The 144179-nt window shown below is 39.8% G+C and overlaps 1 protein-coding gene across 5 annotated transcripts; it reads left to right on the top strand.

Moving 5' to 3' along the window:
* The first annotated feature begins 29767 nt into the window (after positions 1-29767).
* On the top strand, positions 29768-126246 carry MME (membrane metalloendopeptidase). 5 transcript variants are annotated; one of them, XM_026497327.4, is made up of 23 exons: positions 29768-29891; positions 34455-34621; positions 35330-35365; positions 63076-63237; positions 64205-64285; positions 64372-64467; positions 64600-64718; positions 66380-66445; positions 76869-77003; positions 79228-79329; positions 81149-81285; positions 81395-81488; positions 82644-82772; positions 83561-83659; positions 86162-86242; positions 87522-87625; positions 105789-105847; positions 111601-111720; positions 113066-113199; positions 114242-114307; positions 117132-117227; positions 117539-117615; positions 125047-126246. In XM_026497327.4, exons 2-23 carry the CDS (start codon positions 34465-34467, stop codon positions 125144-125146), a joined length of 2250 nt encoding a protein of 749 aa, XP_026353112.2. In that variant the 5' UTR covers positions 29768-29891; positions 34455-34464; the 3' UTR covers positions 125147-126246. The 5 variants fall into 5 exon arrangements, with proteins under 5 accessions (XP_026353112.2, XP_044239443.2, XP_026353114.2 ...); XM_044383508.3 differs by lacking the exon at positions 29768-29891 and adding an exon at positions 30023-30158; XM_026497329.4 differs by lacking the exon at positions 29768-29891 and adding an exon at positions 30219-30407.
* Positions 126247-144179: the final 17933 nt, after the last annotated feature.

The following is a 144179-nucleotide window of genomic DNA, read 5'->3' as shown; positions in this document are numbered from 1 at the left end:
AGGGTAGCAGAAGGCTATGTTGCACTTATTATAATACAAAACTGTTTTTTATCTTTAAAAAGAGCCATAAATTTAGTTTTCAGAGAAAAGAAGGATTTTGCCATGAGATAAATAAAGCTAATAAGGAAAAGTAATCAAGAGAAGCAATTGTCACTTTTACCTTTGAGATGGTGGTTCAGCTCATCTTGCAGAGTATTTAAGGCGTACCAGCCTGCCCAAAGCCCTTGTGGAAATTGCCTTCAAACTCCAGGGTCTTTATCTAACTAGAAGTGCATGGTGCGGTGTCTTAGAGAAATGAATGAAAAGAATGGAGAGGGCGTTCAATTTTAATAGAAGACAAAGAGCTAGAGATGAAAAGAAAGGAAATGAAAATGAAAAAAAAAAATTCTCAAGTACCACATCTTAAATGCCAAAGACCCAAAGGCTATGTATCAAGTTGCTAAAAGGTATGGTCATTTAGAGTCAGAGAGAAAAAAAGACTGGCAGGAGCATCATACTATCTCTATCTGGGATGAGGAAAGAGATGAACACTCTAAATGTTTCTAAACTTTTATTGAACCACTTCTTTTAATCTTCTTGAAATTGAATTTTGTCATTTTACAAGAACTCTACTTAGCTTTGAAAGATTATTTTAACAAAAGAGTATTTCAATTCAGGAGTTTAGAGAAATTAGTCAAATGGAGTTGCTGTCTTAATGACCATGCCGGCTTTCATCTTCACTGAGATAATGTGCACAGACACTCAGGAAGGGAGAGCTTTTCCCAACTACTCTTTCAAATGCTTCTGTCAGAGAAGTTCCGAAAAAAGGCTGCAAACTAGCTGCTGAGAATTTCTGTAATGGAATTTCTTCCATCAGCCTGGTCATCTTCTGTGAGGGTGTGAGGGGTAGGGGTCTGGCTAATTTCTTTTTATTTTAACATATAGAGTAACTGAGGGTTGCTGGAGGAGAAGTGGTGGGGGGAATGGGTAACTGGGTGATGGGCATTGAGGAGGGCACTTGATGGCATGAGCACTGGGTGTTATATGCAACTGCTGAATCACTAAATTCTACCTCTGAAACTAATAATACGCTATATGTTAATTAAGTTGAATTAAAAAAATTTTTTTTAAAGTTATAGAGCTATGGTTTAAAAAGAAAAGGAAAAATCTGTAAAAAATCTGTATATGATAAAAAGAAAATATCTCTCTTCCCATGTCATGCACAGCCCTTCTCTCCAAAGGTAACTAATGAGAACAGTTTCTTATGGATCCTTCAGGGAGAAGGGGAAAGATACACACACACACACACACACACACACACACACACACACACACACACAATTTATGCACACATGTGTGTTTAATATTTTACACAGATTACATTATATACCAGAGAGAGTTTGAATCTTCACATTTTTTTTCAATTTGAATAACTGTTGCCAAATTACCTTTCAAAGAAATGGTGTATTTTGTTTTCCTACCAGTAGTGTATGAATGTGTCTATTTCTTCATACCCTCCCCAACATTGGAGAGCGAACATTTTTAATTTTGTTAATCTGAAAGGTGAAAAAGATCACATTTTTTGCTTTTGTTGACTTTAATTAGGAAAGAAAGTGAGTGTGTTTTCATGGTTTTGGCTATTTACATTTCTTTTTCCATTAAGTATTTACCACCTATGTGTGTTTTTCTACATATATTTGCATGTTTTTCTGCAATCATTTTCTTTTATGTGGTCATTTGCATAAACCATTTGGAAATTTAGAAAAATCGCCATTTGTAAGCTTTATCTCTTACAAATACTTTTCCAAGTTAATCTTTTTAAATTTTTTTTTTTTTACAAAATTATGCTTAGAATCTTCTTGCAAGTATAATATTTTAATTTTTATGGCTTTGGTGTTTGGTGTCCTGCTTGGAAAGCTTCCCTATAACAAGATTGTATATAAATTTATCCAACTTTTCTTTTAGTAATTTTATTATTTTATTTTTAAAACTTTGATGTACTTAGAAACTATTTTGATATTCATATTACGTATTATTTATTCCAAGTATATTTATTTATTCCTAATTTATTCATACTATTTTTTCCAAATAGTAAATTTTTCCAATGTTATTAATGAATCTTTTTTTTCCCCGACTGATTTGATATGGCACCTTCATAATATGCTAAATTCCCGTAAATAGTTGCACCAATCACTGGATCCTTTATTATGTTTCCTAGGTGTATTTCTTTGCTGGTACTAAACTCTTTTAACTTGATTATACATTTTATTATCTGGTAGACCAGTTTTCTCTTATTACTTTTCTTTTCCAGGATCATCCTTTCTATATTCATATGTTTACTTTCACAAATTTACTCTGGTAACATTTTGTTTAATTCCCCCCTCCTCAAACTTTTGGTGTTTTAATGAGATTGAATGACTTAAATTAATAAGTTAAATTAGCATTAATTGATCATTTTTCTTATCTACCCACAAATGAGGTATCATTTCCTTTATCAATCTCAATAGTTTCAAAAATGTAGTCATGAAAGTCTTATAAATTGTATACATTTCTCATTAAGTATTTATCTTTTTATAACCATTGTGAATGGGATCTTTTCTTCCTTATTATCCAACATATTATTGTTTACTGTTAAAAAAGGTTCTGACTTTGGTATATTAATTTGAAACCAAACATCTTGCTAAAATTTATTTTATTAATTGTAGGAAGGTTGTTTTGCATGTGGTTCTTTTTTTTTTTTTTAAGATTTTTTATTTATTCATTTGAGAGAGAGAGAAACAGAGCGAGCACAAGCAGGGGTAGAAGTAGAGGGAGAGAGAGAAGCAGACTCTCCACTGAGCTGGGAGCCTCATGTGCGACTCGATCCCAGGACCTGGAGATCATGACCTGAGCCAAAGGCAGACGTTTAACCAACTGAGCCACCCCTGCACACCTCTTTTTCATTGTTGATCATGACAATTTATCTTCTTTTTCCTTTTTCTTGATCACTTTACCTAAGACTGTGTCCATTTTGTTGGTCTTTTCAATGAACCAGCTTCTGACTTTGTTAACTTTCTTTATTATTTCCTCTCTTCTCCTCTCTTCTTCTTCTTCTTCTATTTTGTTCTTTCTTCAGCTTCTTAATGTGGAATGTTAGGCATTGAGTCTAGATTTCTTCTTTTCTAATATCAAGCATTTAAAGGTGTAAGCTTCCTTCTTAGCACAGCATTACCTCATAAATTCTGCTTTTTTATCTTCTAAGTATAATTCAGTCTAAAGTATTTTCTTATTTCCCTTACTTTCCATGGTATTCTTTGAGTTTATCCTACTTGGGGGTATGCTGATCTTGAATCTATAAATTTACGACTTTCAACACATTTGAGAAGATTCAGCCATTTTTTCTCAGCCAGTTCTTTCGTGCCTCTGCATCTCTTGCACTGACTCTCTGAGACTCTACTTACATGCTAGACCTTTTGATATTGTCTCACTAGTCCCTGAGAGCTGAAGTGGTTTGTTTGTTTTTTCTCTCCAATCTTTTTTCTCTCTATTCTTCTGGTTGGATAATTGCTGTGGACTTATCTTCAAGTTTACTAGCTTGCTCCCCTGTCGTCTCAATTCAACTTGTGAGTCCATCAGTAAGTTTCCTTTTTAACTTATTTGTTATATTTAGCATTTTAAAATTTCCTTTTATTTCTTTTTTATAGACTCTACTTATCTGATGAGACTTCGTCTCATTCCATCCTTTTTAGGAGTGTTTTCTCTATATCACATTGCATAGTTCTAATATATAATGGTTGCATGAAAGTCTCTAAGTGTTCCACAACCTAGGAATATCTCGGGGATGACAGCTGTTCATTCTTTTTTTTTTTCTTGAGAGTTAGACCCATATTCTTGGTTCTGTGTATATAGAGTAATTTTCTCTTCCATCCTGGACATTGTGAAAGTTATGTTTTGTAGGCTATAGGTCCTGTTGTAATCCTCTGGAGAAACTAATATGACTTCGACAGTAAGGTCAGTCTTATTTCTGTGAGTGGGAATTCCAATCTCAGTTCAGTATTTTGAGATTTCGCTAATCTCTTTCAGGTCTGGCCCATGCATTCATGGGTTGGTATGAGAACTTTTCGAGTAGTCCAGTTTTCAGATCAGATCTTTTTAAGCCTTTGTTTGGGTCTTTCCTGCATAGACATTGTTCCAGGGAGGTATTATTCCAGAGTGAAGCTGAGACCTGTGCATATGGCTTAAAGCTCAGTTCCATTCTTGAAGCTTTGCTATGTGCTGGTTGAGGAGTGCACACAGAGATCAGAAGCTAGGCTGAGACCTGTGTAGGATCGCGTACCTGGGCAGAAATCCCCTTCTCTACACCCCTCCTTCCCAGGACTTGCCTTCACACACACTCTTCAGCTTGTGACGGCCCCCTTCCCCTGATTTCTGTGGGGCCTACTCTCTTAGAGCAGGGCCACAGAGGAAAGATAAGTTTATAAATAAATGAGAAACTCACCCCACGTGGCACATTTCACTCAGTGTTTGCTCTTTTACCATCTATCTGCTTTTGTTTCTTTTCAGAGTCCTTGAGCAATTGAGTACATTTTTGTTCATTTGTTGTTCAGAGTTTTTTCATTGTGATCAGTGGGAGAGATGGGCTATAGTGAGATTATTTCTTGAGATTTTTGCATTTATTTAAAGATAACCTTTGCTGTAGTGGCCCCTGGCTGGCTTAGTCAGTAGAGCGTATGATTCTTGATCTCAGGGTTGTGAGTTCAAGCCCCACATTGGTATAAAGCTTATTTAAAAAAAGAAAAAGAAAAAAAAAGAAGATACTTTTGCCTTTGTGCTTACATAACAAGGCTCGCATAAAATTTTTTATTAACTCTTTCCTCAGAGCTCAGTAGAGATTGCCTCACTGTAAAATCTGAGGAAATCAGAAATTTCCTGAATGTAGCCTTTTTATATCTGTACTTTTGCAGAATTCTTTGTCTTTGAAGTTCAGTAAATTCTTCACAATATCCCTTGCCAATGAATACCCTGTTATCAATTTATCCTAGAATTCAAAGGTCTACCCTTTTGGGCCTTTTATTTTTTATTTTTTTTTTTAAAGATTTTATTTATTTATTAGACAGAGAGAGACAGCCAGCGAGAGAGGGAACACAAGCAGGGGGAGTGGGAGAGGAAGAAGCAGGCTCATAGTGGAGGAGCCTGATGTGGGGCTCGATCCCTTAACGCCGGGATCACGCCCTGAACTGAAGGCAGACGCTCAACCACTGTGCCACCCAGGCGCCCCACCCTTTGGGCCTTTTAATCCATAGTTTCAGTTCTTCCTTTTTCTTATAAAAATACTCACTATTCTACCTTGGAATACTTTTCTCTACTCTAGTGTTTGGTTTATCTTGTTCGCAGATACTGAAGACCTTCATGTGGGATTGACTTTTGTTCTCCACATCTATGACCTGCCCTCTAACTGCTTTAATCTTTGTCGCTTTTATATAAAATCACTGTGATGATCCCAAACCTTTCCTCCATTTCAGAAACTCTGTTTTTGACATGCCTATTCTAATTCTTACTGATTCTAATTTGTTCATTACTTCTGTATTAAGCACCTTGCTTGTTTCCTTAGCCCTGAAGTCTCCCATTTCATCTTTCTGCTATTTCGTTATTTTATTTTGTATCCCCCCTGCCTTTTTTCCCCCAAAATCATGTTCTGCCTAATTCTTTTATGGTCAGATCTCTCGTGGTGTGTGCAGTGGGTTGAATTGTATCCTCCCAAAATTCAGGACCACCCTGGAACCTCAGAATATGTCCTTATTTGGAAATAGGCTGTTTGAAGATATAATTAAACCAATAATTGAGATTAAATAATGCTGGCTTAAAGGGGGTCCTGAATCCCATGAGACTGCCTTATTCAAGACAGAAAAAGACAAAGAGACATAGGGAAGAAGGCCATGTGAAGATGGATGCAGAGGTTGGAGTAGTAGTTCTTTGAGCTAAGGAATGCCAAGGACTGCTGACAACCACCAGAAGCTAGGAGAGAGACATGGGAGAGTTTCTCCCTCAAACTCCAGAAAGAACCAACCCTGCTGACACTTGATTTTGAACTCCTGGCCTCCTGAAGTGTGAGAGCATAAATTTGTTTTTTCAAAGCCCACCAGTTTATAATAACATGTTATGGCAGCACTAGGAAACTACCCAAAATAGCAATTTTGGTACTGGAAAGTGAGATGGTGCAGTAACAAATATCTAAAAATGTGGAAGTGGCCTTGGAATTGAGAAATAGGTAGAGTCTGGAAGAAAGAAAAATCTAGATCCCTTGGGGTGCCTAGGTGGCTCAGTCGGTTGAGCATCCGACTCTTGGTTTTGGCTCAGGTCATGACCTTGCAGTCGTGAGATTGAGGCCTGCATTGGGCTCCGTGCTCAGCGAGGAGTCTGCTTCAGATTCCCTCTCCCTCCTGCTCTCTTTCAAATAAATAAAATTAGATCTTTTTTAAAAAAGAAAAATCTAGATGCCTTGAAAAGATAGTTGGCAGAAATTTGAATGTTAATGGCAATCCAGGTGAAGGCTCGGATAGAAGTAAAGAGCACGGTAGACAAAGCTTCTATCATCTTAGAGAATACATCTATTGTCCTGAACAGAATATTGGGTAGAAACATGAACATCAAAGTTGCTTCTGGTGAGGTCTCAGGAGGAAATGAGGGATCTGTTATCGTCAGATGGGACAAAGATCATTTTTGTTATGAAGGGCCAAAAACTTTGGCTGAGTTATGTTCTACAGCTTGGTGCAAAGCAGAATTTATAAGTGATAAACTTGGATCTTTAGCTGAGAATAATTCTGAGCAAAGTGTGTTAGGTTCATCCTGGTGTCTCCTTGCTCAAGCTGAGAGTCAAATGTGAAAGGAACTATTCATCAAAAAGGAACCAGAATTTGATGATCTGGAAAATTCTCAGCCTACCTAGATAGTATGCTCTAGAGGCAGGACCAAGGATTCTGGAAAACCTTTTGCTGAATAGATTAGGTATATAACTCATGGGTCAAATCAACCATCCCAACCAAAACCGGGAAAGATCTGTGGAGGACTTTCTTGTATGATAGCATAGACTTCTGTGAATTACATGGGAGACCAACAAGCCTTCTGAGAATGTTATACCTGCAGAAACACTACCAGCCTTGACTAAAAAGGGACAGAGATGGGACTAAATGAAGGAAGGCTGTCAGATTTCTGAGATTCTACCAGAAGAAAACAAAACAAAACAAAACAAAACAAAACAAAAACTGATGAACAACCTGGCTGCAAATAGGTGCTAACCTTCAAGAAAACAGGATGGTTTCAAGGGCAGAGGTACAGATACAAAGGCAGAGGCCAGAGAGAGTAAGGTCACTGCTACAGGCCCAGGGAGCGTCAAGCCTTAGACGATCATTCCCAGGCCTTGACTCTAGGGGAATTTGCCCCGTTGGGTTTCAGACTTGCTTGGGACCATTGGCCCGTTTTTTCCTTCCAGTTTCTCCCTTGGTAATGGTAAGGTCTAACCCATGCTTGGCCTATCATTATATTTTGAAAGCAGATAACTTGTTGTCTAGTTTCATAGGTTCACAGATAGAGAAGATGCCAAGGATTGCCAGCAATCACCAGAAGCTATGCTCCAGGGCTGTGAGAGAGTAGATTTCTGTTGTTTCAAGTCTCCCACTTTGTGGTCGTTTGTTATGGCGGCTCCAGGCTAGACCTAATGCGGTGTGCAATTTCCTTCATCTCTTTGACCTTGTTCTTTTCTTTTTTTTATGATATATTTAATCTGTTAGAATTTCGTTAATGCTAATTCCTTTCTTTAATGATTATTATTACAGTGCTTTTATGTAGCTTTCATGCCATTTCTTTTTGCCTTCATTATTACTCATTTGAATTTTTTGTCAAAACCTTCTTTTGGTCCTAAATAATTTTGATATGTTCTTCTTGTCTTCCTTCCATGTTAGGGAGACCAAATTTTTTATTCCGTAGAGCTTTGGTACGAATACCATTTCCCTCATTATTCGTGAATGGGAAGAATGAAGTCCGGCTATGAGCAATCACAGATAGGTGACCTTGCCCATGTGCTCTCTTACATCGTCGTTAGAAATTCACTCTACATGAAAATGGGCTAAAGGCTTCAATGAGTATATTTTGTCTGACAAACATATGGCTAAAATAAAAATGACTGAGTTGACAAGGGTCTAAAATAATCAGAAGTCTCACAAATTGCTCATATAAACTAGTTCAACCATCTTGCAAAATTGTTCGGCAGTGTCCATCGCCTAAACCTGAATCATATGTATATTCCATGACCCAGCAATTTGATTTCTAGATATATACCCGACATGGGTATTATATTCATGTGCTTTCCAAATGTATTCAGGTATTCACTAAAAGACATATAAAACATGCTCACAGCACATCCGTACTGGAAATTGTTCAAATACTTCAACTACAAAATGGGAAAAAATGTGATATGTGAGCACAATGAAATACCATATAATAATAGGAATGAACAAACAGAAACTACAGACAATATTGAGCCAAAAAGAGAAAATCTGTTATGGACTAAATGTGTCCACCCAAAATCCATATGTTGAAGCCATAACCCACATTGTGATTGTACTTGGGCCTTAGGAGTCAATTAACATTAGAAGAGGTTATAAGCGTGAGGCCATAACCTGATAGGATCAGTGTCCTTGTAAGAGGACACACCTGAGAACTTGCTTTCTCTCTGCCATGTGAGGGCACAGCAAGAAGACTGCCATCTGCAAGGCAGGAAGAGAGCTTCCCCCGGAAACTGAATTGGCTGTACCCTTATCTAGGACTCCCAGCCTCCAGGACTGTGAGAAAGTTAAACATTTCTGTTGTTTAAACCAGCAAGTCTACTGTATTTTTTTTTTCCTGGCAACCAAACAGACTAATACAGAATCTATTGCACAAATTCTCCGTTTATATAAAGTCCAAAAACAGGCAAAACTAATCTACAGGATTCGAAGTTAGAATAATGGGTACTTCTGGGACCAGCAGGACACGACGAGAAGGGGGCCCCTGGGGGACCTCAGAGGCACTAGCAACATTCCATTTCTTGATGTAATTGTGCAGATGTCTTAATTTAGTGAATTTCATTGATATGCACACTTATGACTTAGGCATTTTTCTAAATGTATGTTATACAAAAATATAAGAAAAAGTTGCTTCGCCTTTTTTTTTTTTTTTTTTTTTTTTTTTTGAGTTCAGGGCCTTAGTTCACTCCTCCTAGTCAGGCCATAGAGTTGGAGGGGTTTGTTTTTCTTTTTTCACATGAAACTACTCATAGATAGAGCTCATTCTTCCCCATTCAGCAACTTCAATAGAGAATTCCAGATCTTCAATTCCCTTACTGTATTTCACTAGCTGTAATTCACAATCTCCTTCCACTCAGGTTTTTTGTTTGTTTGTTTGTTTTTGTTTTTGCTTTGGTTTTTTTTGACTGTAAGACATTGGTTCATAGAAAAGAAAATTGATTGGCTTTCACCCACAGTTCTCCAAATGCCTCTTTCCTCAGATGATTTTATCTTATTTTCTCATTTGGCATCCTTTATACTAGGTCCCTAAACACCTTTGAGAGACCAATTAGTTTGGAGGATTATTGTAATTTTTTGGACTTCTCTACTCAGCTCACCTCCCAGGGGGTGAGCCCTAGTGGACTTGCCTGCCTCTGGTGTGCTGGGAGATAGCGGCTTATATTTCAGACTCTCAAAGGATTTGAGAGGTTTCCCCAAGCTGACATCTTCATTTGTTCATTTTTCTTCAAACTGTAATGACTGTGTGGGAGGGGAAGGGAGGGGTGAAGAGGTGAAGATCAGTGATATTTTTTAGGATATAATTCATCTTCTTTTCCCTTGCGGTTTACAGGATGGATGGAGGAAGGAATCCTCACAACGCCTGCTATATTCTCCCTCTCTTTCTCTGGCTTGGTTATAGATCTATTTGTTTGACTCCTGCTGCCACACTAAAACCTTTCATGCATGTTTGCAGTTGCTGTTTTAAACTTGTTTTTTAATTTTTAGAGAAGCTAAGGTCTAGGATATAACTTTTTTTTTCTTTTTTTTTTAAACCATCTTGCTCCAGAAAGCCTAGGCCAAGTTTGCTTACCAAGTGAGGATATCGGCTTACTTAGCTATCGTATATTCTAAGATTCACCAGTAGGTAGTTGATAAAACAAACTTGTATAAATCTCTATTAATAATAACAGTGATAATAATACATGGGTACAGTTAAGTTAAAATTGTCAGAATTTTTAATAAAGACTCCTGATCAGAATTGACCCCAAGGGTTGGGCAGTAGGATTCTATCAGTTCAGATTCAAGAAAAAGGAAGAGGGGGCGCCTGGGTGGCACAGCGGTTAAGCGTCTGCCTTCGGCTCAGGGCGTGATCCCGGCGTTATGGGATCGAGCCCCACATCAGGCTCTTCTGCTCTGAGCCTGCTTCTTCCTCTCCCACTCCCCCTGCTTGTGTTCCCTCTCTCGCTGTCTGTCTCTATCTCTGTCGAATAAATAAATAAAATCTTTAAAAAAAAAAAAGAAAGAAAGAAAAAGGAAGAGCATCTCCCTCTCCTCAAAGCACGTTTAACCACTGCATTTTTTTCTTCTTGAAGGCAATGCCCTTTTTCTTTACTCTTAACTGCCCTATACCCACTGCCAGCACCCTGGACAATGTCTAGTTCTAAATAAACATTTGTGAATGAATAAATTAGTTAATTAGTGATAATGTAATCATAACAAATAACATATAAATATAGTATGCTCATGTTAGACAAAAAGAGAAGAAACAACTCTTAACTATTTCTTCACATTTTTAAAGCAGTTTGCCAGCATTGTACCAAAGAGCAAACTAAAGCATTTAATATAAGTTAAAGAAACCCAAGAAGAGAAAATGATTTTAAAGGATGACACCAGAATTAAGTGGAAAAAAAGGACAAAGAATAAGTTGACAGGGGCGCCTGGGTGGCACAGCGGTTAAGCGTCTGCCTTCAGCTCAGGGCGTGATCCCGGCGTTATGGGATCGAGCCCCACGTCAGGCTCCTCCGCTAGGAGCCTGCTTCTTCCTCTCCCACTCCCCCTGCTTGTGTTCCCTCCCTCGCTGGCTGTCTCTATCTCTGTTGAATAAATAAATAAAATCTTTAAAAAAAAAAAAAAGAATAAGTTGACGAACAAAACCATAATGTGACTCTTTGAAAATGCCACAAATGAACAAATACATGTTAAGGCTCATTAGGAGAAGATTAAGAACAACCCTATATTGAGACATTTGAAAAATCTTAATATTTTGCAAATATTAGGGTAATTTTCCAGTAAACCACCCATATCCAAAACTTCTCCAAGAGGATAAAGAAAATGTGAACTTTCAAAGAACTATCCCCACCCCCCACCAAAGGATACAGGTTTCAGGTGATTTCATTACTGAGTTATTTCAAATCCTCAAGGAATAAATAATTATTCTGCCTTTTAAGTGTTTCCAGATCATAGAAAAAGAAGGATCACTTCCAAGGGTATTTTATGAGGTTAGCATATTGATACCAAACCTTGGCCAGAATGACATTACAATAGCTAAAGCTTATAAAGAGCTTTTTGTACAGCAAGCACGATTGCAAGTATTCTAAGAATGTGCATTCACTGAATTCTCACAAAATGCTAGAAATAGATACTATGTATTCTTACCCTTTACAGATAAGAAAACTTACCCATGGAGAGGTTAAGTAGCTTCCCCAAGATCCCACAATTAGTAAATGCTGGAACTGAGATGGAACCCAAGTGACTTGGTTCTTGAAGACAAGCTATTGACCATTACCTTGCCTGCCTCCCATAGAGAACAGAAACTACAGGCCTTACCTCATTTATGAATGAAGATGCCATCATCTGAGATAAGTGACTAGTATGTTAAATGATAAAATGTAGGATTTGTTCAAAAAAGTCAAAGATAGATGAATAGTGTAAAAACTATACAATTCTTAAATTCTAGGCAAATGAAAATTTATATGCAGTAAATTCAATAAAAAAGAACAAAAATAAATCATACGTATAGATACGCAGGAAAGAAGCAACAATTCTCATTACTTCACAGCTAGTATAGGAAACACAAGAAAATAAAATGAAGAAAAGTAATAATATCATAGTTCAGTAAAAAGGTCATTGAATAGATCTGGGCCCCCGGGGAGAGGAGACCCAGAGTCTCAAACCAGGAATCGTTAATCTGTTGATTGCTCTCTTGAGTGATGAGGGTAAGGGAAGAACGTGGCCACAGATACTTTATGTGCCACCTAAAATTACATTGGGCCATGAGATCATAGGTTACTGACTCCAAGAACAGACCTTTATACCTGCCCTTTGGGAAGCTGGGGACAAAAATGATGTCTGAGAATCTGCAGCAAAATTATACAATTTCATCTGCAAATGTCCCTTTGGGCTGGCTGAAAGCTGAATCCCACTATTAAAGGTCCTTTCCTTTTGCTAGAAGGTTCCTTAATGTGTTAAGTGAAATACTTATGGTTATGACGATTTACTGATTTCCACAGGCATTTCTACCTTAGTGCAGGTAATTTAGGGCAAATATGTTGGCCTCTCTGGTCCTTAGTTTACTGGCTCATAAAATGAGGGGATTTGAACAAGATAATCGGAGACTTTTTTTTCCAGCTCTAACGTTCTATGATTTTGGAGCCCTCAGATCCTTCTCAGAGAGCGAGCACCAATGGCTGTACTGGAGGGGAAGTCCTAAGGTCCTGATGACAGTAAGGAGCAAAATGGTGGTGGGTTGGGGAGGAGGCCTGACGCAGGGAGGGCTAAAGACAAACTCCAACTCTTTCACAACTTTGTCTGAGAGATGCCTTATAAAAGGATAGCTTTGTATATAACATGTGAAAAAGATGAACCAAGGTGGAAAACAGCTATATAAATAAAAACTATCCTAGAAGGGACAGATTGTCTTCAGTATACCTTTTGGGGTTTTAACCTGACACACTGAGGGATTTACTAGTCTCCTTCCTTTGGTAGGCTCTAACCTCCACTGTTTCTTTCTTCCTGCACAAAATGGTCCAAGCACTGCCCATCCCAGGCTCTCAGACCTCATCAAGGACTGATACATGATCCTAGAGGAAAAGTGCCCCAAATTGCGGGCTCACTTTCTACGTTACCTCTTTCTCCTGGATCTTGAACCCATAGTTCTTCACTATTTTATCATATCCTCTTTCTTTGTTTTTCTTTTGTTCACAGTGGAAATTTTGTTCTGAATTACACAGTCTGCTCTTATTGATGGCCACTTTTTAATTCAAATGCCTAAGGTCTCTCGGTCATTAAAAAAAAAAAAATTTCTTGACAATGATATAGGTGAATAAAAGCTGCTGAGTGATCACAGAAGTACCTTATAAATTTTATCTTAAAAGAGCTAAAAGGATTTTAAAATTACATTTCTACTTCTCCCAGGTATAAATCAGGCAGAAACATTTATTTTTTGGGCAGGATAACATGATCCTGTGCTCATTATATGATTGATTTTGTTCTGCCAACTCAAATTGATCTCAGCAAATTTTACACCACATCATTGTCTTACAAAGGATACGATAGTTATTGTCAGGCAAAGGCAACCAAAGCATAAAATAATCCATAACAGAAAGTTATTTAGAATCACATTTTATCATAGGATGACCTTCCTGTCAGTGAGGTAGTTAGAATGTACTGTTAAAAGAAAAGCCTTTAGCAACGAAAATACCTGTGTTTGAGTTTTAGCCCCATCACTGGCTGAGGCAAATTAATCTCTCCATTTTAGTTTCCTCATTTGTAAAATGAGGATACTATGTACTTAATCAAGGATATTCCGAGGGTAAAGACGACATTGCTTAGGAGTAATGATTTCTTAGCATATGGTAGTAATCATATTCATTATTAGTCATTATGCTTGATCACAATTTTTTAACCCTGGTTCTACTGACATTTTGGACTAGATAGCTATTTTTCTGAGGGGATGGCCTACATATTGTAAGATGTTCAGATCTTGGCCTCTGTCCGCCAGATGCCACCAGCACCCCTCAAATAAAATGTCTTTAGACTTTGTCAAATGTTGCCGGGAAAATAAAATTTTTCCTGTGGAGAAACTCTGTGCTGGGAAATCACATATATATAGAACAGTCATCATACTCAAGTTGGAAAAATGCTAAATTTGAAGTTAGAATATATGAATTCATATCCTGGGGTTTCCCTTCATTAGTTCTAGGACTTCAGAAAATTCCTTGATTTCTCCTCATCTTAGTTTCCCCACTGCAGGCACACACACGCATACATGTTATACGATATGGATGAATATAGATAGCTATTTAATATAAGTGGCAGTTCTTTTTGTACTTAAAAGTACCACACATGAATAAACTGTAAAAAGAAAGAAAGAAAGAAAGAAAGAAAGAAAGAAAGAAAGAAAGAAAGAAAGAAAGAAAGGAAGGAAGGAAGGAAGGAAGGAAGGAAGGAAGGAAGAGAGAAGCTTTGTGAAACTGTCTCAGAATTTCACTGGTCTGGTTAAAAAAAAAAAATTGCTGGTCTGTTGATGACCTACACCCTACCCTCCAACTTTGAGGTCTTTTTTTTTTTTTTTTTTTTAAATTCCATACATCACCCAGTCCTCATCACAGCAAGTGCACTCTTGAATCCCCATCACCTATTTCACCCAATCCCCCGCCCACCTCACCTCTGGTAACCAGCAGTTTATTTTCTTCAGTTAAGAGTCTAGTTTGTCTCTCTCTCCCTCTATCTCTTTGTTCCCCTTTGCTCATTTGTTTTGTTTCTTAAATTCCACATACGAGTCAAATCATATAGTATTTGTCTTTCTCTGACTAACTTTATTTAGTTTAGCTTTATACGCTCTAGCTCCATCCATGTCATTGCAAATGGCAAGATTTCATTATGTTTTATGGCTGAATAATATTCCATTGTGTATATACACCACATCTTCTTTATCCATTCATCTATTGATGGACACCTGGGCTGCTTCCATAATTTGGCTATTGTAAATAATGCTGCAATAAATATAGGGGTGCCTGTATCCCTTTGAATTAGTGTTTTTGTATTTTGGGGGTAAATACCCAAAAGTGTGATTGATGGATCATAGGGTAGTTCTATTTTTAATTTTTTGAGACACTTCCATATTGTTTTCCACAGTGGCTGCACCAGTCTGCATTCCCACCAACAGTGCAGGGAGAGTTCCTTTTTCTCCATGTTGTTGTCAACACTTGCTGTTTCTTGTGTTTTTGATTCTAGCCACTCTGACAGGTGTGGGGCGATATGTCATTGTAGTTTTGATTTGCAGTTCCCTGATGATGAGTGACCAACTTTGAGGTCTTTTAGAAACAGACAACTGGGCATCACACAACCTTTTACAATAAAGTTGAATCTTACCAAGGAGTTAGATCCTCAAATCAGCAGGTAGACAAAAATTATGTAGAGCCAAAAGTACCCTTGAAAACACATTAGGAAGGTGTCAACTTGGAAACCTATAAAAGACCTCTCATTATATATTAATTAAATTAGCTTACTTTAATTAATAATAGTTTAATTAATAAATTAAATTAATGAAAATATATCCAATGTTTGTCCATATTGGAATAGATAACCTGTTTCTTTAGTTGAGAACCAAATTCAGTGTTTGGCTCATGTTTAGAGGCCATGCTGTTTTTTTTAAAAAGTATATTTCACAACTGTATTAATCCTCCAATTGGCAAAGTACTCAGTGAGGAGAGGCACAAGAGACAGGCTCAGGAAAAGGAAAAAAGAGGCTAATCTTTGTGTCTCATTTCTTTTGTTCATTCTGAGGCACATACTCATTGTGTGGACTAATAAGGAAGAGCACACACTGTTTGTTCATGTAGTTATTATTCATTGAGCTACACAGATCGTGTTGAATTTAAGCAACTCAATTGCTTTGATAGGATTCCTCTGGGTACTTCTCCACTTCTCTATGCCTTTGAACATACTGTTAAATATACCTGGAAGATTTTTCCCGTTAACTACTTAATGAGCTCCTAGATGTCAGTATTAGTTTTCTGTGGCTGTTTTAACAAAATACCACCACTGGTGCCTTAAAACAACAGAAATTTATTGTCTCACAGCTCCAGGCTAAAAGTCCAAAAGCAAGGTGGCGGTAAGGTCATGCTTCTTCTGAAACTTGTAGGGGAGAATTCTTCCTGGTTTCATCTAGCAATCAACCAGGGACTACAGTAAACAATGAATTGGGATAAAGAAAAGATGAAGCTTTGGGGGTTTTTTTGTAAGGATAATAGTTAAAATATTGATATAATAATCCAGGAAAAATAAGAAAAAAATTCATGCTGGCTAATGTTGGCTTTGGGAATGGAGTGCAGGGGAAGAAGTCAAGAGATCCCGTAGAGATAAAAATGTTAGGACTTGGGAATTTGCTATATGGACAGTAATAAAGAAGCCATTAACGACCACTTGGATGTGGCAAACCTAGATGAACTTGGGCAATGCTGATTCCGTGAAATTTGCTGGGTCCCCGGAGCATGAGTGTGTGAAGTGTCCTGCAAACGGAGGGAAAGTGGGTCTGCCACTCAGGAAATGCGCTGGACTAACTGATGAAGGTTTGTTAGTTGTGTCCCATGAGACCAGAAGCCTCATGAAATTATGAAGAAGGATGTTAGGTAAGCCCAATCAAGGAAGAAATGGTAGGGAGATGAAAGGAGAAGAAAAGATGCTTCGTTCAGTAGACACATGGAGAAGAATAGGATGGGCGAGACCAGTGTTAGCACCGTGCTGTGGAACTGAGAAGTGAAAGTTCACCAAGCGTATATACTAAAGACTTTAAGAAGTCACAGGGCTAGAAATAATGGAGAAAATTCAAGAAGGTTTTCCATAACAAGGTGAAAGGATTAGTGAGAGGGGGACAACTCAGAGTTGAGAGGGTTGTCCAGGCCCAGGATAAGGTCAAGCCGGCAAGTGATGGATTCAGACCGCTGATGAGCACCCTTTGTCATTGAGGAGTGCTCACCTGACCCTTTTTCTTTGAGACTTAGTGTAATATTAATCACTACCTGCTAGAATGTGAAATTGTGCCTTAGCAATTTATCGGAGATATTAGAGGGGGAGCAAATTTGTACTTTGTGGAGAAACCTTTTTTTAATTTTATTAACACCTACTTCAAAGAGTTACTGGAGAAATTAATCTGACCCTGAATTCCTTAGCAGAAAGAAACTCATTGAGTTTCAAATGAGTAAAAAGCAATACTGTCAGTTTAACAAACTTGGGATAGGCTCCATTACCTTTAGCTGTTTTAATACCCTGATACTGGCTCAATTTCGCAAGAATGTGACTAAACCTATCCCTTATCTTTGTGATGTCAGACAATCCCAGCAGAAATACCTTATTGGGATCTGCCTCCCTCCCCGGTTCCAGAAGCAGCAGGAAATGGGCATAACCACAGGGAACAGGAAGAGATTAGTTTCCCTCGGGAATGTAACTGCCGCCTCCACCAATAACCATAGATATCACAGGTGGGCTCGGAGAACAGACGGTAACTCTTCCATAATAATACAATTAGTTTGATAGGAGTAAAAACAAGACAGAACACATTGTTTAATATTTTTGGAGCTTTCAATTACATAAATTTTGCCCTAGTCAAATGGATCCTATTAATACTTTCATTTCTTTAATTTTTCTGGCCTAATTTTCAAAGTTATAGTGTGTTAATGCATACTGAACAAACTTGTGAAATAGTATTCCCAAATCACTATACTGGAAAAGATTTTTTTTTTTTTTACATTAAAAAGTGTCACAACAATTGGTTACAGCAGTGAGTTTTCCTTAGGATTTGGCATTCAGATATTTTAAACATTATACAAAAAATATACACTAAAAGCCACCATGTACATACATCTGCATGTATAGATGAGGGTGAATTTTAAAGACCTCTCATTTGGACTTAAAGAATGTAGGTAAATGCAACAATCTGAACTGGTAAGAATGACTCTCCGGTGGAAAGGATTAAGAATGACGGGGTTAAAGATAAACTTTATCTTTGCAAATGAATTGCTACGGCATAAAGTAGAAACCATCAGAGTCTAAAGTCAAGATACTTCTATTTCATTTGGCACTTTTCCTGGAAATTACAGATCCAAGAGAAGTTGGGAATTGATTGCATTTACAATGTGATTATACCAAGGTAAGATGCAACCTTTCCCGCTCAGAGGTTGCTTAGAAGCCACATTTCTTTTCTTTATCTTGCTTGTCCTAGTTCCGACTATTTGTAATCAGCACCCCCGTTCAAGGTCAGAGAAAGAACCAGAGATTTAAAGGTAAACTGTGCCAAGGCTGAACAGCTGTCCCCAATCTGGGTTCTTCCTGTCGCTGCCGTTGTGTGGTACTCAACTCCCTGCTCTTGCCACAGATGTCCACAGGAAATGCATCAGAGAGGTCTAACGGGAGGGAATGAGATGCACATGTTCTTTAGTATGTGGCGGGGGGCATCCTCGGAGTGCCTGCCACAGACAGCCCTCCCTCCAAGCTGCAATTGGTTCCAGGCTTGTGAATGCCGAGTGTCCACACAAGTCGTCGTGCTGTAGGATCCCCGCTCTTCCCCTTTCTCAATACGTTGTCAATAAAGGAATTTCAGAGCTGCTTGGGAACGCGGGGGGATGAACACCGCTCTGTAGTTGAGCTTAGTCACGTCCTCATGTGAGGGAAAGCGCAGCGTGTCCCCGTAGGGACTTTCCTGCCCTGCAATATCAGAGCACGTGGAACAGCTTAGCCAGAGAATAGGCTCAATTGCATGTTTTGAATTTAATTTTCAGTCCGTCAGTTATGGTCAATCAAAAAACTGCTTGGTGATTGAAACTGAAGTTACAACGTTTCTGAGTCTTACTTGTCCCATCATCACAGGTAATTATTGCGTTTGGCCCACGACAAATATTTAGATGTTTTGCTGACCTCCCGGAAGCAGCAAACATCCCATGGTTATATTCTATCACGTGACAGAAATGCTACAATTTCAGCAAGATGTCCAACATCCTACCACTGCTCGCCACTAAATGTTCCCTCTCTCGGTGAAGTGGCAGATCCACCTGGAAGCCTCCAACTGCAGGAGTCACTCTAGATTCCTGGGGCTGCTTTACCATCAATATTAAAAAACCACGAATCCTGTGGATTCCACCTTGAAAATCTTTAATCGCGTTAGATCAGTTATTTCAAAAACATTTTTTTTAAAGATTTTATCTATTTATCAGAGAGAGTGAGACATCACCAGGAGAGGGGGCGGGGGGTAGAGGGAGAAGCAGACTCCGCGCTGAGCAGGAAGCTGGACGCGAGACTCTGGGATCATGACCTTAACCAAAGGCAGAGCTTCACCGACTGAGCCAGCCAGGCGCCCTCAAAAACATTTCTTGAAAGACTCACTGCACTAGCTTTTTAACAGACATCTCAGCCTACATTTTTGCTTCCTCTGTCCCTGCTTTCCACGACCAGCAGTGCAGCCTGGGCGTTCTCATGTACAGCTCTGACCTCCCTGCTCCCTCGCGCAAATTCCACCATGATTTTCTATCGCCTGCAACCAAGCGTACACAGTGTGCAGCACGTACAAATTCCTTCATTATCTGGTCCCTACCTCTGCAATCTTCTCTCAAGACACTGTTCCCCATCTGTTCTCCCTCCTCATGCCTTTTGTGTTTCAGCAATACTAAACCATTTCAAGTCATCAAAATATTACAATGTATCTCATATAATATTCAAGACAGAGAGAATGTTCTCTATGTCCTCTCTGTCTTGAATGTTTTTGTCCTCTCCTCTATCTAGCAAGTTCCTCAAATCGAATAAAAAATGTGTTAAGTGATGAAGTATTCTGATATGCCCAGTGGTAAAAGGTTGCCTATCGCATATCAAATGAACTTTGTATATAACTCAATTATGAAAATTACCATGTTCTATTGTAAATGCCTGTTTGCATTTCTCTTACCCACTAATCTATGGCTTTCTTGATTACAAAATCATCATATCTTTTGTTTTCTTTGTATCTATACAATCCTGCACAAGATTTGCTTGCTTTTTCACTCAACGTTATTTTTCTGAACCATCCATACTGATTTGTTTGTCTGCAGTTGCTTATTTCACATTCTGTGTAATATTCTAGTATTCTATTTTATGAATGTATTACAATATTTTACCCTCTTTCCCATCAATGGACTTTTGTGTTGTTTCTAGTTTTTATTACTATTATTATTATTATTATAGATGATGCTGTGATGAAGTCTTGCTCCTATCTCTAGGTGCACATGTGCAGGCTTTTTTCTAGAATATGTATCTGCAAGTAGAATTGCTGGATTGTAAATCAGGTGCTTTTTCAACTTTCCAGATAATGCAAATGTTTTCCAAAACAGTTTGCTAAAGTGTAGTTTTTTCCAAATCTATATTGGCCTGTCAAACTTTTATTGGCCTAGGCCAATAAAATGTAATGTTTGGGGTTATCTTTTCAATGGAAATCATTAATGTCTTTGCCAGAAAAGATTTATTGGCATTATTTTAAACAGGAATCATTTCCATTATTATCATTTTCCTACAAATTCCCAAACAAATACATTTGCATTACTATGGGTTTCCACTAAAGACTACCTTTTTACAGTTGCAAAATAGCATGGTCAGTAGAAAGCCACCCAAGGTATACACCCCAATAAATCAGATTATCCTGGAGGATCTGTTGGCCAGGGATCTGCAAACTGTAGCTGGCTGGCGAAACCTAGTAGTGGTCAGTAGCCTGCTTTTATAGAGCCCACAAACTAAGATACTTTTTTTTTACATTTTTAAGGAGTTTTAAAAGAAAAAAAAGGATAAGCAACAGAAATATATGTGGACAAAGTCTAAAACATTAACTATCTGGCCCTTTACAGAGCAAGTTTTCCTATTTCTGCGCTAGTCAATGCCCAAAATTCCATTGGAAAGACAGCCGATAATATTGTTTGCCCTTTTTAAGGGCAACTTTTTTTTTTTTTTCTTAAGATTGTATTTATTTATTTTAGAGAGAGAGAGAGAAAGAGCACAAGAGGAAGGGGCAGAGGGAGAAAGAGAATCTTAAGTAGACTCCACGCTCAGCATGGAGCCCAATGTGGGACTGGATCCCAGGACCCTGAGATCACGACCTGAGCTGAAACCAAGAGTCAGATGCTTAACCAACTGTGCCACCTAGATGCCCCAAGGACAACTTTTTTTTTTTTTTCTTCTGGCAGATTATATAAATTAATACTCTTCCTAGTGATGTGTAAGAAGTCAGGTTGAATGAAACTTGGGTTTACGTTGGAGTTTTAATTGGCATTTACCTGTTAATGAGATTGTGTACATTCTTACGTGCTATGGTCCTTTCTACTTAGCCTTTGTTTTAATATCTGTGTTTTATCCATTTGGAGGAATTGTCTGGCTTTAATTTGCAGACCTTTATATATTCCAATAATTTTCCACTGCAGTATGTTGCCTATCTTTCCTTAGTGCACTGCTTTTTATTTTCTTTACGAGTTTTTTGGCAAACAAATAGAATTTAATTTGTAATTAAATTTATCCCACTCTTTATGTTTTGAAACTTTTGGGCTTTGAAATCATTTCTTATTGCAAGGTCATAAAGACATTCTCTTATGTATACTGCTAAAAAAAGAAGAAACAGGTCCCAAATCGAGTCACTTGTGCTAAGCCCCACATCAGCAAACCAAGACTTACTACCTAATGTAACTGCAATTTCAACCTCTCCCAGGAATGTAATCTTAAACCAGTCAATCTGGTTTAAGCAGTAGTGAAGTAATCCACCTGGTAGACCCCTTTCAGTCCCCAAAGGAAGATGACATAACCCACTCTTCCATTGTCCCTGCCCCCTTTGCTTATAAAAATCTCCCATTTTGTACAGCTCTTTGAAGCTCCTCTCTATTTGCTAGCTGGGATGCTGCCTGATTCATGAGTCATTGAATAAAGCCAATTAGATCTTCAACTTTACACAGTTGAATTTTTTAAAACAGATTTGGTGGCAGCAGTGGCAAACATTAGAAGCAAACTCCTGATAGCTTCAGAGACAAGAAGAACAGGAGTGGTAACCTGAGAACCCTTTGAGTTCAGTCTTCCTCGCCATTTCCGCCATTTCTGCAGACTGTGGGTAAGTTCCTCTCAGTTCTGGGCTCCCCTCTCTTTATGTCAAGCTCCCCCGATCTGATTGTCTTTCCAGTCAGTTCCCTATTTGATTAGAAACCCCAGCCCTTGGTTCTGTACCCAGATTCTACACTGAGGACTGCTGGTGGTTTAGTTGGCAGTTCCACACTTGTTTGGAATCCTTCCCCAGATTCCATGTTGGGAACTGCTAGTGGCAGCTATATTTCCCCATTTGTTTGATATCAGTCTGCAATCCCCATTCTTTGGGGTCCATTGGTTCAGTCTCTTCCCAACCCCTAGATTCCACATGGGGAAATGCTGGTAGCTGGACTGGGTTCAACATAAAAACTGGATTGGGTTCAAGATCAGACTAGATCAACTTAAGAACTGGACTGGATCTAGGTTCAGACTGGGTCCCGCTTAAGCTGACTGGGTCCACTAAGAAAAGGCTATTGTTCATGGGAATCTTGGAAGATAAAAAGCCACAAAACTTGATGGGCATGGGTTGAGCACTTAAAAGCCGTTAGAGTGTTTGCCACCTAACTCTAAAGATTCCCAGGTTAGGATAAGTTGGTTCCAGAAGAGGTTAGATTGACACTAGGCCACCTGCCAACCTTAAGAAAATCTCTGGGCAATGAGGTTCACTCTAAAACACCACACAATCTGCATCCCAGTGGCACATCTTCATTAGTATTAGTTTGGCTCCAAGAGACCCAAGGCTTAGCTGAAGAAGAGTGGGATCCTTATATTCTAAGGAGGTAAGTGTTTCACCTTCTAGCATACCTGTTTATTTGATATCTAATTGCTATGGTCCTGGAACTTATAAATATCTACAATAATGAAAAATCTTGCCAAAAAAACCTTTGTCTCCTGAGAATTTAGTAACTCTCAGGTTGGAGTTTCCAAAATATGGCTGAACAGAAATGTGGGTTGAATTCCATTTGTGGTTAGGGTCCTACAAAATTGCAGCCAGCCCTCAGGGAGGGAAATTACAATGGCCATTATGAGGAATGTTCCAATTAGATAAGATCATTTAAGAAGTGCACTCAAAAATAGTGTTCCCAAATTAAGCAAACAGAATGAGATACCTATTTTAATTGGTATGCAGAAGGCTTCAAAAGGCTTCAAGATTCCAAAATAGCTTTGTTGAAAAAAAATCACCCACACAAAAATGACACAAGAAGTACCTAAAATGAAAGATGGACCTAACTCCTACTGTTCCCCTCCTTCCTTCTTTATAGCGCTCATTCTCTCATTTTTCCTCTGTCTCAATTGTCCTTCCACTCTGAAGAGACTATTAAGACTGTACGTGAATGTTCACCAAGTCAGAGGTCTCACGGACACCCCTGTATCTACTGTCAAAGGAGGACCTCCAGATGGCCCCCTCCCAGAGTTGTCAAGACTCTTGAGAATTATCTGGTAAACTGCTATGTTATCCCCTTAAACAGCTAAGGGAAACTAAAATTAAAATTAATAAAAAATCTTGCCAAATTCTGGTAGATACCAGAACTGCACCCTCTGCGTTAAACCCCACATGTAGCCTGTGGATGAAATCCTAGGAAACTGGCAGAAGCCCGCTAAGGGTGAGGATTCTAACCAGTTAGCTCTTCCAGATCTCAGTCTGCAGTACCTGATAAAGAGAGAAAAACGTAATAGCTTTTGTTCTCAATTTGTGGATGCCTCTTAAGTCCAAGGTGCTGTTTAGTGCTGCCAGAAATATTTACTGTTTCCCAGCTGAAACTGAAAGATATTTAAAAGGATTTTTTTAAATTGTTGGTCAAACAAGAAGTTGATATTCAGAACCTGACAGGATTTTTTTTTTCTTCTCCCCTAAGCTAAACTAACTCTTATCTTTCCATCTAGGCCATCTCCTTGAAAGGCAACTTCAGGAAGGTAATTCTCAACAGAAAGGGGAAAAAAAAAAAAAGGGAAAGAGGCTTTAAGATACAAACTGTTATGGAAGGTCCCTTGCCCGAAATCTAGCCCACGGCTGCCATAAGATTACTCATCAAGGACGAGTGTGTATTCTTCAGTTCTTGGGTGAAGTGTCCAATACACTTCTATTAGACACATTGTTAGTATCATTTTTCAGATCTTCTATGTCCTTACCGATTTGTGCACGTGATTTATCAAATATTGAGAAAAGCATATTAGAATCATCCTTATCATAGCGAATTATTAATTTTCTTTGGTAGTTCTTCCGTCATTTTTTGTCATATTTAAAATGTATGCTCCCAGATGTAATCAAGTTTAGAACTGTATTACCCCGCTGAACTGATTACTCTCTCTCTCTCTCTCTTTTTTTGGTAAAATTTAAGTCTATTTTGTCTGATCACAATATTTCTACCCCAATTCTCTTTTGGTTAATATTTGTTTGATATATCTTTATCCATCGTTTTGCTTTCAACCATTCTTATGTTTTAGGTTTGTTTCTTAAATAGAAGATAGCTAGCTGTATTTTGTTTAGTTATTGTGTTACAGTTATGTCCTATAACTGGAGAATTAAGTCCAATTATCTTTATTGTAATTGATATATTTGGATTTGTTTCCACCATCTTATTTTTGTGCTTTCTGTATTCTTTTCTAATATTTCATTTTTTTCTCTTTCCTTATTTTCCTTTAGATTGCCTTTCATTAATTCTAGTTTTTTTCTCTCTGGAACATTTGAACTTATGCACTCTATTTCTCCTCATTGAGTGGTTACACTAGTAATTTTTGCCTGTATAATTAATTTAATAAAGTCTAAAATTAATCAACATCATTATCCTCCTTTCCAACGACATAAGCATTGTAGAGTGCCTTAATTCGAATTAAACTCTCAAGTCATACACCGTTATTGTCTAGTATTTTAGGTGACCTTTTTTATCCCCCCCTTTTATTAGTTTTTATTTAAATTCCAATTAACATGCAGCGTAATATTAGTTTCAGATATACAATGTAGTGTTTCAACATTTCCATATACCTGGTACTCATCACAAGTGTTCTCCTTAATCCCCATCACCTATTTCACTCCGCTCCCCACCCACCTTCCTTCTGGTCACCTTCAATTTGTTCTCTACAGTTAAGAGTCTACTTTTTGGTTTGCCTCTCTCTTTGTTCCCCCCTCTACTTGTTTGTTATATTTTTTAAATACCACATGAGTGAAATCATATGGTATTTGTCTTTCTCTGACTTTTTTCGATTAGGATTATACTCTAGCTCCATCCAGGTCATTGCAAATGGCAAGATTTCTTTCTTTTTGATGGCTTCCACTTGTACATATATCACATCTTCTTTATCCATTCATCAGTTGATGGACATTTGGGCTCTTTCCATATTGTGATAATGCTGCTATAAACATTGGGGTGCATAAATCCCTTTGATTTAGTATTTTTGTAGTCTTTGAGTAAATACCTAGTAGTGCAATTGCTGGATTATAGGGTAGTTCTATTTTTAACTTTTTGAGGAAACTCCATATTTTTTTTCCAGAGTGTGGCTCTGCACCAGTTTGCATTCCCCCAGCAGTGCACTCGTGTTCCTTTTTCTCCACATCCTTGCCAATACCTGTTGTTTCTTGTGTTGCTTATGCAGCCATTCTGACAGGTCTGAGGTGGTATCTCATTGTAGTTTTGATTTGTGTTTCCCTGATGAGGAGTGATGTTGAGCATCTTTTCATGTGTCTGTTGGCCATCTCGATGCCCAGACTTTTTCTTAGTCAATGTTTGCTTAGATTTACCTATGTTGTTACTATAGTCTTTGCTTACCACTCCTTCTTTCGTATCTGATCTATCTAGTATTAACTCCGGCAAGCTGAGTCCATGAACCCAGGGGAGGGTCCCACAGGACCTATCAAGAGGGTCTTTGGCCTCACGAAGGACAGAAATCAAATGGGAGCCGGAGAAAGTGAAACAGTCTATTGAATAGGGTGACTGACAGAGAATAGCAGATGGAACATCTGGGACACTCGGAAAGGAAAGGAAAATGAGTCTTATTGCTTAGGGCTAGGGGTTTATTTTGGAAAAAGGTCTAGGGTACGCGTTTGATTGGGAGGGTCCAATCAAAGGTGAGTATCAGGTGAACAACAGTGTTACTCCATAAATTCCTGAGGGTAGGGGTGTTGATGCCAGTGTCAGCTGAGATTTTGTTTAAAGCTAATGTCCTGGAAAATGTTTGGGATCTGGCTCGTCTTAGGTGTTATCAAGTGTTTGGGGCTTAGGACAAAATTCAGAGAGTGATTCACTTTCTTGCTTCCCCCTTGAAGTGGGAACACAGCTTCTTTGGCTTATTCAGAGGCAAAATACGGAACATGAGTAAGTGGGGCCTAGCAGACAAACAGAGCCAGAGCCTTTCTAAAATGGAGTCCCTTCAGCTTTCCTACTTCAGTATCGTTTTGTTTTACAAATTCATTCTCAGTAAGTTCCTTTAGTGAATGTTAAGTAATATAATTCTCTCAATTTTTGTTTGGCATAGTCTAGCTGGAACCACTTTATTACAGATTTTTACCTTGGGAATTTTCATGCCACATAAATAGTATAAATCCTAGCCCTACTGTCCATCTGAAGTCTGGCCTGATTATAAATTTTCACCAGAAGCTGTTTGGCGTAAATATACCTACCTGAGTCAAGCTGAAAAAAGCAAACATATTTATGTTTGAGGTGGGGAGGCGAGGGAGGGAGTGGGAATAGAGGTTGAGTTTTGTTTTTTCTGTTTTCTAGTTCACGTTTGCATTACAGATGCTTCTTTTCAGTGCCCTCAGCTTTTTTTGTAGGAGCTGACTTCACTTTTCACATTGCTCTCTAAGAAGTCCCTGGTACTTCTGAGTCCTGTTAAACTGCAGTTCTAGGTTTGGTGAGGCCCGCACGGATAGGTATATACCCCTGGGGCAGCGCCATCTTTAGTACTTACAAGCCTTCCTGAGTTCCTGGCTATGATTTTGGCTTTTCCTTCACTTTCTTGCTGGCTCAGTGGTGCATTTAAAAGGCCTTTAAAAAAAGACTTTTATCAAGCATTTATACGTGTTGCATATAAGGACAGCTTTGAAGGGTCTATTCTGCAACTCGCCAGAACCAATGCATTCCATTCTTAATAACTTACGCATGGTAGCCAGGAGGACTACTTTCTCCTCCATTTCTATAACTCCCCAAATTGCATGACCTTGGACAACCTCTGTAAATCTCAGTTTTCTGAGCTTCATCACCTGGGGGCTCTTCTTAGATCCCTTAAAAGGGAAAATTTCTCAGACTTGCATAACCTCCTTTGGGGAAGGGATTTAGCATATTTGATAAAACCCTTGAATTTCTGGTAAACTTTAATGAGATCAAGATTTCTTGTGGGAAACACACTGGACTATCAGGTGAAAGACAGTCTAAAGATAACTAACCATGCCATTTTTCCTTTGCTGTATACGCTATATCCACTCTTTTTTCCTTTAAAATACCCTTACCAGGAGTGGATCTTTGAATTGACTTCCTTCAAGGTTTTTCTTCTAGCAACGAGACAGGACTAAAACTATGATATATGCTTATAACAGAATAGCCTGAAAAGTTCTCATTAACAAATCTTTAATTTTTAAAAGAATTTAAATGAATCACCTTTATTTTCAACACTCAGCTGTAAGTTTAGAGGCACTATACACAAACCAGCCTGCCTTATTTTCTGCTGGTAATAAGATATTCATGAACTGCAAGGATATTCTATTACCTTCCAAAAGAACTTTTCCTGTTTAAAATTTTTGTGCAAATTGGAAAACAAAATGTAGCTTGAAAAGTTTAAATAGAAATGTTAAGATCAGGTGTGAGTTTGACTTGCATTTCCTGTTGATATGCAAATTTGGGGATTACTCTGGCCATGGCACCCCCCCAACATTCATTATTATGTTAATCAGAAGAAATATATTACAGTTTTAATACATGGGGCTCCCTATGAAGAAATGGAGGACTGGCTACGTGGGGTAAAAAAAGAAAGGACTTTTCTAACTCCTTTTAGTTCACTGTTGATTATGTGAAGTTGAAATAACATTTTGGTAATTTAGCTGAAGCACTGGAGTGTTAGAAGATCTAGATTTCTCACACAATGAATTTTAGTATATCACCGATCTATGCTTCAGTCCTTTCAGTAAAATGAGGATACCAGTAACTCGGCATTTGAATCAAAATAAACAAGGTTCAGGGGCACCTGGCTGGCTCAGTAGGTAGAACACACCACTCTTGATCTTGGGGTTTGTAAGTTCGAGCCCCACTTTGGGTGTAGAGATTACTTAAAAATAAAATCTTAAAAAAAAAAAAAAAAGAAAAAGAATGAACTGGGTTCACATTCTAGTTGAAACAATTCTGGATGTTTTTAACTTAGCCAAGCTCCTTATGCTCATTTGTAGGGCAATTACATTCATATTTTAGGGTTGCGTTAGGATTAAGTGGCGACTAACACATGCACCAAGAAAGAGTAAAGCGTGGGGATATGGAGAGAGTACTCTTGAAGCCTTTGTATTAGATTTATCTATATTAATATTTAATAATTGCTTTAACTTAAAGAAAAAAGTCTCTCCGTTGTATTCCGTTTACTATTTCATTAGCAAGTATCACTTTTTCTCCTCGCCTTTCAGCTCTACCATGTAAAGAATGTAAAATCTGTCAGTCGCTTGATGTTAAAAACAGATAATTGCTAGTTCAGGAAAAGTCACCTGTATTTCAGTATAACTTCCACAGGGTGTGTGCGTCTCTGTGTTTGCAATTAGACATGATTGGAAAAAGGAAAGGGACCGCTGCTAAAGCTACTCATATGTGTTTGGCATTGAATAACTGCACAAAAAATCATGTAAGCAAAACAACAACAAAACCAATAGGGGAGGTCTAGTTCTTCTGAGCTCCTTGACATTTACAGCTGCTAAAGGCAGTTTGTATAAAGGAATCACCTCTGTGCAAAAAGTATTTTCTTTTTCTTAAAACTTCCTTGAGAAGGAATCGCACGTCTTACATGAAAATGGTGTACTGCTTGGCTCCATTAAAATGACAAGGGTCCGGACACATAACTAATTTTAGTAGGTAGAGCAGAGACACACCTTAGCCTATTTTTTCTGTGACTCTCTCACTCCCCATCCCCAAGCCTTCAGATACACACATCACTAGATTCCCAAGAGTCAGGAGGTGGGAGTGGGGAGTTTCAGTACAGAATATAGCTCTTGACATCATTTTGGTCTGACCAAGAAAAAGAAAGAAAGGAAGGAAAAGAAGAGAAGGAAAGCAAACAGAGGAGGAGAGAGGCAGGAAGAACGAAAAGGGAGAAGGGGGTCATGAAAGAAAGAAAAGAAAAAGAAAACAAAGAGCAAGAGAACATAAATAATGAGAAAGGAAGGAAGCTTGGATGGAGGGAGGAAAAGGAGCGAGAAAGAGCGAAAGAAGAATGTGAGAAGAGAATCATTTTTGTCTCAGGTTGACTAGGGAGAGCAACAGAACCTTCATCAGCACTACACAATCTCGTAGAGGCAATGTATTGTTTTCTTGAAAGCCCCGAAGCTAAGCAATCCCAAGAATATTTGGCAAAGCCCTTTTGGGAAGGGTGAGGTGAGGGGGTGCTTTCTCGCACACTCGCACACCCGGCCCCCACACGAGATGTGCCAGGGTTCGGGAGACCTAGCGGAAACCTTCAGGTCACCCAGGGAACTGCTCCTCTCGCTCGTCCTGCGGCGGTGAGGCGGGGGGGTGGGGGGGGGAGCGCCGAGACGCGCGGGGCGCGGAGATGTGCAAGTGGCGAAGCTTGACCGAGCGCAGGCGGGAGCAGCCGCCCAACTCCCGGCGCGGGATCTGCTGAGAGGCCACGGTGAGTCTCTCCCGGTGCGGGTCCGAGGGATGCCCTGTTCCCCCTCGCTCCCCCGGGCCCCGGCCGCCGCGGGGCCCGGAACCTCCCCGGAGTCCGGCCTTGGCTCGGCGCCGCCGCCCGCAGCCCGGAGCCCGCGCCGCTCGGGGCGCGCTGGGGCGGACGCACGGACCGACCGGCGCTCGGCGGGGCTCCCCACGCCCGGCCCCGCGCGCTCATTGGTCGGGATGTGTGTGCTCAGCAGCCTCCAACTTCTCCCGACTCCCACTGGTGAGTCCCGGGAGAGCGAGCCCCCACCTGGGAGCTGGGGAGAAGGGGCCGAAGGGCGCGAGAGCGCGGGCGGTGGGAGCCGGTGGGACGTGCACCGGGCGGGCACAGCCGACCGAGGGGAGCGGCTGCCCGGGAGGCGCACGGAGCAGGGTCAGCGGCTCGGGTCCGGCGCGACGGAGCGCCCGGGACCCTGCGGCCGTGGGCGAGGGAGGCGTGCCCTGGGAAGGAGCCGCAACTAGGACCTGAAGAGTGAGGGAAAAGGGGCAAAGAGGGTGACCTGGGAGGAGGGCTCTGCGAGTGATGTCGGGTCGACTCCTCAGGTTCATTGCCATAGCTCCCTGCAGCCTCTGGGAGTTCTGCTTGGTTGCCGAGATCAGCGCTACCGAATTGCAGGGGGACCGATTTGGGGGCTGGGAATTTGCCATTCCGCTGCACAGACACTGATTTTTTTTTTCCCCCTTTAAAGCAAGGTTTGTTTTCATTTTGGTTTCAATCGGATTCTCTCCTCATTTGTAACTCACTTTCCTATTTTTACTTTTCTCAACCTGAAGATCCTTTCATTATCCTACCTCTTCATCTTGCCTTAACCTTAGTTTCCTATTATATAATTTATGCTGATAGCGTGCTTAAATCACGGAGGGGTTGGCGCGAGTAGAGGGGCGTTCTTACGTAGATGAAAGTTTCCTTACCTAATCGGTCTCATTCTGTTTGTATTATTTGAAAACAGGGGTAATTGCAACCAAACGTTCCTCTTTTCGCCACTTGATCGAGTCTGTTCCTCCCCCAGGGGTGATGCAAATGGTAATTTTATCCAACTGGAAAGTAGTACCTGACTTGCAGTGTCAGCATTTAGAACCTGCTGATCGGCAATCGGCTTTGAAGGCTCGCAGTGTCTTCACTCTCTTGCGTTATTTCTGGTTCCAGCACATACAGAGATTTGTCCGATACTTTCTTGAACTCAATGCTGTGACTTCTGCTGAATAGCTACACTGCATATGGGAGTGATGTGCTTGGTACTTTGTCAGAGCTCTGTATCCCAGGCCCCGGGGAACACCTACAAATTAAAGTCTCTTGAGTGCCTCCCTCTTCAGCTTCTGCAGCCACAGCCTACATATGGAACCTGTTTCTCCTGCTTCCTGTGCCTCAGTTTCCATAATACAGGCTGTTTCCGTAGTGTACCCTCAGGGGCTGGCAGAAATGCTAAGGTGGTAAAGTGTTGTGAAGGTGAAAATCGCTTTGGTTTCTAGACTTCCCTATAACAAAACAGTGACCCTGTAGGGGCTTTGATTTGACTCTACCATGAAGTGATGCCTTCTCTCAACTGGTGGAAGAATTGCTGCATTATGTTGCTTTGAAACAACAAAGCAAAATAATCATTTATTCTTTCGGTGACGGTATTAAGCTGAAGTTCACAGATTTCTTGGTGGCTGAGATCTCCTAGATCTCTGTCCTCTCCTGTGGAAGTGTCTACTTTTTGGTGTAAGCTTTTCTGACCACATCTCTAAATTGAGATGCAGTATTTTAAACGTGTTAGGTTTTTTGTTTTTGTTTTTTTGGCTTATCCTACTTTATATGGCACTGTAAGTATCAACTTTATAGTTTTTTTGTATTCTTTTGTGTAACTGCCCCCTTCCCTCCTTTCCCTAAAACCGGTTGGGTGTGGTTGAGGTGGATTTTCCAGTGTCTGGGAGGTGGTGATATATTCCATCCTGATGTTCGAGATTCTGAGCCCTGTTTCATAAAGGAAAACAGTGAACCCACCACAGGTATCTGGACATGAATGACAAAGTTAACTGGGAAGTTACACTGGCATCATTTCTGCTTTTGCTCAGTGCTGTTTGAAAGTGCTACTTAGGAGCAAAAGACAGAAATTTTGCAGAGTGTTGACAAGAGGGGCAGATGGGGAGTTTGCAGGTGATTCAAAGATGATATCCTTTTGATGCCAGTAAAAGGACTAACAGCTTTAGTCACTGCCTTTATTTCCCTGTAACGGTTTCTGCAGGCTGAGGTGCACAACCATTGAGAGCCCAGCTGCTCTGTACCCCAATCTCAAGGGTAAGGAGGAGAAGTGAGAAAACAGTCACCCGGCAGGGAGAAAGAACGACATGCCTCCCTACTAGTTTTCTTGCTAGTTGGAAGCCTGGTGGTGCCAAAGAGCACCTTTAATTTAACCCTGTGACTGCGCTGGTTCCTAGCTCTGGAGAAACTGATTGCTGCTTCTAAGAACTAAAAAGAGAAGTGGATCGTATTATCTCAGAAATACCTTTCTCTAGGTTATCTTCTGAAATATTAGAGCAGGAGGACAAATACGCCAGAAAGGGAAATGTGATTAATATTCAGACGCTCTTTAGGTCGTTCTTGAATTCTTCTGGGGAAACTGGAAAAATTATTCTTTTTATTATTAATCTCTCTGTACGGTGTCCAAGTACTAAATTCGGTCCCATCTTTTCTTTCCCCAATCACATCCCTATTAAAACTCCAAGGACCACGATCAATGCAATTCCATATCATAACCCCAGGGGCTGTGAGACTAAGCCAACATGAGTTACATAACCATTAAGTAAGACATTTTAACATTCGGGTACATTACATTCCACTTTTATTGAGCAGACACAGTTTTCATGGTCTAATAAAATATTTTTATTTGATAGTCTGTCCTTGGTTATAGCCTCGTGTAATCAAGAGAACAGCATGCTTAAGACTTTGTATCCAGAACTCTAAAGTCCAGTTGTCGTTCACTTATTAATAACTCACTGGGGAGATTAAATTCCTAGTTATCAGTGGGATCTCCCAGGCCACACTTCAGATATAGACTCTATTTCGACTTTATCCTGTGCCTCAGTTTCCACAAAGCACACTCTCAGGGAATTGTGGGTATTCGACAAAGATCTTTAACTCTTAAGAGTATTTCTGAGCAGTCACTTCATCTAGGAACTAAATTATACGCTTAATTTGTACCAAGCTATAAACAGCTAGTCTGTTAGTTTACGATGCTCTTTTTCTACAGTCATGCAGAAAAATTGAAGTCTGAGCTTTGGTGGATGGTCGATAAAAAATCACGAGGCCTCTAAAAGGAACATAATGAAATTTAATATTTAGGCTTACATCCCCTCGATTTCCCTTCCCCTCCCCAAAACTTCTGCAATAAGATCAAAAATAACTTTTATTGTGTGATGATATATTTTTATTTCTAGCAGTGGCCAAATGTGTTCTTTCTAAAGGACATTTACTAGTTGTGTAGTTGGGCAAATTACCCGAATTTTCTGTGCCCCAGTTTCCGAAAGTACAGAATTGGAATATTAATGCCCACCTTACAAAGATTAAATCAATTAGTACGTGTAAAGTACTAGTGACTGACACATGGGATGTACTCAATAAATGTCAGCTATTATTAGTAGAAGTATTAATATTAATTTAAATACAAATTAAATAAGTATCTTAACAGTCGTTACCCTGGCCTGCAGGGTAGAATTTTTTTAATCATATATTTTTTCTTCTTCAGCTGCACAAAGAAACATTGATTAAGGCTTAATATCTTTCATCCCTGGGTATAAACCACTGACTTTTGCCTTAGTGAGTGACCATTTTCAGAATGTTGTCTAACCAGTTAATAGATACCCACATCAGCAGTAGCTGTAATTTTGAACTGTAAAAATAAAAGTTGTTTTTAAGACTAAAAATTAACTGTCACAAGTGTTTGTTCCTTTTTGTTTTTATCTGTAGTCGTGTTTCAAATTATTGCTTAGTCAAAACCTCAAAGTATTAGTCATTGATTTCCATGCTTATAAAGGAGGCCCCTGGCGCAAGATATAAAACTCACCTTTGATGTTGTCCAAAGTTCAGAAGGGTGAGTTTAAAACTTGGCTTTATGATGGTGCAGCAATTATTTGCTTATGAACTGCCGAAGGAAGCCTGGGTAAGTATTTAGCCATTAGCCGAGTCTTCTTGCCTAATTTTGTTTAGATTTTCAGTGATATATGTATATATAAAAGAAAGAAGAAAAGAAAGAGAGAGAGAGGGAGGGAGGGAGGGAGGGAGGATAGAAGGAAGGAAGATTATGACCTGTCATTTCAGATTCATTGTCTCTATACTCTTTGTTTTCAGAATCGAAATCCTGACTTTCAACAACAATTTATTTCTATTTAAAACGAATTAACCTTTTACTTTTTATTTAGCTGCATTAAGCATTTGGAAAATTGTACACATTTCCTCTTCTTTTTCTCTTTATCGGTTTGTTATTACAGTTTGTTATTAATAGTATTTAAAGACATTTATTTATTTATTTATTTTTAACAGATTTTAGGTGATGGGCAGATCAGAAAGTCAGATGGATATAACTGATAGCAGCACTCCAAGGCCAAAGAAACAACGATGGACCCCACTGGAGATCAGCCTCTCCGTCCTTGTCCTGCTCCTTACCATCATCGCTGTGACGATGATTGCACTCTATGCAACCTATGATGGTGAGTTGTTCCCCCGCCTGTGCACACGTACATGCACAAGAGAGTGCAGTCTTCATCTTAATGCTTTTTTCATCTGCCAAACAAATGTATTAAGGGTGGTATAAAGATTCCTTCACGAAATGTAACATCAAAACAAATGGAACGTGTCAAAACAATGAACTCTGACGTATAATGTCTTGTGTGTTTGAGCTAAGTTATTAATTGCCAAGTATATGTAGTGCACACATGCTTATTTTATAGAGTCTAACGTATGGTTTTATTTAATTAAAGTGTGCACAATTTTATGGCCAACTTTAATTAGTGAAATTTGTTGTGTCGTTGAAATTCTAAAGGGTTTCACAGGAATCTAAGAGGTCTAATTTGAGTCTTAGAAGTTTTTCACACTAAGGGATAGAAAAGATTGGTCCCTTAATAGGAAAAGAAGAAGATTACCAGACTAAAACGACTGATGATTTCAATTTAATAGACCTAGGTCTTAGTGGGTAGAGGTGATACAATGAATGCATTGTTTTCCTCATAATAAAAGTTTTAAATTAAGATTTGCCTATTTTATTTCTGTGTATATTTTTCTAGCTATTGACAATGATATATAATACTCAGGTTTCAGCTCTTGCTTTAAGGAACTGGTTATTTAGTTGGCAGTTTTTGATAGGGAGAAATTAGAAGACCGTATTGCAAATATTTATGCACGTACTCTTCTTTTTCTAGACGGTATTTGTAAGTCATCAGACTGCATAAAATCAGGTAAGAAGATGGTTTTTAAATTTAATAGTTTTATAAGTAATGTATAACATTAAAAAATCAAATGCTAATAAGCAACCATCGCTACATTTTCTTTGTTTATACTTTTATTCCTTATACCTCATTGATTTATAGTCAAGGAAAATCTAAACGCATTTAAGTAGTAGATTAATTTGCTAGTTTATTCTAAAAAAGAATGCACTCTTTTCATACCTGGAGTGTTTGGTGGGGTGATAGAGAACTATATCTCTAGCTTTATGGAGCTTGTCATGTAGCTGGAGCAAGAAAATCAACACATTGAAATGGTGAGCCTCCTATCATGGTGTTAATTTCTCGATGCAGGTCATGAGACGGGTAAGAACTAAGAAGGGAGTGAAATGTTGTCTGTAAAGCTAGGTGGAGAAGTAGAAATTTGGGAGGGGACTTGAAACAGGGCTAGGGTTTGGAAGTGGAGGTACAGAAGAGGGAATGCGATACAGGGAGAAAGAACAACAGAAATAAATCATATTGTTGAGAAGCAGTGAAGATGTAGGCTTGATAAATAGGGACACATTATGGAGAGCTTTGAAAGTCCATGTGTTAGCCTTGATGAAGGAGAAATGGGTATTTTGCAAAACAGATCATTTAATAAGGCAAAAGCTGAAAGGTGATTCTAGGAATGCCAGGTTGGGTGGGTGGTGTGAGAAGCAACGAGCCAAAGAGGCTGGGCAGGTGGGGGCTGCTGTTGCAATGAAGGTGTGCGTTGGGGAGCCCCCCGCGGTGAGATGGGAGAGCTGTGTGACAGTATGAAGGGAGAATTGGATGGCTCAGGGGAACGGACCTGCTCAATGAAGGACGTAAGGCTTTAAAAATGAGGCCAAATTTTAAAACCTAGGGATTCAGGAGAATGGTGGCAATGTGCACAGAAATAGAGAAGTTAGGAGTTAAGTTTGTTTTAGGGAGAGAGAGATGTGATGAATATGGATTTGGACATGTGGGGTCTGAGCCAGGGGTTTCACGCAAGTGAGGAGAGACAGAAGGAAGGTAGAGACGGAGTATAAGAAGATCTGTGGTGCATTTAGGATCTGTCCAGGGGTGCTAGGTGAGGCCTTGGGAGTATTTGAGTTCCCAAAACAGAGATGAGCTGTAAGGGCCAAACTTAAGAAGACTTTGAGAATTAGAGTGGAAGGAAAAGAAAAGTCAGAGAAGGGAACGGGGAAGGTGTGTGGAGTTGCAAGATGTCACATCAATTAGAGTGTGGTGCAAAAAAGAAGAACATTTTGACAAGGAAAAGAAAGGTCACAGCTGAGCACCACACCCTGGGATATGAGCACAGTATTTACCTTTTGTCTCCTTTGGCAGGAGATTCTAAACCTCCTTTCTAATGTTTACATTTCTTCCAAGAAATAACCTGTCCCAAATGATTTTGAACCATTTGCTATAGATGGTTTTATCTGGGTTTTTGCTATTCTTTGACCTTTGCAAAATAATGGTGAGAAAACAACTCAGGATTTTAGGTGGCAGTCTAATGTTCCAACTGTTTGCCCTCTGCTTTTCTCTATTGCTTTTTGATATTTTCACTGCTGTAGTCGTTCTGGATCACCTGTGCGCTGGCAAGACACCTAAGACATGATGTGGGTGACTGGCGGGAGGCCCGATTGGGACATCAGCCATTGGCTGCTCAACATAGTATAGGGACTTTCCCATCTGAGGGCTTTCCCAGAAACCAAAGAAGTTTCTTTATTCCCCAGGAAATGGCTGCACAGATACCCAGGCTGGGAGATGTCCAGGGTCACTGTGCCAGAACTGGTGTGTGCCCAGGTTGTCAAAGTTACCATTTACTCCTCCCCTGAACCCTCCCGCAACTCTTCTCTCTACCAGCTGCTCTTATTATATGCTCATTACCTGTTTTGAGAAACTCCTGCTTACATATTAACCTCTAATTATCTCCAAGTTTCTCTGTCCTTAATACACCTGACATGTCTTTAAAGTCTCTTAATTTGTAGATTCTCTCTTGCACTTTCTCTCTTTCTCACTCTGTTTTTCTTTCTTATTTTGTTTTCGAAGAAACTGAATCCTTTCACTAGGTAGGCATAGAGATCTGGGCAGGTCGCTCTAGTGGCACTACCCCAATTAGCAATGTGATATCTGGAATCTGGAATCTTAGATGTGACTTCCTGCTTAGGGTTGGGGCTTTGGCTTTTTTTTTTTTTTTTTTTTTTTTTGTAATAGTGCTTGGCAAATCTCAATTCGTTAAGACCTATTTGACACGTATCCTTTGTAGGTTAGAAATCATAGCAAATGTAAAACACCTCCAAAACTGTTTCTTGGCAGAGAAATGTATACAATGGAAATAGTGTCAGTAGTAAACAGAGTTGCTGAATGACTCTGTTTTTAATCAGCTCTGTTTGTTTACAAGCTGTTAGAATACTTTCATGTTTATAGTTACTATTCTTCCTGGGAGAAAAAAATAAAGATGAAACTCACTCTCATGGATACAGTATTCACACTCATGCCTGTTCACACAGCCACGGTCCCCTGCTGGTTAGTAAAGCTTTTCTACTATAGAAGATACAACTACTGTTTTTAGAAGTTGCTGCAAATTAACAAAGTTCTAGGGGAATTCTTGGGCAGAAGACAGTGTTAAGGAAAGGGAATGAGCAGAGTCCAGTGGATGGAAAGGAAGAGAAAGATGGGGAAAAAAGATGATGAAAAGAATATAAAGTCTCCTACTGACAATTCTAGATGACTTCGAAAGACTGGGAGAATTCAAACCCAAGCACAGAAATTCTTGAGAATTGAGAAAGTAGGTATCGATAGACAAGGTGCTTACTTGTAGTGAAAGTCGGTTCTAACTTAGATTTTCTCTGGGTGGATGAGTTTGTCACGGCAAGTGATCAGTAAGCTGCACAGGCTCCCAGAGCCCCAGCTGCCCTCACAGGGCTGACATGGACATAATTGGAAACATTGGTTATGACACCCAGGCTTTGACTGGAATGTCACATTTAAGAGAAACATACATAGACTCAGATATGACCAGATATCTTTAAGGAGCTAAGGCTGACTTTATGGAGCCAATAAAGCTCTTGGAAAAATAGCCTAATACCTTGCTTACAAGATTCCTAGTACCCTAACCAGCCCTGTAAACTGAATATGAAGACCTGATGGGAAATCACCACAATAGTTCACATATAGACAGTCTATGTGCCTATTGCTCTCTGGGCCACTCAGAAAGATCACTGGACACATTTAAATTACAAACCGGGGAGTGCCTGGCTGGCTCAGTCGGTAGGGCATGGGACTCTTGACCTTGGGGTTGTGAGTCCAAGCTCCACACGGGAGGTAGAGTTAACTTAAAAAAATAAATAAATAAATTACAAGCCAGGGGAAAACAAAAACAAAAACTCTTTGATCCTTTGAAGTCAAGGACTAGAAGTCCAGTCATACTAAGGCAAAAATGAAATACTGTCGAAGGCCGTGGATCATCTTGAAATGTATTTGGTAGTAGGTACTTTAAATCTGAGCATCTGTAAATTTAAATATTTAGAATATGCACAAATGATGTTTATAATACATACCTAAAGATAATTTGCATGTGTATGAAATGTATCAGTATGAAAGATTATACCAAACCTAAAATAAAATAAACACTACTTAACAAATAACAAGTTAAGGCAGTGTTCAAAACCCTACTATTAAAGCATGAGTAATATTATTCAACTCTTATTTACCCTATAAGATTGTCAAAAACACGGAGTTATAAAGCTTGCTTGTGATTCCGCAAACTTCTCCATGTAAATCTAAATCCTGAAACTGGCTTCTGTTGCACTGCAACCTTACTAACTCAGAAGATTTCAAGGAATCACACGCTTTAAATCAGAGCTTCTCAGCTTCGTAACTGTTGACATTTTGGCCCGGATAATTCTTTGTTGGGGGAGGGGGCTGTCCCGTGCATGATAGGACATTTAGCAGCGTCCCTGGCCTTTTATCCACTAGATGTCTAAAACCATTCCCCTCCCAACTTGAAACAACCAAAAACTGTCTCCAGACATTTCCATGGTCCCCTTCGGACAGTAGAATCCCCTCCATAGGGGATTGGCTGGAATGATCTCAAGAGATCATCCAGTGCTTTCCCCTTTGTGGTAGGTGGAATAATGCCTCCCTACAGAGATCCACTTCCTATCCCCGGATCCTGGGAATAGGTTACCTTGTTTGGAAAAAAACAAAACAAAACAAACCCCCCAGACTTCGCAAATTTGACTTAGGATCTTGAAATGGGGAGATTATCCTCGATCATTTGGGTGGCCTTATGTAATCACAAGCATTCTTTTAAGGGGAAGGAAGCAGGAGGGTTAGAAACAGAAGGAAATGTAGCCACAGAAGCGCAGGAAAGCAGAGGTTGGAGTGAAGCAGCCACAAGCCAAGGAACGTGTGCAGCCTCGAGCCGCTGGAAAGGGGAGGGAATGGATCTCCCGTACATCATCGAGAACGAACGCAGCGCTGATAACCCTTTTTAGAACTGTACGATAGTAAATGTGTGCTGTTTTAAGCCACTGGGTTTGTGGTCATTTGCTCTAGCAGTCAGAGGGAACGAAGACATCCCCCATAGCTGCTTATTTTAAGGCTATCTCTGAAGAATTCAAACACGCACACACATACACACGCGGGCGTTCCCCACCAAGCTGTCGCTTCATTAGTAAATTGAGGTGTGTAATATAGAAGTATAGGGAAGGAACATTAAACAGATCTGTAGAGGAGTGTAATAATAGAATACGGGTGAATAAGAATAGAATAGAATACAATAGAATAATAGCTAACACTGAATATTTATGTGGCTAGCTCTATCATAAGCAGTTTATATGTATTAACACATTTGCTTCTCATAATGACCCTGTGATGTAGGTACCATTATATCTTATTTTTACAGATGAACAAACTTGGGCTAGGATGCCAACCCAGGCAGCCTGGTTCCAGAACTCATACTCACGACCACTTCTCCATGTTGCCTCCAAGCAGACCAGGAGACCATCAGACTTTTAGTACCCTATGTCTGTACATACGAAAGCAGCTCGCCTCCCCTCCTGCTAGGACCTAATGCGCAGAGGCACGAGAGGACTCTCTGAGGTTGAATAATTACATCCACACTGAGAAGGAGGAGAATACATCCCTCTTCAATCCAGAAACCAGCTATTTTCCTGAGAACATTGAGCCTCTTCATCAGTGATTTTAGTACATCAAATACAACCTGAAATTAAGGGGTCTAACGCAGCAAATATTAACAGTGTTGTCTTAGACTCTCCAGGGGATAGAGAAGCCAAGTTAGGATACATGAGCAATACAGTGCACAAGGGAGAGAGAAAGACCGTCTGTACAATTGTGCAGGTTGTATACTGCGTAATTAGGGTAGCCCCGAGAGACGTCGAGACCTGTATGAAACCTCTCAGGACAGTTCATTTCCTTTCCTCTTTAATTCTCTACTCACCAGGCAAACTTTTTTTTTTTCTACCAAGCAAACTTTTGATGAGTATTTAATTATTAATAGAAAGAAAAGAGGCATTCTGTTCACTTGAAAGATATATTCAGCATGGTGAGATAATATATTCATATTCTGAATACGAACCTTCAAATTCCTGATCATTTTGCAAGGGTCAGATTCTGGTAAGGGCCTAGGTGAGGTATCTTGGCAGCAGCTGGCCTTTCCCTGGAAGCAACAGGGACTCTCTGGCTCACTATTGGCCATAGTCTCTCCTTTCTTGCCTATTAACAGCCCAGAAGTCTCCATGAAGAAAAATGGCCCAACTAGATCAGTCCAGGAAAGACTGCGGACGGACTCTGGAGGGCTACCAGGCGCATAGCAGCCTTTCGGAGTAGGAGATGAAGCTATTTCACTATGTAATTAAGATGGAGAAAATTCTGCAGGCAATAAGAACACAGCAGGTATCTTAGTGGAAAACCAGCTGAAGCGCACCTTTGTTAATTTAAATGTGGCATGTGACAGTTTGCTTTGGGCAGCTTTCCTGACACCATTCCCCTGACAATTGTGCAGCGGGATACTTGCTTTAAAAATTCTCCAGTTAAAATTAGCATCTGTCAATCAAATCCTTTCCAAGAAGGAAATCAATTATATGATAAATACAAACATATGTAACATATTTTTTCTTACCTGCTGGGTAGAATTTAAGCAGTAGTGCGCTGTCATTTTTTTGCCCCTTAATGCATGGCCAAGGCATGGAAAACATAGATAAGTTGAATGAAATGGCTAAAGGGGAAGAAAATTAGCAATGCCTGGTAAGCTTATTTGGAATCCTAAGGTTTGTTTTACAGCTGTGAAAATTACCTATATGGGAAGGAGAGTGGCTATAAACCGTAGCTTAGACTGGGATGAGGACCCTAGTTTTACACTTAACATTGTAGAGTAAGAGGTATGGGAAGACCCCTCTGTAGGTCAAGGGTCTTGCTTAGTTCTGTTCATCACCAAATACGTGGGCTAGCAAGGTGCTTTCCAATAACCCTTTGATATGAAGATTGAGTTGATAATATTCATAGATTATTTAAGGGAAATTTAAAAATAGAGAATTAAAAAATCATAAGGGGAAAATTCCTAAACCCTTGAATCCTGAAAGATTTCTTCCCCTCTGATCATTTAGGAAAGGAGTAGAGTGTAGTGGTGGAGTGGGGGAGACTACTTTTGATCCTATTTCTGACTCACTGAAAACCGGAATATATTTCTCTATTCAACACAACCTCTCCTCATACCCACTAGAAAGGCTGTAATTAAAAAAAGAAAGAAAGAAAAGAAAAAGAAAAGAACTGAGTGTTAGTGAGGATGTGGAGACTGGAGCCATCATACATTGTTGGTGTGAATGGAAAACTCTTCAGTACATCCCAGCTGAATATATAAAAATCATTTTGGAAAACACCTGGCGATTTTCATAAAAAGTTAAACACACTCTTTGCATACGACCCAGCAATTCCACACCTAGGTGTTTACTTAAGAGAAATGAAAACACATGTCCTCACAAGAACTTTTATGTGATTGTTCATTATGGCATTATTCATAATAGCCCAAACATGGCAACAATCCAAATGTCTATCAACAGGTGAATAAACAAAATATGGTATGGCCATAAATGGGAATGCCACACAAGGATAAAAAGTTGACACATGCAATAGTATGTGTGAACCTCGAAGATTATGTTAAGTGAAATAAGTCAGACATCGAAGCCGGCATATTATACAACCCCATTTATATGAAATTTCCAGAGAAGACAAAATTACAAGAGGCACAAGGCAAGATAGCTATTGCCTGGGGCTGGGAGTGGGGCAGAGATTGCTGCAAATGGGTACAAGGGAGCCTTCTGGGTGGTGGTAGTGTTCTAAAGTTGGACTGTGGTGATGGTTTTGTACAGGTGTATGAATTTATTAAAAAGTCTTGGTTGAATTTCATGGAATGCAAATTATAACTCAACACAACCATTAAGAAACAAAACCAAACCATCCTCATCCCTTTTTTTCATCTCCCCAGTGTCCATCTATAAGTAATTATATTTAGATCTTCTGATTGCTGTTAAATGTTGAGTCCCATTTCTGCAATTCAAAAAATGATGATGTGTTGTTTTCAGTGCCTACCAAAGCTTCGCTAAATAACTTAACTCAAGCTTCTCCGTTTGAGCGAGTATTTATTCTTAGATTTCATGAGGGTCATATTGGTGAAAGTCTTTGGAAACAGAAAATCAAGTAGGAAGTGAAAATGACTTCCGAATCGGACATTGGAAGCGTTTGCATGGGCTGGGGCTTCACTTTCAGAGGGAGTCGGAGACGCACTGGTATCCGAGGCTAGGCGCACCAGCCGTTTCTGAAACAAGGTCAGAATACGGCATCTATCACAGAGCAGTTACCATGGATAGTCCTGCTTTTGGAAAAATGTGTTGGTTTCATATATGGGTTCAGTGAAATGTTTCCATTTTCACCCGGACTGCTAGTAAGTCGAGAGTCAAATTTGTTTTTACCCTGAATTAGAGAACCTCTTTGTATGCCATTTGAATACATGCCATTAGCATTATTCTTATCCTCCTTTTTCTTTCTCTTCCATTGTATAGGAGCTAATTTATGCGGCCTTGTAAGGCCACTTTGGATTCATTTCAATAGGTTAATAATTGGATGAATAGAATATAGACCTATTCCAGCAGTAGACAGGTGTAGAAGAAAGGCTGTTAAATAGTCAGCCTTATTTCAAAGGGATACAAGTGTTATGAATAATTAAGGCACAATCTTGAAAGATTACTACTTCTTTCTTCACCAAGCCAACGTAGCATGGGGGAACTAGGATGCAAGTTTTGGCCACATCCTGTGTTGTTAGCATGTGATCTTAATTAAGTCAGTTTAGCTTTCTGTGTTTTATTTTCCTTATCTACAAAATTGGAATTATAGTGTCTCATTTTGCAGAGAAACAGCAAAGAGTAATGACAGCCCGTTTCACATTGCACATCCTTCGGGGAGATGTCCCGTAGCTATAATGCACAGATGTATTCCATTTACTGTGTTTTTTTCATGCAAGTTACAGATGTGCTGTTTAAAGCTACTTATTGAAAATCAAAAAGCAGTCAATATATTTTTAAAGATGAAAGCGTGGTCAAAAGAGAGAGGCAAGGGGAGGGAGATGGAGAGAGAGAGTAGTACATTCTATATATTCTCAGATAAAATTTGTCATCTCTTATTAACATTTTCCTTGACTTCTGTGCTCTATCTTAGCACAGAGGATGACAGGTCAGCCTGTGAAGAAGTTAAAATGAGCGCAATCGGAAATGGGTGCTCAGATTCTTGTTTCCTGTAGAGCAAAACCTACCACAAGCACACTGATTTGCATACGTAGTTACTCTCTGCTTACCTTTGCACACTCTCACCGTTAGCCCTTCTCTCACCACTGATTGACCCCCTAAAAGTAAATAAGCCTGACACCTGCCGCAATAGGAGAATAACCAGATCCTTGCTGTTCAAAGTCTGGTCCATAGACCGACAGCATCAGCGTCGGCATCAGCTGGGAAACTTGCAAAAGTGCAAATTCTCAGACCCCATCTCAGACCTACTGAATGTGCAGCTGCCATTTTAGTAAAGTCCCCTGGAGAGTAGTGTGCACAATAAAGTCTGGAAAGTGCCGAAGAATAGTGATTCTCAACTCTGGGTGCTTAGTAGGATAATCTGGGAAGCTTTTAAAATATACCCATGCCAAACCATCTCTGAACACAAAGTTTCTGTTCCTTCAATGGAATGGTCTCTGTTAGGTGTCAGGAAGAAAAACATTGTAACTAAATCAATTGACATTAAGGTACATAAGAATTATTTGGATGTTTGCATTTTTAAAAGGTGTAGGTTAACTAGCGGAATTGCTTTAACAGGTGCAATTTCAGGCTGTGCTACCCTGTGAAAACTTAGAGTGAATGAGGCACTAGGCCTGTTTGTCTGCTAGTAATGGAGAGGTTGAACCTGGCATGTCCTCCTGAATGTCCCAGGAATAATGTGGGCAGGAATTTTCATAGAGACTTCAGGACCACTTCATTTTTCAACCATTCATTCATTTACTCGTTCGTCTCTCCATTTATTTATTGTTTTTTTTCCAAAAACATTAAGTGAGCACCTTCTAAATGTTGCACACTCTTCTAAACACCCAGGAACATGAACTCAGTTGCCCGCTTGTCCGTAGGAAAGTGGTAGTCCAGTCAGCATGACAGACCAAGAAACAAAATGACCATATGGTTTGGATAAGCGCTATGACAGAGACAAGCAGAACGTGCTCTGGGCCCTCTGAGAAAGGAGCACCTGAACCAGATCAGTCATGGGAGTGGGCAGCTAGAGCGATTGTAATGGGCCAAGAAAGCATTCTCAAGAAGAAATGTCACCCACTAAGCTCTGAAGGATAGTCAGAGATTGCCAGACCGGTGGAGCAGACAGCAGCACGCGCACAGGCTAGATGCAACATGCCAGTGAGGGCTTGGTGAGCTTAGGACCTGCGCGTGGTTCGTGATGGCTGGAAGGGTGCACCAGGTCAGCAAGTCATGATACTGGAAAAGTTAATGGGGACTTGGTCATGTATTGCACGCGTTGTAATTCCCCCTAAAGTCTATAGAAAACAAGGAAATATCTCACAGGGAGAATCTGAAGGATTTTAAGCAGACGTGTAGCATTCTCAAGCTTGCCTGGTATCTAGCTCACACCCGGGAAAGTGGAGGCAAAGACTTACCCATACAAGGGAATAACATTTCTGTGTCCCAGGTGTGAGGGCGAGCCTGGCAAGACTGAGGAACTGAAGGGATCGCTGGAGGGCTAAGTCATAGAGAGTGTGTATGAGGATGTGAAAGTGGGGATGGGAAGGGACGGTGTTGAGCGTTGGCACGGAGATAAGCAGGTGTTGGGTCTTGTAGTGCATGTGAAAGCATTTGGACCTTCTACTAACAGCACCGAGAAGTTACAGAAGGAAGGGTTTTAAATGAAGCATGACTTGATCAAAACTGTTGGAAAGGATCACTGTCTATAACTGAAGAATGTCTGCGGGCAGGAAATTAGGCCACTGCCCACTTATCTGGATGAGAACTAATGGTTGCCCGGGTTTGAATGTTAACAAGGTGGAGAGAATGGACAGATTTTAACAAGCAGTAAGAAGTCCCCTTTGAGACAGTGTAGACTTGAGGTACTCCTAAGCCTTCCATGTGGCAAAGTTAGGGTTGAATATAAGGATTCGGGAACCATCAGCATATGCATGATGTGGTTGAGATTTACCAGGAAGGAAATGAAGATTTCCAAAAACGATGGAGGAGGAGGAGGAGTCGGGGAGGTAAAAGGGAAAGCAGTGAAGTGTAAAATCACCGAAGCAAAAGGAAAAGAGTATGTTAAAAATTAGATCGCTGGAGTTAAGGGCCGCTGAGAGGTTGATGAGATGAGAAATGAAAGCAGAGAGGAAGAAGTTGAAGTTTCAGGTGGAAGGTGGGAAAATTGTTAAATCTTGTTCCTGGGGACATAAGAGAGAATATATTCAGGGGAAAGATGGCAGGACTCCTCTTAGACAGAGGAGGGCCCCCTCTCCCTCTCTTATCAGGGGGGAAGAGGCAATGGTGGTCTGAATGCAAATACGTCTGGAAGCTGGGAAGGATAGGAAGGTCATCACTCAGTTCCTTCGCTTTTGACTGAAGTAAGCAAAACCTGGCAGAGAAAGCGAGCGCGTTGAAGGCTGGAAAGGGGCACTGCATAGAGGGGAAGGGAAGGCTAACCAGGGCCAGCTACGTGGCAAGGCTGTGCACAGGATTGATGACACTGTTGGAACTGAGGCCCGTTATTTGAAATGGCATTAAACCAGGCAGTTATGGGATTTTCCCGGCATCACTGATAATATCTTTGGCAGATATTTATTGAACACTACTCTAGTTGCTGAGGATGTAGACATGAGTAACACAAAGTCCCTGCTCACAAGAAGCTCACAATAAAAAAGGAGACAGTCAGTCAATCAATATCTAAAATGCATTATTAAATATCTCAGCCTAGAGTTGGAGGGGAAAGGAAGGCAGCTGGACAGATTCGGGGTAGGCTTACTTACAGGGAGCAAGGGAATGAAATACTTTGATGAGATGATGGTTTAAATGATGGCACTACAGGATGTAGCCTGGATAGAAGATAAAGGCAAAGGGAAAATAGAGTGGGCGTGGGGTGAGAGTTCTCAGTGAAGTTCAAGGGCAGGTATAGAGGGAATAAAGAAAGGGAAAAACTTCTAAGGATCAGAAGGTCAGAGCATAGGTTACTTACGTTGAAGATTTCAAAGGTAGAACTATTCTGGGTGATGGCAACATCAGGGTGTTCCCATAAAAATGCATGTACTGATGTGGAGTGGAGAGGAAGGTCATGACCGTTCAGAAGGTTAAGAAACTCTATAGCTGAAGAGGAGCAGAGGTGGTCTCCATAGTCCCTGATGTTACCCGGGAAGATGGCGGAACTTTCATGGAGGGGAAGGCTGAGCGAGGTGTCTGTCTCTAATAAACAGCAATGAATGTCTAGAAAGTTAAAGAAATAAGGTAGTTGAGGCTGGAATGGTCAACCGGCAGAAGCCTAAATAAGCACCGTGGTGAGTGATGATTTGGATGCTACTTGAAATGCTAGAGCCGCGGAGCTTCAGGAGGAGGGGTTCTGGTTAAAGCAGAGAGCTAGTGGCAGCACTCAGTGAGCAGGCTTAGAGTGTAATACTTACATACTTAATTTAATACTTATTTATTACTTAAATACTTAAAATGCTCTTTTAATCCTGTTTCCTCTCACCTCCCAGACCCATATCTTTCCTACTCCAGAGAAAACTTTGCAGGAGGTTTCCTTCTGAATGGAGGTAAATGTTTGCTGACAAGAGTAAGATTCTAGAGTCTTAGCATGTGCCATCTGATCTAGAAATTACTTCACACAGGTTAGGGCTTTTGGCTCACGTGTTGTCATATGTAATTATATAATTCAAGTGGGTAACTAGCAACCAGCAAGAGAAAATGGTGGAGGGCCACCTGCCTGGCATATTGTTGTTGAGCTCCACTTGATAGAATTACTAATGAATTCATTTTTACTTATCTTTTCACTCAAAGTGACTCAGTGTGTTCCTATCTTAAAACAAAATGTCTGTTTGAACATTTCTCAGAGCATAATCTTCCTTCAAAATTAAAAAAAACCCCAAAAAAACAAAACAGATTTGTCACATTTTAGAAATCAAAATATCTTTTTAAATTTTTATTTTATTTTATTTTAAAAATTTTTATTTATTTATTTGAGAGAGAGAGAGCCCAAGCAGGGGGAACAGCAGGCAGAGGGAGAAGAAGACTCCTCCTTGGGAGCAGGGAGCCCCACACAGGGCTTGGTCCCATGGCCCTGGGATCATGACCTGAGCCAAAGGCAGACGCTTAACCCGCTTAGCCACCCAGACGCCCCTTACTTATTTATTTATTTAAAGATTTTATATTTAAGTAATTTCTACACCCAATGTGGGGCTCAAACTTAGAACCCCAAGATCAAGAGTCACATTCTCTACCAAATGAACCAGACAGGCACCCCAAAATATCTTTTTAAAAAACTTTAGTCCAGAGGAGTCTAACGGTAGTAGGACCTTAGCTGTGAAGCTAAAAAAAGGGGTTCAGTCCACAGCACAGACTAGATCATTGGGCAGTCAAATTGGAATCAGTTAGCAGGCAACCAATAGCTAGCAGTATATCTGTTTCTCTGTGCTTGAGGCTTAAAGCAGAAACAAGCAAGTCAACTATAAAACAATGGATATGGCCCAAGCCATATCGTTAAATAGTTTCTTTGGTTCATCAAGGCTTTCCTGAACTTCAAAGAAATTCTTATTTAAAGAACTCCCAAATCATTAAAGACTTATAATAAGATGTGCTTGAGGATCCAGTCGTTACTTAAAAATACTTCCAGAAAAGAAAGCTTTTGTTAAATCCATGGGGTTAATTTTCTGGTGTAATGAAATTACCTGAGTGAAATTAGGATGTTTTGATACCTCTGCTAGTCTGAAGCCAGATGAATTCATTATCCCCGAACATATGTATATAGCAATTAATGATTTCACTAACTTAGAAGCCAAGGAGCAAAATATTAATAGTTGTATTTGTTCAGAGAAATAATTTAATTATATTTGAGTGGATCAAGTAAAGGAAGCAATATATAAAAAGTCATTAACTGAACAGAAAATGTCTCAAAGCACTATCTATACTATGCCGTAGCAAGGCTATAACAATGCGTCGAGAAGAAATGGCACCAGTGATACCTTGAAAGCCCCCATAAACTCATATCCATGCAAGTATGAATCTCTTAAAAGGGACTATAAGATAGTAGAAATAGACACTATGAAACTTGACATGATATATTTTAACTATAGTAGTAAAATTAAAACCAAGAAAAGAAGTGAGAAGATTTACAAAGTTTACAAACTGGTTGGGTTCCACGCAGGGCCCCCGTGGCAGTTCCAGGCACTCACTAAGGCCATGCTCACTGGCTCTGACTCCATATTTGCTCAGTCTCATGCCTCCTGAGCTGCCTCTGACCCCAGCTCCAGTTATGTGGGTTCTTACTTGTCCCTTGGGACCTCACTTCTGGTTCATTCCTCACCTCTGAAAACTGAGTTTCTGCTTTTCTTTCCCTGTCTTCTGGGACTGAAATGTAGCTTGGCTCTTAACCTCATTACCTTTTGCGAGAACTTGCAGAACTTTTTGGATCAGCACACTGCTGGTTACAGCTCCTTTGTCACCACTGGCTGTGGGTGTCATCCCTCCATTGCTCTTAGCTGGGAACTTCCTCTGTTGCTGACCCCCGTAGTCTATCTAAAATAGGATTCGGTCTCACTGGACTAGCTCAGACTACTTCTACTGAACCCAGGTTATGTATTACAAACATTTTACATGGAAGAAAAATGTCTTATTTACCCAGGGAGGAACAGCTCACTAGTCTTGTACGTCCACACAGAAAGCCAAGGATCCTGCTTTTCCCTCAGCCATCAGCTACCCACATATTAATTTTAAAAGGAATTAGGTTTTTGTCTTGTTTTATTTCTTCATTTCTTTCTTTCTTTATTAAAGATTTTATTTATTCATTTGACAGAAATAGAGACAGCCAGCGAGAGAGGGAACACAAGCAGGGGGAGTGGGAAAGGAAGAAGCAGGCTTCCAGCGGAGGAGCCTGATGTGGGGCTCGATCCCAGAACGCTGGGATCACGCCCTGAGCCGAAGGCAGACGCTTAACGACTGAGCCACCCAGGCGCCCCTTTCTTGTTTTATTTAATACACGAAAATCTAATTTATGTGTGAAAAGTTAAAAATTTCTTCAGATATTGCCTACCTGACTTTAAATGAACAATAAAAGTCATTTTTACTTCAAGCTTAGTAACAGAGAAAAGAAGCCATATCAAAATGTTTTAAGATGCTGATAGAGTACGTGTGTGCTCTTCAAAGCTTTTAAATAACAGATGGCGATAATTTACTATGAGAAGACTTACTTAACCGAGAAGGAAGGATTCTTTTGGAATGTCCATTATCGACTCATTGTGCAAAGTATTAGGATTAGATCCCTTGCTCTGGGTGGGGAGGGTACCTACAATTATTATTGCTTTTATATTCTATGGAATGTACTTTGAGCTATTTCTCAGGAATTGCACGTCTCGTACTGATAACTCTCGTCATCGTTGATGATCCCAGACTCCATCTCTCACCTCGCCATACGGCCATACAAATGATGCCGCGATGTATAAAACATAGAGGAGGTCAGCCGGCAGCTTAATGTCTGTGGTCCACAAGATCTGTGGATTCCTGGAGAAGATCCATCCAGAGGGCTCAGGAAAGCATAAGCCGATTAGTCAGCGCACGTGTCCAAGAGATGCTTTGGAACTTTGTGTCCAGCCATGGAGATGGAAAATAAAAGCAAAGCTGTCTCCATGACATGCCCTTGATGAGGACTTACAGGACGAGGCTGGCTGTTGCCTGCAGCCTCCTCCAGAGTAAATGCTCTTTCCCGTGATCAGAACCTTCCCCTACACTGGGCAAGGTGACAACGGCCATGCCCCTGCTTATTAGTTCCCACCTGCCTGTTTCCACTAGTCAAAGACAAGTAGGGCTCCTCCCGGGTACTGCAGCTTTGGGGATGTAGCTCTTTATCCTTTATCCATCCTGCAACCCTCCTTTAGAGGTTGGCCAACCTTTCCACACCCTTAACCCCTTACACTCCAGTCTTCATATGTCAAGGCCATCACCCACCTTCTCAACCTGGAAAAGAGCTTGGTATCTGACTCAAATATTTGTTGAATGACTGATTGAATGATCGAAATGCTCTTCTCTCCACCTCTGCCCAGCTAATTCTTCCTTCAGTCCTAGCACTCCCTATACACACCCTTGACTCACATCTCACTTGTAGTTAGTTGTCCAATGTCTAGTTTTGCCCACTGTGATAAAGGCTTCGACTCTATCTTACTTCTTCTTTTTTTTTTTAAAGATTTTATTTATTGGACAGAGAGAGACACAGGGAGAGAGGAAACACCAGCAGGGGGAGTGGGGGAGGGAGAAGCAGGCTTCCCGCCGAGCAGGGAGCCTGATGCGGGGCTCGATCCTAGGACCCTAGGATCATGACCTGAGCCGAAGGCAGACGCTTAACGACTGAGCCACTCAGGCGCCCCTATCTTACTTATTATTCTGTTTACAGCACATAGCATGGTACAGGGCACATAGTAAGTTGTCAATACATATTGGTTGAATAAATAAATAATTTGTTTATTTTCTTATATTTATTCTCAGGTTCCTTATCATGAGGTCACAAAACCACTGCTGTCTAGGCAAAGTGATTTGTCAGGGTACCTGATATACAAATATGGCCACAAAGAAGTGTCCTCATTCAGCCTTTGTCCTGCGTACAGAAGGCAGATTTCTCGGCTCTGTGTTTCTCTGTCAAGGGTCCTGAGTTCCTGCCTTCTCTGTCTCAACTGTCTCCTCTGCTGGCAGCAAAGACTGCCACTCTCTTCCCAGTCGTTCCATTTACCTTGCTAATTCTACCGTCCTAAGCTCCAATCAGGCCAGCAAGGAAACAGTTTCTGGAGGTATTTCTCTTTCCTGCTATTGTCCTGTTTCAGGGAGAATTTTCAACTCATTTCCCACTCAGGTAAGTATTTCCAGCTCTCTCGGACCCACATTACCACTAGTCCGGCTCTAGTTCTCTCCGAGCTCCTGCCCTTCTCCATAACCCACTTCCACCCTCGTTTCAGGAAGCCCCTGTGCATTCCTTCTCTTGGGTGCCCGAAGTAGCTACGTTACAGTTTTTCCGTGTCCCTGGTTGCTTCATTCACAGCACGCTCGCTCAGATTCGTGGTCAGCTCACACGTGCGACCGCAGGCACGCAGACACACCGCACGTGACTCCTTGTCTTACATATAAGATAGGAGCTTTACTCGTCCACGGAGTACTGGCTTAGCTTAGCGATTTGAAAATGAGAACCGCGCACATCTAGACACAGTTACGTTAGAGGAGTTCACGTACATTATGAAAGAAACAGTCTTGTTTCGGCGGAAAACCTGCAAGCGCTGAGGGCAGGGATTATACCTGTTTATTCACCACGGTGCGTTTAGTTTTGAATAGCGTCCGAAATATAGGGGGGGCTCAAAAATATTTGTCAAGGGTGAAATGAAAAGTTTCGGAGTCTTTTCATGCTCCACAAGGAGGAAATTTTTTTGGAGAAGGCAAATGATTTAGCGTAATCCTCTGTGTCTTCGGTAATATAAATGAGCTGTTTATTCATTAAAAAATATAAACATGTGGAGCCAAACACAACCTTATGTCAACTAAGCACTTAGTTTGCTATATGTATGGAATTGAATAGCGCTCACTAGAGAAGAGCCTTCTTGACCGGTTTTGACTTCAGTGTTCTAAAAGCACCGATGACCCAGCTGCTTCTCCTGCTGTGATCTTTTTGCACCACCCTCTAACCAAAACTGATGCAAAGGCAGAGTGTTTTGAGTTATTCTCAGTAATTGCCTATTAGTAAAGTTGCTCCGCTCTTTCTTGTTCCGTAACATGACCTGAAATAACAAAATGCTTAAATGGGAGAAACATGGGTAGGTAAGCTCCCTGCTTCCTCTTCAAACTCGTCTGCCTGTGTCCAGGGAGCTTGGGGTCTACCTTACGGGACTTACTGAGGGAACAACATAGCCTTTTTCATCACCTTCAATATCTTGCCTCAAAAAGGAGCGTTTTTATTCATTCACATTATAATCAACATGCAGCCCTGATAACTTATTTTAAGTGATATATTGTATTTAAATTGCAGTAGAATGTCTAATAGCTTTTTGCTAGCAAAGAATCTTTTAGGATTCAAAATGCAAATTGGACCTGGAAAAAAAATTATTTTTAGACATACGGCACCTTAACTTAACTGTAACACTTTCAGAGCTTTCCATTACTCACAGAATATATTTTGGGTTGTGAATTTTGGAGGAATCCCTATTGGAAAATTATTGACTGTCCTCTCTTGGCTCTGAGCCATTCATTTAAATGGGCTGTAAGATAAGGCCGAAGAGTTTCACTACTTTGGGGAGAGCCAAAAAAGGATTATTATTGTGGGTCCATGAGACTTGAGATTTCTGTGATTATCTTGACAAATTCTAAAATTCAGGGCCAAGTGAGGTGAAAAGAATTCTGTAGCTATACTCATGTTCTAGAACAATTAAAACCTTAATTGGGTATCAAACCCCACCCCCCCAAAAAAACTTGTTGCCATGTAATTTAATTTGGATTCTCGTCCCCTCTCTATGTAGCTTCAGAAATTTCTTTAATGTTATTTGGTTACGGCAGAATGATACTGTATTAAAAACATCAACTTAAAATTAGACCTACACTCTATCTAAAGTCTTATTGGTGATCTTGGACGTGTAACCACTCTGGGCCTAGATTTCCTTAAAATACAGGTAATAGGTCTTACTGTGCAGAGCAATTAATAAGGAAAAAAATTAAAGCCAGAAAGGCAACTTAACATCACAGAAGAGCTCAGACTCTGGCCGCCATTGCTTGAGGTCAAACCTTGGTTTTGTTGCTCAACAACCGTCCTCATCTTCCACAGCTCTAAAATGGGGACAAAAATAGAGTCACCCTATATAGTTTAATGAAAACAAATGTTAAAGAATTTAGAAAAGTGCCTCTCATGCAGTAAGTGCTTGGTACCTAACACATGTCAACCCTTGACTAGTAGTAGTAGTAGTAGTAGTAGTAGTAGTAGTAGTAGTAGTACATGAGCGTCTTTGGCTGAACCCAAGTGAGGATCCTGTAGTTTATACTCTATATGTGAATCTGATAGTGAGTTTATCTGTAAATCTAATAACAAATGGATTCCAGGTTAACCGTTTAGAAGTGTATATGCCCACGTGTGTATTTTTGTCTATACATTTAAGGTAAATTGGTCATATGCATATAGAAAATAAACTAAGTATCCCTCAAGCTAAAAACACAAAATAATAGGTCTCCTTTCTTTAAAAAAAAAAATTTTTTTTAAGTGATCTCTACCCCCAACATGGGGCTTGAACTCACAACCCTGAGATCAAGAGTTGCGTGCTCTACCCACTGAGCCAGCCAGGGGCCCCAGTTTGTCTCCTTTCTTGAGAGTTGCAGCTCTACAGAATAATTCACTATGCTTCCCTCAGATCTACTTGTATAAATCCACAGACAGTTTCTGAACAAATGTATAGTGATGGATTTTCTTTGTGCTGATGAATTAGACTAGTGTAAGACTTGACCTTGGCTTAGCTGGAACTTCACTAGTGGTTGACAGGGAGTGGCTGATTAAATGATAAACTTTCAGTCTAGATTATATTCAGCATCAGGTATTTCCCCCCACCCCACCGCCAACCTTTCTTTAACCAAGGTAACACAAAAGCAGTTTGGGGACAAGGATTTCATTTAAAAGTGAGGAGTGGACCGTGGAAGAATCCGAATGTTTGTAACGAAAACCATTTGGTTTTTATTAGCATTAGTCTGTGCGCTTGCTAATTTTCAGTCATTTTCCCTTCAGGAATGGTCCCCTTGATTCTAGTTTCCACATTACTGCCTTTTGAATGGAGTCCTTTGTGACCCGTTGTGATTACATTGCATTTTCCTTGTGTTCTTTCAAAACGTTCTGACTGCCTTAATTTTGGCTGGGGGATGGTGGGAGGAGGGTAGCAGCAGGGGAATGAGGTCAGCAATACTTTCAGAATGTTGTCAAAAAAGATTTTTAACTTGTCAGATTTGCCTGGTAAGTAATATCAGGCTCAGTGTCTATTAATAAAGCAAGCATTTAGGACAGAAGGTTGGGTCAGAAATGGGTGTCCTAAGGTCTTTACAAGAGCATTTGTTCCTGGGTACTCCAACATTTCTCTAACCTCTTCTGGACACTTCCAGAACAGTCATAAGCCAGGCTGATTATAGTGATTTTAAGGTAATGAAATGAAAATGTTGTGTGGTTGGAGTCAAAAAGCCAAGGGCTTGGGCTGATTAGGAGAGAATAAGCTGAAAACAGCTTTGCTCATGTACCATTCCCTAAACCTTAGCTCTATGCAGAGTAAGAGGGCCAGAAAAGAAATATTTTGTAGAATCAGATATGTGGCACTTATGTTATAAATAGATACCTAACCTATTTAAAATGTTTGACACTAAAATATAATTTTAGTAATTGAGGATGAAATTCTTTGAATCCATTCCCACTTAATATCGTTGCCTGTTTTGTACATTTCCTGGATAGTTCAAAAGCCTCAAAGAAAAAACGGGCAAAAGTATAGTCGATCAGAATTATTTGTGAATTCCCTATTTACTAACTCACCTACTGGCTAGAATTTATTTGTAACCCCAGAATCAATACTTGTGGTGCTTTTCAGGTCATTTGCAGACCTGAGCAGATTGGTGAAAGATGTGAGTCGCCCTCCACGAGTGTCCCAGCTGAGGTCCAGCAAGGACTGTAAGCAAGGGCCCTTCTCTCGGTCTGTTCAGTGCCATATTTTCCGAACTTTTTGAGCTTTTTGTTGGTAATTTTCTGGTTTAAAATGGCTCCCAGACATAGTGCTGAGTGCCGTTAGTATTTCTAAGCACCAGAATGCTGTGTTGCGCCTTACAAAGGAAAAAACCAGTGCTAAGTAAGCTTTGTTCCGTCATGAGCTGTGGCGTTATTGGCCATGAGTTCAGTATGAATGAGTCAATGATGTATATTAAACAAAACGTCTTTCAATTAAATAAAAACACACATAAAACAAGATTACGTATTGATCTGTTGATGAAAATGCTGTGTAATCGGAGGCTTATAAGAACCTAACCCTGTATTTCCCCAAGGGTCAGTGACTCTGTACTTGCTAATTCAGTGTTATTCATCAAATAAAAAGAATTGACCATGTTCATAATTCCCATGAATTCATTCTCATGGAAAAGCATCAGTGATCTACTAAGTAGGAACCAACATTAAATGATGGTAAGTCCCCAATAAAGTGCCACAGCACAAAGCTCTGTGTTACCCCGTTTATCTATTTGCTACTGTGGCATTCATATTTATTTCAGATTTCCCTTATTTTACTGACAGTTTCCCCAGGAGCACTTGACACATGCAGAAATTTCTTTAAAACACACACACAACCAGAAAACTAGCCCCTAGGGAATGTACATGTATAAACATTGAAATATTTCTTGTGCATAGTGCCAAAATTCCTGTTTTCAGTTAGCAAACTATTGATGTTGTTGGAAAGCAGGGTATAGGTGCACCTAGGTGACTCAGTTAAGTGTCTGCCTTCATCTCCGGTCATGATCTCCGGGTCCTGGGATCAAGCCCCACATCGGGCTCCCTGCTCAGGGGGGAGCCTGCTTCTCCGTCTCCCTCTGCCTCTTCCTTGCCCCCACTCATGTGCACACGCATGCATGCTTTCTCTCAAATAAATAAATCTTTATAAATAATAAATAAATAAATAAAATCTTTAAATTAAAAAAGCAAGACATATAGATAGGAAAGGGGGATAGCGTGGCATGGAAGTCATTGGCATTCAAAGGCAGACCAAGGATCTCCTCTTCTTGAGGTGATAGATAGAGGAATTCTAGTGTAACTGGCGTTTCATCATGTCTAATCATGTCTGGTGGTTGTGCCTCAGGTCTGTCGCCTGAGAGGCCCTGGAGCCTCCTGAGATTAGAGAGAGCACATCTTAGAGGAATACAAAGTCGAGCTCAGCAAACATGTCCCTTGAACAAAGCCTTGCCCATCAGAGAAGAGACATAATTCTGAATAGAATGCAGGTTTTGCTATTATAGTCTCCCCCAAACCAGGCCTATTTGGTCCTTGTGGTTCTTGGGAGAGGGGGGTGTGGAGGTAAAATATAAGTTAGCTATTTACCTGGAGGCACCAGGAGTCTCTTTGGGACTTCTCCAGGGCAGTGACAGAAGAAAGAAAGGCTGTTTCACACAGCTTCTACACCAGGAGCTGGGTAATGGATGGGGTCTAGGGCGAGAGGTTGTGGAGGCCAAAGGCAGTAGAGTAGAGTGGAGGCCTGGTGGGGGGGAGTGGGCTTGTACACAGGAGACCCATGTGTGGTTTCCTACAATACTGTGCCAGAGATTTGTAAGGGACTGAAGTGCACTTAGAAATACAGGTTGTCATGATGGGAGCCCATTCATACAGACTGGAAAAGCAAGAAGAAATATGCCCAATTCATCTAAGGACGAGACCGTCTTTACTTTCTGATATTGGATTCTCTTGTCCTCATTTTCCATGTTTCTCTGTTCTCTAATCTGATGGTTTTCTCCTGGCTGCTTATTAGAACCACTCGGGAAGCCATAAAAAAATGACTGGACCACCTCTCAGATTCTGATGTAATTGATCAGGGATGAATCCTGGGCATCTGGTTGCTTAAAAGGCTTGTAAGGTGATTCATTTGGTTAGCCAGGGTTGAAAAGTACTGCTCTGAACCATATCCTTGAGAATTTTCACTCTCCAGAACCCAGTGGATTATATCCAAAGATCAGTTAGGCAGGAATCCTGCTACATGCCCCCTTCAAGAAGATGCACATCTGGAAGTGCCTTTGGGTTCCATGCCTCTTGCCTATCTGCTTGCCGTGCTGTGAAAAATTCATCTGTTGTTGTGATTGCTGTTGTTGTTGTTTTAACCTCTTCTTTCTGGGTTCTACAGACCCTCCAAGTCCTGATGCTTTCTCCTACTTTGACCCAGGGCTGGTTGCTGGTGATAAGGTTGACATTAGGGAAGGAGGGAAGCCATGCTTACGGAGTGGCAGGGAGGAAAGGAAGTAGAGGGCAAGGGGAAAATAAAGGACAACTGAGAAGGAGTGGAAAGGAAGGGAGAGAATGCAAATCACTGCTTCTGACACAGACCCATCTGGTCTACCCAAAATTTGGAGGGAGGTGGGTGGTGAACTCGGAGCCAGGGGAGCCTAAGTGCAAGCCTTGGGGCTCCATCATTTACTAGCTGCTTGATCTTGGGGGAAATTACTTAATCTTATACAACTGAAAAGTGGTGAAGCTCAGGGATTCAAAACAGGTCTGCCTAATTTAAGGACCCCAGACATTTTCTCAGTTTATACAGCATCTTCTAATCCATACCTACACAACGGACCCTTGGTAATGAATACAGTAATTAATAACTTCCCAGATGGTAGTTGAGCTTGTTTTAAAATTCCTATAGTCAAGGAAGTTGGGAGACTGTTAACAAGAAGATTGGTTAGGAAAAAAATGGTGTGTCATATATTATCAGCCTAGAACATTTGGAATTGCCATTCATAAGAAATAAGCTCATTATTAATAGAAGATTACTTTTCTTGTCTTTATGTGACTATTTTCTTAAATTAAAAATGCTTTTTTTTCTTATTGCAAAAGCAGTGCATGTTCATCTAATACAAATTGGAAAATAAAGATAAGCAACTAATACAAAATTAAACACACGCATAATCCACCAACCCAGATTTAACGGCTGTAAATGTCTTTTAGACTTTCTGTGCTTTTATGTAGATTTTTTTAAAAGCATAAATACTGTTTCTTTCGCTTCGTGAACATCTGGTCAGTAACATTCCATGTCAATACATTTGCCTTCACTACACCATTTTTTATGTCTACTGATGAAGGTGAATCAGTTTATTTGTTTTTAAACCACATTTGTTTACTCAGAAGTCAGAAACACACAGATAAGGAAACGTCTGAAGAGCCCAGGTGTGGCTCTGTGGAGAGGTTGAGTAATTCAAAACAAAGTGCAAAATATAAAAACAATTACAACCTGTTTGACAGTTGTGTGTCTGTTTCCTACAGCCCTTCTACCCACAAGTCTACCGCTGACTTCAAAGAAAAGTCAGCACAGAGGAGGTCCGGAGGATAAGGTGCAAACCGAGAATCAAACCCACGATAAGAGATTAAAGGAAGCTTGATCAAAGACCCGGCATAACAGTGCTAGCCCATGACTTGCCTTGGCCCATGGCCCCAAAATATTCACCAGAACAGAGAGCGCCCTTTGAAGTGATTGGAAGCGCCCATGCTCAGATGAGCTCTCTGGTCAAAGGGAAATTTAAAAAGCGCCACAGGAAGGAGTTGGAGAGTTGCGTCTTCCTATCTCTGGCCTGCATAGCCCTCACAAATTGTTTGAACACTGCTGTTTTGGTTTGTTTTCCAGATATAAGTAGTTTAACTGGGTGTCAAGTAGGAATTCAGCCTAAGAGGAGAAGGATCGTTTGTTTCCTTTGTGGGTGATGTGAGAAGTGTTGGGGCATTTCACATGGCAGTGGGTTTGTGCTCACGAGCAGAGCTGCTCCACTGCTCCTCCTTTCTGTTCAAGGTGTTTAAAAGAGCATGAGATGGTTCCAAATAGGCAGTAAGACTTGTTCGTTACTGTCCTTGTTCATTCTACTCACTCATTACTCGTTCGCTGCTCTTCCCCCCTTGGAGTTTATTGCCTCTTGTGGGGTTAGGACATAAACCATCCATTTCCCCAGAGAGAGGAAGAAAATGGAAGTGCTCCCAAAATGGCAGTTGCCTCTACAACATTCAGTTTAAATACTTAAAAGTATTTTAAAAGACAAGAGTTACATAAAATTGCTAAAAATGTATGCTTAGAACATCTTTGGTTAGCACTTCTTTCAGGCTCTAATTTTCCGGTTTTTCATTTTTTACATGATAATTCCCCAAGTGTTTAGGGTCTTTATTTTCACTTCCCCTGTCATCATCTCTTCATTTCCTTCAACGTTGAAGGGAGTTACTTTTTCTACCTTTTTAAAATCAATTTCCTCATCTCTACCTGACGTTTCGAGTTAGAGTTTTTTCCTGACAAATCTTGATTGAGTTCAACATTAGGCTCTGTAAGAGACCTGGAACGCACATTCCCTTCTTTACCGGAACCACACAGTCTAGGTGAGGGGATCATGGTTTTTACCAAACAACACCAAAAATGATTATGATGGCAGCTGATACGGATTTTGTAAGGACAGCCCTTCGGGAAGGAGGATTTGCACTGAGCCTTGGAAATCTCTGAAATCTCTGAACATGAAAAAATTAAAAAGGATATTTTAATAGGGGTTGATGCACCATGGTCAGAGATACAAAAGCAGAAAACTATAGGTATTCACAGCAGAAACTGAACATGGTCCTTTAAATTGGGGCCGATGGCGCATGTGAGGAAGTGGGGAAAGAGAAGCTTCACTAGATATATCAGGGTGAGAATATGCTGTGGGATCTGGATTTTTTCTCTTTTTTTCAATTTCTCCCAGAGTCATTTATTCCATCCATGACTTGACTTGTTTTCTTTTTATTCATGTATAATTAACATAAAGTGTTATATTAGTTTCAGGTGTGGATTTTATTATATATTCATATTATTTATATATTTTTGTGGATTTTATTATAAATGCAGACAGAGCATATTGAAAACATCAGAGTGAAAATGGCATGGGAAAATGTTACAGCAATAATTGGACTGGCACACAGGATGGATTGGAATGGGGAGAAGCCTGGGGCCATAACTTGGGTGAAAGGGCTTGGACAGAGTCTAAGAGAAGGAGGACCCGAAACAGAGCAGAAGCAGTGGGCATTGCAAGGATGGGATGGACCGGAGGCCGTGACATGAGAACTGGTCTGACCTGCGCGGGGGGGGAAGGGGTGTGTAGGACGAGGGAGTAGGACTCACAGATGACTCAGTATGGTGGTCACACATAACCATTTGTGCATGTCTTTTATGAGGTGCTAGATGATGGGAATACAAAGAGGCTAAGTTCATCAACAGAATGGTCAGGAAGACAGAGTGGGTGTCCACAATGAGAAACCTCATCTAAGCAGTCAGGACTGAGTGAGGCCATGAGCTCTCAGGAGTTCAGAGAAAGAAACAGTCCCTGGAGTGTGGAGTCATGGGAACTTCAGGGAAAAGACAGGACATACGCTGAAGCCTGAATAGTGGGCAGCATTTGCTAAGAAAGGGAAGAGAAGTTAGAAGGATGGGGTGAGGGGGAGAGAAGCAATAGCACTGGGTAGAGAAACCCAGGAGTGTTTGTGGCACAAGGAGCAAGGCTATGTGGTTGGAGCAGAGAGTTTGTGTAAGAACACGGCGGGGGGGGGAGGTGGCGGGGGAGAAGGCAGAGAGAGACCTTTCATTAGCCTCAGAAAGATTTAGAGGCCAACTTAAAGAGTTTCGTAATTTAACCTGGGCAATGTCAAGCCACTGACATTTTCCAGTGAGAATGACTAGCAAAAGTGTATTTGGGGACGTTTCGTTTGTGAAAGATGTGGGGAATATATCCAAGGAGGGAAGAGGGTACTAGTATGATGAGTAGTTGGGGGACTTCTAGTTAAAAGGGAGTGAAAATAGAAACTGATCATGGCAAGAGTACAGAAAAGAGGCAAAGGAGTTACCAAGAAGCCTAAAGGGCTGGGGGAAATACAGAGTTTTACCCAAGGCTCAAACCTGGGAGGCCGTGCGAGGAGTCGTTTTGTACAGACGTGTGCACAAGTCCAGAGAGGACTGGTCTGGAGACGACCCATAGTTTAGCGTCAGAGACGTGGAGCCTGGTGGGGCAGCCAAGCAAACACACCCAGAAGGTGGTGAGAAGGGGGGACTTGATGTTCAGCTGGAAAATAGACTGAACCATTCCCAGTTGAAAAAAATCCACACATCTCAGCCATTGTTTGAAGTTTTTCATTAATTAATTAATTCAGAAAGTGAAGTATTTTCAAAAGCTCATTTGAGAACTTACACTCTCTCAATAGAGCTGAATTCTCGATTGCTCTTTTGTTTTCACTGCAGAACAGTTCAACTTGTGGGAGAAGGAACGTAGGGAGGACAGTGGGAAGGTTTTCTCACTATTCCAGATGCAGGAACTGTGGGCGTGGGGCCACCTGTACGTGATAGCCGCAGTGGCAGCAATTCCTGCTTTATGCATCCTTCCATCAGCTGCGGCACCCGGCACAGTCAGTGTTCTGCACACTGTAAATACTCCGGGTTGGTTCATTTGCATTTTCATCCCGGTTCCCAAAGATAAAAGAGTGGACATAAGAAAAGCTAACAAGCTTACAGCCAATTTTATAATGACAGACTCTACATAAACAAATGCAAATCAGATGTCAAATTTGAATTGCAAAAATATTGTAAGCAAGGTCCAAGAAGTAATAACGGCAGCTTTAGATCTTTACTGAAATGGGAAAATCCATGAACAGTCCCACAGGGGCGCCTGGCTGGAAGTCCGTGGAGCATTCGACTCTTGATGTTGGGGTTGTGAGTTTGAGCCCCACGTTGGATGTAGGGATTAGTTAAAAACAAAAAAACAATCCCACATCCCTTAGAGTCTCAGAGACATTCAAAAGTCACAGCACCTTGAAGAGTAGAGTCAGCAGCTAAAGTGATTAGAGGGAAGAGCCACCTTGGGTCAGCCCCAGGCTCAGGCTGGCTAAGGCAGACTGGTGTTCTTTTTTCATCTTTGATAGGAACTAGCAAGAACCTCAGTTATTTGGAGGTGGGGGTGAGTTGTAGGATGGGAGGACCGAGACCTCTCAGAAATAAACCCACCCAACTATAATAAAGGAGAGGAGGACTATGCACAGAGAGTCATCATTCCTCTTCAACTGACAGTTACATAAGTAAGAAAAAGGAGCATCAGTTGACTTGATCATAAAGGAGAAACAACAAGGCTCTTGTTCCTCCTTCCAAACTACTTAAGAAATAACACCCTTCATTTTATCCCGTTCTTTCTCTGGTCTTTCAGCCGCTCGACTGATCCAGAACATGGATGCTACTGCTGAGCCTTGTACAGACTTTTTTAAATATGCCTGTGGAGGCTGGTTGAAACGCAACGTCATTCCTGAGACCAGCTCCCGTTACAGTAACTTTGACATTTTAAGAGATGAACTAGAAGTCGTTTTGAAAGGTTAGTGGAGTTTGTGTCTATGCATCAAAGATTTCTCTCTTAATATATCCATTTTTAAAAGATACAACTCTTAGCCATTACGGAGAATGTCACAGAAGATTAAAGGCGATAATCCCTCCAAGTTTTGCGGCTCACCACTAAGTCACTCTGAGGGCGGTAGCACTGAAATGCATATGTTGGCATCTCAGCATTCCTGCTTCCATGTGTGGGTACACGTACGATAAAGCTCTGTCGTCCCTAGAGGTGGCATCTTTATGTCATTTCACATAGTAAGAAATTAACTGATTGCCACTAAGCACCACCTCCATTGTTTTTCCCTCTGGCGCTGGACTGAAGCCAAGATTGACTTCATTACTGTGTTGAAGATGTTACTGACATTTGCATCCCAGAGTAGGTATATTTATTGTAACCCAGATAAGACACTCTCCCCGGGAAGTTGAGGAAGTCTTGTCTAGTCTTCTGCTATCCTCCGTCTTCTGTTCCCCTCATCTAGAAGTTACTTTGTAGAAACACAATTTTTGCTATTTTCAGACATCCAAACAAGTAGAATAAGTCAGTCAAGTTATTTGGAGCCTGAACAGTACAATCACACAAGGTAATCATTTCCAGCCGTCAAGAAGACTATCATATTAAATTCCATATTCCTCTGCATTATTATTTCTTTTTAATCTCAATTTCAAAAAAAGTAACTTATGTATGGCGGAGCAGTACACATCACTGTTCACAAAAAAGATAATCTCGGCAGAAAGACTTTCATCTACCTCGGCTAACGACATCAGCTCCCAGTTCTGCACTAGGAATAATGATCTTGCAAGGGGTTTAGCTTTTCCTATAGGGTTTAGAACGGGGAGGGAGTGAACATACATACACAAAAACAAGCCTTTTCCCTGAACCTGCATTGCAAATGTTAATTACAGCTGCAAATGAGCAGTTATATTGATGTGTTTTATTAAATGCTCTATTTCAGATGTTCTTCAGGAACCCAAAACTGAAGATATAGTAGCAGTGCAGAAAGCAAAAACATTGTACAGATCTTGTATAAATGAAAGTAAGTGCTCTCCATTTTATTTCATTAACAGTGTGCCACAATATGCAAAGGCTTCGTAATGAATTTCTTTTCATTGTTTCCAAAAGCTGCCATTGATAGTAGAGATGGAAAACCTCTTCTCAGTCTGTTACCAGATATATACGATTGGCCAGTAGCAACAGAAAACTGGGAGCAAACATATGGTAAAAAAATATGTTTTTTTTTAATGTTTTACTTTTTTAAAAAAATAATTTCCACATAAAATCTGTGTTATTATCATATCATATTAATGCACTAAAGCTTCTAAAAGTATACTTCACCTTTCGTTGCTTTAGGTATTTCTTGGACAGCTGAGAAATCTATTGCACAACTGAATTCTAAATATGGGAAAAAAGTCATTCTTAATTTTTTTGTTGGCACTGACGATAAGAACTCTATGAACCATATAATTCATGTAAGTTTGTGTGGCCGACAGCCAAAGTTATCTTTAAATTGTAAGAAAACGTCTACACACGTTGTTATTGATATTTAGAAATAATGCATATTCTCATTTGAATTGCATGAGCAGGATAGTAATAAATTCGTGCTCTGTCCCTGATACCTGGATTCCCAATTTTGAAAGTATTTTCTTAATGCGGTGTTTTAGACATTCATCTCTCCCTTCTGCTACCGTAGGTATACATACCAAGAAATGAAAGGGCCTCTTATTTAGAAAAAGCACCGGATTTCTTTGTGTGTTTATGAAAGGAGCATGGTTTGGTTTACATAGGTATTGCAAATCTAGAAACCAAAAATTTCTAATTGCTCCCAAAAAGAACATGGAAAGGGTTTTTGAATACAATTTTGGTGGTTACTAAAGAATATCTGAACTCTTTTTTCAATGAAAGTAAATAAAGTATTTTTTTTTAAATGGATTTGTTAGATTTTTTTCTCATGTAAGCTATTCATTTAGGTTGACTTAAGGTGCCACCAGGATGAGATTAATACTTAATGAGTTATGTTTGGAATGGACTAAAACACTTACAGAGCTTCTATTTGGTCTCCTGTAAAAGAAAGTACCCCAAAATTTGCAAGTCACAGATTCATATTTATGTCACTATTGCATAGATCTTTATGGCCATTTTTATCAAAATCATGAAAGGGATTGAACCCAGCTCTCTTCTACAGTGGACCCCTTTCTCTTTCCAGAATTCACTCATCTGGCTCTTAAGTGCCAGCATGCCTCATGATCACAATGAAGAGATTTCCTAGGGGGAGTTTGGAGGTTGGAAAAGGGGCTGAGCCCTACCTGTGGTGACACCTTCTGGCTCTTTCCATACCAATCCTCTGGGTTCTGTTTCTTCCGTATAGTCCTGGGCTCTTTACAGCAGCTGGCTTTCTCACTCTAACCAGTCCACGCTCTCGTTTGCCCCGTACCCATCTAATCATGCAGTTCGTAGGAAGCAATCTCACAGAGCTGCGAGTGCGTCCAGGTGGCTTTCACTGGAAGACAGTGGACCAGACACACCAGAGCAGAGCCTCGTTTCCTCTTTCACACACCCAGCTGCCAGGATCCGAGCAGAGCAGGAGAGAACCGAGGAGGAGCCTCCTCTAGCCCCCTAGGGTAGGGAATGTCAAGAATAAAATCTCCGGCAAGATTTCCCCTAGCCAAACAGTTCTAGTTACCATAGGGGTTTCCACTTTTCTGTTTTTTCTATCTCCATAAAGGGTGAGCGTAGAAGAGAATGTCCCCCAGGAGACCATATTAGGATCTCAGGAAGCCAAACTGTAATTTAGAAACTTCCAAGTCCTAGATTCTAACATGTTTTTGTCCACCTGCCTCTTCCGTTTTGCATTAAAAAGTCCTTCCCGGTGTATTTTCATTCAAGTTTTCTTTGGTTTTTCTCTAATACCTGCAGCATAATCTTCCAGATTACCTAACTACCATCAGTGTAATACTTCCAAGTGGTGTGGAAACCATTGCCTAATTTGTATTCACTCATTGTCTGATTGTTACCCTTATAAACAGCAAGAACACTAGGATCTTGTTCGTACGTAGATAGACATGCTGAGATGTTGTCCACCTGTCCCAGATCAACTGAACGGTTTATTTTCTTCTTTCTATATCTTTTATAGATTGACCAGCCTCGACTTGGCCTCCCTTCCAGAGACTACTATGACTGCACTGGAGTATATGAAGAGGTAAACGACCAAACAGGAACATAAAACTGCAGAAACAATTGGTGTAAACTTATAAATAATGAAAAAGACTTAAGGCCAGATTTAAACTTAACCCTCTGTATTCTTCACTCAGAGCAGATACTTACTATTACACATGACAGTGAGCTTCCTTTGAATGAATATTCTCAGCGCAATGAATGAAAGTCTTTGAGAAATAAGGAAACTTGAAGTTCCTGATGTGTGTCTCGATTCTTACTCGTGAAGTCAGATGACCCATTTTGAAAAGTGAATTTTAAGTGTTTCATTTCCTCTATAAATTGAGTCATTTAGAAACTGAACAGATGAATCATGGTCTAGGGCGATGCCAACAAGGATCCGGGAGTGGTCCGCGGTGAGGCTTCCTACTCCGCACAGTACCCTTTCAGAGCTTTGGCATGGGACTTTTAGGGAACTACCTAGGTAGGAGCTTCGGGTTCAGACCAACCTTTGCGGCCACCTTCTGACTCTAACACGGGTCCGTGAGCCCAGGGGCATCCTAGCCACAGAACTGCTGGACGTCCTGGGGTGTTCCATAATGTGTCAGAGCCTTCCTGCGCTAACACTGTGTCCGTGTGCCTGTGCTGAGTGATGTAACAAACAACACAGGATGAACTCAGCCATGTGATGGATTATCAGATGCTTGTGAAAGATGCTAGTTCTATAAATGTTTTCCTCGTGATTGTTTCGTAACTCAGAAGTAAGTTAAGTTTCCTTCTGATGATCCTGATGGGTTACAATGTACTGGTGTGGCTGAACTTACCGCTTCACCAAAATGATTAGCTAGGTATGTTTATGCCAAAATTTATTTTGCCTAATTATTAAGTTCAAATGACATGGACTAAATTCACTGTAAAGTATCTTTTTGAGTGGCTACCCAACATTGAAATGAAGGAAAAGATAGATTGTAAAAGACCCCAATTAGTAGCACAGACAGTCAAACGGAGGTGGGGTATTTGAGTTCATGATAATCTAGTTACTGTGTGGGTTGCAGCTATTATAGGCTTTTCAAGCTACTTCCTATTGCAGAGTTGAGGGTGATTGAGGCATTTTTGACTCATTATATTACATTGTCATCATCAACTGGAATGTTTTTCATGTTTAAGATTGTGCCCTAAAAGCATCAGATTTTTCCAATCCTAAAAATATGTGGTTTTTTGTACTTTAACATCTCTGATATCAAGGACGACCTGGCAGGCAGTGCATACATTTAATGTGATAAAGTTTATTCCCCCCCCCCCAAAAAAGCTGTGTTAAGATGAGGGTGTCTTCGTGCATTTTATATTCAGCTCTGTCTCATCATCTAGAACAGGTTGCACACTGGCCGTCATAGGTTCGAGTCTACATAGAGGCATTTTTGTTTAACCTGCGGTTTTGTTGTGTTTTTAAATTCTGGATTAGTAGCCAATTTTTTTTTAATTGTAGATTTTACTTGAGAATCCAGATTCCTTGATAAATGAGGATTAGAAGCCGTCGGCCTGCATTCCCCTGTGGTAGCAGTTGGACGCTGCTGATTGTTTGCTTAACTTATGTTGGCTTCCTGGTCCCTGTATGCCCTTGAGTCTGTAAGTTAGTCGGGTCCTGGCTAAGCTACAGTAACAGAGAGACCTAAAAATAGCGACGCTCCACCAGAGAGAAGCTTATTTCTACCTCCCGTGAAAGTACAGGAGGAGGCAGGCAGCCCAGGCGAGGAAGGAAGCTCTTTGACCACTTTACTGCTCGAACATCCACCTCTTCTCGTGTTTGATATTAGTCTAGTTGGGTAGAGTTGGTTCACCAATGCTCTGTTCACTATTCACGCCAAAGGAAAAAGCGGAGATTTCTCTCTACGTAAGGGATGCAGAATTTGCATACGTTCCATTGCTTAGCACATCGTCAGGTGGCTACAACTAAAGATCAAGGGGACTGGGAAATGCAGCCTTCAGCTGGGTGGCCGTGTATGTGCCTCTTTAAAATTTCGCTGAGGGGGAGGAAAGGAAGAAGGGGATCTTGGACACCAAAGGCGGTTAGCAGTCCTGCCACAGTTTGCATCTGCTGGTCTGGGAAATACTATATTTATAGTCAAACAACACATTGGTGATCAAATCTGGAATGAGTAATATATTTACAAAGTTCACGGGAGAGAAATCTGAGGTTCTGAGGTTTGCCCTAGGACACTCAGAGAAGCAATAGTAGAACCAGAGCCAGAACTTTCGTCCCTATCTATCGCTCCTTCCATTACATCATCCCAACTTCGTAAGAAGAGTACTTTAAACTAGTGGGGTTCTTTACATGAGCAAGTGATAGAGAAAACCCAGCAGCACTGGCATGTACAGCCTGGAAGTCCTCAGTTCAAGTTAGGTGCCCTTCGGGGGTCTGGATTAGGCTCACAAACACACAGCATGCTTGCTGCCTCACCCCACTTCCAGAAATAGGGCTATTGGTCACTGTGCCCTTTCCTGCTGACCTCAGTCCCTGGAATACTTCTCAGCTCAGTGCTCCAGCTCCAGGCAACCAGCTGAAGGGACTTGGCATAGGGGATAAATTCTAACAGTCCTCCTGGAAATAGTTAATTACTACACTATTTCTGGACCCTTCCCCTCTTTTAAAATCTGTTATTTGGGGAGAGGAAAGTGGCAGGGGGAAGAGGGAGACTATGTGTGGCCACGGAAGAAATTCCAGTTTTTTCTTATTGCCCCCGTGATATTTGCTCCTCTCTCCCAGTCACTTTCACCTGTAATCCCTCACTTAGTTTCTGTTCTGCATCCCTAACCAGCTATCAGGTAAAAAGTTAATTCTAGTTTCCCACTTCCTCGCTATCTCTGAAAAAGGTTAACCCCCTTCAATACTTTTTCCTCACTGTTGTATTGCTTCATGAAAAAAAAAATGGCGAAAAGGATAGGCTAACAAAATGACAACTAGTGGAAAAGTCAGAAAGCTGGAAGACGTCTTAATATCAGTGTATCACTGGTCTGCATTGATGTTCTCCCTTACAGGCTTTTATATGTGCTGTTCCCTTTGTCTGGAACATTCCACACCAGCTACCACCTGCCCAGCCCCCTTCCTTTCTCCTCACCTTTTAAATTGACATTTAAATTATATTTCCTCATGAAGGCCTTCCCTGGAACTTTTAACTAGATGAAGATACCTTTATGTTCCCATATTGCATGGGTTTCTGGATACTTTTTATTTAAGGTCATTTTTTCTCCCTTAGGAAACTGTAAAATTAGTGGGAACAGTGGCAGGTTTCAGTTATTCTTTGCTTGATTTCTGGTATCCAGGTGGGATTCTGACCCTTATGAATTATCAAATGAATACTAAATGAATTAGGAGATGAATAGTTGAAGGGGAAGATGGCAGGGAAGAGAGGAAAGAAAAGGAAGGCAGAAGCACCCAATCTCTTCGAGGTCCCTCCTAGTTCCTCACCTTGATTTGGGGGTAAGGGTGAGCTCTAGACCACCAGTAGCTGATGGGCTGTATTTCCTACGCATCTCCCACACATCTTACAAACCGCGTATCCCTTTTCTTCATTTTAATCTCCAGTTCTTTCTCTGCTACATTCAGTTTGCCTGAGATGTATTCACACGTTCAGTGGGTTCTGTACTTTTGCACTCCACATTATTTTATTGGAAATAACCAAGAGAAGTTTTGAGGAATAACGTGAGGTCACCAACTTTTCACCAAGAAAGGCGTTCCATCTTTGACTACAGAAGCCCGGCTTCTTTGCCTGTCACTCTAGCTAGTGATTTTCAAACTCTACTGTGGAGTCTGGTTCTGCAGATATTTTAGGGGCTGGGACGAGGGAGGGTCACACCCCCTCTGATCAAAAGGACCCTAATCATAGATCTTGATCAAATCATTGCCTAAGCCCGTTTCCCCAGGTCCTCCTTGACCCCTCTTTCAGGTATATCCAGCTCATTCAGGGAGTCTGCCTCCATAACCCTAAGCCAAACTTCTTCTTTTTTTTTTTTAAAAGATTTTATTTATTTATTCGACAGAGATAGGACAGCCAGCGAGAGAGGGAACACAAGCAGGGGGAGTGGGAGAGGAAGAAGCAGGCTCACAGCGGAGGAGCCTGATGTGGGGCTCGATCCCACAACGCCGGGATCACGCCCTGAGCCGAAGGCAGACGCCTAACCGCTGTGCCACCCAGGCGCCCCCTAAGCCAAACTTCTTATGAACAATGGAAACAGTACACTTACTAAGAAAGCCCATTCTGCTTCCTGGAAGCGTGGGTTTTGTTTGTTTGTTTGTTTGTTGTGTTTTGGATTTTGGTGTTGGTTTTTTGTTTGTTTTTGTTTTTTTGCTTTTGATACCCTCCGAATGGAATTTTTGTGTTGTCATCATTGTATGGCATTCAAAACAGTAGAGTGCCTTGTGTTGTTCCACCACTAAGTAATGAAAATAGATGACGCATTTTTTTTTCAAGAACTACTTCTCACCTTCTTCCTCAAAGACAAAACCTATTTTTCGCTTGTCGAAAGACCTTCCTGCCTTTCAAAATTATTATGTGCTTTTATTCGGGCAGTTTTAAGTTTATTTTTTGAGAAATGCATATTGTATTTCTCTGGTTATTGTTCTAAACTTAAACACCTCTGTTCCTTTTTGTTTTCTGTACTTTCCCTCTCTCTTAAAGAGGAAACATGCACTAAGGCAGTAGAAGCCAGTGATATATATTCTTACATTTTTTACATGACAGGATCGTATGTTTTCTTTCTTTCTTTCTTTTTTTTTTTTTTTAAGATTTGTTTGTTTACTTGAGAGAGAGTATGAAAGAGAGAGCGGGGGGGGGGGGAGCAGAAGGAGAGAGAAACTCAAACAGACTCACACTGAGCACAGAGCCTGACATGGGGCTCGATCTCATGACCCTGAGATCATGACCTGAGCTGAAACCAAGAGTCAGATGCTTAACGGACTGTGCCACCCAGGTGCCCCAGGATCATATATTTTCTTAATAATTAAGGTTACTCATGCATAGACCTGAACAGCTAAATGGGACATTAGAGGATTTGGTCCAAACCCTTATCTTACAAATGAGGAAATAGAGACCCAAAGAAGTAAAATGACTTGCTTAAACTCAGAGATTAAATGGTCCATGTGTCAGTTAAGAGCATTAATTGTAAGCAGTAGAAACCCACTCTGATTAACTTGAATGACACACTACTACGTCAAAGGACAGAAGTAGTGAGCTTTGAAACAATTCTATCCCTTCCAAGGGTATAAATTTCATGCAAGGAAAACAATAGGAAAGATACACAGTACCCATAAAAATAATCATCCCATCCATGGAATTTTTCAATGGAACCAGCCTTATGTGAGAAAGCTCTTGTATATGGATTGATTCACTGAAAGGAATGATGGCCTAAATTTTCTTAAGCAATCACTCACTTTCAGAAGAGTCTGTGAACTCTCTGTTTGGGGATAAATTGGAATTGTTTTCAAAGCTTCCCTTTCTTAGCCTCTTTTGATTATCAAGGCTAATTGTTACCTTGTCCTCTTTTGTAAAGAAATCCGTAGGTTAGTAACCTTAAATGTTTGAGCATAACTGGGCTATAGATATGTTTATGCTGTTCGTCTGAGAAGGTAGAATCAGCCAGAGTAGCAGGTTCCAAACCTAAGACCCCTTCGCGTATGTCACGGCAGGGCTCTGTGGAACCACCCCTTCGCATGTACATACTTCAGGACAAACCATTTATTGTACTTGCTTGTACATCAACAGGATGTTTATTTAAACAGACCATTTTAGGGCTAAAAGAAAGGTGAGGGGACCACTGGTCTAGCAAATGAGAGCCGGAGGAGGTGGGGCAGGAATTGGAAATGAGAACTACAGGAGAGAGTGAGCGCTATGAAGCGTGGCAGGGAAGAAAGAGTTCAGAGTCATGAAGAAATTGAATCCTCTTAGAAAAACTGGGGGTTTATAAAAAATGGAGGTGTTTGAGGGTTAAGGATAGAGGACTTGGAACATGGCCAGGATGGTTGGAAGCCAGAAAGAGATGATCCAGGGTCTGTGTGTCTGAATAAGAGAAAATGCAGAGCAGGAGAGAAGGAAGGAGCACAGGCTGAGGTCTGCAGTCCTTTAGATGAGCCAGGGACAAGCTGGAACCCAGTTAAACCTAGAGAGGATTTTGTTTGCCCACTTATCCAAAATACAAGCTGGGAGAAACGGTTCCAGACTTGGGCTGAGACTCAAAGTCTGATGACACAGGAAGTGAGGGAAACTTAACTTAGTATACTTAAAATTTAACTTCATTTTTTAATCAGTAGATATTTATTGAACTTCTGCTATGGGACAAATACTTCTCTAGGCAGTGGAAATACCAAGGAAACAAGGCAGAAAAGGTCCTTGTTCACCTGGAACTCATGTTCTAATGGGAGGAGATAGAAAACAAAGAAACAAGTAAATAGGGAAATAAGACGAATGCAGACAGTAGTGTTATACAGGAAACAAAACAAAGTGATATGATACAAGGTGAGTGACTAGGGATAGTGGTGGGTGGATAATTTAGATGTAATTTGATTTGGTTTTTAAAAAGATCACTCTGGCTGCTGCTTGGCTGACTTGATAAAACAGATCCTACGAGGGAAACTACTGACCTCATTTTGTCCCCTCTCTGCCCCAGGTGACTAACAGTCAGGAGGTTTTACCCGGCCCAGGTATCTGTATTTAACAAAACATAAAGGAGCTTTTAAACTTGAGACTTAGTGAATATGACAAGACTCATCTTGGCTATATGGTGTTGACAAGAGCATTTTTTGAGATGGATTGAATCTGGTTTATAAAAAGAACTACATGCATCTTTCCCAAACATGTGCAATAAGCCTTAGAAGTTACACAATAAGGTTCTCCTCATTAATAATCTGATGAAAGCTCCAAAGAGTCCCCACGCTGGGCCACAGTGGATCCTCTTGTTCCTGTGTTTCTCCTGCTCAGATCAGGGGCTCCTTCTGCGTTCTGGTCCCCAGGAATGGCTGTGTGATGCTGTATTTCGGCAGTCCCTCTTTGGGGAGCAAGTCTCTACGTACTGGCAGCTGCATGCTCCCTGACAATGATGTTTAAAACTGGGGGGGAAAAACAGACTTTTTTTTTTATTTTAAAGATTTTATTTTTTTATTTGACAGAGAGGGAGACAGCCGGCGAGAGAGGGAACACAAGCAGGGGGAGTGGGAGAGGAAGAAGCAGGCTCCCAGCGGGGCAGGGAGCCCAATATGGGGCTCGATCTCAGGACCCTGGGATCACGCCCTGAGCCGAAGGCAGACGCTTAACGACTAAGCCACCCAGGCGCCCAATAACAGACCTTTTTGATGGGAAACCTATCTTCTGCTTGGTGTCCCCTGTGTGTTCCTTCAGGAAACTTTCTGTGCGACATTATTAAAAATCCCTGGGCATCAGTGGCTAAGAATAGCACAGTTCTGTGACTTCTCAGTCACTTCATGCTCCACAGGCCTTACCTAGAAAGGGAATGCAGGAAATTGGTAAGAGCTGGGTGTCCCGGAACAGAATCTTTGGAAGTGAAACTCCTGACCTTTAGGGGGTTGCCATACCCAAATGTCAGCCAATCTAACTGGAAAGCTATCTGTTCATCTCTGGGTCTTGCTGTTATTCATAAACAAAGATACTAAGGTTTAAAGGACAATAGTCAAATGTCATTGCTATCTTTCTCTTGGGCAACCAACAAATACCAGCTTTTTTTCCAAGCAGGAGAAGCCCAATTTCTGAACAGAGCTAATTTATAAATACCATTGCTTGGTCCTGCAAAATGAAGATAGTTCTATTTAGAGTGACAATTCATGGTCTTGGGTGTTAGTAAATATCATCTCATTGATGGCGTGTAATTTAAACCTCACAAAACTGCTACTACAGATTTTACCATAAAACCACGTAAACCAATGATCATCTTTGAACCTGCTTTCATAGGAGTTGGGATTTACAATGTTTTGTTTTTAAAAGAAGGGCTACATAGGTATTTAGGTGGGTTCTTTTTCACATAAAGGATTCACCATATGAAGGCTTCAACAAAGGCTACCTTTGGACTATCAAGATAGTTGGCTCTGTCCCTTGTCCTAGTAACTAATTGCTCTCTCCGTGACAAAATAGAAAAATCGAATTTCAATTTTAAAAATATCCTAGCCAACCTACTATTTAAATGTTAAAATATATGTTGATTACTTTCTCCCCAAATCACGACAATTACTATCATTTGGCATATTTCATATCTACAAAGTATCTCAAGGAAGAAAATTAAAACCTGAGGGTAGAGAATCATATCTTGTAAGAAGGATATAACAGCAGGAGTAAGCCTGGGTTCTGACAGCTACTACATAAATTTGGAAGCCAGGAAAGATAATCAAGATATTCAGACCCATGTTTTAATAAGTCGCATTGGAATAGTTGCCAGGTAATGGAGCTCATTAGAGGAAGCAGTGTATTCCGTGTAGCTGTATTAAAGATTCTAGCATCCCAGAAGCTGCTGATATCCTGTGCTTCCAGTTTTCTCAGAAACTTTACCTGCTCAGCAGACTAGAAGCACCATCCAAAGTTCTTGAGCTTGCCTTTTGCCAAGTTCTGTAGTCTTTAAATGTATCTGTAAAGGTAAAGATACTGGAGTAGAACCAGTTTGCAGAGTCGAGGAAGTGCAGGAGAGCATTCTCGTTATTGCTTTCTTACCTCATTAACAAAAAAGCATCCCACAGAATAAAAAACAAAAATCTCAGCGGACCAATATTGAAAAATGCAAATTACCGTTTCCTTCATAGTAGTAATTCCCTACTGAATGCAGATGAATTCCTATTATTTGAAATATAGTTAATTCAAAACACTGCATGCTTGTAGTTTGGAATAGTTGGTCCCATGAGATACGAACTCAGACATACTTGTTTACTTCCAAGTGAAACAAGAATGATGATTCCCTTCTAATAGGAAGAGAATGGTCTTGGTGAGAGTATACATAAAAACATCCTTTTATCCCTATCACCTTAGTGATTAGCTTTTTAATACAGGCTCAAGGCTCAAAATAGTTTGTTCAATTGAGTTGCAGATCCGTGGATAGAGATGCTGGCTGGGAACAGCAGCATTACAGGGTGTCTGTGAAAAGGGAAACCCTCTCCCCGGGGGAACTGTTTACCTAGCATTTACTGAAGGTCATGGAATGCCAGTATCTAAACCTTACCTTAAGCTGTCCTCTTGATTTTCAAACTGATAATGCCTGCACATCTTGCTTGTTAAAATATTTATTTCCCTATAAGTTTTATGTTTGAGCCTCTTGATGAATTGCTGTAAACTCAGCTGTTCCTTTCGTACTCACAGTGAATATAAGTGGACCCCTTTCACTGATAATCAATGAGTAAGGGGTATAAAACCCTCTTGAAACTACAGTGTTAAGCGCTGTCTAACCTTCCTTTGTATTTGCCTCGGGAATGAGTATTAGAGGCATAGAAGTGCCCATTAATCCCGCCCTTGTGTGACATGACTTCCCCAGTCGTGGTTGTCTGTCATTACGCTGGTGCTGGGAACTTGAATTTTGAGTAAATTATAACAAGGTGAGATCATAATTTATTTTAATTGCTGATGGATAATAATGGCTAAATAGCGATGGTTGAAATTTATGGAAGTGATATTCAATTTCCTGGTGTTTGATGCCACTCTTTTGAATTTGAATAAGGCACTTATATATTCTGTAAAAGGTTGGTAATATAACTAGTTTATGGCTTCCCTCACAAAGTTAAAATGCACGGAAGATAAAACGGAAAGAATTTAGGTCCTTAGAAAAGAGCTGATATCCAAATCTAGAAATTTTACATTAACATGTTAATGTGAGCCAGCTGTAGAATTAACAAAAACTCCCAGGTTTGTGGACCTCATGAGAACACAGTCTCATTTACAAAAAACAACAAGAAAAAAACCCCACAACAACTCCAAAACACAAAAAAACCAAAAACAACTGCTTGGCCAGAAGAAATATAAAGATGTTCTGATACTATTCTGTGAGTTTGTGGTTATCTCTTCATGAACAGTTTAAAAAGATGTATAAAATATACATAAGCAGTGAAAACTCGAGAAATGGAATTCGGGAAAGGAATCTATTATTATTTAAGAAAAAATACTATTGCTTATCAAAGGTTTTTGCAACTGTATTCTTAGTAAGACAATTTAAAATAACGATTTAAAATTGAAAATTACAGAATTCCCAAACCAAGTGGTGATAAATTACTTAGTACTTTCAAGGTAATACTTTTTTGTTCTGCTCTAACCCAAACACATGATGACTTTCTAAGAAGTCGTGCAGGTCGTTTCTTTTAGGATTTAGAAGACGACTTCTATTTTATTGTGCTTTAAGTTTTACCAAAAATTAATAAATAAATTTTAAGTTAAATTACCGTGATAAATATTTAGAGTGTTCTCCAGCAATTCATTGCTCTTTATTTCCCGCAGGCTTGTACGGCATATGTGGATTTTATGATCTCTGTGGCCAGACTGATTCGTAAGGAGAGAGGACTGCCCATCGATGAAAACCAGCTTTCTTTGGAAATGAAGATAGTCATGGCACTGGAAAAAGAAATTGCCAATGTAAAACACATTTTCTCTAATACACTGAATAATGTTACCACTCTTTTTTTTTTTTAAAGATTTTATTTATTTGAGAGAGTGAGCGAGTGAGAGCGTGCACAAGCTTGGCAGGGGGCGGGGGATGGAGAGGCAGGGAGAAGCAAACTCCCTGCTGAGCCAGGAACCCCAGATATGAGACACGTGGGGCTGGATCTCCGGGCCCTGGGATCATGACCCGAGCAGAAGGCAGTTGCTCAACCGACTGAACCACCCAGGCGCCTCAATGTTACCACTCTTTTCTTTTTTTCTCCTATCATATTGTAAAGTAAAAGGTGCAACTTTTTAAACAACTGGTAAAAATGCATAGCTCAGGAATGAATCATTGACTTTAAGAGGACCTTTGAAACTGTAGAATTTTGTAGTAAACTGGGTTCCCGACATCCAGGAGACATTACTAAGTTTGACAAATATTAAACTAGACACACTTAATTACCTATTATAAGTGGATTATACCAAAAGCCTAACTATTTGCAGTCAAAGACTTGTTGAGATGCCCTTGCGACTCAGGGCTCATGTGGTTGCTAACTATTCAGCAAAGCTGTTTTAGTTTTGATGTGCATGGTTTTACCTTGTTTGATTTTAGAGTTTAAGGTGATCACAGAGATTGAGTATCCCTTTGCTTAATATTAGTCCCTGAACATCGCCATGTGACCTCACAACGTGGCTGAGTTGTGACTGTCAGGCTGGCTCAGAGGATCTGACAGGAAGAGCAAAGCCATGGGGTGTTTTCCTGAGTGTCCTCTAGTTTCAGATGAACCCATGGAGTCTGAATTGGCACTTTCTTGTCTGCTGTTCCTCTGACAGAGTGAGACTACAGTCTCAAGGAGTGAACTCTGCCTCAGCGGCATCAAGGTTACTGATTAAACCCACGGTCAGTTTCAGTCTGGAATCTACAGAGCTCTCTCTGACATTGCAGACGACGGTCTGTGCTCCTGAGTCCTCAGGTGCTGGGCACTGCCATCAGAATCTTGAAGACTAAAGATCTTTGAGGGCAATTTTAGCTTCCCTGGAGCTTACGTGAAACCGACAATCTCCCAGCAGAACCAGACTGTGCTTGGAGCCGCCACTGGATGAATGGCGGTTGGATGGGTGACATGTGGTTCGCTGCTGGAAACAGAAGCGTTAGAGGAGAACACTTTTTTGCCCTGGGTTTCTACCACTCGCACTTTCCCAGACCATGTTCTCCTTTGATTAGCCTTGGCTCTCTGCGAGGCGTATCTTACCTCAAAGTGATTTGTGTCTGTGTTTTTTCTCCTCTCTTAGACTCAGGTTGGGGTGAGGTCTTAGTCTTCTTTGAATCACCTATGTATCTCTGGCATTATCCAGCTCATTATTCCACTCAGATGTTCAATAAATAATTGTTTAACTAGGGAATAAATAAGTGACCTAAAGGGGAAACTGGAGCCATTGTCATCAAGAAATAATTCCCATGTTAAGCTTCTACCTTTGGTCTCTCCTGACTTTAAAATTGCTTTTTCCTATTTCAGCCACCAGTTGGGGAGTTGTTATTGCATTTCTTTTTTGATTCAGGGAAAAATAATTAAATAAGTAAATAAAAGTGGATGCTGTTGAGCAGAGAGTATGCTAAACTGGCTAGGCGGGATAGGAGGACGGTCACAAAACTAGAAGGTGTCAGCACTCTCCTCAGATAACTGAGCTGTGTACTGGGAATTTTTGCTCTTACTTGCTTTAAATTCTTGCAGAAATCATTGTGGCTTTTTTGGTTTTTTGTTTTGTTTTTCTCGTCTGGATTTTAACGGAGCTACTGAATGGTGGCAATGAGGAAGTGGGAGAGAGTATTTGAGAGGTACATTGCAGATGAGTGCATTTGAGAAAGTTACCATATAAAACAATCACAGAGACACCTGAGCTGACCATGAACCCTAGAAGGAAGGAGCCCCTTGGACACTGCCTGTGTGGTTCAGCGATTGCCAAAGTATAAAAAGATTTTTGAAGAATCTTATACTTGACATGGTGCCAAATCTTGGTGATTGTTACTGAATGTACTTAAAATCTCCTAAATTTCACTTTTTTGATATGAATTTATCTTAACCATAAAACAAGTGTACAGAATAGAACTTAAATTATATTGTACCTATTCCATATTTCTTTTTCCCTCATATAGAGTTATGTTTTTCTGATGTATTCTTAGTTCTAAAATAATGATCAAAAATTAAATCCATAGGCTACGACTAAGGCTGAAGATCGAAATGACCCCATGCTTCTTTATAACAAAATGACGTTAGCCCAGATCCAGAATAACTTTTCACTGGAGATCGATGGGAAGGTAAGTAGCAAGTTTCACGTTCTCTGTTATTGTGCCATTTCTAAAATGATAACAATGAAATACAGTTTGTTAAAATTCAGTGATTATTTATTTATTGAAATAAATGGAACTTTAAATTGAATTTAGATGACACCAACCATTTGACTTCATGACAAGAACGGAAAAAAAAACAGACCTCTGTGAAATCATTGTATTATATTTAGTTAGAGTGAATTTCAGAGGTAAAATTCCTTTCAAGGCAGCTGTGCAATGATACTAGAAACCGTTGTAGCAAAGGGTTTGGAAAATATTAAAATGGAAAATCCTTCTGAGACACGATTATATAGCCATTGGACTTGGACAGTCAAATAATCAAATCACTAGATTTCTTTTTAACTCCTAAAAAGGATAATTTATTTATAAAACTTGCTATATTCTCATCAAGGCCATCTATTGAGATGTTCAGAGCAATGGTGGAGAAAGAGAAAGAAATAAGAAGAAAAATCTGTCTCATAAATTCCATTATAAATAGTAGTAATTCAGTAGCGAGGATGTAGTCATCTCTTTTGGGGACTATGTACGTATCCTTGTGGATTAGTTGATGCACACGGTTGGGAAATGAAGCAAGATCCATGGGAAAATCTACAAACTATCACATTCAGTGATAGAATTCTCTTTGGCTCTAATTACAGTTAAAAAAAAAAAAAGGACTGTGTAAAGGCGTGACATATCGTTAGGGATTTGTCACATAGAACTGTTTAATGTGATAAGGGCTTCATAAATCCATTTTGAAGCAATGGTCCAAACCACCAAAGAAAATCAAGAAAAGCATATAGCACTTAATATTTAATAAGTGATCAGTATATTTATATACTTACAAATATATAAACTTTTCGAACACTGAAATGTGGCATTTCAGCAAGATTTGCCTAATCTCCATGTCTGTGGTTTTTTCCTTATATCTACTGTTGGTTGAATAACCACGATTCCCATTTAGAGAATAAAAGATAAGGTTTCATCTTTTAGCAGCTCCAAGTGTAAAAATTGCTCACCTGTAGACCCAATATTGATAGTTTCAAATGTGTCGTTTGGCTCCATTGGACCATTTGCGTCGTATCTCTAACATTACTGTACCTGTCCTATGACAATAGTATGCTTTCGTTTATAGCAGGGTCTCCACTGAGATGTATTACGGTGTTTGAATGGATTGTTATAGCCACTTTTAAAAGATAAACACTTTATACCCATTTAAACTTTTGCATAAACCAAGGAAGCTTATTTTTTTTTTTAAAGAGATTTTATTTATTTATTTAACAGAGATAGAGACAGCCAGCGAGAGAGGGAACACAAGCAGGGGGAGTGGGAGAGGAAGAAGCAGGCTCATAGCAGAGGAGCCTGATGTGGGGCTCGAACCCAGAACGCTGGGATCACGCCCTGAGCCGAAGGCAGACGCTTAACCGCTGTGCCACCCAGGTGCCCCAGGGAAGCTTATTTTTAAAGCTAAATTCCTTTTTTTTTATGTGAGTTAGACCAAGATGGACGACATTGAGCTAAACTTCTAGCTGTATATTCTCTATGCTTAGAAGCTTTGCTTTTGCTCTTAAATGGTTGGTTTAATGCTGCTATTTAAATAATCGTGCTACAGAACTAATTTTTATTCAACAACTGATTGAAACAATGGAGGAAAAATTCCAAACAAATATCAGACTGACCATTGTGATAATTGCATAGTGACGCAACTGACACCCTAACCATGTCTGACTCCATAACCGTAACTGAGTCTTAGAACCAAGAAGAGAAATCCAAAATTACTGAATGTTCTATGCCTGCTTTTTTCTAGCCATTCAGCTGGTCAAATTTCACAAATGAAATCATGTCAACTGTGAATATTAATATTCCAAATGAGGAAGATGTCGTTGTTTATGCTCCAGAATATTTAACCAAACTTAAGCTCATTGTTACCAAATATTCTTCCAGGTAGGTATGTCAGAGTGCCTCTGTCCTCAAAATTTACATTTACTAGCACTCTTTAGAAGCTTTGCAGCCTCATCTTTTCTGTTGCTGGGTGGTGGGTTTTTTTATACAGAGATCTTCAAAATTTAATGTCCTGGCGGTTCATAATGGATCTTGTAAGCAGCCTCAGCCGAACCTACAAGGAGTCCAGAAATGCTTTCCGCAAGGTGAAGAAAAAATCTCTTTTCTTAAGACTTAAAGCGTAAAGAGATGCACGGTTATGAAGGCTTGCCATGTACACTGCTAGAATGTGGTGAACTTTGCCAAGAGTCAACATGCCAGGCGTTGGTTATTTCACCCGTATTTAGGCTGTGTTGCCTCGGAAAGCCAGCTTTCGTGGGCTTTGCCATCCTATGATTGTCTAGTCTGGCACCATGATTGAATTGCTCTGGAAGCAGATGCGTTTGGTTATTGGAGCAGTTCGTGAGAGAAAACTGGCTTGGTTTTTTGTTGTGTTGAAAGTAATTGGCGAGGGTATATATCTCAATTAATTTGACTTGCAGGTGCTTGTAGCACACTAGCCATACAGACAGAAGGACTACCTTGATGCAGACAATCCCTTGAGAGCACACCTGCCTGGGACAACCGTAGGCCTTTTGTTAGGCTGTACCTTCACTATTTAAACAATCATCCTCGTAGTCCTATGGTGAGGGAGGAGAGCAGGAGGGATAGAAGGAGGAGACATTTTGGCAAATGTACTGGTTGGTGTTATGGAAAGGAAATAACTGTTTATTTGAAATTTTTAGCTTTTACCCTTTGAAAGAAAATGTAGACAGATTTTTAAAATTAAAGGATGTAAAAATGGTGTCTCACTCAATTTCCCTTACTTCAGTTAACCCCCTCGTTAGTACTTCAATTTATATAGATACAGTTCTAAGTACTGGAAGTTCAGCTTAAACATTAAAAAACAGGAATGTGTTTTCTCGTATACCAGATTTCTCCCATTACATAAATTGAACATCACTTCATGTTTTTGCTTATGCAGTTGGAACTACTATTTTTTTGTTTGGTTTTGGGGGGGGGGAGCATTTTGCTGTTGTTGTTTTCTAAAGCTGTCTAGAAGGATATTCACCCGTAATAGCCAAAAGTTCTGCTGGGACATGCTACCGAAAATATACCTTGTTTTCGAATTATTTACAAGTAAACAGTCCAGTTGGAGTACATTTTGTTATGGGCAAGGACAACATGCCTTGTGAGGAGAAGCAATGAATATTTGCAAGAACTTAGGGGACATAAAGAACAGAGTCCTGTGGAATGTGTGTTCTCCTTTGCTGTGGCCATCTACTTGTGGTCAGATGCCATTTCCTTTCTCTTACTCACAGGCCCTTTATGGCACAACATCAGAAACAGCAACGTGGAGACGTTGTGCAAACTATGTCAATGGGAATATGGAAAATGCTGTGGGAAGGCTGTACGTGGAAGCAGCATTTGCTGGAGAGAGTAAACACGTGGTAATGTTTTCTGCACGATACTCTATCAGTTAGTTGTTTGCATCGAAGCGCAATTACGATAGTTCATAATTTGGCTAAAGTTTTATTAATTGGCAGAAAATCTCAGAATCATAATTTGTTGTTATTTCTCAGTGAATCTCCCCCTTCCTCCCCCAAGGGTCTGGTTATGTTTCTAATCTTAATATTGTCAAGTCCAAAACCAATTGTCCATTTTCCAGAAGCAGTGTTTTCCGAGTACCCACGCACGTGTTCTGATGATAGAGACATTTGGAAAGTCTCCTATTAGCAAGATTGACCAAGAATTAGTGTTTTCTGAAAAACTTTGAAAGTAAATCAGGGGTTATTTGAAATATAAAAAAAAAAAATGTACTCCATTTTTCATTGTTATTGAAATGAAGACAATGGAACTTAAAGTGAAAGAAACTATCAAAATACTACTTCTTGCTTAATTGAATTACTAACAGTGATGACAGTTACTATTTTATGTGAATTCTTTTATGATCATGGAAACCATCACAGTCTAAAGATGACTTTTTAATGAATGTATATATAAGACCTATTTAATCACTAGTGTGGTAGTAGCAAGTTCCTTTAAAAATATAATTATCCACGTATATCATTTGTTTAGGTCATATACTATTTGTTTAGGTCACAGTTTATCTATCAGTGTGCATGTATTAACATATTATTGAGTCCTATAAAGACAGCTTATAGCCCTATTTTTAAAAATCTGTGTTACAAAAAATTAATTCATGTCCTAAATGTGTCTTCTGCTCCTTTGGTTTTAGGTTGAGGACTTGATTGCACAGATCCGCGAGGTTTTTATTCAGACTTTAGATGACCTCACTTGGATGGACGCTGAAACGAAAAAGAAAGCTGAGGAAAAGGTGAAATCGATTAATTAATTCATTAAAGAGGCAGAGCTAACTATTAAACAATTTCTTTACAAGAAAAGATGAACTTTTAAGGAAGTTCAGAAAAAAAAATTCAGAGATTGCATAAAATGAAAGCAATCTCCTTCAAGATGTCGTGTTTCCAGGAGCAGTTTTCATGGATAAAGATTTGTTTCTATGATTTTTCACCTTTTATTAATCTCTTTACAAAGAGATAACAGAAACTCCTACTCTCCATGTTCAATTCAAAATTTTGAAAGGATCTCCAATTTTCCTTTTTTTTTTTTAAAGGACTCTTCAGAAAACAAGAGGAAAATGTTGTATGAGCAATAAAGATCTGAAAGATACTATCAGTGGTTCATATTTTTCCTCTTTTTATAAAGCATATCCAAAAGGACTCTACCAAAGCCTAAAAATATCCTTTCAATTTTTACCACAGATTTCCAGCCCAATTTTTTAAAACATGCCTTATTTAGATTTTTATATGACCTAGGAAGAAAAATACTAAATTTCTGTCAAGCAAAGGTAAGGTGATGCATTACTTGAGTTTTACATGGTGATCTACCGTTAAAGAGATGTTGAGGGAGCCTTTTTTATAACTATTCCTATCTACCCCCATTGTACACCTGTTATTGGGACTTCTGATATCTTGCATAAGAGCAAAGGTGTCAGATGTCTAAGGAAATCTTAGGACTCAATATGATCCTTTGTCTTGACAACTATATAAAACTAGAAGGAGCATGTCCAGTGGAAACTGTATATGTTTTGGGAGTAGTATTCACATACAGTCTGATAATTCCACTGCCTAGTTCTTTTCCAGGATTAAATCATGTGAAAGGACTAGGTTTTTCAGCTATCCCAAAGCTGTGGTTGGGTTAGGTCTAGAATTTAGGCACCCCAATATACCTATCTTTCCATCACTGACTAGGTCCTCAGAGGTTCAGGCTGGATTTACTCCCTTCATGTTCTAGCTCTCCGTGACGGGCTCTGTTTGATGTAGCCAACTGGATTGTGCTCGATCGTCACTTCCCAACGTAGTATCACAAGCCAATGGACACATAAGTAGTTCCGTAAAAAAAAGAGTCCCTTGCTCAAAGAATTTAGGAAATTACTTCCTGTAGGAAGGCTTCCCTGCTCCCACCTTAGTCTAGGTTACACGCTCCTAGGTATGATTTTAAGGCATCATATCTAATACTCATTACATTTTAGACTGTAGTAGAGATGCCTGCATAATGTTTTCCTCACAGTATTTACCCAAAGTATTTAACAATAAATCCTTTTTATGTAGACCTATTTCTATAGAGTTTGTGCCTCTTAGAACACTCTTTGGGGAAGCGTCTTCTAGAAAATAAAAAAACCTTCGAGAGGAGGCTGATTGTAATGGGCAATGGTGTGGAAATCTACAAGAAAACGGACTTGGCCAAACTGGCTTACTGACACATATCCTGTCTGATCCGCTGCGGAAATCCTGTGCTTATGAAACAGATTTGTAATGTAATTAAATTATTTAAGAACAATGTAATATGATAGAATCAAAAGTTAAATATCTTTGAGAAAAATGAGAGAAATTAAAAAATAGAAATAGAAATCATAATAGGAAACAAGTAGCAATAATGAAGTAATAAAAGTAAGCAATTCTAAAATAATGAAAATAAAAATTAGAAATGATGGTAAGCAAGTGGTCAATATGAGCTGGTATAACAAGGAAAATCCTGTTCTCTACTTGTTTAAGTAATGCCATTCATTCATTTAACTGTGGGAAGGTAGGTACACTGGCTTTGGAGACCAAAAGAGAACATACAAACTCCAGGACTCAATATTCAGAAAGAATATTAACACGAAACCTATAAGCCCATATCTGTTTTCTCAGCCAACTCAGTGAAGTGGAAAGATAATTATAAGCTGCTAGAATGGAAGCTCTAAATATTACCCCTCCTATAGGACTGAAGAAAAAAGCCTTTCAGAGAAAAAGTTCATAGAAGTACAATACATGTGGAACAGTGACTTGTCAGTTTTCATTTTGGTTTTCTTGGAAAAGCTGGAGCCTATGAGAATAGGGTATTATTATTATTATTATTTTAGATTTTATTTATTTATTTGACAGAGAGAGAGACAGCCAGCGAGAGAGGGAACACAAGCAGGGGAGTGGGAGAGGAAGAAGCAGGCTTCCCAGCAGTGCAGGGACCCCGATGCGGGGCTTGATCCCAGGACCCTGGGATCACGCCCTGAGCCGAAGGCAGACGCTTAACAACTGAGCCACCCAGGCACCCCAAGAGAATAGGGTATTAGAAGCGAAATTTCAGAACTGTTTTTTGTTTATTTTGAGCCCCAGGGAGAAGCCATTTCAAAGATCTCTATTTAAGTATTGTCAAATACTATTTTTGTAAGCAATATGGATCAAGTTATTAAATTGTTATTATATATGGCAAATTATAATGTTTGCATTTGGAAGTTATAATATCATCACCCTTACATTCAGTGTTTTAATTTTCGTAGGCCTTAGCCATTAAAGAAAGAATTGGGTATCCTGATGACATTATTTCAAATGATAATAAACTGAATAATGAATACCTCGAGGTAAGTCTCTATAAAGACTGTGCAAATGATATCTGGGGCTGGTGGTAATATCATTTCTAGCTATGGGGTGCCAGAAATTATCTGAAGTAGCCTAAAGCCAAAGGTCTTGTTACATAAAGCTTTTTCACTGAAGCCAAACCTATGTTTTAGTTTTAGCCTTTTGTTTCATCAGCCTGGTTCATATTTGGTTTTTGTTATTTTGGTTTCCGTATATTCTGTTGAAGAGTAGTGGGGAAATCTGGTGTTCTTTGAAGTGCATCAAGGGGTAGACGTCAGAGTGGTGAGCAACAGGTGGCACCCAGGCTCCTTATCTCATCTTGTACAGGCCTGAAAAGTCAAGTCTTCAGTTTTCCTCCAGTTTCCAGTTAGTCCTCCACTGGACAAAAACCAGGTCATGCCTCTGTATTTAAGAAATACAACAAAACAAAAACCTACTGTTTCAAAACCAGAAGCAATTTTATTCCCCTCTGGTAATGTAACAATGAAAAGAGAACAGAATCGATTCAAGTCACTACACTATTGATTTCAGACCCAGCTGAGGGTCCTGTTGCTAACCTTGTGGTCCCCGCAACTGCTTTGAAACCCTGGTGACAATAAGGTGATCCTTGCCCAGACCTGGGGATGGCAGTGATTCCTAATCTGTTGATTACTGGCCTCCCATGGGGGTTTGCAAACCACAGTGTCCTCTGCTCTCTTCCCATTTGTAGAAAAGCTTGACTGTTTCTTGTAAATGAACAGGCTGCAGCATGTGAGTCTTGGGGGCCTTTGTCTCAGGAGTCTAGTGGCTAAGAGCAAAGACTCACAGACAACTATTTGGGTTCACATCCCAGCTCCACCACTCACTAACTTGGGCAAGTGACTTAATTGTCTGCCTTGGTTTCTTCAGCTTTAAAATGGTGATAAGGGCCCATCGTAATATTATAAGGATTAAAAACATGTAATATACAAAGTGCTGAGAACAGTGCCTGATACGTAGGAGGTGCTAAATTAAGAATGGATACTTGTCTCATCTGCCCTGTAAGGCTTCATGTCAATATAGGAAAGCTTGTCCGACACTTGGCTTCATTTGATGAGTTACAGAGGAAGAGGCCAAAGTAGTGATTCAGTTAGAGCGGCAGTGACCTGTAGTGTAGAACTAGGCTAATTAGAATTAAGTCCTTCTTTGGTAAGTTTTAATGCTCTCTGTTAACTTTATTAACTGATACAGTTTAAGAACATATCTCCTATGCTGCTAGCACAAATGTTGACTAATTTTCCCCAAATCTTTTATGTAATATAGTTGAACTACAAGGAAGATGAATACTTTGAGAACATAATTCAGAACTTGCAGTTCAGCCAAAATAAACAGCTGAAGAAGCTCCGAGAAAAGGTGGACAAGGATGAGTATGTATATTCGTTTCTTAGATGTTCATTCAGGAAAGGGGCTTTGTGCCTCTCATTGTTGGGTTAAGAGAAAGAAGTCGACTTTAAATACTGTTAAGAACATACAGTGTCCGTCAACAGAGTGAGTACATCCAAGAGCGTCTGAGGCTATCATATTCGAGATGGGTCCAAGATTTAAGAAAATTTAAAATTTTTTTATTAAGGTGTCCTCAGGCTACCCCATTTCCTTGGTTTCCTCTCATTTACTGCCTATTTTCTCCACTCTGTTTGTGGACAAGGTTCTCAAGAACGCCTTAACCTAAATGGCCCAGGGCTCCTGCAAGCCTCCTGTGAGGCCGCACTGGTGTGCTGAGAATGGTCTTGCACCCGCAGCCCCCCTGTTTTCTATGCGCCATCATCCCACAGCCCCAGCCCGTTCCTAGACTGCTCCGTGTAACACCCTCAACCTTGTGGCAGCCAAATACGAGATCATGGGAGTCTCCTTCAAATGTTCTTAATCTCTGCTTATTAGTGGCATTCGTACTTCATATTAACATTAATATTAGTTTAATCTTTAGTTTTCAACTAAACGGGTGTGGCTAACATATTTACCAACGTGTATTTGTGCGCTTAAATCCCTAGAGCTGCTTATGCTGACCTTTTCTTGCTGGGCTCTCAGCTCCTGGAGAACAGGGGCTACCACTCCTTTTCAGTGTTCAGCTCAGTGCTGAACACATAGAAGGTTTTCAGTCAAAACCGAATTAATGAGTGAATGAGCAAATGAAAAATAAATATACTAACTTCATGTGTGTGGTAACAGACAGAATAATGTGCCAGTGAGGTGCTTGGTTTATTCATGTGTTCATTTATTCTTTCATTTGTTCATTTAGTAAACTAATATTTTAGAACACTGACTAAATCCAGGTATCACTGGGAACTAGGAAAACCGAAGTGAACTTCAATTATATTACATTACAACAGCAGAGGGTAAGGAAGACATGATATAATAAACTCTACTACCAGAAAGGAAATGTTGTGCCAGGAAAGGTACAAAGTGATAGGGGACTGTTCGATGGTAGGCTGTTCTGTCCCCAGTTAAACCAAGTACAGGTTGGACAAAATTCCTCAGTGCCAATGCCAATACATTCTATTCCCTACAGAGCATTTTGAATCCGTCAGGTACCCTGAAAGAGAGACTGATTTCATTTGCTGACCTCAGGGTTTCTACTGTGGCAAATGTTGTATTGTCTGCTGCTAAAGACAGGGCTGCAAAGGCTGGAGAATGTCGTGTCCCAGCCAGCAAAGAAGGAAGGAGAATGGGTGCGTGTGGTTTGTGTTATAATCAGTTGTGAAAGCCTATTTCTAGAAACCCACAGAGAGTCACCAGAAAAAATATTCAGTGGGTAAATTTATAATCTGAAAAGTTTCTTACCAGTCTAAAAATTTTCATTCTTTAAAAATACATATGCTTACAATTAATCATTGTCAGTACCGTGTAAAATATCTACAGAGAAAGAGTGCCAGATAGTGTTTCCGAAAATAGCTAATATAACCTGCGCCCATAAGACACCAGAGGAATGTTTTATAATTTTAAAAATAGTTGTTGAATTATTACTTGATGTTTTCTTTTGAAGTTAATGCAGTCCAAAGTTCTGTAATCATTTTGTAATACAGTTTGCATTTTTCATTCCCTTTCATCATACGTGTTGATTTTCTCCTGAGGCCTCTCCCTTACAATAATCACAAGTGAAAGCTGTGTACAGTATTTTTTTAAATATTTTATTTATTTATTTGAGAGAGAGAGAGCATGAGCAGCGGGAACAGCAGAGGGAGAGGGAGAGGGAGAGAAGCAGACACCCTGCTGAGCGGGGAGCCCGATGTGGGGCTTGATCGTGGGACCCGGAGATCATGACCTGAGCCGAAGGCAGATGCTTAACCGAGTGAGCCACCCCCAGTGCCCTTACAATATTTTAATAAATGTTTCATCAGTAGCGTGCATAGCTCGGTAGAGCTTTTTGGGTCCTTCCCATGAGCTTCTGGATAGTCAATCACAAGTGCAATATGGCTTCTAAGGTCTCTGTGCCATGCCAGGCTAGTTTCTTTTCCTTCTCCTTCTGCCTGTGTACTGAGTACGAGGGTTCTAAACTCAGACTGTACATTACAGTCACCTGAGGAGCACTAGAAATAGTACTGAGCCCTCAGCTTTACCACTTTCCCTTGTGATGTACTTGCCTGTAGGTGGGGACCCAGATACTGGTGGGGAACCCCCAACTTCAAGTGAGAACCCCTGAGTTAGTGTTAGCTCTTTTTTGTTAATGATACTGTTCATTGTTAATTTGGGGAAATTTTTATTTTACAGGGTGATGCTTTAATTTGGCAATTTAGGTTTAAAATTTATTTTTTGTTTTCCCAAATGTTGGAAGCACTTTTGACAGTGATCGCATCAAATCATTAGGACTGTACAGTTTGAATTTTTTAAGGTTTCTTGTAGTGACAGTTTCGGACCTGTTTTGTACCTGGTTAATAGTAATAAAGTCACTACGTTTTCCTTACTTTTTATGTAGCACCAAGTTCAAATCCTCACTGCGTCTGTCCAGACAGATAACATCTACTACCACTACTTTGCTTGTAGTTCGTGTTACCTCTCAGAGAATTACATTTTCAGATACTCAGGTCCTCACTCCCATGGTCTTGAGGAGAAATAGGTTTCCACACCCACAACCAATGGGACAGAGGTGAGAAAAGCTATTGATTATGTAGGGTTTGCAGTGTAAGGTATTGTAGAGAAATGATGCATTAAATTTTCAAGACAGCAATTAATTTAAATTAATTCAATTAACCAAATAGTAAACTTCTGGACCTTTTTTTTTTCCCCCACTGGGCTGACTTGTATGCTTCTTGGCATCTTCTACCATCATTATGACCACTGAATATTTGTACCTGGCCCAGATTTGTTTGCTGATCTTCAAACCCAAATGTCTAGCTACTTAAGAAACACCTCTATGAAGGTTTTCCATTGACCCTACAAACACAGCATTTACCATTTTGGGCAAAAATTGATCATTTTTCTCCCCATATCCTCATATTTCTGCATATTTTCAGCAACTTTCATCTTATTGCTATGAAGACAGAAATCAGGAACTCATCATCCCAGACTAATCCCTTTCTCTCATCTCTGACATCGACAGTGATATCTACTTTAAATCCGCATTCAAAAAAAAACAGTTTATATCCACCAGTTGCTAATTAAATACTATATAGGTATTGTGAGGGGATCTGCATCTTACCATCTCCATGGTCACTAAATTCAAACATGTCTCATTGTTCACCAGAGTTATTACAAATTTTTTCCTAATCTTATCACCAGTCGACTTACTTTCCTTCAGCTTATTCTCCATACTATGGCCCTAGAGATATTTTTTTAATTTTTATTTTTTTTTAGTTGTCCCGTTGTATATACTTATTGAGATATAATTAAAATATTTTTTTCTCCAGCTTTACTGAGATACAGTTGTCACACAATATTGTGCAAGTGTAAGGTGTAAAATGTGTTGATTTGTTACATTTATAAATTGCAAATGATTACTGCCATGGCATCAGGTGACACCTCCATTCTGTCACGTGATTGTTTTTGTGGTGTACATAATAATAGCGCTACGGTTCTGTGTCTTTGGATAAGTTTACACATCCAGGTTACTGCCATCCTAATTATGACATGAAACATCCCCATCCCAATAAGTTTGTTTAGCACCTCTTTCCGCTCAATTCCACCACATGGGCACTTTTGTGTCTTTTTTCTTTCACGGAGATGTTTTTGAAATGCATCCATGTTGTGTAGATCTCGTATCTGTCTCTTGTATGGGAACCATTGCAAATCATTACAATATGTGACCTTTTGTGTCTGGCTTCTCTCATTAAGTTCTCTGTGGAGATGGAAGAACCAAAAGAATTAGCAGTGAAGCTTGTGGAAAGAATTTGAGGTTCCGTAATGGGACAAAGAGAGTAGATGTTAGGATCTTGGCAGCAGCCAAAATGGACTATTTTGTGGCCGACAGAATGGTCAGGGAGAGCCTTAAAATTGGAGCATACGCTGAGTTGGAAGGAAGGTAGGGGATGATCTGTATAAAGCAGGGGAACAGGGTAGGCACCATTGAGTGATGCTGGAGGTGCATCCATGTTTCTCTTGGAAGAGCCAGTCTTGACTTCCACTCCAGCTCATTGCTGTTGTTTGGCTTTGAGTTTTGCTCTATGGGTCTTGAACCAAACCTGCGGGACCATGGGATGTATCTCCAATTGTGACGCCATTTCTTTCTGAAGGCTGGGAGTGGGGTATGGGTTCTTGCTGAACAAGAATTCAAATGTGCCAGTTATTACTCAGTGAACATTGTTCATTTTCTTTGGGAATGCTTCCGGCGCTTTCCTTTGGGAAGCTCCCCTGTGCCTGACAACCTGAGATCGAGATGTGTTCCCATGCTCTGGTCCTGTGTCAAGCCTAGAGATTTGTTTTAAAGACACAGATTGAGTCCTGTTATTTCCTAATAAAAACCTTTCAGCATATCCCTGTTGCCTGTCTCATGAAACAGGTATGAGGCTCTGCATTCCTCCCACTAGCTCTCCAGAATTCCTTTAGATTCACCCTGCCCCCCAGCGTTGCCCAAAGCTCCAGTCATAGGAATTACTTTAAGTCACCGCTCCATCTTTTCTTCCTCCTTGTCCCTTACCTTGGACCACCTTTTCTTCCCTTGTTCATCTAATAGAAACCTACACACTGTTGGACGCAACTGGAATGTTACTTCCTTACTCATAGCACCCCATTGCATTTTTCTCTTCCTCTTGTGCCTGCACGAACCCTTCTTGAAAGCAGAAACCATGCCTTTGTGTCCCTAGAGCTTGAACACTGATGAATGGAAGGTAGACCCTCCCTCAGTGTTGATGGGGTTCATAAATGATACAATAGCCAGTTTGTGATGGTGCCGGTGAAGTTGACTCAGCTGCTAAGGTCAAGATCATCACGTGCCACCATTTCGCCATCATGGTTGGTGAAGTGACGCAACAGCTCTCTGCGGTTCTCCCTGTTTTACAGATGCAAAAAATTGAGAAAGTCGGGAAGTCTGTATGTGATATACCTGATTTAATCATTTTGCTAAAACGGCCTTCTGCCCATTTGAGCAGCTGACAACTGCAAAGGGCAGGGATTTAAATATAAAAAGCTTGGTTCATGCGGTTTCTGAGTGCCTAGCATTTCCAAAATTATCTCAAACAGTATGTTCTCTGGGTTTTTGGTGCCAGTTGGTAAAGAATTTCAAATATGTCATATTATCAGATAGTGATAGTGCTAAATTGAGAATATAATATCCATTGGCAAAATTACTTAGATATGATCTATAATGATTTACTTCCAGTAACATGATTATACACTTAGAGTCAATAGAACAAACAAAACTCTGAAAAGAAAAAAAAAATGCACAAGAACAACAACAACAAAAAGAATTCCTTTTCTTTTGTTTTAGACTCGCTGTTATTTTGTTTGTTTCCTAGGACAGAACGTTCTGTGATACAATTGTGATGTGGCAGTGTTTGTAAATCATGACCACTGAGCCACGGAGTTACTTACCATACACTACAAAGACTTATTTCATTGCTGTATCTTTCCCGCTGTGTGCATCAAAATAAAAACCCAGAGACATTGGCAGGAACCAGTTCAATAAGCATTCTATCGAGCAGCAGCCGCGTGCAAAGCACTGTGCTAAGTACCGTAAAGGATACAGAGGAATAAAATGTGGCCGCGCATCTAGGAGCTCACCATCTAGGGAAAGAAGCAAGCGAGTAACAGTTAAATCTGATAATAGGCAGAGTTTGGTTGGTGCTGTTCACAAAGAAACAAAGTGCCAGGATAGCACCTTTTTTAAAATGAAAATGAAACCTTTATTTATTAGTGAAACATTCTCTGGAAGCGACATGCCAGCATTTATTTATTTATATTTTAAAAGATTTTATCTATTTATCTGAGAGAGAAAGTGAGAGACAGAGCATGAGCGGAGGGGGAGGGGCACACTCAGGGCTTGGTCCCAGGACCTCGAGATCATGACCTGAGCCGAAGGCAGAAGGTTAACCGACTGAGCCACCCAGGCGCCCCCAACAATGTCCGCATTTAAATTAATGTGGATGAGAACAGAGGGGTCACTAGAATCAAAAAAAAAAAAAAATGGTTGGTTGGTTTGTCTTCCCTTTATTTCTTCAAGCCTGCTGTTTTTTCCGATCTGGGCTATTTGGGTGGCGGCAGTCCCCGAAACAAGCAAGCCAGTCCTCCTGAGGCTGGCAGCCCGACAGCTGTGGCTCTCTGCGGTTTTTCCTGAAAGGCCAACACCACCAAAAACGGCAGGCAGGTTGGCACCCTGTGAAGTGACACCGTAGCTTTGCCACTGCAGTGAGTCATGAACTCAGGGTCCCAGTGCTGCCATTTCCTACCTGTGGCCTTTTAAAAGGCATGAGGTTTCCTTATTTATAAAATGAGCCGGTTGATTTAGACTGTATAACATCTCTAAGGTTCTTTCCAGCATTAAAATTCTATGGCCCTAACTGTGAAATTTTGGTAAAAGCCAAGAAGTTTTCCTTCTTGGCTTCTACACGTCAAGTGACTCAAGAGAAAAGGAACATACTCGCCAGAGGTAGGAAAGTACCTCACTTCTTTCTAAAATATCCCTTCTCATGTTTCCCCTTCACTGATATTTCTAGAGCCAGTCTTCTTTCTCATGAAGTCCTATATCAGTGAGCTTGGCTATCCAAAGAAAAATAGTATGCAGGGCTTTTATATTATATATGTGGGTATTATATATATTATGTAAATTGTATATGGGTAAATGAGGTGGTGCAGAGGTGGGGTTGATAGGAACTGCCCAGGGTTGAGTGCGCGGAGTGCCGGAGACTTGAGACTCAATTGAATTTCCATGAGCGTAGATATGTGGGAAGATTTACAAAAAAGATGATTTGGCTCATCAAGTATTCCTGAGCCAGAAAGACAGAGTAACAGCTAGACCAAACCTGGACAAATCATTCTAGTTCCCCATGACAGCATTTGCCTTGGAATGTTCATGTTCTATACATGTTGTAATAGAAAAAAATTTTAGATTTCCATCTTTTATGCTCCCATTAAACCGACAGGCTTTGTGCTTTTCCAGTGTGTTTTGGGACCATAAGCAAAACACATTTTATCCGTAAAAACATTTCTGCTTTTTTTAAATTAAGTGTTTTAATTTTAATTCCAGGATCGTTAACATACAGTGTTATATTCTTTTCAGGTTGTACAATATGGTAATTCAATAATTCTGTACATTACTCAGTGCTCATCATGATAGGGGTAAAACATGCTGCTTTTTAATAAGCATCCAAGGAAGGTTTTGTTTTGTTTTTAGAGGGGAAGGAGAAATAGGGGAATTAAATAATTTAAAGGTTGAAGTTTTAAACTAGGAGAATTTTGCAAGAGAATTCTAGAACTTTTACACTAGTGTACCATCTGGAGGGGGTGATGTTCAGTTGGTGCCTGGTTCTTGGTGGCCATGGCTTTCTACAGCCTGCATAGTAGCATTGCCTCGCCTGGGCCTAGTGCCTTCCCCCCTCCCAGAGTCCCAGGATGAGAGGGTCACCTCTCTTGGATTACCCACTGAGTGCCTATCATGTTCCCAACACTGTTCTAAGCCCTAGAGATACAGTTGAGAATACAGCATGAAAAACAAGTGAGACTCTATCAAACTAAAGAGTTTCTGCATAGCAAAGGAAATAATCAACAGAACGAAAAAGCAACCTGTGAAGTGGGAGAAAATATGGGCCAATTATATTTCTGATAAGATGTTAGTCTCCAAAACATATAAAGAACTTCTAAAACTCAATAATGAAAAGAGTAATAAGCCAATTTAAAAATGGGCTGAGGGCTTAAATAGACATTTCTCCAAAGAAGACATACAAATGGCCAACAGACACATGAAAAGATTCTCAACATCGCTACTCATCAGGGAAATGCAGGTCAAAACCACAGTGAGCTAACACATCACTGCTGTCAGGATGATTATGGTAAAACAAACAAAAAAACCCCAACAAGTATTGGTAAAATGTGGAGAAATTGGAGCCCTTGCACACCATTGGTAGGAATGCAAAATGGTGCAGCTGTTATGGAAAACAGTATGGCGGTTCCTCAAAAAATTAGAAATAGGACTACTGTATGACCCAGCAAGCCCATTTCTAAATGCATATCCAAAAGAATTGAAATCAGGATCTCGAAGGGATTTTTGCACTCCTATGTTCATTGCAGCGCCATTCACAACAGCTAAAATATGGAAACAACCTGTTTCCATTGACAGATGAATGAATAGAGAAAAGGTGGTATATACGAACAATGGAATACCATTTAGCCTTTAATGAGAAGGAGATTCTGCACTATACAACAACATGGATGAATGTGAGGATTTTATGCTAAGTGAAATAAGCTAGACAGAGAAAAACAAATAGTGCATGATTCCACTTCTATGAGGTACCTAAAATAGATTCATAAAAATCAAAGAATGGAATTGTGATTACCACGGACTGGAGGAGAGGGGTAAATGGGCAGTCATGAATCCACAGGTATAAAGTTTAAATGAAGCAGATCAATAACCTCTGGAGACCTTCTGTACGGCATTGTATCTATAGTTTACGACAATTATTGTATACTTCATGTGGTAAAATGTTTTAAAAAGATAGATCTTCTGGTAAGCGTTCTTACTATAATTAAAAAAAAAATCACTGCCTTCATGGAGTTACTGTCTAATGAGCTAGACAGACAATAATGTCAAGTTATATCATTGGTGAGGGTTATAGGGGATGGAAGAAGTTTCAATTCTTTCCTGAAAAACCCTGAGATTATTCTTAATCAGGAAAGAAGTCACCAAAAGAAAATTCTGACAGAAATGATCCACCCACCCCTGTGTTTCCCAATTTGGGAATTTCTCTGAATGTGGTATGTCACACAAGTGAGGGTGTCACACACCTGTGCACCTACACATACACAGTTATCGAAGACTAAAAAGATGGTGCCTTGTTGCCAAACTTAGAACCACAGGCAACTAGTTGACTTCTAGGGAAAAATCAGGTTAGTGATCTCTATTGCCTTTGGTTGAAAGAGAAGTGGATTCCTGGTTCTCACGCTCAGATAATCAGATGAGTCACTCAGAGTACTTCAGTTATGTTAACAACTCTTATGCAAAAATAATGAATAGTTTAATGGGGCTCTTTGGTCCTACTGTGCTTTTACCTTTGGGTAAAAAACATTGCCCTTTATGGAACAGTTGAAAGAGCTTGTGCTTTGCAGTCAGGTGAGGGATGGGGGGATGTGGAAAGTGGGGATTAGAGTGGGCAGCCCTGGGTTAAGATTCTTGCTCTGCCACTTACTGTGTAAATTTAAACAATCTGCATAATATCTCTGAGCATCAGTGATTCCTTTATAAACTGAGGAAAATAACATCTATTTTCACCTTATGGGGTGGTTGTATTATATATCATATAATGTGTCTGTCATATAACTCAGGTGCTCATTAAATAGTAGCCATTGTTATAGTTTCATCATGGTGGGTCTTCTAGAATGACTTCATGTAGTGTAGAGGTGAGCATTCTGAAGTGTATTAGGGTAAGGAGGAAACCTAAGTGTGAAGCGATTTTAAAAGGAGCACTTTCAAAGGGGCAGTCCAAGATGGTGGCATAGGAAGATCCTGAACTCACCTCCTCCCATGGACACACTGAATTCACAGCTACACATGGAACAATTCCTTCTGATAAAGACCTGGAAACTAGCTGGACAGTTTCTTCATGCCAAATAGTAAAAGGGCCAAATTGAGATGGGTGGGAGAGGCAGATAGGTGGTCTTGCCTTGTTATGGTGACCCACAATCAGGAGGGATTTCATAAATCCAGAGCTTCTTCCTGAGGAGTGAGGAGTTTGTTCCCCACATCAGGCACCCCAACCCATGGGACCTGCAATGGAGAGATGTTGGCTGTGAAAAACTAATGGGATTCAAATCCAAGAGGTTCAAAGGGCTGGAGGGAATGGAGATAACTCTCTTAAAGGGCTCACCTGCAGACCCAGTTCACTCCAGGGACCAGCACAAAAGTAGCAGTTTGAAAAGGACCTAGACCATATGTGAAGGACATTCATTTGCTAATCTCAATGCATCTGTCAGAGGGAATGGGCCTGTTGGGACTCTATGGGGACGGAGGTGTGGGTGGGTGCCAGTTTTGCTCTCTCTCTTTCTCTCTCTATCTTGATAGCATATGCAAGAGTGCCTCAGCTCTGTGCTATTCTGCTGCCTTGCTGAAACCAGTGAGCACATGCAGTATACACAGGGGTAGTTCCTTAATTAACTGGCCCCGGTGGCCAAGGGGCTTGTGTTCCTGGATTCCATAGGACTGTAACAATTTGAGAGATGGTTTTTGGAAAGCAACCACCCCCAGGGCACTATACAGACAGCAGATTGAAACACACCTCCAGTATTTCTCTGAAAAAGACCTATTTACTTGTCCTGGAGCTTCAGTCTGAGGGGCAGACTTTAAGTTTGCCACAGTTCTAGAGGCTATGGACGTGCTCTCAGAGAATGTAGGCTGGGGGACACCATCTTCGTGCTCTCCCTTGGCCTCGCTACTGCTCCCCAGTACCTCCCAAAAAGGAGCTTATACACTCTTCTGAAGTCCCAATTTTTATAACTATAGCCCAGAGACACCTGCAGGTCACTTGGTCTGGAGGCCAGCAGGGTTTACAATGGTAATCCCTCGAAACTGTGTAGACTTGCACATTTTAGAAATTGCTGCCTGAGGGTCATCCAATCAACCTGAAACTAGGTCCTAAATGAGATCCCTCCCCTTGGAGCACTGACAAGTCTTGGCACACCCTCGACAACTGGGACCTATGAAGAATAAATCAGGTTGCTTTGATAATTACAAAGGTTGAGAGACAGCAAAGACCTAGGGCAAAGTTGAAAGATAAGATTCCTCTCCTACATAAGGCCACTCCTTTAACAGTTTTTTGCCTAATACAGAGGAACAAATAAAAAGAGTCAAACAAAATGAAAAATCAGAGGAATATGTTCCAAATGAAAGAACAAGTTAAAACCTTAGGAAAAAAATCTTAGTGAAATGGAGGTAAGTAATTTATCTAATAAAGAGTTAAAAGTAATGGTCATAAAGATGTTCACCGAACTCAAGAGAGAAATGGAGGTGAAAGACCTGTACACTGAAAAGACATGGATGACAGAAATTGAAGAGAAAAATAAATGGAAAGATATTCCATGCTCCTGGATTGGAAGAATTAATAGTGTTAAGATGTCCGTATTACCAAAGCAATCTACAGGTTCAATGCAATCCTTATCAAAATTCCAAAGATATTTTTCACAGAAAAGAACAAACAATCCTAAAATTTGCAAGGAAAACACAAGAGATCCCAAATAGCCAAAGCAATCTTGAGAGAGAAGGTAAAAGCTGGAGGCATCATGCTCCCTAATATCTAACTATATTACAAAGGTATAGTAATAATAATTTTTTTAAAAGTATGGTATTAGCCCAAGAACAGATACATAGATCAGTGGAGCAACAGGGAGTCCAGAAATAAATCCACACATATATGGTAGTTAATTTATGACAGGAGAGGGAAGAATATACTGGGAAGGACAGTATCTTCAATAAATTGTGTTGGGAAGATTGAATGGCTACAAACAAAAGAATAAAACTAGAGAAATACACCATACACAAAAATTATGTCAAAATAGATTAAAGACTTGAATGTAAGACCTGAAACCATAAAATTCCTAGAAGAAAACCTAGGCAGTAAGCTCCTTGACATTGGTCTTAGAAATGATTTTCTTGGATCTGAGTCCAAAGCAAAGACAACAAAAGCAAAAATAAATAGTGGGACTACATCAAAGCATTTGCAAAGGAAACCATTAACACAATAAAAAGTCACCTATTGAATGGGAGAATATATTTGCAAATCATATATCCAATAAGAGGTTAATATCCAAAATACATATGTATATATATGGTATACATATATACATGTATACACACACACACACACACACAATCCAATTAAAAAATGGGCAGAGGATCTGAATAAACATTTTTCCAAAGAAGACATACAAGATGGCTAACAGGCACATGAAATGATGCTCAATGTTACTAGTTAGGGGAATGCAAATCAATCACAATGAGATATTACCTCACACCTATTAGAATGATGACTACCAAAAAGTAGAAATAAGAAGTGTTGGCAGGGGCACTCTCATACACTATTATTGGAAATATAAATTGGGGCAGCCACTATGGAAAACAGTATGGAGTTTCCTAAAAATACAAATGGAACTCTACCACATGACCCAGCAATTCCAATTCTTGGCATTTATTCAAAGAAAATAATAACACTAATTTAGAAAGATATATTTAGAAAGATACTTATTTCTATTGCAGCATTATTTATAATAGCTAAGATATGGAAACAACCTAAGTGTTCATTGGTGGATGAATGGATGCAGAAGATGTGGTGTATATATCTGTATACGTATATATATATATATACACACACACACATACACACTTGCACACACACAATGGAATACTACTCAACCATAAAAAAGAGTGAAATCTTGCCATTTCTGAAAACATGGATGGAATTTGATGGTATGCTAGGGAAATGAGGCAGACAGAGAAAAACAAACACTGTGTGATTTCCCTTATCAAATCTAAAAAACAAATGAACAAACAGAGCTCATAGATACATAGAAAAGAATGGTGCTTGTCAGGGCAGAGGGTGGTTTGAGGGTGGGTAATAGAGGTAAAGTGGGTCAAGAGGAACCAACTTCTAGTTACAAAATAATTAGTCATGAGGGGGCGCCTGGGTGGCACAGCGGTTAAGCGTCTGCCTTCAGCTCAGGGCGTGATCCCGGCGTTATGGGATCAAGCCCCACATCAGGCTCCTCCGCTGTGAGCCTGCTTCTTCCTCTCCCACTCCCCCTGCTTGTGTTCCCTCTCTCGCTGGCTGTCTCTCTCTGTCTAATAAATAAATAAAATCTTTAAAAAAAAAAAATTAGTCATGAGGATGTAACGTACAGCATGCCGATTATAGTCAATAATGTGTAGTGCATATTTGAATGTTGCCGAGAGTAAAAGTCATCACAAGTAAAAGGGAAAAAAAATTTCATAACTTTGTATGGTGACTGGCAACTGGATTTATTGCGATGGTCATTTTGTCGTGTATCCGAATATCAGAGCATTATATTATATACCTGAAACTAATGTAATATTAAATGTTAATTATACCTTAATTTAAAAAAATTACGTTTTCTGATCCGTGAAAGTGGTATACCTTTTCCACGTTTCTAAGTCTTAATTTCTTTCAATGGTGTTTTGTAGTTTTCGGCGTACACATCTTCCACTTCTTTTGTTACATTTATGCCTAAATGTTTTATTCTTCTTGGTAGTATTGCAGATGGAATTGTTTTCTTAATTCCTTTTTGGATTGTTCATTGCTAGTGTATATAAATAAAAGTGAGTTTTGTATATTGAAGATAAGTAAATAAAAAGCACTTCCATTTTTAAAGAGTTTGGCAAGGAATTGGCATTCATCATCGTACTGAAATTTTATATGGCATGCAGATGAACAGCTCAGAAGTAGGGCGCTGGAATGGGAGATGAGAGGCTCCCCTTCCCCCTTACTTTACATATTCCTTTCTGAGTTGTATCACTTGGTTTGTAAGTGTGTGAGGAGATCAGAAAAGCATGCTGTGCCTTGTTTTCTACACCTGGAAACGCAAGTGTCATCGATCTTCTATGACTGGTTTGAAAGATGAATGACGGTATCGAAACTCTGAAGGCTTGGTGAGAGAATATGAATAGATGTAAAGGGTTACAGTGGTTATCGCAGTTGCAAAATGAGAATTCTCCTTTCCACCAGTACTTGAGGAAAATAGAGAAAACCACTCTTTGGTACTGCTGATTTCAAAGGAGTTGCTCTGGGACCACTAGATGCTGGGAAACCGAACACTTTCAGGGAAAGGGGCCTTAACAATTCTGTTGTTTTAAGTTTGTAAGTTACACCTGAGTGGGTGAAAGAGGAGTTTCACTCCAGGTGCTTTTGCAATCCAGTGGGTTTATTACATCCAAAAGGCTGCAGGATCAGGCTCTCGACGTCTGCCTTTCTTCCTTGCTATAAAAATGATGTCTTTGTGCTTTCATTTCCTCACCGCCTGGCTTCTTCAGGGTAATAAGAGAGAGAAGAGAAACACCTGGTCCCCCTCTCAAGGGTATTTCAGTCGTATTTCCCATCCACACTGTTAGCTCAGCTTTGAGGGCCATGCTGCTTATAGTGGCCCTTCTTTGTTCTGTTGAACGCCCCCAAACAAGAATAAGTTCACCTGATCAAATTATGGCTCCAAAATGAAACATAAAGTTTTCCTCTTTCTAGCTTTCCTACTCTTCACGGAATACCACACACACCCAAACCCCTGCACACAGAGACCATGGGAGGTTGGAAGAAAAATCAAAGAACAGGGTCCGACTTCATCTCTCGGGCCTGGTACCTGCTCCAGAAGGCTGCTAGTGTCTGGCCTCCGGTCTGGACTTGAAAGGTATTTTCAGGTACCCTGCACCCTCCAGTATTTTAGGGCAAGAATCGCCACCGCTTGATTTTCTCTTCTGTTGTGCATTTTCTCTTTTCTGTGCTGCTTTTCAGCATCAAGTTTATGTGTCCCGTAAGTGGAAGCTTTTCCTGAAACTTTGAGGTTGCATCCAAATCAAAACCACTTAGAGTTTTTGTTACATCGTCATTTAACTCGAAAAATATTTTCTTTGCCCTAATTTAGCTTTTACTTTAACATAGTGAGATATTCATGACGACCAGACGTTTAGACACCGAACCTCTAGCTGTTATCATCCTTTTATTTAAAAGGTAATGTGATGGTCCAGGGGCGCCTGGGTGGCTCAGTCAGTTAAGCGGCTGACTTTTGGTTTTGGCTCAGGTCGTGATCTCAGGGTCCTGGGATGGAGCCCGGTGTCCTGGCTCCTTGCTCAGCAGGAAGTCTGCTTAAGGATTTTCTTTCTCCCTCTGCCCCTCCCCTCACTCACACGCATGTGCACTCTCTCTCAAATAAATACATAATTCTTAAAAAAAAAAAAAAAAGATGTAATGATCTGATCACAGTACTTCAGGTTCCTATCATTCCCAGGAACAGTATGCCCTGGGTAATCACCCAGGAGTGGTCTGACGATGCATTATGAAAGTTTTCAAGGAAGAAAAGGCAAACACTACACACTAGTGCTCCGTGAAACTAACCACCATAATTCTAATTTTATTTGAGAGTTCTGTGGTCATAAATAGCTACGTTTTTTTCTTGCAAGTATAATTCACCGTGGACATTTTAATATGTAAAACGCTCCCTCCTGGAAAGTTATAAACATGAATCAAAATGCAATCTTAAACCCCTCACAGTAATATATCAGAAGAGCAGAAAAGCACTAAAACAAAGGTATGACATTTATTTTTACAAAAGGAATAAACATAGAGAAGGCTGTATAAACTTCATCTATGCCCTGCTTTTGAGCTCTGCTGCTGTCTGAAACATTCGTTTCATATCCCTAACTCCTTCCCTCTGTACTCTACTTCCTTTAAGAAAACATTTTGGATTGGCACATGTTGCCTTTCCTTTTTAGCATGTGCCTGAGTTCAGAATGAAACAATTTGCCTATTATTTGTGATTACCCATGAAAGTCCACGCAGAGTATACTGTTACTAAATCAGTTAATTGAGAAACTGAACCTTGAAACAACTGAGACCTGGACACATGTTCAGTCAGTTTTATAACAATTAAAATTAATGATTTTAAGCTGTTTATGCATAAAATTTACTGCCGTATTTGCTATCCACATGTTGAGGACACATCAGAAATACGTTTCTGAAGAGTCCCTGTAAGGAATGCTGGTTCTCCTCAGGGGAAGCGTGAGCACGGTTTCCATCTTGTCCCTCCTGCCAGACAACTTTGAGCCATCCTTGAACCTAAGTCATAACAACTGTGTGAATATGGATAAACATAGTCCCGATAAATCAATTTTCCTGATCATGATTTTTACTTATACAAGTATTTCCTTTTGTAATACTTTTTGGTCACACAAACAAAATCTCCTTGTTCTGTAGAGTTCCTGATCTCTCGATTGTCGTCTTAACACTCCTGGGTTTGCATGCTTTTGTTGTGAGTTGTCACAAATCATGTGAAAATCGAGTAGAGTTGAAGGAAAGTAAATACAATTATATGCTTGTAATCCTCAACGTGCAAGAAATTAAAATACTGATGACTCAGCTGTGATGAAATTAGGACAAACTGACATATCAGTCACACCATCCTGTCTGAAAATGTTTTTCTCTATTTAAAATGACATCAAACTAAAGAAACACGTTGGTCAAGCGTCTCCTCTCTGTCTTCAAACTTATTTTCTTTCTAAAGAAAAATTCACAGAAATGTTATTTGGATTTTTTTTTAATTCCCCAATTTTTTATATGAATGTCTTAGGCATGTTACTGGAGATAAAACCCATATTTAGTTAGAATTTATCAGAGAGTTGTTACATATGGCCCTCTCTCAGTTCTTTTTAAGAGATCAAAATAGGACTCACATCTGACATCCCACAATAGTTACTGAAATTGTAGCTAAAATGTGGATTTGGGCAGCTGACTGTGTACTGCTTACCTTGCAAAGCAGGGTCTGGAAACAGTTCTGGTTTAATCTCATTGTACTAATTACTATAAACTCCTTCCGTGAGTAGGATAATGATTGCCCATTAATTGTTGTCCTGAAAGTGGTATAACTTCAGTGAAGCCATTAGCTAATAATATAGGATTGTCTTAAGTGTATGCATGTGTGCTGGCATTTAAGAGGTTATCTGAAGTCCAGAATTGTCCATTTTCCAATGACTGTATAGAGATATACGTAATGGTCTGTTAAGATGGGGATATTACTTCTGTTGCAAAAAAGTGCTTAACGATGATTTTGTTTTTTATTTTATTGAAGTACAGTTGACATACAATGTTACATTAGTTTCAGGTGTACAACATAATGATTCCGCAACTCTATACATTATGCTGTGCTCACAAGTGTAGCCGCCATCTGTCGTCATACAACCCTATTCCAATGCCACTGACTGTATTCCCCATGCTGTACCTCTCATCCCTGTGACTTATTCCATAACTGGAAGTCTGTACCTCCCACTGTCCTTCACCCATTTTCCTCATGCAGGAAATCGTGTTCGCTCTCTGTATTTATGAGTTTGTTTCTGCTTTTGTTCATTTGTTTTGTTTTTTAGAGATTCCACATATAAGTGAAATCATGTGCTATTTACCTTTCTCTGCCTGACATCTTTCACTTAGCATAATGCTCTCTAGATTCACCCATGTTGCCACAAATGGCACGATCTCACTCCTTTTTAAGGCTGAGTGATATTCCAACAATGATTATTGTTATGCAGTCATCATAACATCTGAGCAGAAAGACATGGGAACATTGGCACCTACACAGACAAACAGACAAATCTATTTAAGAAGCACCTGGATTTCATTTTGCAGTCATCATACAAATGTATGATGGAATGTAGCTGGAATGCTGCATTAAAAAGATAATAATTTAAGATGGCAGTAATCAGAGGCAGATTACCTGAAACTACCTGACAAGGGGGAATCTCAGTGTCAAAATAAGCCAGGAAATTAAAAAAATTTATGCTTGAATCTGAAGTTTTCACAATTGATACTTCAATATTCTGTCAACTGCTCCAGAATTGTTGGTATAGTTACCTTGTATTAGGAATATGAAGGTAAACATATTTCAATATGTCAGTCCATTTGCAATTTCCAAAAAGATACATCTGAACGGGTTTTATACTATGAGATGCCTCCACAAAAATTCATACAAGTGAGCTAACGGTTTACACACCTGATACATTCTGATTTTTCTGGAAGTAGAAATACTTTCAAATGAGAAGTCTCACCTAGTGAGCTAATATTAATTTGTGGATCCTATTTCAAACAGAAAGTTGAGATTCATCTTGGAATAGTAATAATGCTTTTATTGTGGTGAGCAGATTGAATCAGATAATAATAGTATAATTGTAACGAGTTCTTATGTTTTTCCTAGGTGGATAAGCGGAGCAGCTGTAGTCAATGCATTTTATTCTTCAGGCAGAAATCAGATAGGTAAGGCCTATTCCTAAATAATTGTTTAATATTTCTCTGTTGCTACCAACTCGTAGTGCATTGCATGCCCAATTTATAGTACTCCTCATAAAAGCACAGCTGAGGCTGAGTTATTGATTTATTGAATATACTCCTTGAAAGTAAATGCATCCCTGTACCTCTTTTCACTATAATAGCAAATTTTAAGTTAGTACAAATTACATTAAGTGGTTTTCTTTCTTTTGCAATATTCCCATTTGTGGCTAAGTGGTTTATCTTATGTCTAAGTGCTTTTATTTTATTTCTAAATACTTTTTAAACATCTCTTTTAGCTCCATAAAGTTATATTGACTTTAAGACTCTCTAAGCATCAGAATGTTAAAGGGGTTTAAGGTTCCAAGAACCAGCTTTGCAGAGATCCAGTTCTCCTGGCAATTCTGTACCCTGGCCCTGGTGGGGATGGTCCTGATTTGTACCGCCTATTTTTCTAGACAACTCCAAAGGTCTCAGAAAGTTGAAAAGTCGGTTATATTAGGTTGAACCATGTGAAATTGCATTTACTTAACTACTTTTAATCAAAAAAGAAAAAAAGTATGTTCAGTAATAGTAATATTACAGGAATCTGTGTAGAAATTAATACATGAGTGAATGATATAATGAATAACTAAATGGCTTAATATAACAACATATATTGATTCTCTTCCTGGGAAGACCTTGAGATCTTTAAATTCTTTCTTAAGTATTACATAAATAAACCCATTTTTCCCCCTAAGGATTTTAAATATGTAGAAAGGCACCCAACAGATTCAGTACTACTGAAGGTATACCAAGCAAACAGTACAGTCAACTTCTCCAGGTGCACGTAGTCCAGCCCTTCATTTCTAAGTGTGGTCAAGAATCAAAAGGGAAAATAATTTCAGCGCTATTCTAAAATAAATATTTCAGAGGCTGTCCTTTACCTCATTTTTCTTGAATTCTGTTACTAATTAGATTAGAAATGATGAAAAATCCTGCAAGATTTTTACCATTCACTAAAAAACATACTTTAAAGAAATTATGACTCTTATTTTATTTTAAAGTTTGATTATAGCTTTCCCCATTGCTTTTAAACCTAGGAAGAGTTAAAGTAAGAAACTATCTACATTTTCTTCTAGTATTTCTTTGGTCTTTATTTTTGGAGTAAATCTTTAATCCATCTGGAATTTATTTTGGTACATGACATGAAAATGAATTATATAAAATAATCAGAAAAGTTTCTTTAACTAACATATAAATAATAAGTAAGGCATGTGCACCTGTTAAAATCAATTAGCTCAAAGTCTAGGCTAAGACATCTCCCAGCTAGTGCAATGATTACCTAAACTCAGACCAGAATTTGTTTAATGATCAACTCAGAACCCATGCAGTCTGTTCTTTGCAATGTATTCCTAGAAACTGTTCACACGCTTTCTTAGAAGCACCTTTCTCTTTGGAGAGCCTTCACTTTGTTTTTCTGTTTTGTTTTGTTTTTTGAGAGAGAGAGAGCATGCATGCATGTTCACATACATGTATGGGGGGGCATTTGCAGACAGAGAGAATCTTAAGCAGGCTGCACACCCACCATGACGGGGCTCTATCTCACAACTCCGAGATCATGACCCGAGCCAAAATCAAAGAGTCTGATGCTTAACCGACTGAGCCACCCAAGCGCCCCAACGTGAAGACTTCTTTTTGATATTCAAGTCGTTTTATTGGTGTAAGATCTAGTTCATTCTGGACTTGAACTTAAACAGGATAATGACCTTCTAATGAAATTCCAAGGCAAAGTGAGACAACCTGGGCTTTGTTCTGTATTAAGGGATATAGCTTTATTTTAATCCAGTTCAGGAAGGACCCTGGATCCTATCAGACCTGATGCTGATTCATTCCAACAAGAAGGACCGTCTGTAGGACCACCCTGGCATATTCATCCCTTCAGCCCCTCTCTAGGGCAGATTCACACAGTTTAAGTCAAGACAGTACCTTGTTTGGCTCCGAATTACCCCATATCCCTGGAGCGAGCTCAAATTTGGTTCACCTCAGAGATTCCCTGAACAGAGAAGACCGGGGAATGATCTCAACTTGAACTTAATACCCTCAAACCAAAGAAGCACCCAGCAAAAGAAAAAAGAAGGTAAAAGTGGCTTAACATTTCACAAAATAGTTATCCTCTGAATAATCAAGAATTGGCTACAATAAGCATTCTTAATAAGAAAGACCTTTAAAGACTCTCAAGATAAATTTATCAGATAGAAATTTGAAATCTGAAAAATTGTTAATGTCTTTTCATATGCTCGTCTGCTAATAACAGCAGTTCAGAAGAAGGGAAAGTGTCATGCGAGAGGAGAAATCTTTGACATGTGTACGTTTTCTCTTTGACAATTCATTTAAATCTTCAAAGTGGGGATTGTCTTAACTAAAAATAATTGAAGATCCAGACCTCCATCGTTCTCCTTGATGGAAGTGAGTTTGTGGTCGTGTGTGTGTGTGTTTCTCTGTCTGTTTACATTCATAGATATACAGCTTTTAATTTTGATATCATGCATTACAGAATTAGAATTGGCATAGAATAGCATATGGCTTGGGGCAGCTGGGTGGCTCAGTCGGTTAAACATCTGCCTTTGGCTTGGGTCATGATCCTGGAGTCTGGGGATCGAGTCTTGCATCAGGCTCCCTGCTCGGTGGGGACTCTGCTTCTTTCCCCACCTCTCCCCCAGTTTGTGCTAACACACACTCTCTCTCTCTCTCTCTCAAATTAAATGAATAAAATTTTAAAAAGAAAAAGAATAGCATATGTCTTGTAAATGACCCTGCCATCCTCACACAAGTACCTTAAATTAGATCACATACAATTTCTTATGGGATTGGACTCATATAGGGAGTTATTCATATTAATAATTTCTTCTTTTTAATTCAATTTCCACCACTTTTTTGTTATAACTCACACAGGTGGACTGTATTCTAAGTTTTATGCACCCCTGCCACTTCACGTCAATTAAAAAAAAAAAATCAACTTCCCAGACAGGAAGGCACACTGAAAGTGTTTAATTCACTGTCTCTTACTCCCCACACATTGGCTCCGTAGAGCCCCAGAAACCTTGCGTGGATTATTTAGTGTATACCACCTGGAGGTATGGTATGTCAAGGTATGACTACCTTGAAATAATTTTCTAAAGTTACCTTACTTATTCTTAGGAATCTTATTTTCAGACTTGAAAATCAAGAGCAAATGTTTCCAAACATATTGATATTCCATTTAACATAAAAAATAATATTTCACTTTTTCCACCCCAAATTGATTTTACCTGATGTCATCAAACTTTATATCAAAGATTCTGAAATTGAATTGCTTGCAGCCTTAAAAAACTGAACCAGGGAACCGAGGGCATGGGAGGTAGGGAGAAACATAATTTTTTGTTTCATGGACCAGTGACATATTTAATTAACTAACTTGTTGACAATCATGAACATAAAAAATGTACAAGTAAGCAGTTGGGTGTTGTCAACAGTTGTGAAGTCTGCTAGTAACAGCAGTAGGCGAATGGGGAAAATCCTCCTCGCTGAGATGTAACTGACAGTGTAAAAGGAGAAATCAGAATTTGCAAAGCTGAACTTGAACACTAGTATTTAATATGAGCCATAAAAATCTTATCACTTGCCTGAAGAGTGACATATCAGGATATAATTAAAGCAGCAGGATCTTTACAGTTAATGTTTAGTCTTGATAGCACGTTTCATAAGAACATTTTATATGAAGGGCGGATTTTAATCAAAGTACATAGTGTGGGAGATAGCATTAACTTTAAGTTAATAAAGTACTGCACATCATTTTAATACTTTAAGCTAAAAATAATTTCTCGGCACTGTTGATAACTCAGGCAGCTACATGTGAGGTATAACTTTCATCGAAATTCTCCAAGGACAGCAGTATTTATTTTCTAATTATTTTGTCATTTTGGATGTTATGGCACCTTTCCAGATTTTTTTTTTAAGTTCTGGAGAACACTTAAATTGTCCAGCATATTTTTTAAGTCTCTTCTGTAAACATCTAATATTTATCTTTGAAATCCATGCAAGGCTCTGCCATCTTCTCCCCACCCGAAAGACAAAGAAACAACATTAGCTACTATGTGAACTAGATCTTAGATTTCTTAAGGTCAGGGCCCTTCCCTTCTGTTTTTGGAATCCCACATAGTGATTGCGTAGGGCTTTACATGCAATAGGTGTCGATGCTAAAGATTCTTTTTTTTTTTTTTAACTACAGAACATAATTCAGAAGATACTAGAATTTGAAAACATGAAAGATGAAATTGCTAAGTTATGGGCATTATGAGGGGGGGAGAGGGTATGAGGGAGATGAAATAGGAGAGGACCACGGAGTCCAAGGCCAGGAAGAAGAGGCTGTATTTAGTTAGAAAGCATGAAAGCCATCCTTTGGAAGGCTTTTTAGTGGGGGAGGATAATGACCAGAGTTACACTTTAATCTGGCTGCAGAATGGATTAGATTTAGGATAGGTTGTAGTTGGGTGAGACAGGAAGTGGAAAAATCATGTAGGAAATTAAGTAATTCTTCAGGAATGATAATATGAAGTAGGATGGTGGCAATTAAGACTGATAGGAGGAGATAAACAGAAGAAACGCTCCTGGAAGGAAGGTACATTACCTGTTTTTCTCCTAAGTAGACTGTGTAAGACTTTGTAAAAAACAAATGAACAAATAAATTAATAAATATTTAAAAAATAAAAAAATAGTTATCCAAGATAAATAGAAAATGTTCATGTTGGGTGATTGAGACCCTTTAAATGCCACTAGCAGAAATAAAGTCAAAAGAGTGACGGCTTAGAAGAGAAAATGATGAATTTGATATTTGACACATGAAATTTAAAGATTGTAAGACATCTACATGCAGAAAGCTAGACAAGTTAACTCAGATGTCAGGGTACACATAAAAAATATGTGATTTATTTATGTCGTGAAGTCTCTGGGACACCATGGTAAGTTCATTTGCTCTCTCATTTGTCATTGATTATTCACCTATTCAACATATTTCCTAAGCACCTATTATGTTCCAGGGCCCATTCTAATTTTAGGTGCTGGAGGTAATGAATTAAAAAAAACAAATGGACTCAACAAATAAATAAACAAATGTACCGATAGACACACAAAACTCTGCTCTCAAAGGACTGATATTTGAGGTGCTGGAGCAGGTGAGGATGACAAGAAAAAGAAAGACAACAGCCAAAAATAAGGGCATAAATAGCCACAGATGCCTTGTTGAAAATAACATAGGGCAATGTTGTTGGGGAATGTCTCCGATTGAGGATCTGTTTATTTAACACACTATTGTAGAAGGACAAAATGTTAGAGACGACACTAAAAGTAATACTTGTGTTATTTTTTAGTATCTGTGTTATTAAATAAGTGTTTTTCCCAAATATTTGCAGTGGGGAGAATAGTCCTTCTGAATGAAGATGATAATTTCCCCTTGCTCTACACTCCTTATAGCCAAAAGCAATCTTAGCAGAGTTTGTAAAGTGAATGGTGATTATAAATCATAGATCATGGTGCCGCTTTGGGATGAACTCTTTGTCATCGATCATAAAAGACCTACCTTTGTTTCATCACAGAAGATTTTTGTATACAATTAAGTGAAACTGACATACTGGAAAGTAGCTTAGCAGGCAGAGAGCCCAGCCCAGGCCTGCCATCACAGAAGAATGACACAAATCATCTTTAACCATCTTCTTTCCTTGTAGTCTTCCCAGCTGGCATTCTGCAGCCCCCCTTCTTCAGTGCCCAGCAGTCTAACTCGTTGAACTACGGGGGTATCGGCATGGTCATAGGACATGAAATCACCCACGGCTTCGATGACAATGGTAAAGTGCAATGGACACTTTCCTTTGAGACACATCCTAAAAAACCTGAATAGAGTTATTATACTTGATCAATGCAAGAACACATTTAATCATCAGGGTATCGTTGGTAATGATCATACTTTTAGTGTTCCTTTTAAATTGTTGTTTAGAAAGATCAGAAATGTCTAGTAGTGAGATAAGCTATGTGTGCTTTGCACTCTGACAGAATAACACAAATGTTCACGTTGAGAAAACACTGCGGTGTTTGTCAACACCAATGATAATGTTTGGTCTTATTTCATGATTGTTTACATATTATCTATCTGGACTTCTAGAGGACAGGTTTCATGTCTTAAAATCAGATATAAAATCAAAAAGTAATGTGCCTGTAAGACTTTTCAACTCCTAAAGGACAAGAACTTTTTTTTTTTTTCCAGCCTTTACCTAGTTCAGGACTTTGCAAATAATGGGCACTTAAATGTTTATACGCTGCCTCAAACAGAAAAAATAGATTTAGGGTTTCGATGAAATTCGAGAGGCATAGAAGTAAAGACATGAGACATGAGATACATAGAGAAGTGATAGTTGAAGCTATGACAAAAATTGGGTTACAAGTGTCTATTACTCAGTTCAAGTGTGTAATAATTTTCACAGGTTGAGTACTAATACCACTTCCATTTTTTTTTTTAATGGAAAAAAGCAGAGGCACACGAAAGGCTTGCTCAAAGTTACAAAGCTAGGAATTAGTGGAATCAGGATGTGAATTCAAGTAGTTTTTCTTTGTAGCCCTCTTCTCATTCACTATGCAACTATTTAAAAGGAGGATAAAATGAAGTGTTAAAACATGGCGAATAATGCCACTGTAGTTCAAAAAAAGGGAAGATGGAGGTACTTAGGGTTAGCAGGAGAGCTCCAGGAGGAAGGGTGACTCTTTCTTTGTGCTTGAAGTAGAGGGAAACTCGGAGTCCACAGTGTCTTGTGAGGGGTTTGAGATATGAAATGAATGTAGAATAAAAATAGTGTTTTTCAATCTCAAAATATCAAATTAAACAGACTTGGTCCATATGAAAACCATCCAAGAGAAACAAGTCACGGTTTCAGTAGCGGCTTAGCTGGTGGCCTTGGCTGAGATATCAAGAACCATGTGCATACAAAGCCTGGATCAATACGAAGGCCCATCAGCAAAGCAGGCCCTCACAGTCCACGTTTCATCCACGTGGGATGAGAAAGGGGAGCAGTTCCTCTCATTACCTGTCCACTTGTCTCACACAGTGGTATTTCAGTCCTTGCCTTTTGAATTAAAGATATCTTAATCATAATTCTTGATGTAATGAGTTCCCCTTTTACTTAAATCATTATATTACAGGCAGAAATTTTAACAAGGATGGAGACCTTGTTGACTGGTGGACTCAACAGTCGGCAAATAATTTTAAAGACCAGTCCCAATGCATGGTGTACCAGTATGGAAACTTCTCCTGGGACCTAGCAGGTGGACAGCATGTATGTTAGCATTCTCTTGAAAAGTTTTAGATGTATTCAATCTTTGCTGTTGTTGTTGTTGCTTTATTTTGAGTATAGATGATACATAATGTTACATTAGTTTCAGGTGTCCAACTTACTAATTTGACAAGTTAACACATTGTGATATGTTCACAAGTATAGCTCCCATCTGTCCCACTGCATCGCCATTACTGTATCATTGACTGTATTCCTTATGCTCTGCTTTTTTACTCCTGTGACCTACACTTTCCATACCTGGAGGCCAGTATCTCCTCCTCCTCTTCACCCATTTAGCCCATCCCCCTAGCCCCTTCCCCTCCAGCAACCATCAGTTTTCTATATTTATAGTTCTGATTCTGCTTTTCGTTTGTTTATTCTTTTTTTTTTTTTTTAGATTCCATTTATGAGTGGAGCTGTATGGTATTTGTCTTTCTCAGTCTGACTTATTTCACTTAGCATAATACCCTCTAGGTCCATCCATGTTGTCTCAAATGGCATGATCTCATCCTTTTTATGGCTGTGTAATAGTCCAGCGTGCGTGTGCATGTTTCACTTCTTCCTCGTCCAGTCGCCTATCCATAGACACTTAGGTTGCTTCCATGTCTTGGCTAATGTAATGCTGCAGTAAATAAATATATCTTCTCAAGTTAGTGTTTTCATTTCCCCTGGGTAAATACCCAGCAGTGACATTATTGGATCATATGGTATTTCTTTTTTTTTTTTTTTTAAGATTTTATTTATTTATTTATTTGACAGAGATAGAGACAGCCAGCGAGAGAGGGAACACAAGCAGGGGGAATGGGAGAGGAAGAAGCAGGCTCATAGCGGAAGAGCCTGATGTGGGGCTCGATCCCATAATGCCAGGATCACGCCCTGAGCCGAAGGCAGGCGCTTAACCGCTGTGCCACCCAGGCGCCCCGATATTTCTGTTTTTAACTTTTTGAAGAATAGATATATCCAATCTTAAGTGCATTATTGATGCCTTCTTAACAATCCAAATACAGCTAAACATCTTTAAGCATCTTTTTTTTTTTTTTAACAGCTCAATGGGATTAATACACTGGGAGAAAATATTGCTGATAATGGAGGTATTGGCCAAGCATACAGAGTGAGTAATAATATTTTTTCCCATTTTAGTGGTCGGAGTGTATATTTATCATATTCAATCATTCATTTAAGGCCTTTTGCAAAAGGCACATATAATGTAGGCAGTAAACAATGAATAGAAAGTAGAAAAGACACGGGGGAAAAGGAGATTGTAAGTATGCTAACCAGAAAGGGCAGTGTGGTTACGAGTGACCCGAATAGTCTAGATTTCTGAGAAGCTGAGACCGGGAACCCTGGAATGTTACATCAGCAGAAATGAGGAGATATGCAAGTTCCACAGTGGAAGCAACATTTTTCTAAGAAATATGCTCTGAAATATAATTTTTTTAGAAGAGGTGCCTCATCAAAAGGATTATTTCGGTCATTGATCAATGTACTGAAGGGGACCCTCAGTTTCACAGCAGGTGAGGCAATATTGGAACCTATAATCAGCATAAACCCCAGTCCAGTTACAGTGACCCAGTGAGGGACTGACGTGATACAGCTCCAACACATGGCCTTGTAGTCATCCAAACCGTTACACCCAGAGCAGTATGTTGATGGAACATCCCTTAGAATCTCACTTAGATTTCCATTCCTTCTTGCATTCAGCAAACACTTGTCGAGGACTTCACTGTGTGTTTGGCACTATTCTCAGTGCTGGAGACACAGTGTGAACCCTCCATAAAGTAAGTCGTTATTTGATGATTAGAGCAGAATGAAAGGATGGTCTAGTGGATGCCATGTGCCCAGGAAAAGGTAGGGATTTTCACCAAAGAGTAGAGGAGTACTGTCTTGGAAGCAACAAGGAGTGAGGGTAGCTTGAGTGTTTCTTCCAACCCTGAGGTAACTCACATGTGGGGTAGCGAGCAGCGTCTGCTTGAGAAGGTGCAGGGGACCGAGTGCCCCAGGACACACCAGGCTTCTCCAGACGAAGATGGATGGAATATTCTATTCAACGGATGAGGATGTAGGATTACTTGTCCAGCATAGAAGTGTACGGGTTAGCAGGGGGAGGAGGGCCTCAGTGGTGGGGCAGGAAAGGGGAGGCTTCAGAGCGCTGGGGGAGAGATGACTGGGAGCACCTCTGACATGGCAGTGACTGTAGATGATCAAGTAGGAAGTTTGGGAGATTAAGCTGCCTGCAAAGTTTCCAAAAGAATGAGTCCCAGCAGAGTCCTGGGGGCTGGTAGAGTGCTGCTTCCTTGAATGCTTGGTACTCTTTTGACCAGATGCCAGGCAATGTACATTTTACCTCTATGGGTGCTAGAGATTTTTGTTTTCCTACAAATTTCTTGAGCTTTATACTTGGGCACAATTAACTTCCTCAGAAATGGTTTGATCCTTCTGAACCTTGCTTTTAGAACTTGTTAGGTGGCACTAGGGTCGTGCTCAGCCTAGGGAAAGTTATTCTCCACTGCTGAGGCAAGACCCTACTGTGTGAATCTTGAGAGGCCCGTCTGATCGCTAGAGGTCCTCTCCCGTATAGCTTTCTCCTCTTTAGGACCCTGTCTTTGGTGTCCTTGAACTCTCAGCTCCTTCTCCTCAACTCAGGCAGTCCCTTGGGCTCCAATGGAGTTTCTCTTCTTTATGTTGTAGCCTGGAAATGCTTAAGGCAATAAGCTGGGGCAATTACAGGGCTTACCCTATTTGGTTACCATGTCAGAGAGCTCACTCTCTTTTTTGCCTGATGTCCAGTGTCATGCACACCATTGTTTCATATATTTCGTCCATCATTTGGTGGTTTCAGCAAGAAGGTAAATCCAGCCCCTCTCACTCCATCTTGCCTGGAAGTGGAAGGCATTGGCACTCTTAATACTCCCACAGTTATTCTAATATGCAGGCAGATTAAAAATCATTGCTGTAAAAAGGCAACCAAAATCTGGGTTGATGGCACTTCCAGGAAGATCTTTACCTAAACCAGGTATAGACTTACTATAATGAAGCAAATTACAAGTGTGTAAATATTTTTTTATACATGAAATCATAGCGTCTACTACCCTGTCCCCTTGCTAGATTGTGAGCTCCCTAGGAGGGAGTATGCTCAAGTCTTCCCCATGTTCCTAGCATCTTTACATAGTAGAGACTCAATAAATCTATGTTAATGGCAAGGAGGAGGAAATGGAGTATATCTTCTGCTTATCGAATTGATCACTTTCCTTTGTATTAAGTTGGAAGTAACACATCTCAGGAAGTTTGTTGTAAATTCCTTAAATATGTTTAGCAGAGGAAAACTACATTTTTCAATAGTATTCCTAGAGCCTTAAGAATTAAGGATATTTTCTGACATTCAAGTAACCTAAATTCCTTCTTCCTAATGTAACTGAGATTCAGTCTATTTTGCCCTGTCTTCTGGGGTGCCACAACAATTGCTCATCTTTATTCTTAGAATCATAGGATACTAATTTTTAAGAGATCTTAAGGAATCCCTTGATATTTGGTGTGAATCATTCAAAGTCTGGTGTAAATCTTTTTTGCTAAGCATAGTAACTGAGCTAAATATGGCAATTACAGACTGACTCCCCTGGCAATCCGTTCTTCCAACTGGCAAGACTTATCCATCTATCTATAGAACAACATTTAGATAAGTTTTTTTTTTATCATTTATATAAGTCATCCATTCATTCAACTGACATTTATTGATCATTGACATTTTCAGAGCATTTGTAAATAAATCTGGTTTTCTTTCTAATCCATGAAATAGTTGTAGGTTGCCATACGTAAATAGATGATTATGGTGATCCTGGTATAAGAGGTTAATTACTGGGTTACATGGTCTTTTGCACAGGTTTATACAGAAATGTAGTAATTATAAACATCATGTTTCTATTTCATCAACTGCCTAGGCCTATCAAAATTATGTTAAAAAGAACGGTGAAGAAAAATTACTTCCTGGACTTGACCTGAATCACAAACAACTATTCTTCTTGAACTTTGCCCAGGTATTGTATCTTTCTTGATGGATAGATACGAAAATCATGTTGAGTTGTAATTTCATAGTTGGTTAGATATTGCATGCTGCGTTTTCTTGTTTTAATCGGTTGTGGCAGAGCATTTGACTTGGCTGACTTTCACTATTTATAACAGACTATCAGCTCATGTTAATGGTAATTATGCTCCTGGCTGCCAATCACTGAACACTATTTGAAGAGTAAATGGTTGAGAAATGCAGAGTTCCCATTTAATTTTCGCGTACAAATAATCTTTGATTGAACCTAAGCCCACTGTTTCCCTTTTTCTGTTCCTACCCTAGGTGTGGTGTGGCACCTACAGGCCGGAGTATGCTGTCAACTCCATTAAAACAGACGTTCACAGTCCAGGGAATTTCAGGTGCGTGGGTTTGAACATCAGCCAAGGCGCTCCAATATTGACTCCATTACTTCCACATTTGGAAATTGGCTTTTTCTAACTCTGACTATAAATTTGGAAATCCGGTGGTTGTTTTTTTTCTTTTGAGGGTCACAGATAGGATCAACAGAACACAGCAGGATAAATGTCATGTTTACACGAGCATAGCCTTGACTGCCCTTGCCCTCGGAATGTACATGACTTATGCTTAGTGCTTGATGGATTCCAGCAAAGAGGTGGCCTGAGAATAGTGGCCCTATTTAAAGCTAGCACAAAGACATTTTTAAGAGGCTAAGAAAAGTTTAGGCTTGGCACTAGTGAGTAGCCATTCCAAGGAACGATTGCCATTCAACAAAACAGAAACGTGGTTTAATTAGAGGCCGTCCAACATAAAATAGTTATCTCCAGAGCTCCGGGAGAGAGTACCTCGAAGCAGAGGTCAGAAGACAGCCCATCAAGGATGCTGGAGAAAAATGCTCTGTAGAGTGGAAGGTTGAGTTAGAGGAAATCTCAAGTCCTTCTGAGATCAGAAAATCTGAGAGAGCATTGTATTGAAAGAGAATCATTCTAATCAGCGTTTCAATGTTACACTCTGAAAAACAACTTAAAATTTCGTAGAGTGCTTGGAAAACAGTTTGGGAACAAAAGAGAATTAGTGAGCTGCGTTTTAAAAGCCCTTCCTAAAATAGATGGAAACATAGTGCCTGGATCATTCACTCCTGGGGAAAAACCACATTCAATTATGAAACAATAAAATAGCACATTTACGAATTAGAGAGTTTACTCAGCTTCTAGTATCAGCATGGTAATCAGCATCATTTAGTATTTGCCGTATCTGTTCTTGTAAAATTCATTCACTCAACAACTGTTTATTATATGCCCATTCAGTGTGCAATCCCAGGTCAAATGAGTCTCGCTAGAATAGTCAAATTAGATAATAAGCTGCAAAAGTCACTCGATCAGTTCCCATTGTAGTTTATCCAAGTAATTTTTTGTTTTCATTTTTAGAAGTTGTTTTTTTCCTTACTGAAGTCTTCGGAAGTAAAAATACAGGAATCTAATTCTGAAGACAGCAGAGGGCAATTACGATAAGTGCACATAAACCATGATAACATTCTAATTGGTCAAAGCTCTTCCCTCCATATCCCCGTGAACTACCACATATGGGCTTAAACCTAATGAATTTAAGTAATATTATTGTAATACCTGGTACACCTGGCATATCCTCAGAGAATGGGGCTTGCAAATTGCAAGTTTTTGATAGCTAAAATTTGAGTATTAACAGTTTTATCTTAACCACTGGATTAAAATTTCTCTGTTTAAAATACATCTTCTACCGTATTGCCTTATTAACACGGTATCCTGAACAAAACCCGGCCTTTTTTTTTTTTTAATGACACAGACTGTTGTTATGACTATGTTGGCATTTTAGTATTTATTATAGTTTAGTGAAATCCTCAAAAGCTGGAGTATAGAGAGCCATTCATTCCTACACTAAAGAGCCACCAATGGGGATATGGTGATGCTTTTTATTTTGGCTTTTTATTGGGGTTTTCCTGTTTGTTTCTTCCCTAGTTCTCTTTTCTGTTACTACATTGCCTGCCTTTTGGCATCTCATTCCTTCATTCTGATTAGCTCAGAAAGCAGATCCTTATACTTGAATGGTGAAAAATATGAATGCCAGCTTTGAAGTAAGAAACACTTGAGTTCTACCCGTGGCTTTGCCATTTGTAAGCTGTTACTTAACCTCTGTGTCTCAGTTTCTAGATATTTTAAATTAGGATTAAATTATCCTGAGAGTTGTTAAGAGGATTAATGTTAATATAGAAGAAGTGTCTCTTACATGTATGTGTTTGAAAATTAGTGGTAGGATTATTTTTAGATAAGAAAGGTATGAACAGAATAAGAATCCCCAGGAGTAAATATATGGACTTTGCAACAGTTTTTATTACCTGAGAGTCAAGGGCTTTTTGTTGCTCATTTCTTTCTTTCTTTTTTTTTTTTTTTAAAGATTTTGTTTATTTATTTGACAGAGATAGAGACAGCCAGCGAGAGAGGGAACACAAGCAGGGGGAGTGGGAGAGGAAGAAGCAGGCTCACAGCGGAGGAGCCTGATGTGGGGCTCGATCCCATAACGCCGGGATCACGCCCTGAGCCAAAGGCAGACGCTTAACCGCTGTGCCACCCAGGCGCCCCTGTTGCTCACTTCTTATGTCTGGATAGTTCAGAATGTCAGTCCCTGATCACCGATTAAATGATGTAACTGTGTTCTACCCTCAGTTTTAAACTGAAAACAATTTTATTATAAATATGTAAAATTTCCTATCTATAAAAATACATATTATTTTATTATAAAATACGTCAAATTAGTCACAACTTTATTTGTAACTTTCTTTGTTCTGGTGTAAAAGATGCCTCTTTGACTGTTTTTCATTTATAGTAAGAAAAGTGTGTGTTGTTTTTTAAAAAGGGTAAATGGAATGCCAACCTTTTGTCAAGGAAATTATTATTTTCTCTGGAGGTAAAGGGATTTCCTTGGCAAAAGGTTGAGGTTACATTTAGTTTTGGAAACAGGCTGCTTCCTGGCTGTACAAAGTAAAACATATTTTTTAAAGAACCTTAAAAACTAATAGACATTGAATTGCTATTGAGAAATTGTGCATAGTGGTTTCTGTAGAAACATTTCTGAAATAGAGGGAGATTTTGTAACCTTATGCTTAAATACCACAATATTAAGACAGGAGGCAACATATACTTGATATTAAACCACTTGTTAGGTCTGAGCTGTAATTGTTTTATGCTTCCTAACTAAAGTCTTACATACTTTAGATAAACTTCTAAAACGTTAGTATTTAGAGAGAAATTTTTTTAAAGTTATTCATTTGAGAGAGAGAGAGCGCATGAGCAGGAGAAGGGGCAGAGGCGGAAGGAGAAGCAGACTCGGAAGGAGAAGCAGACTCCCCACTGAACAGGGAACCCAATGCGGGTCCTGGGATCATGACCTAAGCCGAAGGCAGACGCTTAACCGACTCAGTCACCCAGGCGCCCCTAAAACTTTAGTATTTAAAATAAAAACATTTCCCCTTGATGTTCTAGAAATTGAACTCACAATTTAAATGACTTCTTTTTGGAAATTCAGTTTCTGTTAGCCACCCCAGTCACTTGGAATGGTTGTTATGCTAATATTTACCATATAATCTACAGATGTGTCTCTAAAGTTATTCAGGTGTAATACTTCTAGACTAATACATAAGGGTCTGATAATTTTTTTAAAGCAAGTCCAAAGGGACAGAGTGGTACCAATGTATTTGCTACCCAAATAGTAAAGGTGCTCATTTAGGTGCTTAAATTGCTCGATATTCTCTTCCAGTCAGAATAAAAGGGCACTTTATAGAACTAACACCACTAATAAAGCAAGACCTTTTTTCCACAGCTTAATTTCTAGGAATATTTGTAAGATATTCTTTCTAGTGTTTTATGTAGACATTTTCAGGTAATACGGTGATTTTGTTCCCTATTATTCCAAGAGTTAGTATGTGTATGCTAAATCCTCTCTGAAATACGAAATCCTCTATTTGCCTTAAATATTAGCATTGGTTTCTGATATTTTGTAAATGTCAGTTTGGATTTTGGTGAACCTTATAGCACTTGTTAATCTTCAGACCATACATCTGGGAATCTATTCAGGCATTTATTTCTTTGTGAATTTGTAATGGAACACATGCTGATCAATGTGACCTTCCTTTAACAAAATCATGAGCAACAGTTAACAATAAAGATTGGATAGTTTATTTATGAATGAAGCTAGTTAACCTTGTAACCAAGTCATTCATTTAAAAGAAGTAACAGAAGGTTGTCAGAAGACCAATTAACTGCAAAAAGCTCATTCGGTAATTAAAAAATCCAGTTAAGTACAGGCAGGAGTAGTCTTCTTGGTCACCTGATGTTCAATTTCATCTCCCTTACATGTTTTTAAAACAAGTGATTATTTGCCAAGGGACTAAACAACAACAGTACAACGAAACATTTTATATAATAAAGTCAAAATTTCAAGTAAATCACTTTAAGAAATAATCCATAAAAGCCATTTATCTTCTGTTCTCCTAAACACAAACACTGCACAGTTTTCATGTAGCATGAAATTCATGTTAAGTCTTTTATGCAATATTAATGAAATATGACCCCATTCCTAAGAGAAGGAATTCATATGTTAATAATGTATCCACTTTCTGAAATAGATTATTTATGTCATCCATCCAAAGAATTAATGTAAACAATAAGACATTAATCAGAGTCCAAGGAAGGTAAGTGAAGTCCTGGCACATGGTTGACCTAATTATTCAGAACCAAATGAGCTAAGTGAAGCCTTTGGATGGCAAGAGAAGAGCTGGAATGGAGATGGAGAGCTGAGCACACGTCAGCTTGAGTGTTGCCACATGGCGAACTGCCACTGGTGCTTTGCGAAGACGCCCCTTCTTTGAGGTGTGAAGGTCTTTTCATTTCCCTCATGTTTTTATGACAAATGTAGTATTAACTCATGGGTTTGGAGATTTTACTGAAGTACTTGTCCCCATATGATAATATCTAAGATACAATCCTTTAAAAAAAAAAAGTTTAATAAAATGAAAACAAAAAAAGAGCAGCTCTTCCAGTCAGTGGATCTCAGATGCTCTCCCCACTCATCAGGGAACTTGCTGGTCAGTCTGAGGAACAGTCAGGCCACTGTGGTGACTGTCACTCAGCCAGCATATAGGGCTTCCTGACGTGGAAAGGGGATTGGATTAAATGAATCAAAGTTTCTCTCTGTCTCAGAGTCCATGAGCCTAGAAACTTAAAAGACTAAAGACCAATACAAATTCCTGTTGTCTCAAATCTTTTTATTCCTTGGGGCACCTGGCTAACTCAGTAGTACATAGGACTCCTGATCTTGGGGTTGTGAGTTTGAGCCCCACGTTGGGTACAGAGATTACTAAAAATAAAATAAAATCTTTTTATTCCTACATATATGACCACTTTTGACCAAGTATCAAGTGAATTTGTTCTTGGACTTGAAGATGTAAGAAATGACACATTATTATTATTATTATTATTATTATTATTATTTTAGCAAATTAATTCAATCTCCAAGCTGCCACCCTAAGCAGGGAGGTTAGAAATTTAATTTCAGTAGTTTTCAGTGTCCTCCTTTTTAGGGTTGTATGGGAATCCAAAGACCCAGAAATTAGGGAATTAGCCCCCATCTGCAGCCTGCCGTGGTCACTGCTGATATCTCTGCAGTTCAGGGGCTCCATCTGAAATCAGGTAGCTCCATTTCCTTCTGGTGGTCATGGGCAAGGGCCTCAGGAACCACTGCTCTTGATGTTCAGGCTCCCCCACATGACACACTATCCTGTCAGAGGTCCCCCAGGGCCCTGCTCACAGTGTGAGGCATGTCTTTGTCATTCACACAACCCCCCATTACTGGGCCCCTCCTCAGCATTGGGGAGGCCTGTCTTCTCCATCTTAAGTGGACTAATAGATATAAATTCCCCAGCTCTGGCCCCCACCCCACCTCAACACCCCCATCCCAGGAAGATTCCTGTTATCTTTAGGACTTCTCTAGGAGTACTAAAAAAATACACACAAAAAAAGGTTTACATTCTCCCTGAAGGATAGGGGAGTTGTGATGTTGGGGATTGGGAGATAGTTGACTCGTAATGGTTGCCACATTAAGAAGTCAGGCTTTTAGAAATGAGGTATGGATCTGTCTTTCCTGGCATGGCGACAAGGAAAAGAAATGCTTGCTTTTTCTCATAGTTGGTCCACAGTAGCAAACACAAAAATGCTAAGCGGTGTTTTTCTTTATAAGGTCCTATCCCTCCTATACGTGTAATCACCATGACCAGGTCCTATCCCTCCTATACGTGTAATCACCATGACCAGCTGACAGACTCATTTATTCAGTATGTATGTACTGACTCCTACAGCATACAAAGCACTGTGCTAGGCTTTGTAGGGAGGGCGGCAGGGAGCAAGAGATAACAGTATTTTGCCCTCAGATTACAGTGTAGTGGCGATATCATGAAGTAAAGGAGAACAAATCATTGTGAACTGATAGGGCTACTACAGGTGAGAGAAACTAATTTGGACATTCTTTGAAGTAAGCCTCTGAGGAGGGATATTTAAGTAGGGGCATGAAGGCTGAGAAGGAGTAAATCCTGGAGTCGCTGGGCAGTAACTTTCCAGGGAGTGGGGTCCTACAGGAGCAGAATGCCCTGAAGAGGGAAAGAAATTGGCTGGTTTGATGAATGGAAAGTAGGTGTGTAGATGAGTCTCCTGAGAAGCAGGAAGAGAAACATACTATGAGGAGGCTGGGAAGGGGGGCCGGAGCCATTGGAACATTGGAGGCCATGGAGAGGAGCTGAATTTCATTCAACCCCTGGAAGGTTTTAAGTAAGGGAGTTAGGGGATTTGATTTAAACTTTAAGGATCATTCTGCTGTGTGGAGAATGGGTCACAGGAGATAAGACTGCAAAGATTTATACTTAGCACACCTGCCATGTAGGGAAATCTCAGTAATTAGAACGTATTCTCCTCTCACTTGCCTGGGGTCTTCCCACCACGCTCGTCTGTTTGCCTCCCTGACCTTCCTGCCAGCTCAAGGTGGGTGTGGTGGGATGGTCCTGGTGGGAGGAGAAGGGAAGAAGCTGGTTTGCAGTTGATGTGAAAATATCAGCTCTGCATCAATGTACTGACCTATCTCTCCCCTCAAATGCTGCTCGGTGCCGACAGTGGGTTGGACAGTGTTGTTCTTGCCCATTGGGGTCAGAGATAAGAAGACATTGACTTTTTGCCAACCCTTTCCAGTTACTCAGGCTGAATCCAGTTTCTAACATCTATGAAGTTCTTTTGGAAAAAAAAGAAAATAATGATCTTCCTTATTAGATCAAATCAACAAGTATCTATTTAAAGTCTATTATATTTAAGTTATTGTGTAAACCCTTCCAAGATGTAATGAAAAATCGTGTTTTATTTTTGACCAAACTCTTCTTATAATAACTGCAGTTCGGAATATGAACTATTCATTTATTTTACAACATGCATAGGGTGTTGATAAATTAACTCCCTGTGACAACCTTAAGATGCAGGAACTATTATATGCATTTTACAGAAAAGGAAACTGAAGCACAGAGACACTAAAGAAATACAACTCATAACCAGGATTCAAGCCATACAGTCTTCAAAATCTGCGTGCCTGTACTTTGTTACCTGTCCATTTAAAGATTCTGTTAATGAGTAGAACTTTTTTTTTTCCCTCTCAAGCTGTAAATTCCAAATTCCCTCTACAGGCCTACATCGAGAAATTCTATAGAGCTCCTACATGGCATGGGCCTAAGTATCAAATGCTGACGGTGACTTTTGTTTGTTTCACAGGATTATTGGGACTTTGCAGAACTCCCCTGAGTTTTCAGAGGCCTTTCACTGCCGCAAGAATTCATACATGAATCCAGAAAAGAAATGCCGAGTTTGGTGATCTTCAGAAAAAGCGCTGTGGCCCTCAGCTAGACTCGCCAACACCACAGAAATGGGGAACTCTGTTCACAGAGGTCACTGTAATTATATGGGGGCAGTCCGCAGAGATGACAGAACATCATATTAGAAATGAAGTTAGGTTCTTCTGGAAAAGGTGTGGAGAGAGGAGGGGGCTCTGGTGTCTATCACATCAATCACTTCTCACTGTGTAAATAATGCTTGATCTCTAAAGATATTACCATTCATTTCTGTTTCTCATATGATCTGCCAGTTTGATGTCGTCTCTTGAAGACTGTGTTAACCACTTGATGTAGACTGGGATTTCTAATCAAAGGGAGATTAAAGAGATTGAGCATACAGTTGGCTCCAGAAACACAATAGTGGCATGAGGGTTAAAAACACACTGCCTAACTCCTTATTTTTACTTTTATTTGCAACATTTTCGCACCTCCAAAACTCTTCCAAGAATTCTTATACATATTGGGGCCTTGGGACTTAATGTAATTTTAAACCGATTTTGCCAATCATCAGTCATTCACTCTGAGATCATTTTATGTTAAGCTACTCTTAGGGCTAAAATGAATGTCTGAAACTGTTTTTCATTGTACCCGCTTTCACGGATACTGAAATTCTTAAGGTTCCCTGCAATTTTTAAGCAATTTCTTGTTCTCTCTCTCTCTCAAAACTTGATCTTTTTAAGAGATTTGTAGTAATGTAAAAATAATAATTTTTATATTTAATTATTAACTACATTTATGACTGAGTAATTATTATTATAGATAATCATTGAGTATTGATGTTTCAGACAGAGATAAATAGTTACGGACCAAGATCTGTAAAGTGATGTACAGATGAAGATTTGAGACTTTTTAAACTTATCAATCATATTGATAAAAAGCTTTAAGCACAAACTCTGGGTTAAAAATTGCCATTGGACAGTCGTCTAAAGCAGGGTTTTCAAAATAAGCTCTGTCCCCGAGGTGGCTATGGTAAAAGCACAAACGGCGTCTATGTAGCTCTGCGTCTCCTTATCTTTTCAGGTTTGTCATCTGATGGAAATATTTTGTAATAAATTGGAATTGTGAGCCCATTCCTCACTAAGCCTCTTGTGCCGGCTGTCTAGCTTTGGAAAGTGCATTTCTGAGCATAAATGAGAGGCTTCCCCACCTCCGACAGACCTGCTTCTGAAATCTGAACTCGCATAGGGTTCTGGGAGGGGACTGCAGTCCCTCGTAGGAACTCATCTCTTGAGGCTTTTATCTTCTTCTCTTTCCCTGTCCTTTTGGCTAGTTTGGTTAATTTCGTTACTTGATTAATATTTTACAAAAGGGGTCTTTTCCTTATTTTTCCTAACAAAATGAAAATGAGGGCATTTTTTTCCTAACAAAAATGAAAACTAGGGAATTTCTATTCAAAATATGAGTGTTGGTTTTCTTGCTGCTTGAAAAATGCCCATTTACCTTTTTTAAAAAAAAGTTATGAAAATATCTACACAAAAGTTTCATTAAACGTAAGTGCACAGCTCAGTGAACTTTCTCCAACTAAACACAGCCCTGTAACCAGCACCTTTAAGAAACAAAACATTGCTGTGCCTTAGAAGCTCTACCCTTCTTCCAACCACCACTTCCCTCCTGCAAGGAGACTACTGTCCTGACTGCTAATGTCACACGTTAGGCTTCATCAGTTTGCACATATTCTTTTGTGTCCGGCTTCTTTCGCTCAGTGTTACATTTTGAGATTCATCTATATTGTTGCATTCGATTGTGGATCTTTCATTGTCATTACTCAATAATATCCTATGTGTGATGATAGTACAATTCATCCACCCCATTGGATAGGCACGTGAGAAACTTCCAGTTTGGGGCGGTTACAAATGGTGCAATTATGAGCATACATACTTGCATATTACCGTCTTTTTTTTTTTTTAAGATTTTATTTATTTATTCGACAGAGATAGAGACAGCCAGCGAGAGAGGGAACACAAGCAGGGGGAGTGGAAGAGGAAGAAGCAGGCTCATAGCGGAGGAGCCTGATGCGGGGCTCGATCCCAGAACGCCGGGATCACGCCCTGAGCCGAAGGCAGACGCTTAACCGCTGTGCCACCCAGGCGCCCCTATTACCATCTTTTTTAACTTGAGATTTTAATGAGCTCATTTCCACAAATATCTCGTCACGTTATTATAAATATTGAAAATATAGTTTTAAACTAGCCATGGATATCTTTTATCTTTTTCTTCTTATATCACTACCACCATTATTATGGATAATTCAGAGTACACTGATGGATGTATTTCCTTAAATACACTGAAAACACTTATCAGTCATATTGGTGGTTGGAGCGTTAGGAGCGTCCAGTTCTGAAGAGAAAAACTATCTTTGAATCATTTAATTTCTATCCTGTCAGAGCAGCTGAAAAGCAACTAGTACAGATTACAAAAAGACACTAGATTCCCCACTCTTTAAAATGTCAGACTCCCATCCTTATGGAAGGACTTGAGTGAAATGTTCTGGGGCGGGGGGAGAGAAACCTTTCTAATGCCTGGATCTCTTGTGTCTAAAAATATCAGATTTCCTGGGACTAAGGGATACACCCAGGTGAGAAGACCAATGCCTCCCCTCCCTCACACGTGAGGATATTACTAACTGTATATGGCATCATTGCTGAGTTGTCTGGGTCTCTCTCAACCACTCCCAATCTTTTGGAGTTGTTCCATCAGGTAAGGCCTATCTGTCGTCTCACACATAAATCCAATTTCACTATGGCTGAATCCTGGTCAAGGAAAGAGTTTAGAAGCTGAGACACTAAGGGTTGGGAGCCAATATAACTCAGGGATGAGGAGAGAAAGTTCTCATTGGTAAGGAATCCATGTGGGCATGAGGTGGAAAGGATGCTATCCTGGGAGAAGAGTCTTCTATTCTAGTCCTATTCTGCCATTAATGACAAGGTGACCTTGGGCATTCGATCCATTCTCTTGGGCCTTTGCTTTTCCCACCTGAAATAAAAGAAAATTAGATTGTATCAGTAGTTCTCACCAAGAGAAGGAGTATGTGTCCAGTACTTCTTTGCTTGTATTCTATCTCCCAGTGGAGAACCATTGCATAAGATAATTTCAGAACTCTCATGTAAATGCCTGAGTCCAGTTAGACCACATTGTAGTTCAAAGACAAGGACTAAAGTTTGATCTCGTTAGGGTCCATGCTGCTCTTACGAGTTTTCTCTAAAGCCTTTATTACTCCTGTTGTCACAGAGGTTATTCTCAAAGTAGAAGATAACGGTTAGTTTGGAAATGAGACTCACCGTATTAAAAATGGAAAATCAGAGTTTTATCAGTTCAAGTCTCAAAAATGGAAAATAAAAACAAACATTTTTCATAGTATTGCTTTTATGCCTATTCCCGCCTCCCCTATGTCTTGAAAAGTGTTTTCACCAAGTGGAGCTTTTGTCCCTGCAGTCTTACACTTCCTGCGGGCTTCAAATTGGGTCTTTAAAAAATGAACGATAGAAACTATTTCACCAATGTTTTCTTGCTTATACCACCCCCTTCTTCCAAAGATACCATGGTTTTCTGATCTGATTTCTTTGCAAAAGTTCAGTGCAGAGGTTGCCAAGTGTTACGGAGAGTCACAGGCACAAGCAGATGAAGGCTTAGGCAGAGGTGAAAGTTGTCTTTGTGCACCAGCCCTGAGCTGAAGGATTTGACTCGATTAATCAGGTGAGGAGAGGAGCCGCCTGTGACTTTTGTCAAAGTGGTACATGTATATTGCATTCTAATCTCTTCTCTAATGATATTGTCTTAATTTTAACTCCTTTGTATTTTGTATTTCCTCTAAAACAGTGAGAAATACTACTGTTACTTTCTACTTTGTAGCCAAACTTCTGTGCTTCTATTTCGTTGTTCGACAAAACAAATCCTCTAGGTTGTGCAAGAAAAGGTTGGCAGAAAAGTGAACATAGACTCTTGCCAGAAATAATGATGGGCTCGCAGCTTGAACAGTGCGGGAAGACCGGAAGTCTAGCAATTGTGACTAAGTTTTATATTTCTGAATTTCCTTTCCACCCAGAAACTAACGATAATTTTTTCAGGTATCAGGCATGTTAACATCTGATTCTACTCCTATAAATGCACTTGGTGTCATCTCTGATCTGATCATATCAAATTATAATGCATCCGAAAAGTTCAGTCTATATGCAGGAAGACAAAAATGGGGTCAAGTATAGTATCTGGATTATCTTTTTACTTTTGTGTAAATCTTTCAACACACATGCTGTCAATGCTCTATGTCTCCTGAAATATGGCATCAAAGATGCCAAGATGTTCATTGCAGCTCTACCTTTAATATCAAAGCAATAGGAAGGAAAAAACGAAATAGGAGAAAATGTTTAGATTTGTTCAAAGAAAATATGAAGAGGATGCAATGTTAGATATGCATTATGATTTCAATTATATTAAAATATTGCTGCATAAGAAAAAGAGTTGGAAGAATATATGCCAGAAATTAATAGGGAACATCTCTGAGTGGTAGTATTGGAGGTGATTCTTATTTCCTTTTTTCCTCTACATTTTAAATATTTTTATAAGGTGAAAACATTATACCTTAAAAGTCATCTAAAAAAATGTTACTTGGAAGAAAGGAGGAAATAAGGGAGAGAAGATGGAAGGGAGAGGAGTGAGGGGGAATTGCTCCCCAAAAAGAAACTGAATTCCTTTGAATTTAAGATGTGTTCATTTATTTAAGAAGCTATTCAGTTTGGTAAGCTCAGGCAACTTAGACCCAAGGAATCCAATGAAGTAGATTTTGGTCAGGAACCCCCTCCCCCCACAACAGGCCAGATCTGTTTCCCAAGGTGGCATTGACACACGCTGCTTGACACAGAGCAGGGGACTTTTCAGACCTTCCACTGACTGTGCTCAAAGTGGCTCACTGAGAACAAACCATGTGTTTCAGAGCTCTTTTGTCCTTTATTCCCCCTGAAAATGCTAACCTTGCCATTCTCTCCCACCAGGTCTCCCCCCCCCCCCCCCCTACAACACGCTAGCATTTACCAAATCCTGGCCAAGGTTAAGGTTACAGCCCATGACTGAAACAATAGCCAGTAAATTATACAGTGATTGGACCTCAATGCTCTACCCGATAGGCACCATGATTTACCTGGGGGTCAAATACTAAAATTTAGAGGTTGAACAAGGAGGAGGCAACAGGATACAGTGAATCCCAGATAACTCCCTGCTTACATGTGTTCCGTTTTAACTTTGGTCATAAATGAAGATCACACTCATGCCAGGTTAGCCAAAACTAGAGATTTTGTTGATCCAAAATACCAAACGTGGGGCATGTCTGAGTAATCAGGCCTTCTTTCCCTGTGCCTTCCTTACCGTTGCAGACTGCCTTTCTCCAAAAGAAAGCCATGATGGTCTGTCATGTCCAGGCTCAAAGATTCTCTGCTTCCTTCACAGGGGAAGGACAGGATCTAACTACAGTCCACGTTTAATATCCCAGAGAAAAACCCAGTGAAAATCCTAGAGAAAAAGCCCATTTTGGAAACATGTCTGCCCCAGTGGAAAGGGCATGGGGAAGTGGTGAGTTTGTAGAAATTATGACCACTGATCCCCTTACCCTATCCTCAGAGAAGGGTAGCTTTCCAAAAGAAAAGAAATCACCATTCCTAAGAGAGAAAGCAAAAGAAACAGATGTCTGAAACACTGCTAACACTAGATGCCTCTTTTTTTTTTTTTTTAAGATTTTATTTATTTATTGACAGAGAGACAGCCAGCCAGATAAGGAACACAGGCAGGGGGAGTGGGAGAGGAAGAAGCAGGCTCCCAGAAGAGGAGCCCGATGTGGGGCTCGATCCCAGAACGCCAGGACCACGCCCTGAGCCGAAGGCAGACGCTTAACCGCTGTGCCACCCAGGCGCCCCACACTAGATGCCTCTTAAATGCTTTACAAGACATCTCAGTTTGGATTACATTGTGCATATTAAATTTTGAATAAGTGTCAACTTTAATTTTGTGTAATCAAAATAGAGACCTGCATTTTAGTTAGATTTAATATTTAAGCAGACTGAAAGTCAATAAAAGGGTAGAAAAGTAGAGAAATAATCCTTATTATATATTGGGAGCAAGGTACATCATATAGCTTGTTTGTATAGTTTCCACTTAATGTAACTAACCTGTGAGGTAATGTCGGTACCCTGTTTTACAGATGGTAACTTTGAGTTTCACAGAGGTTAACTGTTTTGCCCAAAGTCACACAGGTAGTAAATGATTAGGCCAGGGACCAAACCAGGGTCTGTGGAAGTCCAAAATCTACATAAATTTACTCTCCAAGCTCTCTGTATCACTATAAAATGCATTCCAGCCCATCAGAATAAACTCATTTGTAGCTAATCATTCCCAAACACACCCTTTAAGAAAAATTAATGAAAATAATGTAATTTCCAAGTACCTCTATGGCTTTACAGAAGCCATTGTGATTTTTAAAAAACCATGAAGTATTTTGAAGTTAAATCAGTAGATACTTCAAGAACGTCTGCTGTGTTCGAGGTACCGTATTAGAAACAAAAATAAAAATAACTAGAAAAGAAGAACAAGACGAAGTAATAGGCACATTTTCACACATAAAAAGGCCTATTAGATTATTTTTACTGGGCCCACTAGAAGATAAGGCCTATTAGATTATCTTTTACTGGGCCCACTAGAAGATAAAAATAAATGAAAACAGCTGGCCTTTTAATATAGTAGAGACATCAAAAATGTACACAGATTAATGCAGCTGAATGTGTGATGTGCCAAGAGATACAAGAAAACAAACATTGAGAATTCAGAAAAATTTTCTTTCCTAGCATGCCAGGCATTCTGGAAGAAGTAACACTTACGTTGCACTTGATAATATGGGTGGAATTTTGGCAATTGGAGAAGGAGGCAAGGAAATACATTGGCTAAGTGTATTTCATATAGAAAATTGGCCAACAAAAGAGTAAGAAGTCCACACTAACACTAGCAAAGACAGACACTGCTAAGGGGAATACGTGCTGTGGGACTGTTGACACAGCTATCCATCGTTCACCGTTGGCTTTTTGACATGTTGGTAAGCATTTCTTGAAAGAAAAGCTTCCCTTATTTATTCGGATATCTTATGCTATTTTCAAAGGTTATTCGTCATCACTCCACTTGGAAAGAAGTCGTGTGCATTTCTTGCATTTGCTAGAAGCTGGGAGATGAGGATATTATCCCCATTCCTGGAAACTTGGAATCCTATTCTTATTCCAGTCCTGTTGCTAAATCACTACATTTAGCAAATAACTATTTCTCTGCATTTCCATTGTCTAAGAGTTAAAATCAGAGTTAAGATCAAAGCCTTTTCAAAACCAGAAGGCAGGCAGATGGAATATTTTGCAAACCAAACTCCTTGGAGATGATGAAAGATATCATCATGCAGAGGAACTAGGGCGCAATGTTACGGAAAAATCTGAATCCAGAGAGAGCCAGATAGACCCAGGGACGCACAAGGTCAAAGCAAAGATCAGCCAAATGGCTACACGGCAAGCATTTGGCTCCTCTACGCCTCAATTTCCTCCTCTTCAAAATGGTCATAATCACACGCACCTCTCCGGGAAGGATACTATACGGGTCGCCAGCAAATGCGGCATTGAAACTTAATACCTTGAAGGTTACCTCTGACTTCTTGACACTAATGAATTCTGTGGGTCTTTAAAAACATGAGGGCTTTTAGCTAAAAGAGTAGAATTTTGTTTTTTCTTTTGGCCGTGTTGTTTTTCATGTTGCTGTAGGTGAGTCGTTTACTTGGTCCTTTTAAATCCTTTCCTTCGCTGGACATTCTTGAAACAGAAAAGTCACAAAACGTGCAAACGTTAAGTAGCAGAGGATTTCTTCAAAAGTAAAGAGCAAAAGCAAGAACACACTCAAAACAGAATTGAAGATTTGAGTGAGACGATAATTTGGGGGAAAACAATTTAGGCAAGTCATCTTCACTTTGCTCAGAAAGTGGCATTGGCCCAGAGACCTTGGGGAAGCTATTTAACTCCTTTGAAACTTTGTTTGCTCCGAAGTTAAGTGAAAAAGTGTAAATGCATTTTTGTCCCCAAAGATGTCCACATCCTAATTCCTAGAACCTGTGAATATGTGAGGGTACGGGGCAAAGGGGAGTTAAGTTTGCAAGAGGAATGAAGGTTGTTGCTCACCTGCCTTCCGAGGGTAAGATTATCCTGGGTTCTCCGGGGAGGCCCAATGAGATCACAAGGGTCCTTAAAAAATGAAAACAGGCAACAAAGGCCAGAGTGAAGCCATATGAGTTCCACCCAGCTGTGGCTGACTTTGAAGGTGGAGGAAGAGGGTCATAAGTGAAAAGATGCAGTCAGCTTCTAGAAGGTGGAAAGAGCAAGGGAACAGACTCCCCTCTAGAGCCTTCAGAAGGAACACAACCCTGTTGACACCTTTCTTTTGGCCCAAGGAGACCCCGTCAGATTTCTGCCCTTCAGAACTGTAAAATAATAGATTTGTGTCATTTTCAACCACAAACAAATTGTGGTAATTCGTTACAGCAGCTATAGAAAATACATGATATAAATAAATATTCATTATACAATACTTCAGAATTATTTAAATGTTTTGAAAATTATGCTAAGCTCAGATATTATCTTCTAATGGCAAAATATATGCAACTATAGAAAATCAAAGAATACTTACTATTATCTGTTATTAGGTAGTGAAGTATATGGTATGACATCAATCTGAAATAACTAGATATGAATTTTCATTATTCTCAACTACTACGAAGTCATAAGTGATTCACTCACGCAAAGACTAAAACACTGGTCTTTACAAAATAAACATAATTCATCTTACAGAGATTAGGTATTTGACACTTAACAAGCCTTGCCTATCACCCACCTTTCATCTCAGCATGCAAACTAATTAACTACCAACAGGACCTTCCCTGTATAAGCACTAATATGTCAGGAAAATATTTATGGTTTTATCCACTAAAGTAGCTAAAATAGAAATTGTTTAGGCAAAGCTTTGAGAAAACAGAAACCTAGAACCATGGAAATACTAATCATAAAGCAGCCTTGAGATTTTACTGCAGCTGGCATATTGCATTTTCCTGAAAGGTTATTTATAGGTATTATTTTTACCTTAGGGCAAGCTAATGAATTGCTGTGTTCTCAGGAACTTCTGCACTTAAGCCTCGGGAGTATGTATGTCATAAAAAAGACACATTGCCCCAGTGCTCAAACATTTAAAATAAAGAGATAGTCACACTGGCAAGTGCAGGCTGTCCTTGGTAGCAACACCGAGAATGTTCCTGATTTCTCAACGTACAACACCTATAAGTTCCATATGTACATTGTTGGGGCTTCCTCATTCTTGCTGAGTTCTGTAGATAGAAAAATGAATGAACAAAGCCCAGCCTGTGGTATGTGAGAGCCAGCTATGACCAGCTGATGAGAGCTGATTTTTAACGTTTTTGAATTTTGCGAGCCAGTCAATATCATTTTGGAAGCTTGAGATCAGCCAACGTTGCAAATCAGGCTTTGCTGGTTGGTTGATTGATTTTTCCCAGATATCCAGCTGTTCATCATTTACCAGCACTCTACTGGTCATGACCAAAGGCAACTTGAAATCTAGTAAGTGAAACCAAGGTGGCCTTCTGAAGTAACACAATCTGGGGGACTTCTTATATGTCTTAGATATAACAGATTTGTGTATTTGTAACTTTTCTCACAGACGGTTCTAATTTTCTCATGCTAACATGTCACAGTTTTCCAGTCGATGAATGTAAGGTGTTTTGAGAAAGGGGTAAACATGAATATTCTGATTCACGCAATGGCAGCATGTGGGCTAATGCTAACTTGGGGAGGTTAAATGAAGTCAGAATAACTATGATATAGGATTTAGTCATGGTGGAAATGATAAAGGAGTTCAAATGACGAAACTACATCCACTTGTAATCATTAGCAAAGGCTTCAGTAAGATGCATCGTTAAGGTAGGTTTTAAAGATGGACATATTTTTCAAAAGATTTTATTTATTCATTTGAGAGAGAGAAAAAGAGCATGAGAGGGGTGTGGGGGGCAGGAGAACAGCAGAGGGAGAGGGAGAAGCAGACTCCCCTCTTAGCAGAAAGCCCCTTGCGGGGCTGGATCCCAGGACCTGGAGATCTCCACCTGAGCTGAAGGCAGATGCTTAACCATCTGAGCCACCCAGACATCCCAAGATGGACATATTTTTAAAGGGAAATTAGCAAGGCAAGAATTCCAAGAGAAGAGAACAACTTGGGTCAAAGCTGATAAACGGGACAGTTCTTCAAAGAGGCAATGGGGTTGTCTAAAATTAACCAGAGGAAAATTCACTTCTCAAAGTAGTTTGGGGCCAAACTGTGGGGATCTAGAATTCCAGACTAAAAAGTTTACATGTTCTAAGTGCATTTGAAATTTAAAGCCTGGTTCTCTATCAAGAAAAAGGGGATTGTGCTCATGTGACACCAGACACCTAGTAAACAACATGAGAATTCGTGTCTGTTTCCTTCACCACTGTACCTTTTGGGCTTGGTACAGCATCCAGCACATTGTAGCGCTCAAATTCTTTTCTGTTTGAAGACCATGAGCGGAGTTTATGTCATTGTACTTAATCCTTCCACCACCAAACACCCCTGTCAAAATATTTTCAGTATATTCCAACTAAGCCAACCTCAAACCATTTTTGGAGTCATTTAAAAAAGTGACTTATATATCCTTTCCTTTGGTAAGACATTTTGCTAGATTAAAATTACTAGGTCACGTGATGTGATGAGCAGTGAGTGTTATATGCAACTAATGACTCATTGAACACTACATCATGTGCTATATGTTGGCTAATTGAATTTAAATTAAAAAAATGAAAATAAATGAAAATAAAATTAACAGGTTAAAATTAAGAGGTAAGACTAGTGCTAAGCAGACGTAATTAGAATAAAAAATTGTGACAGAAGACTAGAACAAGGGAGACTTGCTTATTAGTGTGGTTCTCATTCTGTTTTGGAACCTTGAATCAGAAGTAGCCAATGGTAGTCAAAGGGAGGTCAAGGCAATACAAAAGAAACAGAGTTGAATAGAATAGGGGGGAGGGGGGCGCCTGGGTGGCTCAGTCGTTAAGCATCTGCCTTTCAGCTCAGGTCATGATCTGAGGGTCCTGGGATTGAGCCCCACATCTGGCTCCCTGCTCAGTTACTCTCTTTCTCCTTCTCCCTCTGCCTGCTGCTCTGCCTGCTTGTGCTCTCTCTCTCTCTCTCTCTCTGTGTCAAATAAATAAAATCTTAAAAAAATAATAAAAATAAAAAGCTGAAAGATTAAAAAAAGAAAAAAGAATGGGGGAAGGGTATTTTAGTGAAGTGGCCCATTTAATTTCAGCCTCAGGATCACCTGTGCCCTGAAGAGAAAGTGAGCCGGGCTGGAGCCCCTCCCTCTTCTGGGAATCAGGGCAAATCAGTGACAAGTCCGAGGGCACTGAGGCAGCAGGGCTTGGAGCTCTGTTAGATAGGGCCGCGAGCACTAGATGCAATAAATCAAGAACAGGAACTATTTGTATAAAGCAGGGAGAGACGGGAGAGAAAGTGTCACGGCCAACGTCTCCAGTTTCCCTTTGTCTTAATTTCCATTCATTATGGAGGAACACATTCCTGATCTTCTCAACTTCCTCCCAAATATTTCTGAGAGTCCTATGAGGACCACACTCATGTTCCATGTCAAACCAAGTCCAGCACGCTTGACCACTCGAGAATTCCCTCCTCTCTGGCCCCAGTTTTCTGCAAAAAGTTTTCTGATGCCAGTTCCTAATGCCGTAGCTGTGCTCCAGCGCCCACAAAGGGGGCTACTGCTGCTAGTGCCCATGAAAGGGACAGACGGCACTACCCGTTCCCATGATACAGCTCCCGGAGAGCTGAAGCCAGACACCGAGGGCATTGTCATCTGACCTGCGGGCTCTGTCTCTTATGACTGCCAGAGATTCCAGTGTAGAATCTTTCCATTGCAGCAACTACCATGTGATTGACGCCTTATATTCCCACAGCCCACAAAGATTTTTATTGGGGGGGACAGAATATATATATATATAGTACATGCTTTAATTATAGAATATATATAATATATACAGATAGATATATAATAGATATATAGATATCTATATCTATATCTATATCTATTAGTGTTTATTTGCCTTGTTATTGCAGACCTCTTGACATAGGACGCAAATTAGAAATAGTGGCAACATTCTCAGCGATAATGTACTGAGCTCATAATCGCCTTTCTCCTAAACCAAACTTTTTTAAAATTTTATTTTATTTTAAATTCCAGTGTAGTTAACATACAGTGTTACATTAATTTCAGGTGTACGATATAGTGATTCAACAGTTCCATGCAATACCCGGTGCTCGTCACAAGTGCCCTCCTCAATCCCCATCACCTATTTCTCCCAACCCCCCACTCACCACCCCTCTGGTAACCATCTGTTTGTTCCCTAGAGTTAAGAGTCTGTTTATTGGTTTGTGTCTCTCTCTTTCTCTCTCTCTCTTTTCTTCCCTTTGTCTTTTGTTTGTTTTGTTTTGTTCTTGCTAAACCAAACTTTAAAATCCCAACTCTCACTTCCCTTACAATAATTATCTTTCATTCAGTTCCTCATTTCACTTTAACCAAATTCCTGATAAACATGCCCCACTCCTAGACAGGGCTGATAATCAGCTGGTAGATGTCTCTATGAGTATGCCATGTTTCCAGCTGGCACCCATTCTGATGGGCTGGTAGAAATTATTTTAGGCTCCCCAAATCCTAGGGTAAATATAGTGGAGGCTCACAAAATGGCACTTTAAGCATATTGCACGAAAGTGCATTTTCTATGCATTAGTTCCGTAATATAAATGAGAAAGATATAAGGTTGCTGTATGATAATAAGTGTATTGATTATTATTTTGAGGAATGTCAATGCTTTTCCTTTGCAAAGATATTTACTATACAGTAGCACAGAATATGACAAACAGAGCCCTTCTGGCTACTGAAATGTGGCCTAATGTCCCCATGTGATTTGTCAGGTAAAAATTGCTGTGTCCCAGGGCCCATTCTTCTTCCTCCCCCCCCTTTTTTAAAAGATTTTATTTATTTATTTGAGAGAGAGAGAGAGATCTTGAGTGGGGAGAAGAGGGTGAAGCTGGCTCCCCGCTGAGCAGGGAGCCTGACCAGGGCTCGATCCCAGGACTCTGGGATCATAACCTGAGCTGAAGGCAGAGCCACCCAGGTTCTCCTTTTTTTTTTTTTTTTTTTTTTTCCTTTTTATAACAGAGTCTCTGAGTTTTGTGAGCACATGGCTACTCAGCTAGAGACTATATTTTCTAGTTAGGGGTGATTGGACATATGTCATTATGTTTCAGCAAGTAGAATGAGAACAGAAGTGGAATATACAACCTCTGGATCATATTATTTAAGGAGATTGCTTGCACTCCGTAGTACATTCCGGAACATACGGATGTGGTGTTGATGAGCTATTTTCAGTCCGGGCAGGTAAAGTCACAAGATAGACTCTGGGTCCCTGGGAAAGCTCACTCTGGGCCTACTCTGGACTATAAAATGAGAAGGAAACTTCTATCTGGTTTGCGTCTGAGTGTGTTTTCTTAGGGGGACAGGAGTCTGCTTGTTACAGCAGCTCAGCCTGTGTGCTAACAAATACAAGGAGTCATTATAAAGTCATCAGTCTCTGGAAGGAAGAAACAGAAGTTTAAATATTTGTATATGAATGCCCAGAGAAACTATATGATACGATCTCAGGGATCGTGCAGCCACTGTGAGACTAATACCTGTTGAGAAGAAAACTGTGGGCTTAGACCTCAGATGTTCTATGCTACAAACCTTACGACAGTATGGAAATCAATCCTATCCAGGATTCAATATGACAAAGAGAACTCTAGTAAAATAAAGACATTTTCTAGTGTCTTTTGCAGCCATTTCTCTCATATTATCTTCCAGGCCCTCATACTTAAATGAATAAATAAATAAAATTTAAAGGACAATTGGATATGTCCTGGTATTCAATGATCGCTACTCTAACAAAGATTCCCCTAAACTGGAAAGCACAATCAGTTTTGTTCTCCTTCACCTGATATCCCATGCAGCTGGGCATTTTCCCTGGGTGTTCTTCTCGGACTCATGACTGTTATCTGGCTCTTTCTAGCATTTTTACCTATCATCTTGGAATTCTTTTTGCTTCCTACCAGCTGGACTTGGAGGGGGTGTTGCATAGAGAGAGATCCTGGGGAAATCACACAGAACGCCCAAGGCTAGAGTGAGAGCCAAAATTTTCACTCACATTTGATTGACCAGAACTAGTCACAAGACTGAGAAATGTAGAGAGCTCATTGATATTCATCAGTATTCACAGGCTCTTCCACAGCAGTCATTTTGAGTGCTTTGGAAGGCAACAGCCCTAAGTATATCAGTTATAATCTGTTGTCCCCTGAAACTCCCAATCCCCTGCAACTCTGTGAAATATGCCATGAAGTAGAAACTGTAACATATGCCGGATACGAAGGACTCAGAATAACCCCCATTCTACAATACCGGCCCTAATTTTATGAAAGTTAAGAGGTTAAAATTTCTTTTCTCTTGATCCCCTTCACCTATTTTGCCCACCCCTCTACTCCACTCGCCTCTGGCAACCACCAGTTCTCCAGATCTATGAGTTTTGTTTTGTTTAATGTTTAAATTTATGTTTTAGATTCCACATTTAAGTGAAATCATATGTCTTTCTCTGTTTAACTTATTTCCCTTAGCATAATACCATCAGGTTCTCTCCATGTTGTCTCAAAGAACAAAATTTCATTCTTCGTACGGCTGAATAGTATTCTGTTGTATACACATACACCACATCTTCTTTATCCATTCATCCGTTGATGGGCACTTTGGTTGTTTCCATATCTGAGCTATTGTAAATAATGCTGCAATAGCTATAGGGGTGCCTTTTTTTTTTTTTTTTTTTGGATTACTGTTTTCATTTGGGCGGGAATAAATACCTGGAAGTGGAATTGTTGGAGCATATGATAGTTCTCCTTTTAATGATTTTGAGGAACCTCCACATTTTCTATAGTGGCTGCATCAATTTACATTCTCACCAACAATGCGTGAAGGCTCCCTTCTTTCCACATCTTCATCAACGCTTGTTATTTCTTTTTTGTTGTTGTTGTTAATAGCCATTCTGACAGGTGTGAGGTGATACCTCATTATGGTTTTAATTTGCGTTTCCCTGATGATTAATGGTGTTGAGTATTTTCTCATGTGCTTCTTGGCCATCTGTATATCTTTTCTGAAAAAAATGTCTATTCAGATCCTCTGAGTTTTCTAAATATAAAATCATGTCATCTGCAAATAGTGACAGTTTTATTTCTTCCTTTCCAATTTGGATGGCTTTTATTTCTTTCTCCTTCTTAATTTCTGTGGCCAGGACTTCCATACTATGTTGAATAGACATGGGAAAAGTGGGCATTCTTGTCTTGCTCCTGATCATAAAGGGAAAGCTTTCAGCTTTTTACTGTTGAGTGTGATGTTAGCTGTGGGCTGTGGGAGCCATTCAGGGGCAAAACCAAGGCATTTTAAAAGTTTCCTAGACTTTGGATATTCTTACTTTCGGAAACTCCACCTTACTTTATATCAAACATATTGAGATATACTTAGATTCTACATGAAATATAATTTACGTGAGTTTGCATGAGTTTTATATTTTGGAGCCAAAACCATTTTCAAGCCTAAAATACTCTATTGGCCTTAACACTATGTTGATAGAGTATTGGTCCTCCAAAGAATCATTCTGCAGATTCTCACAAAAGAAATGTCAGTATGGCTCTGTGGGTTCCATCATGCAGAGCTCCTAGGGAATGGAACATATATTAAAACACTCTATTCCTTAAAAATAGGGATCATACAAGTCACTACACTCACTTGGGAGATCAAGGAGGCTAGAATAGTTTTGGTAGAAAGGGTAGCCTAACATGATGAGGAGGCCAAGAGCTAGTCAAGCAACGTGGGTCAGCAACCTTGATGGTTCTTGAGTGTTCTCAGAATGTGATCGTAGGAGCAGGTTAGGCATATTTAAATGGGTCTAGAGATTTGAAAGGGGATTTAATTTTATGTGGAAACATTATTTACACTAGTTGAGGTAGGTACAAGAAAATGGGAAGTAGATACCTTAAAAATGACTTGGGTTATCAGACTAATTGGTCTCTGATCCAAAGAAATTCAGTGGGTTGAACCCTTCCTTCAAAAGGTTAGGGAGTTTGCTCAATCAATATTTCACACTATTTTTCATGAGCTCCCCACAGAGAATTGTTGTTAAAGTATATATATATCTGCTCTGTTATCCAGAAGGGCGATCCAGTTGTAGACACTACTGAGAGATTTGTGAAAAGAATAGCTCTTCTTCCAAAGGACTTTATGCCCAGGGATCCTTTGACTCTGAGTAGAGAGCAGGAAAATGTATGGCCCCTTAACCCAGACTCAGTCCAGCCAGGCAGCTACCAACCTCACACTGTTCACTTCTTAGGATTCCACATCTTCCTTGATAAGTCCTGTAGAGAAGTCAGTGCAGATAAAGTGGGCTGGTGAAGGCTTCGTCAATCCAAGAAATTTTTAATAGACTTACCAATACGCTATGCAACAGTCAAAATAAAACAACATTTGTGGCAACATAGGCTTCCACCTATCTAGGAACATAGGCTTCCACCTATCTAGGAAACTTTTAAAATGCCTTGGTTTTGCCCCTGAATGGCTCCCACAGCCCACAGTCTATCACCACAAGTTGACCTGGTGGCTAATAAGGTTATTTATTACTTGGTACTACTGAGGGAAGATAGAGACTATTGCTTTCTGGAAACTAATAAAACTGGGTATGTATGCAATAAATTCCTGTAAGATACCAGCTTCATTAGGAAATATAAAACTAACATAGTAATTCCTTTGTTTGAATGCCTGTGTCTTATGTACCATGAAAAACAAATTTAGAATTATTTGGCTCTCCCAGCCTTGATCATTATGAGATAACTTCTTTTTAAATCCAAGATTACAAATAAAGTCAACATATAAGGCCAGTGATGAAAAATAGTGAAAAATATTTTAAAACCATGGTTCATTCTGAAATCAACAGGATTTGGCAAGCATCTAACTAATTAAAACCTATTTTGTAATTTGGAAGTGGGCCAAACCATTAAAGATAGCCTATACGAAACAGTCCAGGCTAATAAAGAAGGAACTCGAAAATTAGGATGAACCCAAAATGAGCAGAGCAGCTGCCTAACACCTGGTGGTTAATGAAGATCAAAATCAAATGGTAAGAATAACGAGAGAAATGGTTGGAATACATAGTAATAAACCATGTCAAGACAGAAAAAAGAAGAATCACCGCAAGGAGAAGGAAAAAATTCAAGCTTCCCAAGGTAATGAATTCTATTTCAAATAATCCAAGCTTAAACCACAGAGCGCCTCAGCACCAACAAACAACTCAATTTTTATAGAAGCGGGGAAAAGAAAGCAGAAAATCAAACCCCACTTATATGTATAGAGAGAGAAATTGACAATCAGAAAATTAAAATGATCTTATTGCTGTTGCTTACTGACAATTCCAGAAGGAAAGAAAATAGGACGAGAGGTAAGGGAAGGAGGCTGTGATCTTGGACAAGCTACCTAGTCTTTACATGCTTCAATTTCTCTTCTAAATTGAGGGAGCTGGATAGATGATGTCTAAAGTCTAACACTGCATTTCACTAAAACTTGAGAAGTCTCAACGTGACTAAATAAGGGGAATGGTATGTTACTGTGAACAGTAAGAAACAGAGCACAAGGGAAGCCCATGCTTGCTTTATTCCTTCTCATTGAATGAGGCTCATTGTACCTAGATTCAAAGTTCTCTCTTCACTTCCTTGATAAGACAGTGTTTCTTGTGTCTAGTCTTGTGCCTAGCTTCTTATATCTTTCCGTTTCATCAGGAATGTTCTAAGGCATAAGTAAAGTTCTTGGAGCCCTACCCTTGTCACCCATAACTTTCCTCAGTACCCTCCCTCTGGCCTCAGCCAGCCCCCAACACACAGAACTGTGCCTGGCAGACATGTCCTGGGCACAGCAGCACAGGCTTCCCATGGCAGGAAAAGGATAGGGAAGACCTATCTTTTTTTTTTTTTTTTTTTTTTTTTTAGGTTAGAGAGAGAGCACATGGCAGCGGGGGGGAGAGGGGGGGAAGCACAGAGAGATCTCTCTCCATGCTCAAGCCCAGCCCTCCGCAGGGCTAGATCTCACAACCCTGAGATCATGACCTGAGCCAAAATCAAGAACTGGACGCTTAACCTACCGAGCCGCCCAGGCACCCTGGGAGGACCTATTGTTGAGCTCTGCTATATTATAGGTGCAATTCTGGGTACTTTACATAGACTGTCTCATTTAAGCTTCCAGCTATTAGATCTTCCATTTACAGACAAGAAGAGAGAGGCTTGAAGAAGTTGGTTTGCTTATACTAGGTTACTTAGCTGGAAAAGCAGCAGAGCAAGGACTGAAATCCAGCTCCTTTTTACTACTTATCTCTTTCAGAAAAACCTTTCGATTTGTGTTCGGTTCAGGTGTTAGGTAGCAGTCAAAGGCATCACAGTAAATCTCTATTCCCACAGCTTGTGAAGTATTCTGTCTCTCTCCCCCAGGCCTTGTACTTTGCCCCTTCAGGGCCCAGCTCAAAGCTTCGAAGAAATTTCTATTTCTTACTCATCTTGCCTTACACCAGTCCCTGACAATGCTATGCTACTGTGATGGGTTGGATTGTGTCCGCCCAAAAGATCTGGAAGTCCTGACCCACACTCCTGTGGGCGTGACCTTATTTGGAAATAGGGGTCTTTGCTGATGATCAAGTTAAGACGAGTTCATTAGGGTGGGCCCTAATCCAATGTGACTGGTGCCCTTAGAAGAACAGGAAATTTAGACACTAAGACAAACACGCACATAGGAAGAATGACACATGAAGA

This window comes from Ursus arctos, unplaced genomic scaffold (assembly GCF_023065955.2).
Source record: "Ursus arctos isolate Adak ecotype North America unplaced genomic scaffold, UrsArc2.0 scaffold_20, whole genome shotgun sequence".
Taxonomy (NCBI): domain Eukaryota; kingdom Metazoa; phylum Chordata; class Mammalia; order Carnivora; family Ursidae; genus Ursus; species Ursus arctos.
This window is presented reverse-complemented; position numbering and strand designations above follow the sequence as displayed.

Bases quoted from the DNA above. Each gene is read 5' to 3' on its own strand.
- MME (XM_026497327.4), top strand. From the start codon at position 34,465: ATGGGCAGATCAGAAAGTCAGATGGATATAACTGATAGCAGCACTCCA. The intron at 81,286-81,394 runs GTAGGTATGTCA...TTTTTTATACAG, and splicing joins GTTACCAAATATTCTTCCAG to AGATCTTCAAAATTTAATGT. The intron at 117,616-125,046 runs GTGCGTGGGTTT...TTTGTTTCACAG, and splicing joins CACAGTCCAGGGAATTTCAG to GATTATTGGGACTTTGCAGA.